Below are 134,576 nucleotides of genomic sequence, written 5' to 3' on the forward strand. Positions count from 1 at the left end.
GTCCAGACTCCCTCTGACGAACCCCCCGGACCCCAAATCTAGACTCACATCCATACCCCCCACAACAGGACTCATCCAGACCCCTCCCAAGAATCGCACAACCCCCCGCAAAAAGACTCCAAACCTGCAACCCCTCCGGATCCCCCATTCTCCCCCTAAAAAGCCCCAATATCCACATAACCTGCTGAAAGACCCCACATCCACGCCCTACCTTCCCTCTCGGGGAATCCCCCCTATTCCCCCCCCATACTGAGCTCCCTCCTCCCGCACCAATGTCACCCCAAACAACCCTTCCAGGCTCCAACCCCTCCCTAAGCAAAACACCCGGGAGAGGTCGGGGCGGGACAAAATCACTCTCCTGCTTCCCCCAAGGGCACCTTGAAGCCCCCCAGTGTCAGCAGCATAATGCGGGGGTGGATTTTGGTGCGGGGGACACACAAAAGGCTATCCTCAAGGCCACCAGCAGCCCCAGGGCCTGGGGACAGCGGGGTGTTCCCCCTCAGCAGAGGGGTGGGTGGGCGCGGGTGGGCGGCGGGCGGCTGGCGCTGCTGTTGCCATGGGGACCGTGGGCGGCCGGGGGGCCGGGGGGGGCCACGGGCCCGGTGTGCGCATCAGCACGGGGAGATGTCGGCACTAGTGGATGAGGAGAAGGGGAGAGCGGTGGGAGACACGGCGGGGGTGGTATCCCCAAAGCAGCCACCATATGAAACCTAGCCAGCTTTGGGGATCCCACATCCGCTCTCTGCTCCGAGGACCCCAAAATCCAACCCCCTCGGAATTCCACATTCCAATATCCCCATGCCCAAGTAACCCATAAATCCAGCCCTCCTCAGGGTATCCTATATATCCTATAGCCCCTCCCAGGGATATCAAAATTCATGCCCTCCACCCCCAGGAATCCTATATCCACACCCTGAAGGACCCCCAAATTCCACTCCCCCCCAGGAATCCCATATCCACCCCAAGATCCACCCATGCCAGCAGACAGACACCCAGGCATCCCACTTGAGTGTCCCTGTCCTTGTCCCACAAGCAAGGTGATGGTGGTGAATTGGGCACACTCATCTCCCCAGGGGTGGCACCGAAATCACTCACAGGCCCCACGGTGAGACGTGTTTATTGCAAACTGGGAGTGGGGGGCAGGGAACCGGACAAAGCGATGGCTGGGGACCCCTAGCCCACACACCCCAAGCAAGCTGTGAGAGCCAGGCTGGGCCTAGGTGGGGCCCCCACTCCCAGACCCCCAAGTACCATGCCAGGGAAACCCGTATGCTTCTGAGGCTCCTGCTCAGCCGCCGGCTATGAGGGGTGGGGCTGTAGTCCCCCCATAAATGCCAGTGCTGTGGGGAGCACCCCTGCTGCTCCCTAAGAGGGAGCAAACCCTAGGGGATGGCTGTGATCTCTGCCCACTCCTGGGTGTTCTGACAACCCTCCAGTGAGGAGGTGAAGCAGGAGGAAGGCAGGAGGAAGCCTCCCCCAGAGCTGGGTAGAGGGCAGGGCAGCACAGCCCCCTTGGGATACCCTGGAGTGGGGTTGGCGTGAGGATTTGGGGGTGCCAGGCGGGCAGGGTGCTGGCAGAGGCAGGCAGGGGTAGGCTTCCCCATCCCCACTGCCCATACCCAGCACCCATCTCCACCTGTGAGGGACAAAGCAGCCCAGTGCCAGGGCAGGGAGGGCTCTGCATCCCCAGAAACCCCAAAAGCAGTATCCTCATCCACCAAAAAAACAATTCTGTCACCCAACACGTCCCAATGTGCTCCCTCTATTCCAGAAAAACATGGAGCATCGGCAGCTCGAGGTGAGGGGAGGGCAGGGGAGGGAAGGGGAGGAGAGGGGTCCTGGTGCCCAGGTTGCCATGGTGACAGGATGTAGATCTGCCCGCTTCCTCAGGCTTCCCCACACAGCATGGATGGGCGCCGGCAGCGTGGATCAGCGAGTCTCGGGCACTGGCGCTGGGAGCGAGGGTCCTCGTGGGCATCCAGGGGCAGGGAGGTTTCCTCTCCCTGCTTTATTTTTCAGTTGTTTTTGCCACTGTCAAAACTGGACGGCGCCGGGGGAGATGTTGAACATGGAGGGGTCGAATTTCTGGCCACGGAATGGCGAGCCCTCGGTGTCCCAGCCCTTCTTTAACATCTCATGCACCTTCTGCAAAGAGGCCGCAGGCTTTCATCAGCCCAAGGTGATGCCACGCTGTTCCCCACACCCCCTGCTCGCTGGGGCTGCGTGGCCACCTGACCCATTGGGGCAGCAGTTGCTCTCCTCCCTGGCTGGCAGTAGTCATTGCCAAGGGCACACAGCACTTCTGTGCTCTGCCTCACTGCCTGGGAAAGGGCAGACAGCACCCAGGGCAGCACCAGGCAGCTCCTGGGTCAGCCTGAGCCATACCCATGTGGGTCCAGCCCTGAGCGGGGCCAGCTTGGGAAAGAGGCACAGCGATGTGGGGCCCATCCCTAGAACAGGGGGTCTGGACTTACAGGCACTTGCCAAGGTGCCAGGAAGGGAACACAGGAGTGCATGGCAAAAAAATCAATCAGCAGAACTTCACACCCTGCCAATGTTAATGTGAGGGGACATTGTGAAGAGGAGCTCTGAGATGGAGCAGAGCCATGGGTCCCCTTTTCCTAGGGAAAAGGTCCTTGAAGGGCAGGTGGGAGGGTCAGGCTGGGCCGGCAGCACAGGGTAGCCAGCACCTACCAGCTCATGGCTCTGGGGCTTGCCCTGCAGCTTCTGGTGGTAGTCAAAGGTGAGGCGGTCAAGCACAGCATGCTCTTCCTCATCCACTGTGGCCATGGAGCGCTCCTTGTTGATCTTGTCAATGTCGATCTGCTCCTCGCCCTCTAGGATGGCGTTCCACCAGTACTCGTCCCCCTTGTTCAGGTTGATCTAGGGACAAGGTATGGGTCAGCAAATGGGGACAGGAGCCCCTGTCCACCCAGAGTGTGGTACCCCTGCTCACCTCACAGCTCCATGGCAGTGATGCAGAGCTTGGCTGACAGCAGCATGGGGCTTGCCCATGAGTGGAAGTCAAGCTCATACTGATGCAGCCTCACAGCTGGCAGAGGGGGAGGATGCTTGTGCTTTCCTCCCTCAGCAGCCAAAGACTTAGCACAGCCCTGCTGTGGGCCCCCACAGCCCCAGCTCAGGTCCCGTGGATGAAATCTCAGCTCACGCTATGGCTCAAGGCAGGACCAGTGTCCCAAGCAGTGCCTGCCTAGGGGTGACACTGGCTCGGGGCCACATGGCTGACACAGCAGCAGGCTGACAAGGCCCAGGACTGTCGAATGAGGAGGTTGTGTCTGGTGGGGTGTGGGGCCAGGGCTCCTGGTGTGGCAGTGCAGCCATCTTGCCCTTCCCTAACCCAGAGGGAACCTTGGCCTCAGCTCCCCTGGCACTGGCTCGGTGAGCAGCAGCATGGGTAGCGAAAGAAGCAAGGATATCACCTGCTGCTCTGTGCCACCCCTGCTGACTGCTAGCACCTGCTTTGCAGGGCACCACAGCTCATCAGCAGCCCTGGAGGGATGGACAGGAGATGGGATATCTCCTTGCTCCAGCCAACATCCATGGGAAAAGCCACCAGCTGTAGTCACAGGCATCCCTGATGGCACTGCCTTGAACAGAGCCGGCTGACCAGCGGGGCTGTGCTGGGGCCAGCATGGGGATCCTGCAACGGGAACTCCAATTTGCTTTTCTTTTTTTTTCTAGGAAGAGTGGGCTGCTTCCTCCCATGTTATTTTAGCACTAATCCCAGCAGCAGGGCAGATTTATGGCATTCGTCGGCCTCTGCAAAATCATCAATAAAGGCAGACAATACAATTTGCTCAAACCTCCCTGGAAGCTCAATAGTTCCAGAGGGGAGAACATGGACAGCCATTCCTGCTACAGAGCCAAGCTTCTCTGTGGTGTGAAGAAAAGGAACCAATTAATACAGGAGAGGGTGGCTGGGGTTTAATCCTTCTGGGACAGCGGAGCCGGTAAAATATTCCAGCTTGGGGAAGGCGTTAGTTTTTCCAGCTAGACAGGCATGCTTGTTTTCTTTTTAATTGCACTTTGCACGGGAGGGAGAGCCACTAAGGGTTTGCTCCTGGGCTTCCCATCTCTGGGTGGGCAGATGGGACAGTGGAGCAGCCCCCAGAATGTCACCCTGAGACAGAAAGCAAAATGGAGGGGCAGCAGCCCCGGCTGTCCCATACTTGGAGCAGGATGGTCTTCAGGTTCCTCAGGTTTGGAACATGAGGGATGTCCCTGTGGTGCTGCTGGCAAGGTGTGAGCTTCCCTAGAGAGGGCTCCAGCACAAGCCATGCTCCCATGGCGTTGGTGTGGAGCATGCATGGCTTGGTATATCCCTACCAGAGCCAGCCTGCTGGCAGAAGGACGGACAAGTATTGGAGGAGTTCAGGCATCACCCCAACTCCATCCCAGACCACTGGGGGATGGAAAACCCATCCTGGAGAATCTGGGATGGAAAACCATCCCCCCTCCCTTCTTTACCAAACCCCTTTCCTTTGCTGGCACCCTGCCACCATCTGCACACCTCTGCAGCCTGCCTGGGGTGATCTGTTCATCCCTTTTTATTCCAAGGGGAAAGCCGCCAAAGTGAGACGCTCCCAGTGAGCCCCAGTTTCTAAACTGAAATGCCCGTGGGTCGGGGCAAAGGTCACTCTATTCACGTGAATTTGTGGTTTTGTGGTTCAAGGCAGTGCTGGAGGACTCACTGCAGACAGGTGCCACCTCCAAGATGCGGGATGCAGACACAGGCCATTTTGCTGGACAGTTTCTGCCAGTGTCCTCTGTGGATCCAACCTCTGCTTGGCTGAGCGTGTGGGTTACGAGAGCCAGTGGTGACGGAGATGCAGCTGGTTCCCTTCACAAACACTTTGGGTGCCCAAAGGTGGAGATAAGGGAGAGCTGAGAGGCCATGGTCTCTGGGTGATTCCCCACACACACCAGTCCTCCCCCACCCACCTGCCCATGGAAGAGGCTCTGGCACATAGCTGACAGGCCCCCACGAGGCTGTGAGCACTGCTGGGGAGAGCTCCAGAAACTGGGGGGGCTCCAGGAGGGAGCCTGACTTCTTCCACAAGGACAAACCCTGACCTGATTACATTTCTCACTTTGAGACAAGGCAAAGCTTTGCCTGCACTTGATACTGCTGCTCAGTTTTCCAGCTAACAGCTCTGGCTGGCCCCTCAGGGCCCCAGATATGCTGAGAGCCACTGAGGAAGGATGAGGTCCCTGCGGTGTGCCCACGCCCTCAGCCAGATTTCAGCTCTGCCTGGTGTGTCCCAATGGTGTAAAAGCTCAGCTGAGTTTTTGGGGCGCACAGGGAGGCAGAAACAGCCTCTACAACAGTGGCCTGAGGAGAGGGAGGCTTGCAGGAGGCATACCCCAGTGCTGTATGTGAATCTGGCAGTGTCCTCATGCCAAAGTGCTCACTTCCCACAGCTGGTGTCCAAGATATGAGCTCTCAGCCATGCCAGAATGGGCTATTCCCTGGAAAAGCACCAGGATAACGATGTATTGCAAGGAGGATTGCTGCAGGAACAATGGGACACTCAGCAGGAGAGACCCTCCAGCAGGTGACAGGCATCACTGGCATGAACACAGCATCATGTCCCATCTCCATACCCTACTTGGAAGGTCACAACCCCTCATTGTCGGTGCTGGGCTTCACAGTAGCACAAGGTTTCCTCTCTGATGCCAAATACCTTGTCAAACCTGGAGAGATGCTGCCAAGAGGTGTAAGTTGGTCTTGGGAAGACAACGACCGCCTGCCTGCTTTCCTGTTGGAACCACAGCATCCAAAGTCACCTCAAAAGTCATGGGGAGGTGTTTATGGGGACAGAAGAGGCAGCAGTGCCATTCTCATCAGTACAGGGAAGGCAGGGCTGAGCACCAATGAATTGTATCCCCTCAGCCTCATGGCTCACAGGATGACAAGCCAAGACTGTGATAAACATTCAAGGCAGACCTTGCGGACAAAGACCCAAGTGTGGAAAACAAAGGCTGAGAGGAAAAGAGAAGGAATGGGAGAAAAATCCTCCACAATGAAAATAATACCAAAAGGAGTTGTGCACAACACCCAGTGGGGATTGCTAAAAACAGCGAGGTTATTTTAATCTCACTTTCAACAAGCGAGCGGGTGTGATGGAGAAGGGAGAGCACAGGGATGACACCCAGGACCAGGGTACCGTGTGGCATGCCACAGGCAGGGGCATGATCCTAGGACAAAATCCTGAGCAGGAGCTCTGGACAGGCCCCCACCCCACACCAGCAGAGCACTCTCCACTGCAAATAATGCCAGCTGGATTCAGCTGCCATGCACACGTGTGCCAAAGGAAGATATGAGAAACATGTTGGTGTCAGGTTGGGCTCCAGCTGTGACAGTTCCATGGAGCAGGAGGCAGGAGGCAGAAGGCAGAGTGGTCTCTGAATGGTAGTGAGGGGAGTTCTGGGGCTGCTGGAGTGTGAGTGACATAATGAAGAGGATACATGAATAAGAACACCAGGCAGGATGGGGGAAGCAGAACTAGGATGGGTTGTAAGGCAAAATAATCCTCCCAGGATAAGAGCTGGAGGAAAAGGGAGTCTGCTCATGGCACGCCTGTGAATGGCATCCCAGAAGGGAACTGGGAGGAGGCTAGGGAGGCTGAGGACAGTGTAAAAGCTGTTACAGCAGCCTCCTGAAAAATCTAGGTGTCTTGATGATCCCTGACACATCCTGCAAGGGGACACAGGACTCAACAGCCTCTCTGCACACAACTGAGACCTTTTCAGACTGACAGGACCAAGTAAGAGACATTTCACCTCCTTGGTGCCAAGACAGAGTTCTGCTCCAGAGATCAACTCAATTAACAGACCATGAACATGCAGCATGGACAGGGCCATCAAGGTGCCTCAAGCAGACCCCAAGGCAGGCAGGATCTCCTTGGACAACCCCAGCACTGGCACTGGGTGAGTTCAGCTTTGGCTACATCCACACCCTGCCAGGGAACATCATCCCTGGGTCCCACAGGGAAGCCAGGAGACACCTTGCAGCACCTTGAGGGAGGGAGACAGCCCAACTGCTGCATTTGGAGCTCACACAAACTGAGCCACAAAAAGGACCCATATGCCCCATAAGCTCCAAATAAACCCCAATGGTCCCATCCAGGCATTGAATGAAAACCAGCATTCCCACAAGGGTGGGTGTCCCCTAATGAATGAATTGGGAGGAGGCGCAAACCACTCCTGGCTACTCAGCGCATGGAAAAAGGAGATGCTCTTGGGCGAGAATTACTCACTCTGCTCCAGTTACCTTACAATTCTGCAAGCGAGAGCTCATCCCACCATCAATATGTTGGCAGCCAGCTGGAGATCCTCACAAGCCTGGGCTCATGCTATTCAAGGCAAGACCCAGCTCTGGGGTTGGGGGTGACAGGCCCACTCAGCTCCCCACGGTGCCCGCAGCCACTCCAGGAGGCACCAAGTCTTGTTCCACCTGCACCACTCCCAGCTTCTGATGGGTATTGAAGAGACACTGCCTCCCTGGCTGATGCTGGGAACACCCACAGGGGACTTCCAGACTTCCATCCACACTGTGAAGCAGCCACCCATTTGGCCACCTTCTCTTCAATGCGTTTATGCCTTTCCAGGATTGTTTCTTTGTACCAGATAAGCTAATATGCAGTATGTTTATGAATATTTACAAAATGCAGGTTAAGGATGCCACTACCACATCCCTTCAGTGGCCTAGCAGCATCAGAGAAGCTCCTCTCCCTTGCAGGGGCCTCACTCACCTTTTTGGCATCAGCCTGTCACTTGAGGTACATCCCTGCAGATCAGCAATAGTCGAGTGGCACTGTGCAGCCTCCCCACACACCATCCACAGCATTTCTGACTCTGGCAGCACATTCCCACTCCATTTTCCACTGTGAGAGCCTGGGTTTGGGTGTTCACCTGCTGCCACCCTCATGCCACAGGGAGAAAAGCTTGGAGCCAGCTCCCTCCCTCCCAGGGACAGCATGTGTTCCCTCCTGGGTCTCACAACAGCCTTGGGACTCCTGAAACTCTCCTGGAAAAGCCTCTGGGTGGGAAAGGATAGGGCAAAGATGGTCACAGGTAGCAAAATCCTGCTCCTAGCACAATCCTGGCCCCCAAACTGGCATATAAACTTTAGAAACTGTCCGACACTCAAGATCCCAGAGTGATGGGCAGAACTCCTGGCAAACTCCAGCTGTGAACACCCTCAGCCTGAACATGTGGAGCACATCAGAAATGAGGCTTGGGGCTGGGAACTCAACAGTAATACACAGCTGGGCACTAGCAGCCCTGAGATCACCTTGACAGGGATGATTTGAGACAACAGGCACACAGCAAACCACAGGCCTGCTGGAGGCAGAGGGGCCACGGTGTCGACATCAAACACGCAGGAATTCCATGACAGGACAGAAAGGAATGATGTGGAACAGGCACAAGCCAAGATGCTGAGGTCAGAGTGGGGCCAGGAGCATTGGAAGGCAGAGTGAGCAAGGCCAGGTGTGCTGGACCAGCACTGCAGTGCAGGGCACCATGTTGGAATTGAGGACAGTGACCACCCCCAAGTAATGACTGTCCTGTTGTCCCTCAGCTGGAGCTGAGGACCCCTTTGCCCAGCCTAACAGTCGTGCTGCCTAGCTGGCACCCTGACAGGCAACTCAGGAGTAGGAGGCAAGGCACAGCACACAGGCAAGGGCAGCACGAGCCAGATGTTGGACAGGCAAAGCCAGACACATCCAGAGCTGGCTCAAACTTCCAGCTGCTCCAGTTTCCTAGGTCAAGCATGGCAGAGCTGCAAGCCAAGGAGACAGAGCTGGCATAGACCACCCTTACCAAAACACACTTCCCAGGCTCCAGGCTCCAGAGGGAACTCTCTGTGTTGATCTTGTGGGTGAGTTTCCCTTCCATGAGGATGTGTTGGCTGCTTCCCTCCAGCACCGCTACACGAATTGCACCACTGCTGATATCCACAGATACCTGGAAACAAAGAGAGAGACAATAATCTGGAAGGCTCATCTTGCCATCTCACCGTGCAAGCTGGAGTTTGGGATCAAGCGCACTTGCAGGGGATGAGAGAGAGAAGAGCTTCCAGCCCTGCCTGTAGCAGCAGGATGGGAATCCCGCTGTTCTCTCACAGCAAACAGTGACAGTATGGAGGAGAGAGGGAACCTCTTCAGGGAAGGTAAAGCAGTACAGCCCAGCAACTGGGGAGACCCTTGAGGGACTCAAAGCAGCTGGTTCTACCCTGTGCCCCAGTTTCCTCTCAAAGATGACCAGTAAGGCAACAGGCCTCCAAACAGCATTCAGAGGTTGGGCACCTACTTGCTGTGAGAGAGTTCTTTAGCAGTGTGCTTGTCTGGCACTGTGACAAGCTGGGCATGAGTGTGTGTCATCCTGATAGCTGAGCAGGGGCAATTTGGGGGTTCCTACACTAGGGCTGCAGCAGGTCATCCCCTTTGCTGCACCATGCTGAAAGCACGCTCCTTGGCTCTGCTTCAGCTGCTGGAGCCAGCACTGGGCTCAGCCCATGCCTCCCATCCGGTGTGTGAGGAGGGGCCGTGTGCAGGAGGAATGCTGCAGCATGCTCTCCTGGCTCCCGCTACATGGGCAGCTCCATCCCCAGGAACGGGGCCAGTTCCCGCCCACAGCAGCCATATGGGGAACCCTGCTCTGACCTGCCATGCAGGTGACATGGCTGTCCCCTGGGGAGACAGAGGCAGGCTGTGAGAGGCACGCAGTACTCTTGGTCTCCGTAGAGACCATATGTTCTCTCCTGTCCCCTCTAGCCCTGAGGTGCCGCCAGCAGAGCCCACGCCAAGGCAGGGGATGCAGGGAGGACCTGACTGGGAAAGGGGCAGGATTGTGGCCCCCAGTGCTGGCCCAAGAGGAGGAGACTGCAGTGAGATTTGCCTGCATTCTCTCCCAGAGTTCCCCCAGATCTTCCTTCTGCTCTGCAGATCTCATTTGAAATGTTATTACATTATCCATTACCTAGGAGACTTACAGCAGCTCACTAGCTCCACACAGGCAGAAGACAGGCAGAGCTGCTCCAGCCAGGGAGGGCACCGCGGCTGTGTCTGACTGATGTCACCAGGGTACAGCCCCCGAACCTGCCGTGTGCTCTGGCAGGAGCAGAGGAGGCCCAGCACACACAGGACAGGGTGATGTGGGACCGTGCTCCAGTGCAATGGCTGGGAGCAGGACCATGCTTGTAGGGGATCCAAAATAATCCCCTATGAGGGGGATTAATTAAATGAGGATGGGAGTGGATAACAGGCTGTCACCTGGCATGTGGCTGTGGACAGCCTCTACCAGAGCAGCTGCCCTAGGATGCAAACACCTCCAGAGCAGGTGCTCCCTCCATGGAGCAGCACCCTCCAGCCCAGTGGTGATGCCTCACAGAGACAAGGCATGGGGATGAGGCTCTGCTTTGCACAACCACCATCCACTCAGGTCCCCGGTGCAGGGACAGAGCTACTGATCCTGGGCTCTCAGCACAGTACAGGGCCTGCACAGAAAGGACCAAGGGGAAAAAAGCAAGGTGACTACCAGTAACCTTGTGAGGAGAAATTCTTTGGGGTGTGCAGGGCCAGGAATGCAGGAGACATGGAAGACACAGGCACAGCATTGTGTCTGTAGGATCTGTGTGGACAAGAACAACCAAAGGCGAGAGGGGTTTTCTTCACAGATGGCTGCACAAGATATCTGGTGGGGCTGAGGGACACCTCTGGGACCAGCCATGCATTGGGAAAGAAAGAGAAACCCAAACAGAAGAAGAGATACAAACTGGGAAGACTTCACCTGGACATTTCGCTATGCAAGCAGCCAACATAAGAAGCAACTGCAACACCTGCTTCTACCTGCACCCAGCACATCAGCCCCGCAGGAGTAGGGACAGGGGCAGCACATGCCTTACTGGAGAGTCCTGCCCCTCCTTGCATGGAGGGACATGTCTGAGAGGACTTGTGTGTGCACAAAGTTGTACCTGTGGACAGCCCACACCTGGGGAAAGGCCAAGAGCAACCCACAGTACTCTGGCAGCTGTGAAGCTGCTTGTCCTTAAGCTGCTTGTCCTTCCCCATGTGTTCCCTGCGAGCACCTCTGCTCCCCAAAACACTTGGCTGCTCCCACGGAAAGCCAGCTCTCATCTGTGTGCTGTGGCCTTTTCACCACAATGATTTCTGTGCACACTGAACACCCACGCCCGCCCACGCAGCTCAAACAAGCAAATACAAACTGAGAGGAATTGAGCTTGCCTCCTCTTGAGTCCAGCAAAACGGGAGGCCTGGAGTCATTATCTCTATTTAAACACTCAGATCCATGGGTCCCTGTTGCACCCAAAAGTAGATCAGAGAGGTGGGGACCATGGAGGAAGATGCTCACACCCACCCAATCACCCATTCCTGCTCCAAGGACACCTGAGCTCCATACAAGGAAACCTTAAGCTCACCAGAGCAAAATGTGCCATAGCAACAGCCTGAATCCCAAAAAGTGTCATAAGGGAGACATTATGAGCAGCATTAGAGTTGGGTGCACTCTGAGGCCAGGGACCAAATGGGGAAATTTTTAATCTCACCTTGGCAGGCAGAAGACAAAAACCCGGTAGTTTTTTTTAAATATGAAGTTGTCTGAATGTAGGAGAATGTTGCTCTTCTGTGGGAACCTATGAACAGCATTGAATGGAGCATTTAAATTGCTCTGAGTCCTCCTGCTCTGGCCCAAGACCCAGGCTGTCTGTTCTCATTCCCCCAAGCCTGGGAATTCATAGAATCATTTGGAAATGGAAACTCAGCTGCCAAGAGGAGCCCCAAGAAGAATGGATAAACAAAACACCAGGAAGAAGAGTGCAAGGAGAAGCGAAGTCCAGCATCCAAACAACCAATTGCTTCAGGAGGGCAGTGTGGGCAGATACTGAGGCAAGGGTAGGCAGAGCCATACCACAGGCACTGGCATGTGAAGGGGGTGTCTTGAAAACCCCTTTGCCTGCTCTGAGGTGCAAGGACTCTTCCACACTGACGGCACAATCTTGAACCAACAAAAGGTCAGGAAACCATATTCTGTCTCCACTCCTGTGAGCTCCTGCAGGCTCCTGAACCTCTCCATGGCCAAGGATGGAGCAGAGCCTTATATGGGGTTTTTGGCAAGGACACAACTTTGCTGGCATGGAGGAAACTTCCCCAGTCTGGGAGAGGAATCGTGATCGAAGTATGATGCAGAGGGATGGAATATCCATCTGGACATCCTAGAATCCTTTCAGTAGACAGCCTGGGTTTGTTTCAGAGACCTGCTGGGAGAGATGCATCTTCCCGGTGCCCTGCTGTGCCTGTGGCAGCCCTGTGCCCCCTCAACCCTCCAGCCTGGGCTGCTGCTGCTGCCAGTGACATTCCTTGGCATGTTGTGTAGGCTGAAGCCAGTGAGAAACTCCAGCGTGCTCCTTTCAGCCACCCTGGAAGCAGAGGAGAGCAGGAGATGGGGGAGCACAGGCTTTTCAAATGGAAAAATACAGAGGAAAGGGCAACACTTGGGAAAGAGTTCAAACTTCTGGGTCCAACTAAGGCCAGCCACGGGCACACTACTTACGGATCCCTGACCAGAAGGGAGCAGAAGTGGTGCAGGAAAAACAACGTGACCACAAGCAGAACGGGGAAGCTCCCGCCTGAGCCAAAGAGAGGTGAGACCTCTCCGTGCACGAAGCCAGCCAGGGGGAGGGGCTGATCCTCAGCCTCCACCCCAGGCCGGCTCCCTTCCATCTAGAGCAGGTCAAGCCACACAGGGGCTGTGCCTGATCCAGCTCCCTAGTGCCAGAGGAGCCGTTCCAGCAGCTCCTGCTTCCAAACAGAAGGCAGAAGACACTCAGAGCCAGAGGAACAACTGAGGAAAGGCATCCATCCCCAGCCAGGCTCCGAAATACACGTGTGGGTATGCAGGTACTGGAAACAGAAAGAAGATGCACAGAAAGGGCGAGTCAGTGCCAGGGAACCTAGCTGAGATGGAGCAGAGGACGCTGCAGCACAACAGGAACATGGACAGGCTGTGATCTCAGTCCCCTCCACACTCACACTGGAGAATAAGGCACAACCACATTCTGGTCCATCAGTACAAAGGAAAAGGAGCCTTTCCACTCCAAACACAGTTTCCCAGGGAAGCTGTGCACCCCAATGGAAAGGGAAATGCTAAAGAGACGCCACTAACACCACTTTACCTGTTTGCCTTTGACAATGTGCTTGGGTACAGGCACTTTGATTTCCAGGTCACTGTAGTCTTGGGACCAGGTGTAATTCTCTCGCACAGCTCCATTGTAGCTGTCGGGGTTTGTCTGGAACTGCTCCTGTCTCCTGGTGGGGGGAGAAAGGGGTGACATGTTACATGTCAGAGAGATCAGAGCCTGGAGAGAGCAGGAAGCCTGAGAGCAGGATGCAAGAAACCAAAACGGAGGGCATAGCCTCTGCTCTGCCCTCCTACAGCATCTCCAAGGCTCCTGTCCAGTCTCTCCCGCACTGCTGGCTCTACGGAAGGGAGCAGGTCCAAGTAAGCAGCCACAGGACAGAGGGACCACAGCCACCCTGCCCACTGTGGGTGACCCCTTTCCCCAGTCTCCTGCAGCAGCAGTCAGGCTGCTGAAAGGACAACTGGTGAGATACACAACAGTTTGGCTGCCTAAAAGGTGCAGAGTTGGCCCCCAGTGGGCCCAGGGCACCTTCCTGGCTACCCCTGCTCCAGCACAGAGTTCATTGTTCCCTCCACTTTCCATCACAGCTGGAGCAGAGACACTGGCACATGCTGGGTGTAAGCTGTCCCCCAAGCCACTGTCATGGCTGAAGAGGTGGTGCCTATGGTTGTGACGTGAGTTCACCATGAAAACACAGCACTGGTTCTCCTCACTCTGATTTTAACACTTGGGAAAACTACCAGCTGTTATGACCAGGGCCATTGTTTACATGGAGGTGATGGAGCTGGGGACCAGGATCCCTCAAGAGCCATCCTAGGCACTTGTGAATTCTGTCCCTTCCAGCTGTGGAAACGTCAGAAAAGCTGAGGAGATGGCTGCAGGGGTAAGATGAGGTTTATCAGATCAATAAGCAATAATCAATACAGTGTTTTCAGCCAAGAAAGGAGATCACCACAGCTATATCCCTTTAAACTAATGGGCTGGGGATCTATTCCACTGAATCCTCACAGAGAGGGCTTTCAAATAAAATCAAATCTCTTCTAAAGATAGCTGTGGTACTAACAAAAGGCAGAGTTATTTTAAAATGTTTTGATACCCACCTAGGCTTCAGTGTAGAGCTGGATAAACATGGGGTTCAGGGACTTATGTAAAGGGGGGCTGGTGAAGCCCAGCCCCAGGGCACAGACAGCCCTGGGGAGCCTATCTTCCTGTGCCCCACTGCCTTCCTGACACCCCCCCTCTGGTGGGCCCTCACTAGTATTCAGTGGGGTTGGCTCCAGCAGTATGGTGCCCTGAGGGTTATGTAAGAGCCATCTATTTAAATTAAATTAGGCTATAAGACAGTCAGAGTGGGCAGTCAATGTGGCTGTGCACACCTCCCCAGCTTTTTATTTTCTCTATGGTTTCACCAGGTGCACCAAGGGCTTCACCAGAGGACTGGGGTGTTTCTGATCCACTGAAGGCACTACTGGCACTGGCAGTGTTCACAGGCTCCCAGCCCCAGCTGGCCATTTCAGGGGGCATCGCATCATTTTTCAGGCATCTTGGCCTTGCCTGGCAGTCGCCCATTGGGTGCCCATTGCCATGGAAACAGGGTTGGCATGGCAGCACGCACTGGGCTGGTGCGTTGGCTCCAGCTGTCGCTTCCCAACCGCCCCCAGATTGTAGGAGTCAAACAGGCTGCAGGGTGAGAAGCCGAACAGCGCAGGCAACCAGGGGCTGTGGTGACAGGGCCCTCGGGGCGCCTCGCTCACCCCTGTGGGAAGCAAACGTGCTGAAAAGTGGTGGCATGTCGCCAGGCATAGGTCCCCACCTAGGAACAGCCCAGTGGTGGCACCCAGCTTGACTTTCAAGGCACAACTGTCTCAGAGACCACTCTGCATCAGCCCCTGGTAGGCAGGAGGATCTGTGTGTAGCCTGGGGTAGCTTGGCTGGTTAAGTGCCCTCACAGGACATTTTCTCATGCTGTGGGGGCTGCCCAGGCATAGCACAGCTTCATGGGACTCCTGCCCTCCATCCCAGGTGGGCCACGAGGCCACACAGAGAACCAGAGGACAAATCTGACCCGATTTTAAACCCAGCTGGGTTTTTTATCTCCTAAGAGAGTGCTTCCTTCTAAGCAGTATGGGCCACTTTCTGTTCTTCTGCAACCTTCCAGAGCAGCGGTATGGAGGGGGTTTCGACACCCCACAGTCCTACCTGCACCACCCTTCAGTTCTCTGCAGCCTCCCTCCATGAGAAGCCCAGTTTTCTGGCTCAGTGGCCATGCTGGCCAAGGTAGAGCCCAACCTGGCTCCTCCCAAACCTGCCAGCAAGACACCTGGGGGAAGCTGGGAGTTGCCATTCTAAGTGTCTCTGGCTCCCTGCAATCACAAAAGAACCAGACAAAGGACCATCAAAAGGCTGTTTCCCCTGGCCTGTTCCCCTCTGGACCTCCTGGGAAAAACTCAAAAGGGAGCAGGAGGAGGTAGCCTCCTGCCCCTATGCCCAGCTAAGACTCCTGATACCAGATGCAGATCATCAAAGATGGGAGAAATCCACCAATACAAAGGCACACATGGTGAGACGCCTGCTGCAAATACCACACAGCCTCAGCATGGATAAATACAGCAATCAGTTGCTGTCACAAAGCTATCAGGTGTGTCCTGGAAGTGCTTTCTCTTCCTCAGAAGAGCACCAGAGCAGAGTAGATCCCAGCCAGGCAGTTTTGGATATGGTAGCCCCACTCAGAGCTTACCAAATGCAATCTCTCTGCTTATGAGGACATGAGTGGACTCATCAGCCCCACAGCCAGTGTTAACCGTGCAACAGGGAAACTGAGGCAGGACTTGCTCTGCAGGGGCCTTGTCCAATGTCTGTCTGCACAATACAGGGACTGTGCAGGTGACAGCAGCCTTACTCCCAGCCTGACTGTCCCTGTGGGACAGCTCTGTCATTCTCCAGAACTCTTACTGTGCTGTAACTGGAGCACGGTTGGGTGGACAGAAGATGTGTCACCGCCACCTCTGCCGTCACATGCAGCTCACTGGACAAGCTCAGCTCCACTGCCTCAGCCTTGCAGCCCCTCATCCAGCTTCAGGGGGAGAAGTTACCTCCCGTGCCTAAACCTCTCTCCAGCCACGGCTGCTCATCCTGGGGGTGTGAGTTCCAGGGGTATCACTCCCATTCCTCTCCTCCCCAACATCCAGTCCAAATCCCTCCAGCTGTTTTCCCAAGACACCATCAATCTCTGCTTCAGCTCTGTTTCCAATCTTAAAAATCCATGCAATGGGCTTTGTATTCCTGAACCGTATCACTGGGGGACTCACAAAGCCTGGATAATTTCACTGCCAGTGTAACTGCCAGCTCTGGAGCCATGGAGGATGCAGGAGGGTGGTGAAGGCAGGCCGCAGCCTTGTTAGGCACTGCTGACAAACGGCTGACAGCTCCACCACCTCCTGAAGCAACTCTTCCTTTCCTGGAGGTTTTCCAACCAGATCTCTGCCTGGTCCAACTCTGCTTAGCACACACCAGTGGCACTCCAGAATTGGACCCTGCTCCTTGGCTGGGAGGCAGCTTCCCTCACTGTTCACAGGGGACAGCTCTGGCTCACAGCATGCTGGGCCAAGCCATGCTGGAGGTGGCTCTCCTGGCCAAAGGCATCCATCATGTTGTCTCAAGAGCACCACTGTGCAGCGGGCAAGAGAACCTCCTGCACCAACACCACAGTTCCTACTCCCAGACCCACCAAGTGAAGAGGGAGGAGAGATCCAGCACACAGTGTGGGTTGGGTGGCGATTATCCCAGCAGTACGGCTGCTCCTGGTTTGACGGTCACTCACCAGACTGCCTGAATGCCTGCTGGGCTGGGGCAGGTGGTGGCAGGACCGAGGGGAGAGAGGGTGACAAAGCACCAGCTTTTAAACCCAAGGGTTTGGCACTGCCTGCACTTGGCTGCCGGGTGGTGGGGATGGTGGGGGTGGGTCTATGTGTTCTGTCTTGTTCTATTTTTGCTCGCAATGTGTCATTTTGGGGGAGGTGAAACCTTTAACAATGCACCGTGGAGAAGCAGCCGATCTGTTTCCCACTCCTCAGAGCCACATGGTGCAGCATGGCTGTGCTGTCCCTGGGACTGGAGCCACTCCCTACACATGGGGTGAGACCCTCAGCAGCAGCACAAGAGGACCAAGACCCCCTGAGAGGTGGCAGTGTTGTCGCTGGTGGGCATGCTGGATGTCTGAGGATTGAGCCCCATACACAGATTTCTGGGCATTTCTTACTCTGGGATTCCCAGCTCCGTGGGTTGGTGATGCACGATAAGCTGAGCAATGTGGAAACGGTAACAGCAATCCTCACTCTGTGGACAGTGAGCTGAACATGTTTCTGTCCTTGGAGCTCAACTGCTGCAGCACCAACTCTATGAACACAGTGCTGGACATAAACCAAGAGCAGGAATCAAACACACCAAAGGATCTGGTTGTTTGAGCTGAGAAGAAGCAGGGCAGCTCACCGAGTTCCTCTTCATTGAGGAGTTTTGATGCAAGCATTCAAAAGTTGAGGAAAAGACACAGCAGCATGAGGAGCAGAAGTGGGAAAGTGTCATGGGAGGGAACTGATATGACATAATCCCAGTGGACCTCTTTTTGTTCCCCATAAGAAGAAGGGAAAAATTACAAGGATTTTGAGAACAACTCAATGAAAGTGATCCTCTAAGCCTGGAGCAGTTCAGTTTTCCAAGGCAGGATCCCTGCCCTCTCAGGAAGGGAAGTCCAGGATACCTGGATCTAGCAGTCAAGGATGCCACAGCTCAGTGGCCAGTACAGCAGACATCCTCCCATTACTGGCATTCCCAGAAAGCTTCATCCAGAGCTGGTATTGCTGTTTGCTATTAGTCAAGGTGAATGATTTAGGCAGCTTTAAGGAAAACATGTCAGGCCAGATGTGGAGATATGGAGGAAGAATGAGAGGAACAGCCCACAGCCTGTCCCCCTGAAACTGCTGCTGCAGGTAGCACAGGCCTGCTGGGAACCAGCACCATGTCAGCAGGCACCACCCTCCTGCCATGGCAACACTTGGGTAACCCACCTAGGGTAGTCTGTCAGACCCCTAGCAGCCTCCAGGCCTTCACACTATCACAAATCCCTCCTCCCTTCTGGGGAAGCATCTTGCACCACACCTGCATCCTGCCCTCCCAGAACTAAAGGGGCTGCATGAAGCCCAGCAGGGCAGAAACCACAGAGCAGTGCCAGCTAGGGAGGCAGGCAGCTCGCAGGGGGATGGCAAAGCCCATTCTACATCACTGCAGAAAGGCCACGCTTACCCAAAGACACCAGCACATGCAACAGAATACAGATTTACTGGAATACAGATTTACTGGAATACAGATTTCCAGATACTGGATTTCCAGAACTTCTGCTTATGAGCCCTCCGGATGAGAACCTACAGTGCCTCAAGCCACAGGAAGATCTGTGCACCCCAAAAAGCTGCTACTGAGCTGGACAACAGTCAAAACTAAAAAAAAAACCTTCTAAAGTGATTTTGAAGAGGGCAAAGGGTGCCCTCCACTCATTGGAGTTCCAGTGTGGGTGCTGTAGCAACAGGTAGGGAAGCCAGAGGTTTAACCTCATCAGAAAGCTGCAGGGATTGTGTGCATGGAAAATTCCAGCTTTGTGCTTCTTCTGCAAGCAAGCTGCAAAGGAGCCTCCCCCCCACCTCCAGATTTAACATCTTTTGGCATCAAAACATCCGGACAGTTGCACTTTCTGTCTCTGGGTTCTGCCTGGGAAGTGCCGTGGTAGGAAAACACAGTCTGCAGCTCCCAGACCTTTGCTGGGGTCCAGGAGGCACCCAGGGCTCCACAATGGCTTCTTTGTACCAGCACTTCAACTAATGAGGGCTCTGGCACAGCACTAAGCAAGTTGAATGCCAAATCCCTTCCCTTACAGTTCAAGTCACACTGCAGTCAATAAGCCTCAGGAACCACTCTGATCCATCCCAATCCTCTCCAACACTCCTTGGCTGGCAGCAAGCTCCAGCCCTGAGCACAGCAGTGGTCCAGTGCCCTCCCAATCCTCAGGATTTCTTTCAGCCCAGGTGTGTTTAGTTTGCTGGAGAACAACCCAAATCCAGTTTTGGAAAGTCTTCTTCACCCCCAAAAACGGGCAGAAGTCTGTCAACAGCTCCCCATAGCCCATTATCCCTGGGGTCCTGAGCACACACCTCCAGGACTGCACTGTGCAGCTTGGTGGTCGTGCTCTCAAAAACAAAAAGTGAAAAATTCGAGCCAATGCCTTCCTCCTCAATCTGAAACCTGAGGCACAGCTCAGCCAGGAAATGCAGCTCAGGCCCAAGCCTGCAGTGCTGACCATCAGCCTTACAAGGAATCACAGAATTATTTTGGATGGAAAAACCCTCTGAGACCATCAAGTCCAATGGTGCCCCCAAGCACTGTCAAGGCCACCACTAACTCATGTACTCAAGTGCCAAATCTGCACATTTGTTAAATCCCCACAGGGACGGGGACTCCATCATTGCCCTAGGCAGCCTGTGCCAGGGTTGGGCAGCCCTTTCCATGAAGGAATCTTCCTAATATTCAACCTAAAGTTCCCTGGCACAACTTGAGACTGTTTACTTTTGTCCTGTCCCTTGCTCTCTAGGAGCAGGGCCAGATCCCCACCTGGGTCCACTCTCCTTTCAGAAAGTTGTCAAGAGTGAGAAGGTCCCCGTGAGCCTCCTTTTCTCCAGGCTAAGCCCCTGCAGCTCCCTCAGCTGTTCCTCTTGAGACTTGTACTTCAAAGGTCACCTCACCTTCAGGAAGCCTCAGAGCTTCAACTTACCATCAGGATGGGACCAACAACCAAAAATCAAGCCCATCAAGCCACATTCCTCTAGATCCCATCGTGTCACTGAGCCCAGGTGATGAAGTGGGAAGGGGTCAAGGCTCCTGAGTACCAGATGCCCAAGGCACCACCCACATGATGCCTTTGCTGTTCTACTCAGCAGCCAACCAACAAATCCAACCACCTCCTCTGCATCTGGAGCCCTTGCCAGCCCCACCACGATGCTCTGCCCCTCTCCCTGCTGGGGGAGAGTCTTGCTCTTTGCCAAGCTCACTCACTTCAGGAGAGCTTTTAGCCTTCCCTTTTGCGTCCTGAGTTATTTACAGAGCTGTTCAACAGCACCAACTTACTGATATTAGGCAAATTGAAATGCCACTACCAGCTCACAGAAGAGTGTTGGAGTGCCGGCACCAGGGAGCTAAATTTCACTACTGCTGGGATATTTAGGTCAAGGACAGTAGGACATGCTACTGTCTGGAAAAGACCCCTGGGATCTTTATTGTTTGCAAAGAGCTTATACCTTGGGCTTCAGAGATCTCCTAAGAGACCTACACTCCCCTGGGAAAAAGGGACAAGGCCAAAGGAAGCCAATGGGATTGAGCTGTGGGAACAGAGGACAAGGTGGCCTCTCAGACCCCTGCACCACCAACAAAACCTGACCCAATTCAGGTAGTTTTCCACGTTAGGCCTCTTTTGGTGAAGACTCCAATATTAAACCAAGCAAACAGTGATTGCTTTTTTACCTAAGAATTGGGCACATGCTGTCCCTTGGTTTCCAGCTCCGTGATCTTCTGCTTGTTGAGAGAAAAATTTATAGGTTTTAATTTAGTTATTTTTGGTCCCAGGACCTAATTTTGGAGCTCTGTACCTTGGTAGGGCAACCAAAAGCCTTAGCAGTTCAGTGCAGCACAGGGAAACTGGCACTCTACTGCTGATCTCAGCTACCCAACCAGAGGGGCCTGGTTCTCCATGAGAACACTGGAAAATTGGACCCTGACTGTTCCTCATCATCTGCAAAAGGCTTGAGTGACAAGGGCTGCACCAGAAAGGGCTAAGGGATTTCACCCTCAGCTCAAGTGTTTCATCCTTTTGAAAGGATGCTTCCTGAGCAGTTAAGTTCCCACCACAATGGGAGAAGGCATATGGATTAAAATCATTCTCCCAGCAGGAATGGCTTCTCTCCATTGCAAGAAAGACTCCACTTAATAAAGATTACTTAAGTTACATTTCCCTGCTTTCCTCAGTATTACCTGGACACATTCCTCCCAGAAACCAAATACAACAGCACTGTGAGTGCAGTGCTGCAGACCCTGAGGGCCAAAAGCCTTGGTGCCACATAAGGAGCCAAGGAGTGGGGCATGTCAGCAGGAAAAGGTCTCACCAACACAGAATTTCCATGAAGCTCTTGCTCCCACCTCAAAAAGCTGTCAGCACTGGGGAGAGCTGGGAAGGGAGGAAAAGAGGTTGGAGTGATGTCACTTTACTGTGAGAAGTACCATGTGGCTGGAAGAGGATTTCCTGGCCTCATTGCAAAAGCAGGACAGCCAAGGAGAAAAGAAAGAGGGTAGGAGGCAGAGAACACCAATGGGTCCACAAACAAGCATGGGTATGGCCCTCAGAGCACTGGAGAATCATGTAGGACCAGGAGCACAAGGATGCTCAAGGGAGAAAGAAGCATGCAAATGATGACTCTTCAGCCTAAAAACAGGCTGAAAGGGGAAAACGGACATGACAGAAGAACCCCACAGAAGAACCCCACAGAAGGCAGAGAAGGGGACTGGGAACCCACTCAATGCCTCTTTACCTGCACAGAGAAAACAGCCATGCATGGCAGTGCTGCACCACAAGGACCTGCTGCAGGATGCTGTTGCAGAGCCCCCAGGCATGGGAGGGCTGAAATTCAGAAAGGAAAGGGAAAATAATCCCTCCAAAGGGCTGACGGACCAAGTGCTTAGAAAGCTGCTGAGCCACTATGTATCAGGGCAGGGTGAAAACAGAGAAAGTATCACTGCACCACTCATTCTGTTCTTTTCCTCTTCCCCTAGCATCTGCTGCTGATGGAGACAGGATATGGGGCCAGATGGAGCTCAGCTATATCAGGTCAGGCCGTTCTCTGAGCTCTGTCTGACTCCTGCTCATGACAGGCCTTGGCCGTGCCAGAGGAACTCCCTGTGCACAGCCCCACGTGCATAAGAGGAATCGGAACCAGGACAGATTCTCCTTAAATATGGATCAAGATCAGCTCCTTTCTAGGTCAGGCCGGAAGAACACAGACTCTGAGGTGAGCTCATCAGCAAAGTCCATAGGGGCAGTAGTGGAGAAGGAAACCAGTTTAACTGGCTTCTGGTCTGGACAATCCCAGACAAAACTGGGATGAACCTAAGGGCTCCCTCCCTTCTGATGGAAAAGGCTTGAGAGGAGGAAGCTTGGGATAACACAGTCTCTGAGTCAAACAAAACCAGCCTCAAAGTTAGCAGCATACAGCAACAGCTCCTCTTCACAGCACTGCTCCCCTACATAGGGTGACCAGCAGTGAAATTCCTGTCCCCTAGCACCCCAAGGAGGATGAAGCCATGCCAGGAAGCCCATCCTGCAGGCACCTCACAACAAAATGCATCTGGGCTTCCAGCAAAGCCAAGCTGTTGCTAAGTCGAGTTAGATTCACACAGGCGCCTCATGGAAATTTCCCAGAGCACTGCTGTGTCATCCCAGGGATGCTCCCAGTGAGTCTCACAAAGGGTTAACTCCAGGTCACCAGGGGCTCTGGGAATGGGAGTGATGGGTCTCAAGAGAGAGCTGGAATGTTAGGTGTCAGCTCACCAGACTAATGTATTTCAGTTCAATCCTGCTCTCACCAGCCAGCAAGCCAGGAGTACACCAGATCACAGGTGTAGATTTTATAGGTCACTGCTGAGCTCCAACACCCACTCCCAGGGACAGCAAAGCAATGTCAGGGAGGTGGCAGGGCTCACCTGGACCAGGTGACTGGGGCAGTCAGGCTGGCCAGGGCTCAGGGCTCAGCCTGTTTGCCCCCTTCCTTGGCACAATGGCACTGTGTACATAGGGTGAGTGGAGTCCCTTCCCCAGTCACAGACTTCAGAACACCTGAAGGGTCTCCTTTAAGGTCCCACAAAGTGGGGAGCCAGTGAAGAGCCCCCTCCTCACCTCAGCCCACTCCTCTAGCGGCCACTTCCCTCTCCACACTGCAGAAGGCAATTGGCTGAGGCCACAGAGAGCCCAGGGTTTCATTCTGCTCTGCCTGTTACTGTGCCAGATCGCCCAGCAGCAGCCAAAGGCCTCCTAGGAATGAGACACTTGCATATCCTGCTGGGCCTACTTGGCATGGTGTTCTGTGTCCCAGTGGCCCTGCTTCCAGCCCTGGCTGTGCTGTCCACACTGACAGATCCTCCTCTCAGAGATCTCACCTGCCCAGATGATCTCTAAGGTACAGACCAGAGCTACCCCATCCTGAGCACATCTGGTTGGACCACCTGGGAGAGACACAAAAGCTAGATGGAGATACACATGAAGGTGAGACATTCACCATCATGCACAGCCTTACAGGACTGCCCTTCCCAGCCTCCTGCCCATACATGGAGTAAGGGAAGGGACTCACAGGACAGGGGGATGAGAGCTTCCCCCCAGTTCATACTGGGAGAAAGCAAGGAGCAGAGGGAAGCCAGGAACCAAAGTCATAAAGCACAAGCACAGGCCAGGCTGCGCAGTGCCACACGTGGGCTGCCAGGCTCTATTTTAAATGCTGTGTGGCAAATATATGCAGGATGGAATCCAAGCTGGGGGAAGGGGAGGGTGCTGGGCAGCTGAGGTGTTCAAAATTAGGAGCTGAGCTCAGGCAAGGATGGCTTCTGGGAGCAGATGGGGGAAGAGCCAGAGCTGGGACTGTACAGCTGCAATGCCAGAAAGAACAGCCTCATGGTGAGGTGTGAGGAGGGCTGTGCCCTGCTACCCTCCTAGCAAGGTAGGGACAGCAAGAGAGCTGCAACAGCTGGGGAAGGATGGCTGGAACACTCAGAGCAAGAGGATCCTGGCTTCTTCTGTGGCAGAGACCTTTGTCCCCCTCAGCACAGCTCCTGGCACCAGTGTCACCCCAAAAACACCTCAAGACTCAGTGCATTTACAGGGCAGCAAAGAGAATGGATTCACTTCCCTTTCACAAGTGGGGAAGGTGAGGGACTTGGAGAGACCCAGCTGAGCCCCAGACTGAACCCTAAAAATCTCCACACCTGCAAAACTGGCTTGATTCATCTTGATTGATGCTGAAAAAGCTGCTGCCATCTCACTGTGCTTTGTAAGATGTTCCCAACCAGCACCCCAGCATCCTGGCACAGCGTGAGGCTCTGATGGGAGTTGGCAGATCTGGGATGGTATCTGCCCTACATTTCCAGAGCCATCAGGCTGACAGAATGAGCAAGTTTTTATATAGATTTCAGTGGCAGCGGTTTTCTTCACCGGCGGCTGGAGGGGCAGAGGGAAGGAAAGAGATGGAAAATGTTTTTGTTTAAGCTCTGTTCTTCATTCCTGCTGCCAGAGTTGTGCATTACTCATGAGCCCCTCATACCCAGTAGCCCCTCATACTGGCAGCTCTGGGTTTTGCTCAGAAGGAAGGGGCTGTGGAGAATTAAGTAGTTTGTTAAATTATTAATAGTCTGTGTGGGGTGCCCGCCTGGCCCCCACTGCCTTTCAGGGGGCTCCAGTGCCCCCCAGAGGCATCGAAACCAACTACAGCCCCATGACAAACCCGTGGGTTCCTCTGCCCTACTTCAAGCCTGCAGACACCCCACTCTCCCGGCCTGGAAACCACTAGACTTCTGGGACTGGGAGGGGACCTCCTGCACCCGGTCTCACCCACCATGTGTTGAAACTGGGCAGGTGCCAAGGGGGCTGCAGGTGTTCTACCCCACCAGCGAGTTTGGGATGGTGGGAGCAGTAAGAGAAGAGGCAGGGAAGAAGTCACAGTGGTAGCTATATTGAGCAGAAGGCACCTTCTTTTCATGGCAACACCAGGGGAGAGCCGTCACACAGGGTTTGGTGTTCAAAGCCACAGCTGCAGGCTGCAAAACAGCGCCTGAGTGTCTGAGGTGTGACAGGGGCTACTCTCCAGCGGTGCCAGGACACACTCAGAGGGTGGCATATGTGAGGGTTTTAACCAGGCTCTCACCACACACAGCGGAAACCATCCCTCTTGGCTCCATCACACTTGCTGTCACACCCATCCTGCTCCCACATGAGCTCTCATCTTCCTTCCTGATCCCTTCAGTTTCCTTCCTAGCCCTGACATTTGTTTTCAGGCAGTTGAACTCTCCTCACACCAGCTGCTGCCCCACAACCAAAGTCCTGAGGTGAAATGTCACAGGGCAAACCACAGAAACGTGGCCTGCACAGGGACACGTGTAACTGGCACTCAGCCCAGGCCAACTCTCTGCTCACAGCTTCAGTGGACCTCCAAGCTCTCCCTCTCTTCTCCACTGAGAGAAAGCTGAGCTGGACACACTCAGGCCTGTGCTGTGCACTCTGGCAGGGCTTTTTCTGACTTGCTAACTTTGCCCAGGGATTGGTGTCAGACTGGTAGCTCCATGGACAATCCTCCTATACTAGGACAGCTCCAGCACAGGCGTTGCAAGTGACTTCATTTTTGGCATCTGGTTTATCTTTAACCTGTGGGATGCACATCAGTTACACATAAGCCCTTTCTCCTCCTCCCATTGGACCATTTGACTCACCAGGCAGCTTGCTGGTCCCCTTTCCCCCTCCCCCAATGGTGGCCACTCTAAGGCTCTTCCCCAACACAGACTGCAGCCAACGCTACAGAACCTGACTCCACCATTGTCCTAGAATAATGGATTCATGGAATAATATCCTGAGCTGGAAGGCACCCACAGGGATCACTGAGTCCACCTCCTGGCCCTGCACAAGACAACCTCAACAATCTCACCATTTGCCCAAGAGCACTGTCCTAGAGCTCCTTGAGCTCTGGCAGCCTTGAAGTCATGACCATGTTTGAGTGCCCAAACACCCGTGGGGGAAGAACCAAACCTCTCCACTCCTGCCACTTATTCCACTGTTCCCAAGATTTTGGTTCTCAGACTGTCCCTTCCAAGGGTCAACAGCCCAAAGTCTGAGCTCTGAATTCTCTCTGCCCCTAGACAGCATCAGTCATACCAGTCCTTAGGGTTCTTCCAGTGGTCCACTTCTTTCTGGCAGCTCTTCCCAATGACATGCCCAAAACTGGCTGGGAGGACAGGGATCACCAGCCCAAGCTTCCCTCCCACCAAGCACCAGTGGGACAGCAGGGACAAGCCACAGCAAAGCCCCACATATGGCCAGGACCATTGTGGTGATTGGAGAAGGTCGGCACAGCCATCAGATGGGATCTGACCATAGAACACACCACGGAGGGGAGGAGGAGATGGAGTCTGCACAGCCAACTCACAGCATCACTCCCTTGACTTGGTCAGCAAAGAAACACAGGAGTTTGAACCTCATGAGGCCCTGAGTAAGGGTTAGTTCAGGGTCAAGGTGATGCCAGGGAAGGATGAGTGAACCTTGTGCAGGACCTGCACACAGGTACACGGTTCAGAGAGGCCATGCTGGCTCATGTCTTGCTGCCCAGCAGAGTCAGAGACTGGAAGTATCCCAGAAGCTGTGGAAGGACTTTGACACAAGGACATTTCTGCACAAATGGAGGCTGCTTGGCACTGGTGGAACGCCACCAGGCCTGGCTAAAGAGAAAACTCTGCAGCATTTGATTGATCTTCAAAGCTGGCCCTTCTCTCAACCAAGGGCTCAGCCAGAGACCTCTAGAGGGCTCCAAACCCATTTGCTGCTGCAAATGTCACATGGTCAGGCCTGCCAGTACTAACTTGGAGGTATTGTAGGTATCCATGCACACTTCCAGACGGCTTCTGGGATGTCTCCCAGCACGCCAGGGAGTCCAGCACTAACAAAATGGTTGCAGGCTGGTCCCACGAGTTCCACGTGAGCCTTACCAAGTGCCAGAAAGGGAACAGTGCACACCACAACCCATCTGTGGAGCAGCCACATGGCCTAGCCCAGCTTTGTGGGGCCACATACACAATATGTCACTTCCCCTGCTGAGAGCAGAGTGGAAAACCCGGAACCCCCCACAGGACAACAACAGCTGCCCTCCCATGGGGAGTTACACAATGCCTTTGGCCTTGGAAGCCTGCAAGGGAAATCCTCACAGCCTCCCGAAGGGCTGAGTGACAGGAAGGTCAAAATCTGAAAAGGGCTGTGCAGGGAACAGTGGACACCCTGTCCACAGTTTTGCCTCCCCTCCTACCAGGAGCATGAAGAAAGTAAGAGACCCTTACGTGGGCAGCTCTGCTGGGGCAGCAGCCCCCGGAGGCTCCACCATCCCTGGGCTGGGGTCTGCGGCACCCTGGGCTGTAGCAGATTCTTGAGTGCCTGCAGCTTCCCCAGTATGTGGTGCTGGGATGTGTTCTGTTGTCTCCACCTCAATCTCCTGAGCCGCAGGGCACAGCTTCACCCTCTCAGCGGCTGCAGCTGCCTCCTCCTCCTCCTCCTTTTTCCTCAGCTTCACCTCCAGCTCCCGGCGCCTCTTCTCATCGTCCTGCCTGGCCATCCGTTCAAACACTCGGAATGCCTGGGAGAGAACGAACAAACCAAGTAAGCAGCACGGCCAGCTCTGCCTGGGATGCTAAGAGAAGGAAAGGAGCAGCATCACACACGTGGGGCACCTACTCCTTCCCGCCTTTCCTCTCTCGCACCACATACCTATCCCCAGCTGCTTCAGCCACCAACAAAAACAGCTGGTGACTCTTTGAAAAGTCCCATGGCCATGTCAAGCAGACCTCAGAAACTCCTGGGAGCATTTTGGAATTGTTCCTAGGATTGTATTCTCACAGCCAACTCACCCCAGCCTGGGAAGAGGGCTGGTTACTCCAGGGAAAAGCAGAGTGGTGAGATTCAGCTCTTGGCTGGGAGGGAGCTCCAAGAGAGCCTCCCTTTATCCCATATTCCAGGGCTCACCTGGGGACCATTTGCAAGCCTGGATGGCAAACAGGATGAGCTGCCCAGGAAAGTTGCAGGACAGCTGATCTAGTACTGGTTGTGCCCGAACAGACAGGTGCAGAAGAAGACGTGATCCCAGGAGATGCAATCCTACCCCTCATCTGGCTTCTGGCCGTGCCTGTCCAGTGCAGGCTGAAGGTCAGAAGTGAAGCCCACAACTGCATCTGCAGCGAGGAGTGATGGCCACTCAGACCCTGCACCTGCTTCTTGAAAAGGCAGCAAGTTCTCCCACCCAAGTGCCAGGGCTTTGGCACTGTAAACACGTTCTAAACGTGTGCAAGCATCAAACACAGCCCTCCTTCGCTTCCCAGGAATATTTTGGAGGCAGATTTAATGCTTCCAGCAGTGGACTGGCACACCTGCTCGATTCAAGTCTTCCTCTGGGTCCAGGAGGTGCAGGACAAAGGACATGGCCCAGGGAGGGCTCATGCCAGCACAATCACAACAGGACAGAAGCTTGTGCCACTCACCCCAGCTTTTCTCCCCAGGCAGTGAGCAGAGGGGAGGATATGGGAGAGGTGAGCACCAGCCCTGCAAGGATCATGCAAAGCAACATCTCAGAACTGTGTCCCCTGGACTACAGTCGAGCAAGGATGAGAAATGAGCCACTTCCACACTGTCCCCACACTCTGGGTGCCTCTGGCTGCAGCCATGAGGCTGACCTGACTAACACCTGCCCATGGCAGGAATGCTGCACCTCCACCCTTGTGCCCAGCCCCAGAAAGTCCCAGGGGGACACCAGACACAGCACTGCCTTCTGCCCAATAGTTTGAGCTCCATGCTGTCCCTCTGCAGCCTGAGCCCCCTCTGCAGTCTGCCTAATCCGGAGGGACCAGCAGGGGCTTGTCCTGGCAGTAATGAGGACCCCCCAAGTGCCACAGAGCACCACAGGGAGAAGCAGTACCCCTGTCACCCCGCCTGCGGCACACCAGGCCTGATGCGCCTGGGAAGGAAAATTCACTAGTCCAAGAAGACAAATACCTTTAACCAGCCTCACTCTTAAGTTTTACGAGCTCATTTCCTCCTTGCCAGTGAAGATTAACAACAGGCCGGAGGAACCCAAGTCAAAGCTGCTCCAACACCGAACCTGGCAGGTCAGGAGCAGGACCAGTGCAATGCCGGCCACAAGCTCTCGCTGAGCCGAGCCCAGACCTGCTTCCCTCAACGACTCCCGGGTCCTCATCTGCCTCCTGCCTCTCTCTGGGCTCCCACGGCTCCTGGTGGCAGCTCCCTGAGACCCTCCTGCCCCGATGCTCCCGGGGCCAAGCTCCGAGCTGTTGTCGCAACCGGGCTCTTCCTACAGGGGTTTCTCAGTCCTCACCTGCCTCCGGGGCTCCTCATCTTCTTACGAGGGTGACGCTTCCCCCCAGTTGAAAGGACCTCTCTCTGCGCTCCTCCAGGCAGCGCCGGTGTCCTGAGGGCTGCTGTGCCGCCCGACTCCCGCCCCGCATTCCCCGCTCTGCCCGGACCTAACCCCGCCGCTGGCCCGATACGAACACTGCCCAGCCGGGAAGACACGACCCGTTCGACTCGGCCCCGCGGCAGGGACAGCGCCGGGTGCGAGCAAGGCCAGGCCGCGCCATCCCCCCGGGCCTCGCCGGTACCTGCAGGGCCATGGCCTGCGCCGCGCCGGGCGGGAAGCCCAGGCGGTCCCCGGGCCGCAGGAGGAGCCGATAGAAGTCGGTCTTGCGGTAGAGGAAGCCGAAGAGGATGCGTAGGAATTCCTCCACGTTGCCGACATGCTGCAGGATGCCCAGAAGTGCCTGGTCGTACATGTCAGTGAGCGAGGCCTCCATGGCGGCCCAGGGCCCGCTGTCACGGCAACGGGTTCAGCCGCGCTTCCGGTCCGCCCGGAACCCGCCCCGCGCATATGGATTCCGGCCCTCTGGGAGGCCCCTCCCGCCTCGCTGCGGGCATTCCCGGCCCCCACTGGCGCCGCTGGGACCTCCTGTCGCCTCACAGCACCCGGAGACGCCCAGACCCCGCGTTCCCATAACCATCTGTGTCTCCTATGTCCCCGGCCTCCACTCCCCTCGCCATTCCCGACTCTGCCCCCACGGGGGACGCGAGGGGTGGGGGGGTGTGCAGAACCCGCTCCGCGCCTCCAGGGGGCGCCCAGGCCCCGCCACGGCCGCCCGGGGGCGGGGCCAGGACCGAGCGCGGCAGCGGGAGCGGCGCGGGCCCGGCCGTGAGGGGCGGGCGGCGAGTGGCCCGCGGCCTCCCATCCCTGCTCCCGAGGGAGCTCCCCGAACCGTCCCCTCGCTCCTGCCTTGCCCTGGTGTTAGCCCGGCCGCCGTGACCCCTTGGCCCGCTCCTCATCTGTCGCAGCACGCGTTTATCCAGCCGCGTGCCGGGAAGTTTGGTCCAGAAAGGTCCTGAGAAAGACCGTGTCAAAACCACCAAAATCAAATTATTCCATCAGCTGCTTCCCTTGATCGACTTGATCAAGACTGCAACCATCCAATCAACTCACCCACCAGACACCCCCTGCAAATGCCCCTCTCCAGGGAAGAGAAGGGTGTTGGGGGTGCCACGCCAACAGCCCAGAGATGTGCCATCCACAGTCTGCCCTTTGTCCCCGGGTGGAGTTGCCCCACCGCAGAAGGTTGGTCAGGCAGGCCTTGCCCTTGGGGAAGCTGTGCTGGCTGTCCTGAATCACCTCATGCCCTCCTGCAGACCTCCTGGGGGATCTGTTCCATCATCTTCCCAGGCCCAGCTGAGGCTGAGGAGTCGGTACACATGGCAAGCTGGGGTGATGGTGAGACATGCCGTGTACTCCAGCACAGCTTCCAGGGCTCCATCCTGCCAGTGGTGAGTTGCTCCAGACTCAAGACAGTTGCTGCTCTTGGAGATGCTGCTGTGGGGCTGAACAACTCCACTGGCAGTGAGAGCAAGCCAGTGTCTCCGTGGAGGATGGCTCCAAGGTTCCAAGCCATGGGGATGCTGCTCAGATCGTCCTGTCTGACCAGGGAGTACTCCCAAAGGATCTCCTTGGCCAGTGCCTTGAGGAGGATGTGGCTGTCCTGGGACATGTGGCTGCCAGGGGATGCCCTCACGGTGGTGGCTATGATGGATATCAGCAGACCCTGTGTGTTGGTGCCAGCAGGGTCCCCAGGTATGTAGGCCACTCCTCTACGCTCCTTTGGTAGGTGGCGAGGTGTTGTGATGGGCCCCACTTGTCTGGGCAGCTCCTGGGCTGCCCCAGAGCAGTGGCACTGTGGCCCAGAATGGAGGTGGCCAGCAAAGGTGGGTTGGTGCTGGTCCACTGGAGACAGAAGCTCTGGGGGATGAAAAAACAGCTGCATGATGCCCCCCAGACCAGGGTGAGTGGGAACCATGCTGGGCCAGGGGGAGCCTCAGGGGCACCCGCTGAGCTGGCCTCCACTGCAGACATCCCCCAGCTCTGTGCCAGGTACGTGGGGTGCTGGTGACCAGGGCAGGCCTGCAGTGGGTGCTGCTGGGCCAGTGGGATGGGCAGCAAATCAGCTATGAGACAGGAGAGGTAGCCCCAAGGAGCTGCTTGCCCTGAGCCAAGGACTTTTCTGTGTCCCATGCTCTGCCAGGGAGCAAGTGCACTAAAGTCTGGGAGGGAAAATGGGTGGGACAGCTGTGCTGAACAGGCTAAGGGGATGCTCTGTGCCATAGAGCATCATGCCCAGTATAGGGGAGTTACCCAGAACAAAGGGCTTCAAGGGGTTTAGGGGCTGGTTTGGCATTGGTTGGCAGGTGGTGAGCAGTTGTAATGTGCATCACTTGTTTCCTTGTGTGTTCTCTTCCTCTCATCACCTCTTTTTCCTTTTAAAATTATTATTATTACTATTTTACTGCATTTCAATTATTAAACTGTTTTAATCTCAGCCCACAAGTCCTATTTTCTTTGCTTTCCTGAGTATGCTCCTTACTCCATGAGGGGCAAAGTAAGCGAACAGCTTCATGCTGCTTAATTGCCAGCTGACAGTCCTTTTTGATGACTGATGTGGGGCATGAAGAGTTTGAAATAATTCCCAGGTGCCAGCTTCTGACTCCTCCAAGGGAACTCCAGGAAGTGTTTGGTCCATGTTCAGGGCAGGTCAACACCAGCAGCTGCCTGACACCCTCAGGCACTTCCAGGAGCACTGGGATTTCCTCTGGAGACAGGTGAAATTCCAGGTAGTTTCTGCAGAGTTTTTTAGAGCAGCTCTCCAGAGAACCCTATGTATGCTGGGGAAGGGCTGAATCTGGTGGCTTCTCTTGACCTGTCACCAGCAACTGGGGAATATTTGGGCGCCTCATGGAGATGGCAGAATGTTGCTGGTAGAAGCCCCCATGAGGTCACAAAGTGCCCTGCAGAGCCACAAAGCCAGGCCCTGGTGTGCAGTGTGCATTGTGTGTCACAGGCTTCAGCAGCAGTGGCTGGAGCAGCAGCAGCAGCTGCATCATGGTACAGGCACGGTGTGCCCTGACTCTCATCCTCCTCCTGGTGGCCCTGCCAGCCCAGGATATTGAGGCTGCTCCGTGGCAAGCACAGGCAGTGGGTAGGTGGGCAGGCCAGGGCCAGCACCCAGGTCTGCCAGATCCCAATGAGCAGCAGTGACTCAGAACTCAACTAACACACTTTCTCTCTAAAGCGCTGGAGCATGAGGCTATGCAGGAGGAAGTGCCTCAGGAAGGCCAGCAGGCAGTGCCGGTCCCTGGGGAAAACACCAGGGCCTTTTACACAACAGGAGGGGCAGGTAATCGCTGTTCTTTGGCCATTCAGCAGCATCTGCCGATATCCTCATGTGTCTGCAGGCTCTGTGCGGTGCCAAACTGTCAGTGCAGAGCCAGTGCTCTGCCAGCAGCCAGGAGCAGCTCTGGGCCATCACCTTGGGAGTGCAGGTTGTTGCTGTTGCTGTCCCAGGGACACACCTGGACGTTCTGTGGGTGCAGCAAGATGCTCAGCAGCTCTCACACTCCATCCTCAGGGATTTCAGAACTTTGTTCTTTTGGAAGTGAGGCCACCTGCACACCCCTCAGCAAACGATGGGAAATGTGACTTTGGATCTAATGCCCCTCCCCCAGCATCTGCATCCCAGACCTTGCTCTGAGATCCTGGAGGTCCTGACACAACAGAGGGGGATCCTTGCTTGCAACTGGGCTCTGAAGGGGTGCATCTCAGATTGGCATGGCTGAGGAGGACCCTACATTATCCTCCTGCAAACTCTGTGCCTGAGCCATGCTGAGGCTTTACTTTTCCCCGATCCTTGACAGTGCTGGCCAACCCTGGGGAAGGTCCCCATGCCAGGATAGAGGAATGCTTTCAAAATTATCCAGGCACTGGGCAGTCCTGCCACAGGTTGTAAGTGAGAGACAAGTCCTGAAAACTGGGGGCAGGCAAATGCTGCCCATACTGCAGAAAAAGCAATAAGGAAGAGGGAAATTCAGGTATCTCCCTAGAGGGCCTGACTGAATCCCCTTGGGGTGTGGGTGCTGGGATGGGGAGGGGGAGCTGGGGGATGGGTTTTGTCCATCTCACTCCAAGGAGCAAATGGAAGCTGTGTTCCCCCCATATCCTCTGTCCAGCCCCCTGAGTCCTGTCCATGGAGATAGCTGTACCCTTCAGCATTAGAGTGTCTCCATCCAGGGCAGCACCTGCCAAGCCTCGAAAGGGAAGATGGGCAAGGGCAAAAAAAATAGTGGGCAAATGTGAAGGATCCCCAGGAACAGGGAGCAAAGCCTGGGTGTGCTGTGTTCTTCCATGATCCTCTTCCCTGTTCTGTTGTTCCATCAGGACAGATGGTGCTCCAGGGTATAAGGGGAGCTCTTTGGGGGGAAGTCTGTTTGCAGCTGTGGGCACAGGCAGGGCTTTCCCAGCTTCTCAGCTGGACTCTGCACTTGAACTCCCCTGGCACTGCAGGAATCACTGGTCAATCCTTACCAACTGCACAGCCTGAGTGCTGCTTCCAGGGTTTGCTGGGGGAGAAATGCAACTTTATTCTTTCCATTAAGGTCCAGAGTATCAAGACGGAAGGGGACAATCTTCCATGGAGACATCCAAAGTGCTACATGAAATTCTGAGGGAGCTGAGGATGATACTAGGAGGTGGGTACAGGTCACTCCTAACAAGCACAATTGGGCAGCAGAGGCTTCAGGTGCATGTAGGGGCACATAGTAGTCCCCCTCCACCCACACCTCAGATTCTCACTACAGGATCCCCCATGTGATGCCCTGTGGTACTGGTGAGCTACAAGGGTGCTCCAGAATCTGCACTGCCAGTTTTGTCTCTGGCTGAGACCCAGGGACTGTTTGCCCCAGTCAGATCACCCCTGGCCAGAGCACAAGAGAAATTGTGGGCACATGTGAAGAATCCCCAGGAACAGGGAGCAAAGGCAGACACTGGAAGAATTGGATTGTGGCCACACCAAAATGTAAGCAAAGCTGAGAGGAGAGAGAGGGTCCAGAGAGCAGGGACTTGCAAGGCCTTTGGGAGTTCCCTTGGCTTCTACTGAAGCCATGGAAACGTTGCCACCACAGGATATTCCCTTGTTCAGAGATCCTAGTGAAGTAAGAAAGAACATTTGTTGGCATTGTCAGCGGTGAGATTAGCACACTAACGTGCACACTTGGTCCTCCAGGTGTGAAGAGCCTGAGCCTCAACAGCGCTGTCAGCAGGAGATCCACCAACACTGGGGACAGCGGGGCAGACCCAAATGCTGTGGATAACAGGGCAAACCCAGACGCTGTGGTGGGCAAGGCAGACACAGGCGCTGTGGATGCTAATTCTTTCCAGAAGTACTGCATTGAAGGAATTGTGGCGGTCCTTGGCTCGATGCTGCTGGGAATGGTGCTGTGTTGTGTGCTCCATGTGTGGAGGAAAAGGAGAAAGTAAGTTAGTGGGGCGTAGGGGAGCTGCCAAACCAATAAGGGGTGGCATGAGGTATTTCGAGTTCTGGTGCTCTGGGTGCCCAGTGAGTTGCTGTGGATATTGGTGCTGTGAGCTCCATGATCTGCCCAGAGTTCTCTGTGCCCGCTGCTCTGCACCCTCACACCCACCCTGGGCCTCAGCAGCTTCCTCTCTCCACAGGAAAACATAGGATCAGGAAGCACCTCACAGCTTCCTGAGCCAGTTTGGAGCGCCTGGACAGCCAGACAGAAGAGTATTTGGAGGAGTATAAATAAAGAGCAGCAGCACAATCAATTTTGTTGTACTGGCTGCAAACTTCCATGGGTGCCACTGTAGGGCCTGGGAGTCCCCTGGGTGCTGGGTGGGGGGATGCAGGGAGCCCCATGATACCACTGAATTTAGCTTGCCACTGATTCTAATTGATTCTTATTTGATTTTCACTATATGTATTATCCATGCTGTAAGCAATAGAGTGGCTCAGGACACAACCCTTTGTTGTGTTTTTGCAAATTCCTATTAATTCTACCTGAACATGAGGAAGAACTTTTCCATTCAGGTGACCATGCACTGGAACAGATTGCCTAGATTTTGGAGTCTCACTCACTTGTGATATTCCAGGACTGTCTGGACACAATTCTGTGCAATGTGCTCTGGATTATCCTGCTTGAAGAGGGAGGTGGGACCAGATAACCCCACTGTTGTCTCTTTCAACCTTATCCACAATGTGATTGAAGTTTGTTTTCACTAATACCTTTGCCAGTGATTCACCAGCATGCAGTGAGTGGAAGTGGTCTCCCATGCAGGAGAGGCACCCAGTAAGATTTCTTCATATGCTTGGGCACCATCTCCTGGAGAAACACATGGCAAAGAAAGGAGCTGGATGAATGAGCTGGGGCAGACCTTGACAATTAACAACAGAGTAGGACAACATGAAATAAGAGGATCAGTCAGGAATGGAGTGTAGGTAGGCAGGAGCACAAACTGCTGTGGTGCTGGGGGCTTCCAGAGACTGCTGGTGACACTTAAGAGGTCCATAGTGTGCAAACAAGTATTGGGATGCTCAATGATGCTACTGAACACCAGGACACGCGCAGGATCCTGCAGGTCAAAGCCAGCACCAGGACTGGGAGTGCTGATGCCAAGCAGGTGGATTTAGGGGCAGGCTCAGCATGCATCCATCCAATGCAGGAGTTACAGACTTACTGGTGCTACTGGGGTGGGAAGTGGTGGGGAGGGGGGATGTATCCCCTGGGTCTGTATGTGAGATTGCCACAGACTGGAGTGTTTCCCAGGGCATTTCCCAGCAGCTCCCAGTGTACTGCCTCACTGCTTTAAGTGCCTCCAGTGTCACTGCTCAGGAGTGGGGCTCACTGTAGGATTGAAGCTGACAAAGGTCTAAGGATCCCCTCCCAGTGTTGGGAACCTGCAGTGTCCAGAATTTTCCTGGGGGTATCTTGAAGGGGCCACCCATCCTGCTCCTTCCCAGCACATCCTCGACCCTGCACTCCATCTATTCACTTCTGCACCCATGTGATCAATGTTGCTCCCCATGTGCAAGGCTCTGTACTCCCTTTTGCTCAGTGCTACACCCTCCCACACTTGGCCACACACCTGCACACTTTGTGCTGTGCCCCATATTTGGTGCTGCATCCCAAATACTCAGTGCTGCACCCTGTATGCCAGTACTGCTCCTCAGACCTGCCTCTACCACTGCAGGTATGTAGACACACCTGGATCCCTTCTCAGCTTTGGGGGTACAGGGTTATAGGACCTGGGGGCCCAGAACATGGATCTTCCCAGCTTCATCCAGGGACTCTTGCCGCAGTTTCCTCCCCAGTTCTCGAACCTAGGGAAATGGGGACACCCAGTGGTGACAGGAATGTGGAGTGGGGACAGCCTAAAGGTGTGGGGTCAGCCCTTCCTACTCCTTTGGCAAGCTGAGAGTGGCAAGGGGTCCCCAGGCCCCAGGTACACATTCTTCCTTACCCCCTAAGCCCAGCCTGTGCTGTGGTTCTGCACACACAGTGCTGCACGTGGCCCGGGACACAGGGCCCATGGGGACACAGGACGGACTCTGGCCGGGTGACGCAGGGGCAGTGATGCAGCAGGGCTGGGGCACCCTGGCCATTTCCTCCCCACACCAGGTGGCATTTGCAGCCCCTTGTCACTAGTGTCCCATGACGCGATGGCATGCAATGGCCCAGCTGTGGCCGGCCCCCAGCCGCTGACCTGTGCAATGGCACAACCCCTGGCCAGACAGCCCAGCTTCCCGTGACGGCTGATCCGCTGCCCTGGGGCTGCCTGTGGCCTCTGACCACTGAGCCGTGGTTCCTGCTAGGCAATGATCACCCCAAGATGGGAATGGGCACTGGAGCTCACCCTGCTCAGGGCACGTGGGCATGTGCACATGGGGCTGTTTGTGCACACATGCTCACAGAGGGCTGTGCACTAGCCATGGGCAGGGGCTCACCCCCGCCTGTGTCACCCAGGCTGGAGGTGCTGGGGGAAACCCAGCAGGACCTCCTGGGAATCTCCTGGGGCCTTGCAGGATCCCCTGAGCTGCCACTCAGCTCTGGATGCTGCTGCCATGGCTGATGCTGATTTCAAGTCCCCAAGCGTGGCCCTTACTGAGGCCAGTCAGCACCCCTGGGTTGGTGCTGTTGCTGGGTGCTGGTCTCAACCAGTGCGGGCACAAGGCCCATGCATGATGTCAGTTCAGAGCTGAAATGCCAGCACAGTGGTCAGCAGCTCAGCGCCTGCCCAGGTTGGTGCAGCACTGTTGCTGTGCCTGGCACAGGCTGGTCATGCTGGAGCTGAGCAGAGCCGTTCCACAAGTGGGCCAGACCCACACCCATACCAAGTGTGTTGGGCTGTGCTAAAGCCCAGCCTGGGCTCTCACACGTGCTGGCCTGCGCCCGGGACACACAGGAGCAGAGCCCACATCGATACCAAGCCGTGCCAAATGTGCGTGAAGCTCGTCAAGGCCACACCCGTGCAGGGCTGAGCCAGACAACGCCAGAGTACACACCTGGGTTAGGATATGCCACACCAGTGCTGGGCCGTGCCAGAGTCGAGTCAGCCCACTGTCGGGCCGGGCCGGGCCGGGCTATATCACTGCCGTGCCGCCACCCCGCGGGACGCCGAGCGCGCACGTGGTTCTCAGGCGCGGTGCCCGCGCGGCGCGGCGGGGCGGGGCCGGCCCCGGGCGCGTGCTCGGCGCTGCCCAATCACGGCGGGGCCGCTCGGCGAACGGGCCAATGGGCAGCGGGGGCGGAGCCGGGCCCCGGCGGCGGGGCGGGGTTTGGGTCACGGGGGGCGGAGGGCGGTGTTAAAGCGCGCCCGGCGCTGTGGCCGCGTCAGTCTGGGCGGCGGGGGCGGGCGTGACGGGCTGCTGCGTGCTGTGAGTGCAGCGGGGCGCGGGGCCGAAGCGGCAGCGAGGCGGGACCGCACTTGGGGATTCCTGGTTAGCGCGGCGCGGCCCAGCCGGTGAGCGGAGGTGACGGGCGGGGGCGGACACACACGCATGCACATGGCGGCGGGAGGGGGCGGTGGCGCGCGCGGGAGCGGCCGTTACCGGCGGCGGGAAGGGCCGGTGTTCGGGGCTCATCCTGCTGAGCTCTGTCCTTCCCGCAGGATGAAGAGAGGCGCGGACCATGCCGCGGCACCCAGCCCCCAGCCCCTGCGACCGACGGGCCCGTAGGACGTCGCAGCCCACCCGAGCCCTATAGCGATCCCTCTATTTAATTTTATACCTAATTTATTAACCCATCGCCCCGCTCCCGCCATGGAACCGACCTCCGTGGTGCCCACCGCCCCCATGGCTGACTTCCTCTGGATGTTGGTACTGGGCTTCATCATTGCCTTCGTCCTGGCCTTCTCTGTTGGTGCAAACGATGTGGCTAACTCCTTCGGCACGGCTGTGGGCTCGGGGGTGGTGACCCTGCGGCAGGCCTGCATCCTGGCCAGCATCTTTGAGACGGTGGGCTCTGTCCTCCTGGGAGCCAAGGTCAGTGAGACCATCCGGAAGGGTCTGATTGATGTAGACATGTACAACGGCACACAGCAGCTGCTGATGGCAGGTTCAATCAGCGCCATGTCCGGTAAGGAGCAGGGAGATCACAGTGTGGGGGCAGGATGTCCCAGGGTGCCCTGGTGATGGCTTTCTTAGTAGGCTGCTTCTTCTCCAGGATCTGCTGTATGGCAGCTGATGGCTTCATTCTTGAAGCTTCCCATTTCTGGTACCCACTGCATTGTTGGAGCGACCATTGGATTCTCACTGGTGGCCCAAGGTCAAGACGGTGTCAAGTGGTCTGAATTGCTGAAGATTGGTAAGTCCAGCTGGCCAGACCACCCCAGCAGTGGACCTGTGTCCCTGGGATTCCTTTTCCAGCAGCAGGATGCTGATTGTGCCTCCCACTTTCTAGTGTTATCCTGGTTCATCTCACCCCTTCTTTCGGGCATCATGTCTGCTATCCTGTTCTTCTTCGTCCAGAGGCTCATCCTCTGTAAGGTAAGGGCTATGTGCCCTGTTTTCTGACACTTTGGGGCTCTTGGCTGCACTCAGTGGACTTGTGGGTTGGCTTATGGTCACCAGGGCTTCTCCTGGCACTTTCTGGACTGTGTGCTGACACCAGGGGAGCCCTTTGGGAGTTGAAGAGGTCAGAAAATGGGGCCTGTGGCCACTCCGGAGTGGTTTTGGGGCATCACATCCCCTCTGAAACATGGGAGTTGTCCTGCCTGGCTTCAGCAGGATGAGCCCTGTTTTCCAGTAGTGAAGTAACCCAGAACTGATAAGACCTGAGCTGTCAGTTGGGCTTTTCCAAAATCCTGGTGTAAGGATTTTTTTCCTTGGGGTAGGCTGCTGGCAAAGGTGGTGATCCACCATGGAAAGCCATAGCTGTCCTCAATGGGGAGGGACAGAATTCTTCCTGTGGCTGGGGAAACCACATTGCTTCCACCTGGGACCCCAGAAATGCAGAGAAACTCCAGCATTTTATTCTGTGTATCAGAGGTTAAATTCCTTTAAGTTTTATGATTCAGGAGTTGTTAAAATCTTATTGCTGGCAGCCCTTTAAAACAGCTCAGCGTCACCACTGTCACTTGTGTAACCAGCCTCCCAAAATGGGGCTGGCCCTGTCACGCTTCGTTCTGGTGCTGAACAGTCCAGTTGCTCTGTGCTGCTTGGCATTCAGGAAAGCTTGTCCTGCCAAATCCCAATTGCTGGGCAAGCAGTGGGGATTAAACACTCCTGCTGCTGAGGTGAGGGCCTTGCTGCCAGGTATGTGGTCAAATAAGCTCCTTTGTGAGTAATGGACTTTTTATTTTGTTCAAGTCAGCTGGAAAGGGTAAAAGCTTTGAAAGTTTTTGGGGAATTGAAAGAAAAATGTGAGTGGAGGTGGCAGTTTGGGGAGCTGGAGAATGGGTTCAGAAGCCAAGTAGAGATGAATTCTTCCAGGCTTGAGAGTGCTAGAACCCTTGGCTGGGCCTGCCCTAGCTCTCTGGGGAGCCTTGTGGGACCCAGGTATTGTGTCCCTCCTGCCCTCCCAGCTGGGGGCATGTGGCTGTGAGCTGTTCCCGCAGTAAATAAATGGAGCTGTCATCTGTAGGTGACTGAGGGCATGAACCCCTTCTGGAAAGAATCTGTTGCTAAGCTGCTCATTGGCTGCTACACAGCCCCCCTGTCTACCTCTCTACAGCACTGATCTGTGTTTTCCAGGCAGATCCTGTTCCCAATGGCCTGCGAGCTTTGCCCGTCTTCTATGCTTGCACGGTGGGAATCAACCTCTTCTCCATCATGTACACTGGGGCACCCTGTAAGTGCACAGCAGAATGCTTGAACCTGAATTTTGAAATTCTTTCTAAAGCTTCCATTAAATGCACGATTTACCCCTTTTTTGCTTTACAGGGCTGAGATCTCCTAGAAGGCGGCTGGCCTGTGCCCGTTACGGAAAGCGGCAGGCTAGCCTGCACTGTCTGGGCTAGGTAGTTGCCCAACCAAAGAGACCTGCTCAAACTAAACTCCTCCAGACCTTTCTCCTTAGACTTCCCAGGACTGGCCAATAACATGACTTCCCCTTCCCTTCTCTTACCTGTGCTAAAACTCAGGTATCTGCTGACTGCTGAAGAGACTCCTCAGGCTGCTGGTGGTGGGGCCAGGAGCAGGGAATGGGGCTGAGCCTCCTAATTCATCCTGTCCCTAAAACCAAGCCAGTTACTCATGTCCAGAAGAGCTGGCCCGTGTGCTGCAGAGTCTGAGCTGAGTTGGAAAAGCCAAACTAAGATACTGGGTTGCAGGGGACAGGTCGCAAGCAGGACTGAGAGGGCTCAGCAGGGACAGTTGGATTTGCCCATGGAGCCAGAGGCTCTGTCACCTCCATTGTTTGCTGGGATGACTTGGCCTGAGCTGTTTTTTGGTGTGTGTGTGGATTGCCTGTTGTGGAGGAGCCTCTGGAGGTGGGATGCAGGCAGGCAGTGCTTGCTCTGGCAGAGTTTACTCTGTAAACAGCGGCTGGAAAATTCTTTGGAGGGATGTCAGCTTTCCCTTCCCTGGGCTCTCCAGCGTGGGAGAGAGGAGGACAGGCCTGCAGTGGTGCTGCTGGGGGCACTGGGGCTGCTCCAAAATCACTTGATCATTTGGCATATCCAAATCTGTTTATCCTGAGTTCTGAACTGCTGAGTGACCTCTAGGTTGCTCGAGCACAGGGTTTGCAGGCAGACCTATGTCTGGGCTACTTCAGGAGCAGTAAGTCACTGCCTGCAGCAACAAATGCAGGGTTTGAATTATCACAAGCACCTGATGCCCTACATGGGGTTGCATGATGCCAGACCTCTGCTGAAAGTCAGGCTACCTGTGAGAATGCTTCTAAGTGGGTCATATATCACCTCAGATGCCATGAAGCCTAAATTTCCATTGACTCCTGGAGCAGAAGAGCTGCCCTCCCCAGCAGCTGGTGAGCTGGAGGGGCTGGTGAGCTCTGGGGGGAGCAGCCCAGTCTTCCTTATCCTGTCCAGAGCAGCACTGGCTGCAGCAGCTGTGCTGGGAAGTGTTTTTTCCTTTGACATTGCAGCAAATGAGGACACAAGAGTTGTGTGGAGCCTGTACAGGGTTTGGCTGGGGGAAGGGGTTGTGAATGGTCAGCTGCTAATGGGAATATGACCTGTGAGGCTCAGAGAGTATACCTGGGGTTTCAGCCTTCCCAGCAGTGTTTTTCCCTGGCAGGTGGATTAGCTCAGGGCTATTGCAGGTGATGGAGTCCCTGTGCCTGAGAAAACCAAAGTCGTATATTGAGGAGGGTTTTTGCCCAGAAGTTTTCAAAGATCCGTTGTTTTATTTCCTAGTGCTGGGCTTTGACAAACTTCCTCTGTGGGGTATCCTCCTAATTTCGGCGGGGAGTGCTGTTGTCTGTGCTCTCATCGTCTGGTTCTTTGTATGTCCGAGAATGAAGAAGAAAATCGACCGTAAGTACCGCGTTCCTCTGCAATCCTCGGGGAAGGGCATGCTCTGCCCAGCTGACTTCTCTTCCCAGCAGGAGATCACATTAGCTGTGGGGCTGTTATTAACAGAATTCTCAGGGTTTAACCTGCTTTGAATCACTGGGGCACTCGCCACACTGGGCTCTGTCTGCTCCCAGCCCAGGCACCCAAAGCCACCCCAGGAGCAGCTGTTGTGCTGCTGAGCAGTGTCTGGGGCTGACTCATCTGTGGGGTGATGTCTCCTGGAGCTTTGGGCAGTATCAGACAGCTTGTCCCACTCTATTAATAGAGGAGAGATAAGGCAAAAGACAATGTGCCTGTTGTAACTTTTAGTCTTCTCATACCTGCTGAGCAATCCTTGGCCTGGTTGATGCAGATCACAAGTTTAAAGCTGATGAAATTGTTTCCCTGTAGAAGAAAAAAAAAAACCAACCAAAAACCCAAAACACTCTATTGAAAGGCATCCAAAGGATCAGTCCTGAGCTCTGCCTCCAGAGCAGTGCTTGGAACTGCATGTGGTCCTGAATATCAATGATGTGTGCAAGCTGGGGCCTTGGGAGTTGGTGATGAGGGGCTGTCCTTGTTGTGCTGGTGTAATTGGGCTGTGACTAACAGCTTTATGGCTGTTCTTGACAATCTTCCAGCTGTTTAATTTAATTCCCACCCGTGAGGTGGGCTCTTCAGCCTGGCAGACATGCTCCCTGCCAATGCACAGCATCCCTGGGAGGAGGTGGGCATGCAGGGGGAGACATTTCTGCTGGGACTGGGTGCCAGGATGAAGGGTTGATGCCACAGCCCTAGAGGCAAACAAAGTGACAGAGAAATGGTCATGTTTATGACAAGAAGGTGGTTTTGGTTGTTGTCTGAAGGAGCTGACCTCATGTTTTCACCTGGAGAAAACATACTTTTCCCGTTAGAGGTGGAGGAACAGCCTCAGGCTTCAAGGCTGGGTGCTGCTGGTTTGGCTCCCCAGGATGGACAGGAAACCAGGCTGCCTTTGGGAGGTGGAGACGAGCTCCTGTTTGGGTTTGTCATCCACCAGTGGAAGCTGGAGAGGAGCCCAGTCTGGAGCTGCTGGGCTGGGAGATGAGCTGGGCTCTTCTGGGCGCTGTTTTGTCAGCTTTCAGGGGTCATAGCCTGTCCAGAAGTGGGTCCAGAGCATCCCACTGCCCACAGAGATGGGACAAACATGGCCCAAAGAGGAACCTCTGCACTAGACATTACTGACATAAAAGCCTCATAATGATTTTCACCACACCCAGTGTGGGTGGGAGTGCCTAAAAATAGGAGATGAGCTGGCTTAGATGGTTTGGCTGTTGTGCCTGGGACAAGGTCTGACTGTTCAGCAGTTTTCAAAGTTCAGGATGGGGAGGAGCTGTAGATTTTATTTGGCTACCATAAATCTGAGTGGCAAGGGGTGTGGGCTTTGTGCTGGCGTTGGGTGCAATGGTTGGAAAGGGGTTTGATGGTGGCTGCCCCTCTTCACAGGAGAGATAAAATCAAGTCCTTCTGAAAGCCCCTTGATGGAGAAGAATGTTTGCCCAAAGGAGGAGCAAGAGGAGGCCAAGATGCCCCTGAGTGATGCCAAGGGTCCTGCTGCCGACGCAGGGTCGGCCATCCCCCTCCAGGCAGTGGTGGAGGAGAGGATGGTCTCCTTCAACCTGGGGGATTTGGAGGAGGCCCCGGAGCAGGAGAGGCTTCCCAGCCTCGACCTGAAGGAAAGCATTGACAGTGGTGAGTAGCAGAGGGTGATCCAGGTGGTAAGACTTCCCCAACCCCAGGCAACCCTTGGTGCTAACCCCTCCACCTGCTGTCCCTACTGCCAGGAGCTGTACGGCTGCCCAATGGCAACCTGGTCCACCTGAGCCAGGCAGTGGGCCACCAGCTGGGTTCAGGTGGGCAGTACCAGTACCACACTGTGCACAAGGACTCCGGCCTCTACAAGGAGCTGCTGCACAAGCTGCATCTAGCCAAGATGGGGGACTGCATGGGGGACTCAGGGGACAAGCCCCTGCGGCGCAATAACAGCTATACCTCCTACACCATGGCCATCTGTGGCATGCCCCTGGACTCTCTGCGTGCCAAGGAGAGCGAGGATGGGGAGAAGCTGAGCTGGTCTGTGGCGGACACCAAGAAGAGGGTCCGCATGGACAGCTACACGAGCTACTGCAATGCAGTGGCGGATGCACACCCAGCTACAGACGTGGACCTGAACACAGCCCAGGCAGAGCTGGGTGCCAGTGACCGCAAGGGCAGCACTAGGTCCCTGGAAGAGTGGCATGAGCAGGATAAGCCTGAGGTGTCCCTACTCTTCCAGTTCCTGCAGATCCTCACGGCCTGCTTTGGCTCCTTCGCTCACGGTGGCAATGATGTCAGGTCAGTGGAGTTAATGGGAGCCAGGGAGGCTGCTAGCTGGAGCTAGTGCTCACAGAATCATGGAATCACAAAATAGCTTGGGGTGGAAAGGACCTTAAATGTCATCTTGTTCCAACCCCCTGCCATGGACATGTTCCTCTTGACCAGGTTGCTCCATGTGCCATCCAACTTGGCCTTGAACACTTCAATTCTATCACTCTTCAGATCATATTCTATCTTGCCAAGAGCCTCTGGCCCTCTAGACGAGATCCCCTTTCTCTTCCAGCAATGCCATTGGGCCCCTGGTTGCACTCTTCCTGGTCTATCAAACGGGCAATGTGGCTACCAAAGCGGCAACTCCCATCTGGCTGCTTCTCTATGGGGGTGCAGGGATTTGCATTGGCTTGTGGGTCTGGGGAAGGAGAGTCATCCAGACAATGGGAAAGGACCTGACTCCCATCACACCATCCAGGTAAGGGCTACCATGGAGCAGATGGGAGGTTCCAGGCAGCCTGAGAGCTGCATTCTGCTCCAGGAGCCGCTCCCTTCTCTCTTGGGGGTTTCAGTGGTAGAACTGGGGTGTGTGTGGCTCCAACACCTTGCTGCATCCTGGGGGGTTCATCCAGGGGTCTGAAGAACCAAGCTGTCTTGAGCCCATTTTGGGGTTTTCTTGGGGTATCTAGTGCCTCAATTCTGATCTGCTTTCTGTCTCTGCAGTGGCTTCAGCATTGAGCTGGCATCAGCACTGACAGTGGTCATTGCCTCCAATGTTGGCCTCCCAATCAGCACAACTCACTGCAAGGTAGGAGGGGTCGTGGGGGGATGGCTTTGGCACAGTGTGAGCTCAGTGTTTCCAAATCTTGGCGCTCACAGGGTGGAGCTGTGTGGGAAGCCCCATTCTGGGCCGCTGGCCACTGTCAGCTCCCAGCTCTGCCGCTTGCATCTCAATGTGAAGTGGCAGCGGCTGCCTGGCCATGAGGTGGATCCCTGGGACACTTAGGAGATGATGGGAGAACAAAACCCCTTTCATGGCCCCCTAGGCTCTGCCAAGAAACCATGGGAACCCAAGTGCTGCCACCCCTCTGGGGTGGCAACTCCTTGTCCTGCACTCCCTGCCTGTGCTCTGTGAGATCCCCACAGGCTGGAACAGGACCCAGGGCTCTGGCCTGGGGGGTGAAGGAGTGCATCTTTGGGGGGTGCAGATGCCTGCTCTGGTGCTGAGCTGTGCCCTTACTCGTTGGGCAGGTGGGGTCAGTGGTCTCAGTGGGCTGGCTGCGCTCCAGGAAGGCCGTGGACTGGCGCCTCTTCCGAAACATCTTCATGGCGTGGTTCGTCACTGTTCCCATCTCTGGCCTCATTAGTGCTGCCATCATGGCTGTCTTCAAGCTCGCTGTCCTAAAGTTGTGAGGCCGCCAGTGCTCCCACTGCTCCTGCTTCCCACTGCTGTCCTCCCTCGAGAAGCCACTGGGGCTGCCTGCTGTGAGGCGGCGGCTGCGCCCATCTGCGCATAGTGCTGTCTCTAAAGTTTCTTTTTTTTTTTTAATATAACTGTCTTGGCACTAATATGGGGGGGGTGGGGTGCTGCCAGGGTGCTGCCCCCCCCTCCCCCCCCCCCCCCCCCCCCCGATCTGCTGTAGCTGTAGATAAGCAGTTACTGGGGGCCACTTTCTCACTTCTGCTGATCCCCTGGTAGTGATTTCTTGGGGGAAGAACAGGTTCGTCCTTGCCTGCCCTGGAGGAAAGGGCTGGGGAGTCGTGGAGTACCCCTCTTGCAGGCTGTGCAGTCTTCAGCTTTGCCTCCATTGCTGTAGTGCTGTGGACACCATCCTGCTCGGGGGCCCTGGGGGCTGCCCTCCGGCCCCTGTCACTGCTGCTACCTCGGACTTAATAAAGATTTCCTTCATAGGCCAGTGCTGCCTGTGGTTCTGGGGATTTGGGATACGCTGCGGGCCAGGTGCTGCCCCATTACCCTCCCTACCTTGGCCCTGTGCCCTAGGAGGGAGCTGGGGACAAAGATAAGAGCCCCACGTGTCCCCTGTATCAGGGGAGGGGATGTAAACAGCCCTCCACAGGGGTTATCGGGGCCCTGCACCTGGGGACGGCTCCTGCCCCCTGCCTCCCCCGTGTGGGGGGTGTGTGTGTCTGGCCGTGTGGCCATCCCTCCGCTGCCCTGGGACAACAGCTTCTGCACTGCCCCTCCATGGGCCCTGGGATGCTCCCTCCTGGCTCGGTCAAGGCCGGTCCTACATCTCCACGTCAGCGGCCCCGGGGTGTTGCAAGAACCTCGGTTGGGGCAGCCGGGAGTGCTGGGGCGGAGGCGGGGGGGAGGTGTTCGGACAGATGCAGATTTCCAGAGGTGCTTTATGTGCTGCGTGGGGCCGCTAACGCAGCCCCGTGGGGCGGGGGTCGCTGCGTTCCACGGGCCGTGGGCGCTCCATCCTGTCTCCATCTCCCCAGGCTGTGAGGCCGGCGCGGATGCGCTCCCATCGGGGCGGCTTTGGGGCGGCGGCGAGGTCAGTCCCTGACCCCGGTTAATGATTTGCCGTCGGGCGCTTTCCGCTGCCACCGGCGCCGCTACGCAAACAGCAGCCCAGGGCTCCGGGCCCGGGGAAGGGGGCGACGACGGGGGCAGCGGGGTGGCACGGCCGAGGAGCACCGTTCAGGGAGGGCGTGGGGAGCACTCCCCGTGTGAGGAGGTGTCCGTACCGCATGGGGGGGATGACTGCCCCATCTGGGGGTCACCGGGGTGCCCCGGTCCGTCCCCCTGTGCTGCCCGAGGCGGGGCCAAGGCCCGGCCGGTGGCCGGGGAGGGGCGGGTCCGCAGGGCCCCGTTAAAGCGGCGGCCGGAGGCGGTGGCTGGAGGCGGTGGCGATGGGCAGCGAGGGACTGCGGGGCCCGGCGGCGGCCCGGGGCCCGGGGCAGGGCGACCCGCGGGCCCTGCGGAGGGACTGCCAGCACCGGTGGGCTGAGGACTGCGGAGGGACTGGCGGGCAACGGGGGCAGCAGGACTTGGGGATGCGGGGCGAGGGCTTGGGGAAGGACAGCTGGGGAGAGCACATGGGGAGGGGAGCAGGACCTGAAGAAAGGGCCCCGGGGTTCAAGTACGGGAGAGATACTTGTATCGAGAAGGGGGAGACGCCCTGGGTGTCATGTAGACATGCCTGGGTGGGGGCAGGTCCAAACAGGGGCTTACTATCCCCCTTACCTGCGCTGCACATCCTCCACCTCCCCTCCCTCCTCCGGCTCCATTTCCAGCTCCCCAGCCCATTTTTCAGCTCCAGTAACTTGCTGTGGGGCCCTGGGCTAGGATGTGCACACAACCCTCCCAGAGCACTGACCAGCGACTGGGATAGGGAAACACGACCCCATCTCTTCTTCTGTGCCACCCCCAGCCCTAAACCTCTCCTCACCCCGTAACTTCCTCCGTGGTCACCCTCAGGATCTTCGTCAACCGGAGCCTGGCGCTGGAGAAGATCAAGTGTTTTGGCTTTGACATGGACTACACCTTGGCCAGTGCGTTTTGGGGGGGCCCTAAGGCAGGGTGGGGTAGTGGTGGGATCCCCCCCAGCCCCTGCCCATATCCCCCTTTCCCCCTGCAGTGTATAAGTCCCCTGACTACGAGGAGCTGGCCTTCACTCTGTTGCTGGAGCACCTTGTCGCCATTGGGTACCCTCCTGAGATCCTTGCCTACAAATATGACCCCACCTTCCCCACCCGGTCAGTTTGTGGAGGGGGTCCCAGAGATGGGAGGGGAAATGAGCCCCGCATCCACTGACAGCTGTGTGGTGCAGGGGACTGGTGTTTGATGCCCTGTACGGGAACCTGCTGAAGGTGGATTCCCATGGGAACCTGCTGGTCTGTGCCCACGGCTTCCGCTTCCTCAAGGGGTGAGTCTGTGAATTCCCCACTGCTGGGGCAGGGGGAAGTTGGGGGTCCCTCAGGGTGGAGTGCAGCTCCATGCTCCCTCCTCAGAGCCGAAATCCTCCACTATTACCCCAACAAGTTCATCCAGAGGGATGACATGAAGCGCTTCCACATCCTCAACACCCTCTTCAACCTCACAGGTGAGTGGGAACTCCTATTGCCCTAGCCCTCCCACCATCCTGGGTTGCTCTCCTGCCCTGTATCCCATCTCACAGCCCCCTCCCCCACAGAGGCCCATCTCTATGCCTGTCTCGTGGACTTTTTCACCAACTGCTCCAGATATGTCAAGTAAGAGGAAGGTGGTGGGTGGGGGCTTGGTATTGGATTGGACAGGGGTTAAATCCTGGGGGGAGCTTCCCTTAGCAGGGCAGCCCCTTCACCGCCTCCCTTCCTGACTGTTGCAGCTGTGACACCGGCTACAAGCATGGGAACCTCTTCATGTCCTTCCGCAGCATGTTTCAGGATGTGCGCGAGGCCATGGACCATGTCCACCTCTCTGTGGGTGCAATGGGCAGGGGGCTGCTCGTGATGGGTGCTGAGAGTGCTGGGGTTTTCCCACACGCACACCCTGGGAGATTTTGGCCAGCTGCACCCATCCCTTCTGCAGGGCTGCCTCAAGGAGAAGACGCTAGAGAACCTGGAAAAATATGTGGTGAAGGATGTGAGTCGTACAGACCCCTGTGGACCCCTCCCTACTCTGGTCCTCGCAGTCAATTCCTTGTGCTCCCCCCACCCATGCTCCCCTCCACTGACTTGCCCCTCACTAGCCCCGTGTGCCACTGCTGCTGAGCCGCATGAAGGAGGTGGGGAAGATCTTCCTGGCCACCAACAGTGACTACACCTACACTGATGTGAGTAGGGGATGTCCGTATCCCCCACCACCAGGCCCAGCCTACCCTGGATGGGGGAGGCAGAGGGGATGTGTTGAACCACAGGTGCCCTGGGGGCAGCAGTGATGATGCCAGATGTCCTTGCAGGCCATCATGTCCTACCTGTTTGACTTCAGCAATGAGGACAAGGTGAATCTGTCCCCATGGGGGGTGCAGGGTGCCCATCAGCACCCTCTTGTTGACCCCCCGCCCCCCGGCATCCACAGGCTGACGTCCCACAGCGCCCCTGGAGGTCCTATTTCGACCTGATTGTGGTGGACACCCGCAAGCCCCTCTTCTTTGCTGAGGGCACTGTCCTGCGCCAAGTCGACACGGTGGGTACCTCTCCCCTGCTGCAAGCCTAGTTGGGGTGGTGGGCATTATTTAGGCACTAAGGTAGATACACAGCTGGTTGGACACCAAGCAGGCACAGATAACAGTGTCCCCATCCTGGGGTCCTCTTGTCCTGCAGGACACGGGGAAGCTGCGCATTGGGACGTACACTGGCCCCCTCCAGCACTGCGCTGTCTACTCCGGTGGTAAGCGCCCAGCTGGGCTCTGTTCTGGGCCCTGTGGGCAGCATAGCGGGGCATGCCCACCCCTCCACCTTGACCCCTGGCTGTCACAGGCTCCTCAGATGTGGTGTGTGACCTCCTGGGTGTGAAGGGCAAAGAGATCCTCTACATGGGGGACCACATCTTTGGGGACATCCTCAAATCCAAGAAGAGGCAGGGCTGGCGCACCTTTCTGGTGGTGCCTGAGCTGGCCCGTGAGCTGCAGGTCTGGACAGAGAAGAGTGGTGAGCAGTGCTGGGTTGGGGACACAGACTTTGCCGTGCAAGGGGAGGTGGCCTGGAACCTCCTACACCCCTCAATGGCAAAACTGCCTCAGTGGGCCATGCCCTGACCCTCTTTGTTGGTCATGGTGGGCAGTGGGTGATGCTCTTGTACTGAGCTGGATGTTGCCCTTGCAGAGCTGTTTGAGGAGCTGCGGAGCCTGGATCTCTTCCTGGCTGAGCTGTACCAGTGAGTCAGTTAGGGTGGGAGACAGGCAGGGGTGGGAGCACCTGTGGGGAACCCTCCACGTGAGCCCTTCACCTGCTCTGTTCCGTTACAGGCACTTAGACAGTGGCAGTAGTGAGCGCCCAGACATCAGCTCCATCAAGCGTCGGATCCAGGTGACACCCAGGGCTGTCATGCACCTCAGCTCACCCCCCTGCCACAACTTCCTCCGTGGGGGCCCCCTAGGGGCCGTTGGGTGCCCTGACTGTCCTGCTTCATCTACAGAAAGTCACACATGAGATGGACATGTGCTATGGGAAGATGGGCAGCCTCTTCCGCTGTGGCTCACGTCAGACACTATTTGCCAACCAGCTGATGCGCTACGCAGACCTCTACGCTGCCTCCTTCATCAACTTCCTCTATTATCCCTTCAGTTACCTCTTCCGGGCACCCCCTGTCCTGGTATGCAGCCCCCAGCCCCTGCTGGTTACCCACTGTGCCTCAGTTTCCCTCCCTGCCTGAGGGGGCCATGAGGCTGATAGAGGTGTTGGGTGGGCACCCAACCCCTCGGCTGGCTGGTGCCAGCCTCTCTCTGCGAGCCTTGTCCACCTCACCCCTGCAGATGGCCCATGAGTCAACAGTGGAGCACTCTCGCCCGGACTCGGGGGACACAGTCACTGCCCTTCCTCCCTGGCTGGCCCAGCATGGTGACCCTGGCCAGCAGGTGGGTGGCAAGGAACAGACGGGCAGAAGGACACAGGCGTCCTGCCACCCCTGATGCCCTAGGAGTCCTATGCCCACTGGGCCCCTTCTGCACTGTCTCAGGTCCCCCAGGACTCGAGTGGGGAGGAGGAAGATGATGGAGAAGCCTGAGCACACCCCCAACTGCTGCCATGCCCGGTGCCAGACCCACAGGAGGGCATTCAGTGGCCCTGGACCACTTGCACTGCCAGATTGAAACCACTCATGGCCAGCTACCATCTCTGGTGGCTACAGAATGGCTGGTAGCCCTGACTCATGGCCCCTGTCACACCTGTCCCTGGGCAGTTGGAACCTTCTCCTGACTGTGCCCAGAGCCAGGAGAGCTCCCCACTGCCAAGCCTGCTAGCTCCTGCCCCTTTAATTCATATTTGCCTGGTGCCCCTTTAACTCATACCTCTCCCAGCAGCTCAATGCCCGCCTGGGGCCATCCAACACCAGGTGAACAGGCAGTGCCACTGCTGCAGTATTACTGGAAGCCCCACTGCAGCAGTTGGGGTCCCAGCAGCTCCTGCCCCTTTAGCCTCTGGGCCTGGCCCTGAGCACTGCAATGCTGGGTTGGAGGGGGTGGGGCTGTGGAGGTGACAGCTGTTCCAGTGGAACCACCCTCACCTGCTGTTCCCCACTTCTTTTACCTACCCTTTTCTATTTATAAAAGCTACTCAAAACTCCTGACACTGGCACTGCAGACATATAAAATTAGCTGTTTTAAAGGAAAACTGCTTTGTCCCTGCGCCTGAGAGGTGGGGGCAAAGGGTAGTCACCAAATCCTTGTCCAGCAGCTGGGACAAGCACAAGCCCCTGGGTAGAAGGTGGTGGCCCTGAGCTATCCCCACCTCTGCAGAAGAGGGGGCCAAGGCCAGCAGTGCTCCACAGAGTGGATCCAGCCCCATGCCAGACCTCTGGCTCACTGCTCCGAAACTTCTGCCAGCATCCATGACTCAGTGGAGATGCTGAACCAAGGCTGGGGCTGGGAGAGAGGAGGTAAAAGAGGGTGATGGGGCCAGGACCACTGCTTGCTGGGGCTGGGTGGATGACAGTAGGGCTCTGTGTGGTCACTGTTCACAGCAGAGAGCACCTGCCAATCCCCTCACCAGCCTCTTGCCTGATGCCTCGTGCTGCTGCCTGCTCCAAGTGCAGGGACAGGAGTAGATGGGGCCTGAGTGCACTTACAGGGCTCATCTGTCCCCAGACCCCAACCATGTCCATCCAGGAGTTGGGGGCCTGGTCTGCTGCACCCCAAGGTCCTCTGCAACCCTTGGTGCTGCTGTCAGTCTCGGGGTCTGCACAGAAGCTGCTGGGGTACTGCAGGTCCCTCAGCCCCTCAGGCAGAGCCATTGCTACCACCTGTGGCTCCAGACACAGGTCTGCATATATGCCTCACAGTAGGGGACATAGAGATGCTGTCCAGGTAGGGCACAAGACAGTTCCAGAGCAAATAGCTCAGGACATTGTTTCCAAACACTGGGAGGTGCCTCGAACATTGCAGTCCAACTGACACCATTCTACAGCAGGAAAACCAGAGTATCATGGCAGAGGAGCTGAGCGCAGTCCTGGGGGACACAGTTCCAGGAGACATAGCTGGTGTCTCCACACCACTCACTAGCCCACACACATCTCACTGCAAATTTTAATATATTTTAAACAGAATTTAGATACTAGAATTTAGATATAAAACAGTTTTTAGATATTTAAAACAGAATTTAAAACAGAATTTAAAACAGAATTTAAAACAGAATTTAAAACAGGCTTGCTCCTCTCTACATCTGAGGCAAGAGCAGTCAGGGGAGTGTGGACCAGGCAGCATGGTGGGCAGGCAGCCTCTCCCTGCTGGGAACCCCTCAGGAGCTCTCAAGGGGATATGAACTCAAACCCTCCAGCTCTGTCACTTCTGGCAAAGCCAGAAGGTTTTTCCGGAAGATGAAGCAAGTCTCCTCCTCAGCATCCAGGATTTCACTGAGGGATGATACCACAGGATCATGGTCCTTCAACATCTCTGGGTAGTGATTCCCAGCCCTCTCAATCCGTAGGGAGCGCCGCACAGGTGTCAGAAATTTCCATTCTGGGCCTTCCAGGAATTCCCTTCCTCTATGGAAAGGACAAGAGCCTTGAGTAAGCCCTGCAGAAGACCACTGGTATGGAGGGTGTGTGCTACCAAGAACAGGAGGTTCAGCCTTACCTGGATACAGGTGTAACCTGTAACTTGACTGAGAGGGGAAGGGAGGTCACAGGCCTCCCCACCAGGCCTGGAGTCGATGCTATGGGCTGCCTCTCACCTGGACAACACCTCCTAGGCTCCCAATGAATGGGTTCCTCCACCTTTTCTCCTGGCAGGAGAGGAAAAGAGCAAACCAGTTGCAGAGAGCAGCTACTGGGGAGGGATTACACCTTGGCACTCTGTACCAGGGCAGGGTGCCTGCCTGCAGAGGCTTGCTGGCCCAGGATCCTCCCTAGCCCAGGCAGAGTAACAGTGTCTCATTTTTCAGATCAGGATTCCAGACTTTGACAGCACTCCTCAGGATGTGAGGTGCTGGGACACACAGTAAAGCACCTTGCTTCCTGGCTGGCAACACCAGGGAGCCCCCACATGCCCATGCTCCAGTCAACCCCTTAACACTCAGGTTACCTTCCAATTTTTGGTCTGCATCCTTCAAAATATTGAGAACAGTTTCCCTGAGCTCCTCGATTGGCTGCAGGAAAAGCAGAACATTGATCAAGGCAGGTCTGGCATGGGAAAGGAGACCAGAGCTCCAGTTGAATAGGAGAAAAGGCTTTTGCTGCACCACAACACCCTATGCTGAGGACAGTAGGAAGAGGCTGCAGGATTCCCCTTTGCCTAGTGGGATCCATCAGCACCCAGCACAGCTGGCCAGGTGCCCACCTTGCATGGGCACATTCTTCAGCATGGAATAGGACTGGCAGCTCTAAAGGACTTTTTCACCAGTGAATAAAGCTGCTTTTGTAATTCTAAAACCTGGCCCCTGGAACTCTAGGAAGCCCTCCAGAGCAGAGGCAGGGACACATGGAGCTGGCATGCCCCACTCACCTCAGCCCCAGCAACGACTGCTTCTCTGTACAGCTGCAACACGTCAAAGGGGCCACTCTGGGCCAGCATCTTTGCTTGGCAGATCCAGAATTTGGCAAATTTCTCTGCCTGGGGCACAAGGGACAGCACCGCTGAGATCTCCTCTGCATGGACACCCTGCAAGGACAAGGGTAAGGGCCTGAAGAAAGATGTCCATGGCATAGACAAGTGTGTGCACTAGGAAGCAGTCTGTGCCTGACCATGGCTCCCAGCACTCTCCAGGAGGAATGCCTCGAAAGTCTGGGTTTGCAAGTCTCCTACATAACCACGGCAGATAAAAGCTGTCCTCTCTCTATCTTCCCCTTGGATAATTGAGTCAAGTATTCCAGAGGGGTGTCAAAGGATAAACTCCAGTGCTGGCATTACTTGGGGCCAGTAAACCCTGGAGCTAGTGGTCAGTGCTCCCAGCAACTGTTGCCCACCAGGGCCATACCTCAGCCTGTGACACCCACCAGGGATCTACCTCGAGCTGGCTTAATCAGCCTGGGCTGCTGCTGCAGACTGCACTGCCCAGTTCCAGGACACTGTCACAAGGGCCATGCTGGCTTTGGCTGGGGTAAAATTAATTTCCTTCTCAATGGTTGGTATGGGGCTGTACTTGGGATTTGAGATAAACACAGCTATGGTAAGATGTAGGAGAATGGATTGCAAGCAACCCTGCCCCTGATGAATTACAGCAGTGCTAATTATCAAAAAAAACCAGCCAAAGAGAATGGGTGTTATAAAAGAGTGGGTTAGCTGGTTGAGGGGAGTCTGCTGGCCATGCTGTGCAAGGGACAGACAGGGTTAGATGGCTGTGGCTGTATAAGGGACAGGATGGAGTTAGCTGGCAAGGTAGAAGAAGACAGAAGGAAGAGGGCAGGAGAGAAGCAACCAATGCTGTGTGGAGCCGCCTGTGGGAAAGGGGAGCTTTTAAGATAATAAAGGACTGATGCTGGTATCATTATTGTCACTGACAACAGCAGAGACACAACTAAGGGTTATTTTCATTATTACTGAGCAGGATTTACACAGGGCCACGGCCTCTTTTACTTTTTGTGCTGCCATACTGGCAAGGAGGCCGGGGAGGTGTGGGAAGCTGAGAAGAGACACAGCCAGGAGAGGTGACTCCAGACAAAGAGATATTCCAGACCCTATACTCAGTATATAAAGTGGGGGGAGCATTTGGAGTGATGGTATTCATCTTCCCAAGTCAATACTGTATGTGATGGGGGCCTGCTCTCCTGGAGGTGGTAGAACACCTGTCTTGTTGTGGGAAGCAGAGAGCTGATGTTCTGCTTCGTTTGTGTGTGCAGCTTTTGGTTTCTCAATGAAACTGTCTTTAGCTCAACCCACTAATTCTTTGTCTTTTACCCTTATGATTCTCTCCTCAGTCCTGCTGGTAGAGTGTAGGTGTGGAAGAAGGGATTACAGGCAACTTTGCCCCCGGTAAGTCACGGTTGTACTAATTGCCAAAGAAGAGGAACAGCCTTGCTCTTAATGGGTCACAGCTGTGACTAATAAAGATAAGTGTGATAAAAGGAGTGGGTTGGCTGGTCAAGGAGGACCCGGTGAAAGACAGCCTTGAGGGAGAAGGAGTGATCCAGAGACACAAAGAACAAAACAAGGAAGAGAGTTACTACTAGCAAAAGATTTTCTGTGAGGGTCTGATGGGCTTGGAGCCTGCAGTCATAATCGAGCTAGGTGAAAGTCTGTGTTGGGAGTCTCCAAGCCATTACTTGCAGTCACAGTACAGCAGGAAATAACCAGCAACCAGTCTACATTTGGACTGTACAGTAGGAGCTTGCTGTAATCAGTCTGGATAGCTAAGCTATAAAGAAGAATAAACTGGGACCCTTTTCAAGTTAAGTGTGTGTCTTGGCTCATTTCTACCCCTAATGAGAGGTCTACTGCAACAGTGGAGGACTGCGTGAGCAGCATGGCTTGGCTGCTGGCTGGGGTTAAACCACAACAGTCTCTTTTGATAGGGTACCTCTCCAATCTCCCAGTTGGCACAGCTCACTGCATGCCTTTGGCCTACTTGTAACTTTATGAGGACTTTTATTTTCCTGTGTTTCACCTCTGGCAACTGAACACTTGTTCCCAACCCCTCTAGCTACTGGGACACAGCCCTCATCCCCTGGTGTGCTCCAGGAGAGGAGAAGCTCATTCAAGCAGCTCCTTTCCCATTCCCACCTCCTCAATGAGCTTCAGGCACTCAGTTAATATGCCATCGATCATCACTTGGCAGTGCTGCTCTGGATTCTCTTGATTCTCTTTTGCTTTGACCTTCCTACAGGATGGTTTCACTGCCTGCTTCTGAAGCTGCGCCATCGGTGGTCGCTTGTATTTCTTGCCTTTGGATGCCAACCACTCCTCCAGCTGTTTCCTGTCCAAAGACCAAAAGATCATAGTTACCACACCCCACCAGACAGTAGCTTGGCAAGAGCTGGCTGGTTTTCCTTAGAATTTCCCTTTAGCAAACTTCAGCTGCTTAAAAAGAATCAGTATATCTGTCTCAGAAGCACACCTGAGTTCTGGACTGGGCAAGGAAAACGCTCTCAAGAGTAAGCCTTGAGAGTGGCCACACACTCTCCTTCCACTTACTGAATCAGTGGGAGAGGAACTCAAGGTGCTATCCAACATCACCCCCAACCCCTTATTTTTCAGGGCATCAACCTCCCAACAAGCTTTCACCAATAAAAGACTTTGGACTCTGTTTTCAGCAGGATGGTGCTGGCTCAAACCCAGCCAAACCCTTTAAACTCTGCTGTTTCCTGGAGACAAGACCCAGGTGGCCCAAGCTGCCACTTACTTACGGTCTGCAGCTGATGGGATCCTTGGAATCCGCCTAGCTTGCATGCCACTTGCCTTCGGCAGTTCTGGCTTAAGCTGCTCTCCCCTCAAACCATCCTCAAGTATGTGAGTTTTGGAGCTGTGCAACCAGCTGCAGGACTGGTTTGGGTGACCTGTCCCTTGGCATGCTGCTGTGTGTCCAGGAAGTACCAGCCTCATGTCCTTCCTGTCCATGTCCTCTTTAACCATGGGCCTTGGCCATGGCAAAGTGACACCTGGGTTCAGGCTGGTTTCCAGGTTTGTGGTACCCTGGGGCTTGCCCAAAGTGGGAGGCTTGGTGGGAGATCTTCTAGCTGGGGGAGGTTGGCCATGGTGCTTAAGACTTCCCCCTGGAGTGCTGCCAGGTTGCCTCAACACAGAAGTTTTTCCCTGGTTTGTCCCAGAGTTCTTAAGTAGCAAATCAGCAGAAGCAGGAAGGAATCCAGAGGGCTGCAATGGCTGAGTTCTGATACTTGTATTTTGAGATATGTTCTTTGATTCTGACAGGCTTTTCCTGAATTTGTCCACAACTGGCTCTTCCTTAGGCTGCTGGTTACTAATTCTGCCTTTTGGACCCAGAACAGGCCTTGATGTTACAGCTGAACTTTGCCTGTGGGCCAAGACTCCTGTCTTCCTGAGACTGTTTGCATCAGATTGGAAAGTTCTGCTTGGCTCCAGGGATGTGGAGGCTCGTGGGTCGAAGTTTTCCTTGTGGCAGACCAGCCTGCCCTGCAGCCCCTTATTCAGAGAGTGAGGTGCTCCAGGAGGAGGGTGGTCACTTCCCACCTGAGCTGCTGCAGCACTGACAGTCTCCTGTGCAGGCTTCTGGTTCCTTTCTGGGTTTAGGTGAGCAGAGCCTGAAGGTGGGAGCCTGCCACTAGCCTGTGTAGAAGCAGGAAGCATCATGATGTTCCCTGGCTGTACCCTTCCTGCTCCCTGGGATGTATTTGAAGGCTTCTTCTGAACAGTATGGCCAGTGTGCTGCACAGATTTGGCTCCAAGCCTGCCATCCTCTTGAGCACCCGCCATCACATTCCCAAAAACACCCTTCTTGCTCCTGTCAACCTGGAAAGACAAAGCAGCCCTCATCTCCAAGGAGAGCACAGCTTGGTTAGACCCTTACAGCTTGCCCAGGGGACAGTCATGTGACAAACCAGCTGTCAACAGAACAACAACACAACACCCACCAGGACATGGGCAAAGGATCAGTCTCCCAAACTGAAGCTCCTAACTAAGCCAAACTCCCTCAAAAAATAGATAGTTGACTCATTGCCAGCAATTCAGCAATCTATGGTATGTCCTCCATTTGGAGTCAGGAACTCACGACCATGACTTGGGGTTTTCAAAGCAAGTTACAGATCTGAATTGCAGCCAGGATGAAAAATTATTATTACTGAAGTACATTCTCCTGTGACCCTATAAGCAGAATCCCGAGTGAGACCCTTTGAGCTCTCTTGGACTGCTGTGGACTGTGACCAGCATTTCTCTCCCAGTGGGGCTTTTCAGAGCCAGCAAACTCTCACGTTTGCTGCCCTTGGAGGAACAACAAAGGATGTCAACAGAGCCTGAGCTGACACCTCCTTTCCCCAAGGCTCAACTCCTTGCCTGTTTAGAAGATACAAAGGCACCAACATGAGTCCTTCACTGAATTTGAGGGGAATTTTTTTACAGATATATACCTTATACAAATGCTTTAGGTCTGTATGTGTGTAAGTATGCTAGAGCAAATGTTACATGAATGTGGCTTTCCTTGGTTCTTAAGAGCTCTAGATTTCAAAGTCAGGCCTGTAAGCAAGTTATTATTGTGCTACAGTAAATTCTATATGAATCCTTCGTTAAATTTTTTAACTTAACAGTACTTAACTTATTCATTAAGTGCTGTTAAAACCTTCAGCCCTAAACTGTTGGTCCAGCCCAGCGCCCAGATTAGCAAGGCAGTCTGCTCTGAATCTTGTGACTCAATGGACCTTCCTTATTCCTTTTTGTTCTTACCCTTCCCTTCCCCTGCCTTCACACAGATAATTTTTGGTTTTGGTTTTAGATTGCTTGATTTGAGACTTTAGCTTGCTTCTTCTCTGTGCACTTTAACCATCCAGTAAGTAGTAGTAGAGCGAAGTTTGACAATGAACTTTGTTGGGCTTTCACTTTTATACTAAACCTGCTTTTACTGATACTTTTGCCAGTGATTCTTTAAGTAACTGTAAAACACTCACTTGTGACAGGGGACCTGTTCTCCTCAGACTCACTTAAAGCATGAAGGACTCAAGAGCTTCCTACTTACATGCTTGAGTTTAGAAACTGGTTCTAAGGGTGCATTCAGGTGATTAGTCCAGTTCCTTAAGCAGGGTCTGTAAAAGTCCAACAGGTTATCAGAAAAGCAGAAAGAGTTAAATACTTAAACCACTGCTGGTTGCCTCAGACACAGGATCTTAGGAATAGCTTTCAGAAATCAAAAACCTGTCAAGAAATACTACCACATTTTTCTTCTTCTTTTATGTGGCAACAGAAAAGCAACACATGCCATTAACATCCAAGATTGTCACAAAACTTCCACGGACAACACAACAAAATGATTCCTGCAGGCAGTGGTCTGGCAGGTAGTGGGTTTGGAGGCTCCCAAACTGCCCTGAGGCCATGCTGCAGATCACAGTGGTGCCTGGAGAATCCTGACCAGAGTTCACTGCAGTGTGGCTGATCCACAAGCCCTGCAGCTGTCCAGGCACCGGCAGCTAAGCAGGAAGGTGGGACACCAGGCCACTGTCAGCTCCCACAGTTCTGTCCTCCCCTCCTCCTCCACACAGAACTGGAACCCTCTGACAGCAGCCAGCTGTGGAGTTTTCCCATCCCTCTGCTCCAGGGTAGCAACTCAGCCCTCTGAGAAGATTGATGCCTGCATAAGTTTTTTTTTCTGTAAGAGAGAGCCTAGAGAGTGAGGGGACCATCCTCTGTTCTGCACAAGTGCTGCTCTATGCCAAAAAGAAAGGTCATGAATCTTCTCTCATTTCTATTATATTAGTGGTGTTTCCCAGAGCCTGGCAACAGGGACTGATGTGGTTTTTGTGCTCTTTGATCCTGCTTCTTTCCACCTTTTCCTGCCAGATGCACAGAAAATGCCCCTTTGTGACATTAACATATTCCAAAAGCAGGTGGAAGCTGCCATTAAAAAACAGTGGTGAGATACCCATCGCCCTTTCCTCGAGATCTGGTTCCAGATCTGAAGTTTTAGCAGCAAGGCTTGTTATGCCAGAGCCAGGAGCTGAGATGAGAAAGTTTTCAGAGAGTCTCACAAACCATGCAGAGGAGACACCATCAGCCATTGGGAAACACCAGCACTCAAGCCATTCCTTTGTGGTGGCTAACAGCAGGCTTGTACAGGCTTCGCAGACTGAATTCTGACTTAACCTGACATAAGCTGTGAGAATGCTACCAACTTTGTGAGAAATGAGACCTGGATTGGCAAGAAACAACGTGTTTCCCTGCAAAAGAATTCTACAGATTAGGACCGTTTCTTGCACCTGTTTCAATAATTGCCAACTGTCTCAGTAGAACGAAAACGATACTTCACAAAAAACTTCCCTGCACATAGACACCTTCCCTGAACTGACCAATTATTATGGAGTAATAGTTTGTCACCGACCAATAGGGGGATAGATCGTAAAACTCTATACAAAGAGATGTACAAAATAAACCTTAGCTTTTTCCGCTTCTTAAAAGCATGCGTCTGACACACGACCCACCAACATAACACTCCCAAATCCTCCCACACTACCTTCTCCCAAACCGCGTCCCTGGGCCCGTTTTGTGGGCACCTCCCGCTGGTTTACACACCTTCACCACACCCAGTCTCCCTCCCAAGGCCTCAGCAGCACCCCAGGCCACCCCTTGCGCCCTCTCCACAGGTCCATCTCTGCCCGCCCCCCGTCCAGCACTCCCACAGAATCGCGGCCTCCCCACAAGGTACCCGCCCCAGCGGGTCCGCAGGTCGCAGCACCTCTGCATCGCAGCGCCTCACAGCCCCGTTCTCTTCCGCCCTCACAGGCCCCCAGGGGGCCCGCACCCCTCAGCACCGCGGAGCCCTCAGCACCGGGGAGCCCTCAGACACAGCCCCGACGCCACCAGCCGCTCCAGCACAGCAACTGACACTCCCAACAACCTCCGCGCCACCTTTATTGGCCACCGCCTTCTTCAAATCGACCAATGGGAAGAGCCAAACGCCGGCTTTTGGCTCCGTGATTGGCTGACGGGGCAGGGGGCGGGGACAATGCGCCGGGGCGGGTGCCTGCAGTGACGGGCGGTGCCGTGTCGTGACAAGCCGTGTCGTGCAACACTGAGCCAGGCCACAGCGTGCTACGGCGCGGTGTGCGATGCCGTGCCGCGTCTGGCCACGCGATGTCCTGCCATGCCACGCAATGTCACGGCACACCATGCTATGCTGCACCATGCTGTGCCACATGATAAGGCACGGTGTGGTGTGAAATTGTACGATATGGTACACCACATCATACTGTGTGACATCATGCCACATCCAGTAATGCCACGCCGCGCTCCTCATTGTCCTGCGGCGCTGTGGCCCACCATGCCACGTCCTGGCCGCAGCTGGGACAGAGGAGACAGCTCCAGGCAACTGCCGGGGCTGCCAGGGATCCACCATGGTACACCCACCCCAGTCACCCCCCAGCTCTGATGTGGGCAGTGGAGACAGAGCAGTGGCGGGTCCTGCACGGGTCAGGGTGATCCCTGGGCTATGGGGTGGCGCCCGAATACCTGCGTTTTCACCCAAAAAGCATCCAAAATAGAAGGATTTTCCCATCCATAATCTCATCCCCCCCATGAGCAATGAGCTGAGCAATGCTGTCCTAGGAAACTTTTTATTTCCACCTCCATACACATACAAGTTAAAAGCAAAAATAAATAAGAGGGCAGCATAATAAATAAGTACCAAAGCAATGGGCAGACACAGTAAATAAATAAATAAGATTGGGATGGCTCGAGCCCATGGGGCCCAGAGCTGCTATTTCACGTGAAATAGATGGGCGGGGGGGTTGTGTCCCAGAGGGTTGTACTTAGTACATACAGCCTGAAAACCGGTGACTGCCGGTTGGGTTGATGCAGCGTCCTCAGCGCCCACTCAGCTCATAGGTAGCAATGTTCACCTGGTCTGGGGTGTTGGTGATGCTGACAGGCTGGCGGGGCTGCAGGGACGTGCAAATGAACCAGCCAGGGAAGGCGGCCGACTCGAAGCGAGTGGTCCGCTGAGCTGGGCTGTCCAGGCGGTAGAAGATGAAGCGGGTCAGCTCCACATTCTCGATATCCCTCCTGATGTCAGCTTCCTATAAATGGGGGGGGAAATGTGGGTCAAGGTGGAGAGGAGCCCCCAGCCCCACAGAGGACAAACTGGTGGGACCCCCTGCTCACCTCCAGCTGCAGCACGGGCTTAGTGTCACTCATCACACACGACATGTAGAGCTGGTAGCCCTTGATACCCAACGCCACCGGCACCCTTCCAGACCCTGGACCGCCCTGCGATGACCGGGGACGGTACAGAGCAATGTCGAGCTTCACTGAAGAGAGAAGGGACAGGTAAATGGGTGGTCATGGGGTGCGGGGGGCCTCCTGGGTTTGGGGACAGGGACATTGGGACGGGAGCAGATGCTCTCACCTTTCCGTCCAGCAGAGGGCCCCTGCAGGTGCAGGGCCACCAGCTGGGTGGGTGACTCCAGTACGAAGCACTTGTGATCAATGTCCAGGATGTCGAAGGACTGGGAGCGAGTGTAGCGGAAAACAGGTGCCCTGGTATAACTGCCCTTGATGCACTGGAAGGAGATGGGCTCTGTGGGGAATGAGACAGTCAGGAGGATGCTGCTCCCAGGTCCAAGAGTATCCTCTGGCTGGGGTGACACCCCTGACATCAACCTCATACCAAAAATATCATTGAAGAAGCTGCCAAGGTCACTATCAACAAACTCGTGTGATGGCTGCTTCAGGAGCTTGGTCACAGCAGCCACCAGGATGGCAGCCTGGCGAAAGGTCCTGGAAACGTGTCCTTTTGTCACTTTCACCTGGATGCCCACCCCCGGTGATGTCACCTCCAGGTCCAGTCGGGGCTTCTGGGGAAAAAAGGGGATGCAGGGTGAGAGCCTGGCTTCCATACAACATGGACTCCACCACTCCCATTGCCCCAGGGTTACCTTCTGTGGGCAGAGACAATTTGGGCCATACAACGTCTCCTCGTTCAGGCTGAAAGGCAAAGGGAAATGGTGAAGTTAGGGTCAGGAATGCAGCAACACATCCCCAGAGTCCTCCCCAGCATGACTGTTCTTACCTGCTGCTCTCCAGCGTGTCCAAATCAGGGACGAATGCCATTGCCGCCACTGACTGCAGAGTCCTGGGCAGAGACTTCACAGCACCTGCAAACTTCTGAGGCACTTGACTGCCTGCTCCTGCCTGTCCTGCCTGCAGTGCTGCTTGGCTGCTCTCTGAGCCCAGCGTCAGCGCAGATGGTTTTCAAGAGCCTCTAGGAGGAAGTGGCATCAGAGTGGGATTTCCAGGTTTTGCAACACCCTGTTTTGCCCAATTATTCTGTTGAGACTGGAGGGCTGGAGGAGCTGGTTGCCCCCAAGCAGTGTAGTGGGGAGGCAGAGCATGGACCAGAGCAGGGGCTGCTCCGGGACCAGAGTATGGGGCAGAGCAGAAGGATGCTCAGGGTTGGGCAGAAAGCAAAGGGGATGTTTGGGGTTGATGTGTGGGGCTTGTGACCGTGTGCCAGCCTCCCATTTGGTTTACCCAGCAGAGATCTGGACTCACTGGACTCACTCAGCGCCAGCTCTGACCCCTAATCCCAGTCTCGGCCCAGCTGTGATGACACCCACTCTTGTCAGGGCCAGGCACTGTGGGTGTCCCGGATGTGGCCGGTGGTGCAAGTGCTGCCACTCCACCATTTCCCCATGGCTTCCTCCTCCACCGCCCAGACCCCTGGTGCCACAGCCGGCTATGTCTCCTCTGTCACCCCTCTTTTCCTCATTGTCCCAACACCAATGGATGCAGAACCCTGCTCTCTACTCAGTTTCTTGTGCCCACTTATGTCTGCTGAGGACATGGCCTTCAGAGACATAGCCTTTAGGGACACTCCTCATTCTCATGTCCATCTGGTGTGCCGGAGATTGCACCATGCTGGGAGGGCCAGGGACGTGCGTGGCCAGGCTTGCGTGGACTTGGGCTGTTGGGGTGTTTTCCTGGCATCCGTTTCACTTCCTGAAAGTGCCTTCCAGCCCTGCACAACTGCTGTGGCCAAGACTGGCACCACCATGACTCACTGCCAGGAAATTGCCAGAAATGCAGAGTTCCCAGAGCACCTCCTGTGCTGGGCGTCTGATGGCTGTCACATGTGGTGGGATATCCCCAAAAGCCTGAGGTACCTCAGGGCAAGGGGTCCTCCACAACACAGTGGAGGTCCCTAGGCCATGGCAGAGGCCTCCAGGCCGTGGTTGGGGTCCTGAAGCCATGATGAGTCACCAAGTCATGATGAGGGTTGTGAGACATTAATCAGTGGGTGGCCACAGGCTATAACACAGGCTGTGAGAGTTCTGTGGCCATGGCGGGAATCCCGGGCCATACCAAGGGCCTGCAGGCCATGGTGAGAGTTCTGTGGCCATGGCAGCAATCCCGGGCCATACCAAGGGCCTGCAGGCCATGGTGAGAGTTCTGTGGCCATGGCAGGAATTCCTGGCCATATCAAGGGCCTGCAGGCCATGGTGAGAGTTCTGTGGCCATGGCGGCAATCCCGGGCCATACCAATGGTCTCCAGGCCATGGTGAGAGTTCTGTGGCCATGGCGGCAATCCCGGGCCATACCAAGGGCCTGCAGGCCATGGTGAGAGTTCTGTGGCCATGGTGAGGGTCCCTAGCCCGTACAGCAGACCCCAACCGACGCCCGCGGCCTGCACTGTCCAGCCCCCCACCCTTCGTCGCCGGACGGCGCAGCCGCACTGGGCCGGGATCGAAGGGCGTGGCCAAAGGGGTGTGGTGACGCGACGTGGTGACGCAAGGGAGGGGCGGGTCCGAGCGGGACCGGTGATCGGGGCCGCTGTCAGAGCCGGGGCCACGAGCGGGGCATACGGACAGCCCGGTGGGTTCCGCGGCGGAGCCGGACGGTAGGGCCGGACCCAGCCGTGCGAGAGGGTCGGGGGCGGGGGCCGGCGCCGGAGCGGTGCAGGGGTCGCACCGGGGGCCGCGCTGGGCTGGGGGCCCGCGGTCGCGCCCCGGTGTCCTTGGCGCCGCCCGGGCGCCTGGGAGGAGGGGAGCGAGGGGGGCGGGACTGCGGCGAGATGGGCAGCCCTGCGGCCAATCGGAAGGCTCGGCTGCTCGCTGCTGTCCTATAGGCAGCGAGGGGCGCCGAGCCCGGGCGGTGGCGGCAGGCGGTGATTGGGGGGCGAGCGGCCCCGAGCCCCCCCGAGGGGCCGCTCCGTTCCGCCTCTCGGTCGCGGAATGCCGCCCGAGCCCGCGGCGCCTCGCGGAGATGTCTGCTGGGCTCTGCTGGGCCGGCGGTGTAGTGGCCACAGAGGCCCCCGCCTGCCCTGAGGCCTTCCCCTGCCGCGGGCCCAGGATGCCCAGTGCTGGATCAGCTGTGACTCTGGCCCCGCCGCTCTCTGGAGGGTGGAATTTGTGCTGTTTTTAACCTAGAAAGTATTCCTAAGTCCCAAGTCGTTACCGTCTAGGCTGACGTCCCCTTCCCGTCTGCGGGTGGGTCACATTTAGCACTTTAATCTGCTTATTGGCACGCTCTGGGCCGTCATCTGTTGTGGGCATTCCTGAGGTTTGACCTTTTGGTGAGGTTTGGGCTGTGACTGGCTGCCCCTCTGTACTTTCCTCAGCCGTCACTTCCAGTGTGACCTTTGCATTCCTGTGTGACCCTGATATCCCTTATCTCAGACTTGGTTTCCTACGTCCTTGCTTCTGGTTCTCTATTTTGATCGAACTTGCAGTCATCCCAGCTCCAAGCTTGCCTTGTTTCTGTCCAGGCTTCTAGCTAACCCTTCCTGTAAGAGATCCTCAAAGCTCAAAGAGCAGCTAGTTCTGCTCATGTTGGGTCAAACTGTGGCATTAACCTCGCTGTTTTCCAGAGAGGTCACTGGATGCTGCTGAGTGACAGCACCGAAACTGGACATGAAACTGGAGATGCTGCTGCTGCTTCTGTCCAAAAGCTTTTTCCCCTGCCATATGCATGTCTGTGCTCTGGCACCAGACTCAGTTGGCTCTCTGAAATATCATGGACTCATGGAATGCTTTGAGTGGGAAGATCATCCATTTCCACCTCCCTACCATGGTCAGGGACACCTTACACTAGCCCAGGTTGCTCCAAACCCCATCCACCCTGGCCTTGGACACTTCCAGGGATCCAGGGGCATCCGCAGCTTCTCTGGGCATCCTCACTGGGTGCCAGGGGCCTCACCACTCTCACAGGGAAGAATTTCCTCCCAATATCCCATCTAACCCTACCCGGTGGCAGTGGGAAGCCAATCCCCCATGTCCTGTCATTCCAGGCCCTTGTGTAAAGTCCCTTCTCAGCTCTCTTGGAGCCCCTTTAGGGACTGTGAGGGTCTCAAAGGTGTCCCTGGAGCCTTCTTTTCTCTAGGCTGAACATCCCTGACTTTCTCAGCCTTTCAGAAAAATAACGGTGCGTGATTTGCTGTGTAGATGTGATGAGGGTGAACCAGGAGATCCCCCAGTGCTGTAGCACTTGTGGTGCTGCACCTGCTGGCCTTTCTTGCCAGGTGTGATTGTGGGCAGGGTGGAAACAACAAGTGGTTCTTTTTTCCCTATGAGTAAATCTGAACCAAATCTGAACCAAAGCCTTATGGTTTACAATCGGAAATGTAGCCCCTGTCATGCCAGGCAGCCAAAACTACAGAATCACAGAATATGCTCAGTTGGAAGGGACCCACAAGGATCATCAAGTCCAATTCCTGGCCCTGCACATGACCATCTCCAAGAGTCACACCTTGTGCCTTAGAGCTAAACACTCCTTGAACTCTCAGGCTTTGTGCTTTGACCGCTTCCCTTGGGAGTCTGCTGCAGTGCCCAAACACCCTCTGGGTAAAGACCCTTTTTCTAATATCTAACCTAAGCCTCCCTGATGCAACTCTTGGGTCCTGTTACTGGTCACTACAGGGAAGAGATCAGTGTTTGAACTAGATTCAGGAAGACAGACCAGGAAGGCTAGCTAGGAAAATGCTGGCCATGAAGGTGTGTTGTTTTTTCTAGTCCCTTGTGAAATTTCATTTTAATCTGGTGAACATATGATAACTGCTTTGACATTGGGTTGCTGCTTGTTAAACTGGTCTGGGATATGGAAACCAGCCAGCTGGGTCACCTCTAGCCTTAGGTCCTGCGTGTTCTGGAAGGAGCTAGGTGGAAAGGGCAGTTCCAAGAAGAGTTGCTCCGAGTGCCTGCACTGCCCTCAGGATAATTTCCAGTGCTTTCCTTGGGCTGTGGTGCTTGGTTGAATGTGTGTAAAACCCCGTGGCTGACCCTATGGCAAACCACCATGCTAACCCCAGGCCTTCCAGTACATGCCCTACTGAAAGCTGCAAGGTGGCTCCTCTTAAAAGTCCCACACCAGCTCTGGGTTACTTTTCTGGGTTCTCTGAGCAGGGGAGAGCCCCTTTCTTGGGTCTGGACTTTTGAGGAGAAGCAGTCTTTCCTGGAACCCACTTCTCAAGTGTGATGCCATGCTGCCAGGGATGGGAGAGGCAGACTGGCCATGCCAAGTGTACTAAGTGAAAACTGCATTTCCAAGCCATCAAAGACCTCACTGTGGGACAGGGTGGATGGATTAATCCAAATTAAAAACTGATCCTAAGATGGATTCTCTGTGCTCAGGGGAGGAGGAGGGGGTGCTCTCTGTTCAGTGCTCTCCTGCAGTAATTTGTAACCCACTTTTCCGTTCTCCCTCAACAGGAATTGGTGTGAGGCAACAGGACAAAAATGCTTAATTTAAGGACTTGTGCAGCAAAACTGAGGCCACTGACGGCCTCACAGACTGTAAAGACAATTTTCCAACACAGACCGGCAGCACCAAGGACGTTCCAACAGTTCAGGTGCTACAGTGCACCAGTGGCTGCCGAACCATTTCTGAGTGGGACTAGTTCAAACTATGTGGAAGAAATGTATTATGCTTGGCTGGAAAATCCCAAAAGTGTACATAAGGTAAGGATCAACCTTGCCAGGACGTCACCTTCACTTCTCTATGTGTCTGAACAGTGGGTGCAGGTAAGTGCCACCTCTTGAGGAGCAGTGAATTCATCTGGATGTTTGTGGATGGTCCTTCTGCCTCACTTTGTCTAAAAGAAACAGCAGCGATTCCCTGAGCAAGAGCCAAAAGGAGCTTTTTCTGTTCAAGCGGGACCGCCACAGGCTTGGGACACGGGCAGCATCCTGGATCACAAGCGGATACAAGGAATGGCTCCTGAGAATTCACCTAGAGCAAGCTCCCAATGCTGGTTTTTTTTCCATCTCTGGTGGTTCATCAAGAGGGTTGATGGGAAAAAGGAGGCAAGGAGGGTATTCTCCACTTCGTGACTGCTTTTCTTCTTGTCTCAGGCATGGGTGGTGTTCTGTATTGGGGCAGATGTAGCTAAGCTTGTCTTTGAGCTTGTGTGTGTAAAGCCAGACTGCTGATCTACAGATGGGATGGGGAACAGCGTCTGGTGGCCAGAGGAATTCCCACCAGCTGCTTCTGAACTTAAAACTGGGAAAACAATTCAGCTGTTGGCAATATGTGCAGAGGTCTGTCCTGATCTGGATCCCTGAAGCTCTTCCAGCAAGGCTGAGCCCAGCAGGTGAGGGCTCAACTGGGAGGAGGCGTTCTGAAACCTCACAACATTTTTCCCCATCCCAAACATTTCACAAGGAAAATGTTCCTCCAGTGACTAAGTCTCAGCATTACCCAGGGGATTTTTAGGACAGTTTTGAACATGTCCTGATATGGAGCAGGGATTTTCTTTATTTATGAGCCATGTGCAGACCAGGATAGAATGAGTGAATGAGCAATTAGGGGTATAAGGAATCCTGTGCCTCAGCACTCATGACAGTTTGATGTGTTTTCAATGACACTGATCCCACCCATCCAAAATGAAGGTGCTAAAAAGTTCTTAACGTAGGATTTTCATAAAAATGTTGACTTCATGCTTGGATAATAATAACAGTAGAATAATCAAAATTAGAGCAGAGTGGGAGAAAGAGGAGGTGAGGGTATGGGGGATAGGTGCCAGTGGGCTGCCACAGTGTTGCTTGCTCCTGTGACTGCATCCCTTGGAAGTGGGGGCACCATCCTCCTGCCCTCCATTTGACCAGCTTGGGTGCTTGGCACAGCCCACACTGTCTCCCCATACCCTAAGCAACATCATAGGTGCTTCAGGGAAGGTGGCCAAACACCTGTGGCTGCAGGTGGGTGGTACTTGCATACATCTGGGGTAGGTTCAGGCTCCCTAAGCAGCAGCCCTGGAGTTTGGGTTGAGCTGGGGGACAGGACAGGGACACAGCTCTCCCCATGGATCTGTACATGAAACAGCCTTTAAAACAGACTCCTTAACTTGCCAGTGTTTGGGATTTTAAATTGAAAGGGGTTTGATGACACCGTCACACCTGAGAAAGCTGAAGGTCCTTGTCTAGGTTGATAAAGGACACAGCAACGTGCCTGGTGTGAACCCATTGGTTGTTGCTTGACTGTGTGCTCTCAGCAAAGATTACCTGCCTTAAATTTGGTTCAGGCTACTCCTCCTCCTGCAGCCACAAGTTCTGATGATCATCGTCTTCTCCCTGCTGGAGCAGGAGGTGTCGGCAGATCTGCAGACCGTGCCAAGCAGGGTTGATGCTTTTGGAGCCCGTGGCAGGGGAAGGAACAGGAAGCAGCCTGAGCTGGAGGTGGAAGCTGTGTGTCCCTTATGCATGTCATAGCCTGAAGCACCCTCGGTGTGGCAGTGGATGGGAAATGTCACCCCTCTTCCCTTGCTGTGCGTGCCTGACCTCCAAGCTGGGAAACTTGGACAGGACAGTATGAGCCCACACCCTTCTTCAGAAGCTGAATCTGGTAGAAGGTGCTGGTTTGGTTTGGTGAGCTGGTTTGGGGCTGTTCCCAGTAGAGGAGTCTGCCCTGAGCTCCACTCACAGAATTGAGCTCAGGATCCCTCTAAAATCCTGAACTATCCTGGCGTGTGGCAGGCAGAGCTGGTTCATCAGTCTCACTTTGCCAGTGTGTGGAAAGCCAGTCCAGGCTAATGCTTTGTGTTGCAGCTGTGGGACTGTCTGAAAATGCCCTGAATCTGAGTTCTCTCAAAATGTATATCTGTGTATCTTCTATCCTGTATGTGTCTATGCAGGGTATAAAAGCAAGCAGAGTGCTCACAGAACTGCCATGGTCACAGAGAAGTCAGAGGGGAATAATCCCATGAGTTTATTACTGGTATTACCTTTGGCAAGTGCTGGATTAAGACAAAGTTCTTTTTCCTGTGATAAAGCAGGATAACTCTGATGGGACTATTCAGCCTCTCCCATGGGAGATATGAGCTCCAGAGGCACCTCTGTGCTTCCCAGAAACCCATGGGATAACCCTTGGATTCTCCTGAATTCAAAACAACATCAGCAGGTTGAAAGTTGATGTTTTTATAGCACTTATCAGGGCTCTAGCCTGCCCTGTGCCACCTGGGCATCATTCTGTGGAGCAATAAAGCACTCAGTGAATGTATTCAAGCTGATCCAGCTGGTGCCACACCTTGTTTGCAGAGTTTAAAGTGAACTTTCTCTTCCAAAACAGAAGCTAGTTGCAACTCCAAGAGGTGTGAATGGCAGAAGGGAGGAGTTATAAAGGCAGCACTCCTGGCTCTGTCCCTGTCCCCACCCCCCTCACAGGTGGACAGATGCTCCTTTTCTCTTGCCTGTCTTTATTTGCCAGTATGTGAAACAACCTTAAACCATGGAGCAAAATAGCCAACAGGTTCCTCTCCATGCCAAGGGCACAGAGCTCATCCCTGGGTGCTTGTCCCTCCATTTGCAGGAGCTGATAGCTTTGGGGGCAACCAGGAGCTCTATGAGCCTGTGGAAGGGAAGAGCAGGGATGGAGCAAAAAGCAACTCTCCCTCTTTTCCCACTGGAATTTCCTTTAGCCAGTCAGAACAGGGTTGGGTGTTTTCTGTCTTCCCTTTCTTTTCCCCTGGGGGGAGTGATTGTTTATCAGTTAGTGTAAAAAATGTTCCAGATCTTATTTATGTTCCTTTAGTGTGACCCATTTCTAAATTTATTCACCTTGTGCAGTGATGTGATGGGACAATGGGATGTTTGAGTAAATTGGGACTGGAAATACATTCCTGGGGCATGTGATGGGTGCTGCAACTGGAGGAGCTCCAAGGGGAGCAGCTGAGCTGGGGCAACTCCAAGTAAAGGGCAGATTTTCAGTCCTCTCCACCCTGTTTCCAGGGGACAAAAACTGTTTTCTGCCCCAAACAACCCCTGCTTTGAGGGCACTTTTCTACTTGATTTAAACACTCTGGGGATGGCTGGGATTCACCCATCTCCAATCACCAAGGCTGTATTTGGTGCTCTCCAAGGTGCAGGATGCAAGCTCCCAGTTGGTGGAGAGACCCTTGGGCTGAAGCCAGTGTGCAAATCCCATGGGATTTACTTGCTGTAGCTAGATCCCTGAGTCTGTGCTGGCACACAGCTGCTGTCCTGCTGTGCCCTCCTCCTTTGCCATCATTTGGTGGCACATGAGATGAGGCCCAAGTGTGATGGGAGGATGTGCATTGGACTTTGGCCAGGCTGTCTCCTTCACCAGATCTGTTGGTGCTTCTTCTGGTTAACTTGGGTTTGGCCTGGGACACTTCCAGGCTTTTCAGACAGTGCTGGAAAAGTATGACAGTACACCAAGTCTGTCCAGGGCTTTTTTCCAGTATTTTGATTTGTTTTCTTAACACCTACAAATCTGCAGAGGGAACAGGAGCAGAGGTGGCAGCTGCCTTGTTCTGAGCATGGGAGAGCTGGTATGGGAGTACCTCCCTAGTGCTGTCATTGGTGTCACCAAAAGGTTGGGGGAAAATTGAAGAAGAGATTGAAAATGAAAACTATTGCTGGTTGAGGGCTGAACAACACAGCTTATGCTGGGATTTAAGTCTCTGGCCTTTCAGACCATGGAAAGAGAAAGAGGTGTATTTTCTTACAGGGCAGACATATTTTTCAGAAAATATTGGGGTATTTAGAGAGCAGTGGCCTCCCCTGGGGAGAAGGAAATAAGCTGGAAGTCCAGGCTGGGGCTAATTGCTCAGGGCAGCAGTTCCAAGAGCAGAGCCGAGGGATGGGGGGTATCACTGTGTCCTGTCCTGGTGCCCCTGCTAAGGGAGGGCTGGCTCTGGCATTGGCCTCCTGCCAAAAGAAACAATCCAGATGGATGGGAGGTGGGATAGTGATGTAGTTGGAATAGTGGGAGAGCTTTAGTTCTCTTTTGTTCAAGGCAGGTGGGTGCCTTCAGCAGTGGCTGCATGGAGCAGAGGTACGGGGAAGGAGGCACCTCTGTCCCTTGCTTTGGCAGTAGAGACCTGTGGATGATACAATTCCTCCAAAGCCATCTTCCCCTTTTGTAACCTTGACTGAGGAGATGTTGGACTGCAAGTGAAGACCCTGGTGATGTCTCTTCTTTCCTTTTTCCTAGTCATGGGACATCTTTTTTCGCAACGCCAATGCTGGAGCTGCTCCAGGCACTGCTTACCAAAGCCCCCCTCCACTGACTACCAGCCTCTCCACCCTGTCCCAAGCCCAGTCCCTGGTTCAGGCACAACCTAATGTGGATAAACTGGTGGAGGACCATCTTGCAGTGCAATCTCTCATCAGGGCATATCAGGTAAGGGGACTTTGTGCTGAGGAGGGTCATGTCCTTTGCTGAGGGGCTTGCAGCAGCTGAGGTGGGCTGGCGTTAGTGCAAATGATGCACGTGTTTGCATGAAGAGCATGCAGGATAGGAGCTGGGCTGCCTGTTAGGAATAGGAGCAGCTGATCTGTTGGGGCAGAAGCTTAGCTGATGCTTTGCTGGACAATAGGAAGATTAAAGCTGTTGTCATCCAAACAGGGTGGCAGGGAGTGGGAGGTCTTCTGCACACTGGGTAGTTTGCTGCTGTCTGGAATGCTGCTCCTGTGCCGTGGGCTCCTGCCACGCTTAGCAGTGGCAGGGAGCACCCATCCAGCTTCCCCCTGATGCTGACAGAGCTTCCAAGGTCCTAAAATAAAAGGTCAGGAAACATTTCCATGTGATTTGCAACCTGGAAGTGGCCCGTGGAACTCATGGGCTGCAGATCAGACCAGTGCTGCCAAGTCAGCCTTCTGGGAGAAACTAGTCTGGAGCAGGAAAGAAACATCCTCTGGCTGAGGGAAGGCTAGCAAGTATTTTAACTCTGAAGAACATTTAAATGTGTTTCTACATCTGTGTTATCCTTTTATTTTTTGTTATGCTCTGATTTATTTATGGGGGCTGTAATTATGGCGGTGGTGAGAAGTTAATGAACCCACATGCTGTGCAGTTGTGACCATGAGCTTCTCACCTGTACCTGTGATGAAGCACTTATTGTGTGTGCAGTTGTGTTCCTGCTGAAGTACAGGAAAAATCCAATGTAAAAGGCTATGGGTTACAGCAGAAACTGTAGCACTGGGCAAGTCCAAAGGTCTGCCCAGCTCTCTGGTTCCAAGTGTCCCTGCTGTGCCTGCCACTGCAATTGCAGTAATGTCAGCATCGAGACCTGTTTGTGAGGACCTGCATGGCTGATTCCATGAGAGATGACCACCCTGCCAGCTCTCAGGCAGTCCCTGCCAGTGGAACAGGTGGGCAGATGCTGAGTTTGGACATGGAGTGACTGATGGAGTTGGAAGCAGAAGCTTGAAGTCAGAGATTTGAAAACAAAATCCGTAACCTCTTCAGTGTGACCATGTCTCCTTCAGGCTCTGAATGGCAGCACAGGAGGATGATGGCTCTTTGATGTATTTTTCTAAACTGTCCATAGTGAGAAATCTACCTCCCTCCCTGCCCTGGTGCCACAGTAGGGCTCTAGCTGCAGCCAGGTGTCCAGGTGGGGAGGTTCAGGACAGTATATGGAGGTATGAAAGAGTAGGAAGGTGAAGGAGGGCCCTGCATGTGATTGGTAACCTACTTAAAACACCAGACATCAGAACAGTCTGGATTGGAAGAGTCCTTAAAGCCTGTCTTGTTCTACCCTGCTGCCCCCCTGCCACAGGCAAGGACATCGACTACAACCTTCCAAGTTGCTCCACAAGCCCCATCCAACCTGGCCTTGAACACTGCCAGGGATGGGGCAACCTCAGCTTCTCTGGGCAGATTGCCTCTTTGTGTGCCTGTGATTCTTAGGAGGAGATCATCAGTGGGAAGTTACTGCATCTGTAGAAAGGAGCTGCTCAAGTTGGACATGATGCTGATGCTGGGAAAGCATCAGGAGACCCTTACACTCTGTCTCTGCTGTGAAGGAGTTTGCCATCCCCCTGTACACCTGCCAAACCTGGTGTCAGGTAGAACAGAGCAGTCCTGGTAGCTGCTGGCACTCTCCTATGTGCTGTAGGTGACAATAAACCCAATCTCTCCAGGCTTCAGCTGCAGCTAGAATTGGAGTAGTTCTGCAGAAAATGTAAAGAGGGAAACTGAATGAAATTTTCTAACTTGTTGGGGTTTTTTTGGGGTTTTTAAAGGAATGTCTCCTCAATTAACTTGTTTTAATCTGTTATTGCTTCCAGGTCAGGGGTCACCACATTGCAAAGCTTGATCCTCTCGGCATTAGTTGTGTAAATTTTGATGATGCGCCAGTAACTGTTTCTCCAAACGTCGGTGAGAATTACTCTGCAAATTAATTCTAATGTAATTTAACTTTTTACCCCTCCCCTCTTTTGTTTTTCTCTCCCTTTTGGTTCCTGTTCTCCTTTCCATTCCTGGTGCATTTCATAGATTCGAGGGCATCATGTAGCACAACTCGATCCACTGGGCATCTTGGATGCAGATCTGGACTCCTCCCTTCCAGCCGATATTATCACATCCACAGACAAACTGGGTGAGGGCTTTGAGAGCAGTTGGTGCTGCATTGCTTGAGCTCCCCTCTCTTTCACAGCTTCATAGGTAGATTGCTTCACAGTCTGGGGGTCTGAAGTTTCCTTAGTAATGATCACTCTAAAATTGTAGCTGCTGGCAGCAGCAGCAGTGCAGTCCTGCCACCCTCTGGCTGTCACTCCAGTACTCAGCTCATGTTTCTTCAACCATTGCTAATCAGTATTATCACTGATCTTGCTCACCCAGAAGCAAAAACCCAGAGGGCTGGAAGCAATTGTATCTTCTGGAAATGCAAAGCAGAGGGGTTTTGTGTTGGTGAGAGCTGGAGGTCTGTTCTCTCAGCTCCTCTTGCTGCCCTTGGGGACCCTCAGAGCTGGGGGTGAATGTACTGGGTTCATCTTTGCAGGGCTGAGGCTGCCCTCCTGAACTTCCAGCTTGCCTCAGCATCTGTAAATCCTTTAATTGCCCTTTTTCCAAGACTGAGCTATGAGTCCCTACTGGTGATCATAACAAGGAAGCTTTGGGATGCATTCTGTCCAAGTAGAGAGGTGGAAATCCCAATGCATTTGCGTGAGAGCTGCATGAGTGTTGTACAGAAGAGTGTGTGGTACCCAGGACTTGAAATCCTGATCTGAAAGTGCTTCAATCTCCATGTGCTTTAGAGCTGATTTCTGTACCTTGCTACCATTCTCCTAGCCAGGATGAGATTGCTGAACTCTGTCACCTCACTGGTGCTTCCTAGGGTGGTTCCCTGGCACTCCGAGTGCTCCAGAGGCATGCTCATGCTCCTAACGTAGAGTAGAGCAGCAGTGATGATTACTAACCTTGCCAATCAAAACAGCTGATCAGAATGCACGGTGCATGTAAACCACCTTGTTTCCTTATTCGTCTGCCAGCACAGGGACACCAGTCCTGGACCTGCTGGACCTTCGGATAGGATTACATGTACCAGGAGCAGTAGGGAAGGGAGTAGGTTTTGGTTGGACCAGTCGCTGGATGATGAGGAAGCTGCTTCATCCCACAGTCTGGACTCTGAAATGCTTCTCTGGAGGACCAACCCTTGGCTGAACCTCAGGAGCCATCCAGCTCCAGCTTGAGTGTGTTCTGTGTCTGAGATATTTTGATGGCAAGGGGCAGAGAGATGATGGCTGTGAACCCATCTCTGAGGAGACACACACGCTCATAGTCAGTGCTGTGAGGAGAGTAGGAAGGCTTTTTTAGGTGAACTTAAAGCCACTCACCATGGCTTGGTAGTGGAGAGGATGAGGAAAGGCTTTTCCAACTCAAGGTATTTGGCCTCTGCTGTGGGCACTACAGTTCTGAAGCAGAGCAGGAGAGGAGAGCCTTGAAGCCTTATGCCTGGTGGATGTGTATCCCTTTTGAGAGTAGAGCAGAGTCTGGATGAAACCTAGAGCAAGTCAGCTGTGAGTGGTGGCAGTGACAGCTGTTCCTCAGCAGGAAAGGGAGCTGGGTGTGGGGAGCAGAGTTACTGTGCTGCTCAGGAAGTCACAGACTCACAGAGTGGTCTGGGTTGGAAGGGAGCTTAAGAAGTCAGCTAGTCTAAACCCGCTGCCACAGGCAGGGCACCTTCCACTAGACCAGGTTGCTCCAAGCCCTGTCCAACCCATCCTTGAACATTTCCAGGGATGGGGCACACACAGCTGCCCTGGGCAGCCTGTGCTAGGGCCTCACCACCCTCACAGGGAAGAATTTCTTCCTTATGTCCAATCACTGACATGCCTTTTGTCAGTGTGCAACCCTTGTCCCTGGTCCTGGCTCTGCAGACCCTGGGAAAAAGTCTTTTGCTCCTTTCTCATAAGTTCCTTTATAGACTGAAAGATCTCAACAGGATCTCCTGGAACTTCCTCTCCTCCAGGCTTGACACCCCCAGCTTTCCCAGCCTATCTCCATAGCAGAAGGGCTTCAGACCTTCAGGAACCCCTTGGCTTCCTCTGGGCTTGCTCCAGCAGGTCCACATCAGTTTTGACCTGGGGACCCCAGTGCTGGAGGCAGTACTGGTGGGGTCTCAGCTGATTGAAGCAGAGGGATAGAATGCCCCCCTCAGCCTGCTGGTCACACTTCTGATGCAGCCCAGGACATGTATGGATTTCTGAGTTGTCAGTGCATTTGGCTGGCTCATGTCCAGCTTTTTATCGACCAGGACCTCAAAGTTTTTCTCTACAGAGCTGCTTTCCATCCATCCATGCACTGGGGATTGCCCCAACCCTTGCATTTGGCGTTTTTGAACTTTATGAAGTTCACATAGTCCCTCTCTTCCAGCCTGTTCAAGTCCCTCTGGATGGCATCCTGTCACTCCAACATGTCACTGCAACACTGGCTGAGGATGCCCATCATTCCACTGGCTGAGGATGCCCATATCATTGATGGAGGAATTAAACTCTACTGATCCCAGCAGAGACCCTGGAGAGACATTGCTCTTTACTACTCTCCACTTGTGCATTAAATCACAGGGAAATAATGGGAACAAGATATAATGGTGGCAGCTGCCAGCTCATGCTGGGGTTGTGTCTCATGGTAGAACCCCAGTCTCAGGTGGCTAGATCTTAGCAAAAGACTTTTTAAAAATCTTCCAAGAGTAGATTTTCCCCTGGTATTCTTATCTTGAAAAACCTCATCTAGTCAATGCTAACTGTAAGTGGGTGAACTTAGTTTGCAAACAGTGTTCAGGAAGCGAGGAAGGAGCTGCGGTGGTGCAGAACACAGAACTCTGTCTGGGCCTAAGCTTGGGTGTTGCCTGCTTGTGGCAGAAAAAGCCAATTTCTAAGCAGATCCTACTCGGTTTTTTTTTTTTTTTTTTTACTTTGAAAGAATATGTAACTTGACAGGGCGGTTAGTAACAGGAGCGGGTTTGAAACTTGGAAACAATGTTGTTTCCTCTTTCTGAACAATGAGGTCCTTTAAAGGTCAGCTTTTGTGGTGGGATCACAGTTGCCAGCAGTTTAAGTGGCAGTGCTGTGATTCAAAGGAGTTGGATGGTTAATCTCGGAAATTGATCCTTGTTCTCAATTGCCTTTTGTTTAGCAACTGGTTTGGTTCTGGTTTGGAAGCTCTCTTTGGCAATCTTTTGGGGAAATGTCAGAGGGATAAAACCTGCCTAGGGCTACTCAGTTTGAAGAGTGGTGAGGCTGGAGCCACCCAATTCCCCTTTCTCTTGTCTCTTCCATTTAAAAAAAACCCAAAGTAACCTCATTTTGGTCTTCCACTGCACCTGGTCTGGCATGGTAAGTGTATAAAACAAGGGTAGGATGACTACAAGAACTCAGTATGACCCTGAAAATAGAAAGAAAGAAATAGTACTTTAGCACCCTGAAATCTCTGCAGTGTGTGGAAGGCTGTGTGTGTCTAAGTGTCTGTCTGTCTGTCTTTCTCTCCGTGGAAGGCAGCTGCCTCTGCCTCATGCCAAGGGGAATTGATGGAAATCCTCCTCCAGCTCAGGAAAAGCCAGGCGAGCCCTGCAGGGAGCTGGGCTTGAAGTGCTCCCACCTTCCTTTTCCCCACTTTGGGGATGTGTCTGATTATCCCTGCTGACCCAAAGAACAAGTGTTTTCAAGGCCTTTTTTGTAACCCAGGTGAGATTGAGGCACTTGGATCACCTAACCTAGGCAGGCAGGCAGCTCTGGTGCTGTGTGTTGCCCACTGCTCCAGTGTGCTGGCACTCTGCCTGCACCCGGTGTGCTCCAGAAGAGAGCACTTCTCTGTCTTCCTCATGAACTGCCTGCTTGTTAACACCATAGTCCTCCCCCTCTGTGCAAAGGCAGCATCCTTACCTCTGTGGGCTGACCTTGAAATCCTCCCAGCAGCACAAACCCTCTGAAGCAGGTGTTGGTGGGAGGCAGCTCCCAGCTCTGCAGAGGGTCCCAGTCTCTGTGATGCAGCTTGACAGGATGCATTCAGTTGTGGCAAATGAAGATGCCAGGCCACCCTCTCTCCCATCAAGGTTCGAGAAGAGATCTCAAACCGTGCAGCTCAACTGCTCCCCAGTGTCTGATGCCCCCCTTCCCCTCCTGCTCCTCCCTCCTCTCATCAGACTTCCCACTAAGATTTCTCTTCTGCCTAGTGTGTAGTCATCCTCCATCCCTGCCCTTTTGCCTCTGATGGATTTTGACTATTTAAAATACTGTAATTTTTTTACTTGTGCTTTCCATGACTAGTTTTCACAGTTCCAGGTTTTTTTTACTAACTTTGACTGCATCTCTCTATCTTCTCCCTTTCTGCACCCCCTTCCTGCCCCCACCCCCAGACCTCGCAGTGTTCAAGGAGCGGCTGAGAGTGTTAACAGTAGGAGGTATGCAATTAATGAGCCCTTAACCCTCTCCAGTGCAGGACTCTCTTTGAATAGGTTATTCTGGGCATGAACTGAACTGGTAAAGTGGGTCCCTCCCATTTCCCACCACTCCTGAGTTTTGCAACATGTTTTATTTTTAATTTATACTCAAAGTCTTGATGTAGGTGTGTGATTAGTGACATTTTGCCTTGTATAAATCCTCAGTTTGAGCCTTGCTGGCCTTTTCTATACTGTGTTTGCATGCCTGGCTTGCTAGACTACATGTTTTGTTGTGAATATTAATTCTACAAGGCCTCAATCTCCCTCACTGGTTCAAGGCTCCTAAAAATCCAAGCTGTTGTCTCCTGGTTTTGTCGCAGGGAAAATTTGGCAGCTTGCCCCTTGTCTTCCTCCATCTGATGGTGTTGCTGCCTATAAATACCAAGTGTTGTCATGGTTGGCAGGCTGCAGCAAAGAAGAAGCAAAGATTATTACATGTCCTAAAGTTCCTTGTAAAATCTGATATTCCCCAAAGTGGGCCACAGTGTCTCCAAAGCATCACAGCAGAACAAGTCAAAACCCTATGCTGCAGGTCTGCAAGCTTCAGCAAGTTACTGAGGATTCCCTGAAACCCTTCAACAGGCAGTTTGTCTGGGATGGTCCCTGCTGCCTCTCTCTGGGATTTCTGTTTGAATGGGAAACAAAGAGAAGCCCCAGAGACATGGGGCCAAACTCTCAACTCCTGTCTGGTTCAGTGTTCCTAGGCATAGCTCCAGAGCAGAGCTGCTGGGGCCTGGCTTCATTCCCTCTCCTGGGGGAATGTGGTGTGAGCAGCAGAGGGGATGAACAGCAGTAGCAGCCAGGAATGTGTCCACTACAGACTGACTGGAGTGTTGCCAGTTTCTGGACTCACCCCTCAAGGCTGCACAGGGGTGAGCCATGACCAACCCTGTCATAATGGAATCACAGACTGGCTTAGGCTGGAAGGGGTCTTTCATACTGCCCAGTCCACTAGACTAGATTGCTCCAAGCCTGGCGTTGAACATTTCCAGGGATCAGGCTGTCTACAGCTCACTGTCCATTCCTGACCAGATAGCAAGGCATAGACTTCTAAGATGAAATTCAAGAAAGGGGCCAGCTCAGGAGGGGTCAGTTTTCCCCTCCCATTCCCCTGGGGAAGGTGGGTTACACCGCTCTGCTGTGTTTAGATGGTATTCCCAATCCCCTCTCTAAAAGAACCCCCAGCTAGGGTCATGGGCTGGTTTGAAGGAACCTGGGAGGAGCTTCTTTATGTCTGTTCTGCAGCTCCTGCCCTGGGGTTAGGAAACACCTTGGGACCAGGGCTTGTTGGGAGTATGGGAGGGATAAACAGGAGCCTGAAAGAGGTGCCAAGGCTATAGACTCCTTCATCCAAGCTCCTGCTTCAGAAGGGTCATGGGACTCTCCAATTCCTGGATCTGCTTCTGCCTTTCTGCATCGGTTTAGCAAAGTCAGCACTGTCCCTCCTCCTCTGTGCCTCAGTTTTCCCAAAGACAACCATGAGCTTCAATGGGTAGTGAGGCACCTCTGATGGCTTTGGGGTACAGTGGGACTTGCCTGCAGCCCCAAATCCCGGCCTCCAGCTCTTGAGGCCTGCTTGACCCCTCTCCAGGCCCAGCTCAACTCCCCACAGCCCCCACACCATGAGTAGGAGCTGTCTCCAAATCATCAGCTACCAGCGCCAAAGGGAGGAGGTTTTCTGAGCAGAGCTAGGCAAAAGCTGTAATTAAAAAGTTGCTGATTGGGGTGAAAGGGTACCTGGGCAGCCAAACCCCTGAGTGGCTGCTGGCTGCCCTGCTCCCGGGCTGAGCTATTCAGGAGAGTCCGTCAGAGCCCTGCTGCCTTTTCTCTTTCTTGCTTCTCTGTCTCTCCCTCCCTGGGGTTTTGTCTGCTTGGTTGTGTCTGTTTTAACTGTTTCCTTCTCTGCATTGACTGTCCATTTTTAATTCCCACCATGTGCCTACACCTCTGACGTGCTTGGTGACTCCTCAATTCCTGTGTCTTTTCTCTCCCCTCTGTTATCATTTGTTGTGTATTTTTCGTGTACTTGGGGCTCCAAACTCCCTGACTCACCCTGGATTTTAATTGCCCGTTTCCATGCATATACATTGCTTTGTGGTTCATTTCCTGCGGTGCTTTCCATAATAACTCATTGTTCTGTGCTTAATGTCTTTTTGTTTAATTATGGCTTGATTTTTATCCACATAAACCTCCTTCATGCTTTTTTTTTTTTTAATGCTGCTTTTTTTGTCCCTTCCCCACCTCTCCCAAATGTACCTGGTCCCCATGTGATGGTATCCCCGTCCCTCTTCCTTCCTTCTTTCTCTTGCTTGTCCCACCCATGACAAATCCTGCAGGCTTTTATGGTCTGGATGAATCTGACCTCGACAAAGTTTTCCACTTGCCCACAACCACATTCATCGGTGGAAATGAATCGGCTCTTCCACTCCGGGAAATCATCCGTCGGCTGGAGGTGAGGAGGGCAGGGCTCTGTACCAGACCTGTGTACAACCAGGGGCAGGGAGAGAAAACTTGTCTTTGAAAGTCCTGGATCAGCTTGCACGTTATAAGATTTTTGGTTTGGGAACTGCTTCTCAGCACTCTCCCCACTCACAAGAGCCACCTCGAGTAACCTGCTCAGCTCTGATTGCTTCCATCTTTCTGCTGCATTGCAGCAATTCACTTGGTTTGCCCAAGGTGGAGCAAACCCCAGCCAGCTAGATACTGCATTTTTTGAAACCTCTCCAGCTATGCTTTCCAATTTGAAGCAGCAGCTGGTGCTGGCAGAGCACAGGAGTGGGGTGGAGGCCAGTGATCCCTTCTCCAAGCACTGCAGCAGTGTTGATGTCCTGCATGAGCATCCTTCAGAGGGTCTTGCTGCAGGCTTGAGACCCCTGGGGCTGGAGGCAGCTCATGCAGGCAGTTTCCCTTTTCTGCCAAATTTCATCCCCTTCTGTGCTTGGACTGATCTCAAGCAGCTCTCAGGCATGCTGCAGGCTGCTCAGATGGTCTCTGCTGAGACTTGTTGACCTTGGAAGAAGCAAAATTGTGACAACATTTTACTTCAGCTGCAGAATGGGCTCTTCATTGTGGGAGGAGCTTCTTCAGATTCTCCCCTGCTCTGTGATGTGAGATTTTGGACTGCTCACAGGTGATGCCACCAAGAGGGAGTATCTCCTCTGAGGTGGATGTAAAGGACTTGAGGGGCTGATTGTGGGCCCGTCAGGGAAGGGGAATTAAACAGCTTGATGCTGGGTCATGTGCACAGTCCGAGCTGCCCTGCAGCATCCTGGAACATGCCCTGCCACATCCATTTTCCTGGGAATACAACTCAGACAAGGATCCTGAAGCAGGGCTGTTGCAGGGCTGGCACCCGTGTTCCCCCCAGGATCTCCCTCCAGCTGCCAGGCATGAAGGTTGATGTCTCTGCTGGCATAGAAGGGCTCTTTGGCTGAAAGGGTAAAGGGGGAAATTAAGAGCCCCTGGCCCTGTAATCCAGTGGGGTGCTGCAAGTGCCAGTCCTTTGGGAGTTTGAGGTGCTGAAGCCGTGGCTGTTGTCTAATGGCCCCTCATTTCCCGTTGGAGCAGATGGCATACTGCCAGCACATTGGCGTGGAGTTCATGTTCATCAATGACCTGGAGCAGTGCCAGTGGATCCGGCAGAAGTTTGAGACCCCAGGCATCATGCAGTTCACCAATGAAGAGAAGCGCACGCTGCTGGCCAGGCTGGTCCGCTCTACCAGGTACCCTGGGGGGGCTTCACCTTCTCCATATCTTCCCCCTGGAGGTTTTCTCCTGGCCAGAGTGATACAGTCACCAGCTGAGTCACATCTTGACATCATCTGTCACCATCAGCTTAATGAGCAGGTTGACACCAGTGAACTGCCAGTCTGGCAGGCTCAGGTGCTGGCAAAAATCTGAAAATGTGCATAATGCTGAAAGAAAAGATCTAAAAATAAGGATTAAGTGCAGTATGGTGTTGGAGTGGGGGAAAATAGCCAGCTGAGCTCTGTGGGAAGACACTGAAGTGACTGTTGTGTGCTGTATGGTACCAGCTTGAGCATCAGTGAGTGCTGTGGTTCCCTTGATGCGGTCCCTGTCCCTTCTCTGGTTTCTGCCCTCAGCTACAGCTCTGGTATTGATCCCTCCCCCACTTTGCCTTCTAGGTTTGAAGAGTTCCTCCATCGGAAATGGTCTTCAGAGAAGCGTTTTGGTCTGGAGGGATGTGAAGTGCTGATCCCAGCCTTAAAGACCATTATTGATAAGTCAAGTGAGAAGGGAGTGGATTATGTGATCATGGGGATGCCCCACAGGTAATCTTGCCTCAAGCCATGGTGCTGCTTGGTGCGGGTAGAAGGCGGGAGGATGCTACTGGGGTTTGGTGCTGGAGGGCCACTACCAAACTGATTTCTGCCATCACTTAATTGATCTTGGTTGGTGATGAACCTCAGCTGGAGAGCTCAGGCCTTGAAGACCCTCTGCTCATCAGGGTCTTTCCAGCTTCTTTGTAAATTCATCAGGAGAGGGGTGGTGGCTTGAGGTCAGAGATGGAGTCATACTGGAATCCCAGCACCTGCCCACTCTGGGGCATCTCAGCAAGTATGTAGGATGTGGTGTTGGCCCAACCATCCCTGTGCTGAGGGATCTTCAAACTCCTCATGGGGAGTCCCCATCTCTGGGTGACCCCACAGCCCTCGCAGAAGGTGTAGGCTGTGCCAGTGGGGGTTGTAGGTCACCATCAGCACTCAATTGGTGTCAACAGTGGCCTTGCTTTTGCAGGGGACGTCTAAATGTTCTCGCCAACGTGATCAGGAAAGAGCTGGAGCAGATCTTCTGCCAGTTCGACTCCAAGCTGGAGGCTGCTGATGAGGTGAGCTTCTTCCCTGCCTGCAGCAGACTGCTGCTGCCTGTCCCTGAGCAGTTGCCCCAAGGGCTGTGGCTGGATTGGGCCACTGCTTCTGGTGTCACTCAGTGGCACTGGTGTTGCAAGAATTTCCACTTTGCAAGCACACCTGGGTGATGGGAGCCTTTGTAGAGGTCAGTGCTGGTCTGTCTTTGCCTGTCATGGGGTGACATGTGCTGGTGTCTCCAGCACAAGTTTGGCTGTTGGCAGCTCTCCAGGGCATGAAGGAGGCTTGGAGTGGATGCTGAGAGGAGGGGAAGGTGGACAGGAGCAGAAGTTAATTTGTGCCCCTGATCCCCATCTGGCATTCTAAAGCAACTCTAAAAGCAGCTCTGTCACTGCAATAAATTCATGCTCCAAAGCTTCAGCCTCATAAGCTGGGATGATTTGGCTTTGGGGAAGCTGGGCTGGGCTCACTTGATCCTGCCATGAGCTTCAGTGGGATTTCAAGGTGAGAAAGCAGCAGCCTGGGGCTTCGAAGTGCCCTGACAGGGTACCTGGCCCCATATTGGGAATGGTGCCATGGATGGCCATGCTACTGCAGTGTGTGCAGACCTCAGGCAAGTGTTACCTGTTATTCAGGGTCTTTGCCCAGCCCACCACACTTGCTTCATCCCCCACTCCTTCAGCTGTATTTAGATGGGCTGGGTGGATGTCTGAAGTTGGTGATGGTTTGTCACCTGGAACTGGCTTTCCTGGGTGCCAGTTCAGCTCCTGCAGTGAGTGCCTGCTGTGTTGTAGCAGTACCTCCAATAAATGCCCCCCTCTTCCAGCCTTGGGGTCAGTGTTCCTCTGTCTCCTTCCATGCCCCAGAAGTCACTCATGCTTCTGGGGATGACTCTCTTCTCCTCTCCACCAGGGCTCTGGTGACGTGAAGTACCACTTGGGAATGTACCACCGGCGGATTAACCGCGTCACTGACAGGAACATCACCCTTTCCTTGGTGGCAAATCCTTCTCATTTGGAAGCAGCTGATCCTGTTGTTCAAGGCAAGACTAAGGCAGAGCAGTTTTACTGTGGGGACACAGAGGGGAAGAAGGTGAGTGCTGCTCGTATGTGTGTAGTGAAGTGGCCTAGGCTGAATGGATTTTGGTGGAGACAGGCTGCTGGGAAAGTGAAGTAACTTGTCTGCTTTCTGCTTGATGTGCACCTTCCCCTGCTGTCACCCTGACTTTGCTCCCCCATCCTTTCCTTCTGTTTTTGGAGATAACTTTGGGAGGAGCTTGCCCACCCCAGGCTCCCATTGCTGCTTTCTTCATCTCTAAACTGACTAAGCTGGACTGTGGGCACAGCAAATGAACAACCCCTGACTAGAAGACAGGGACATGAGGGGAACCCCAAGGCAATCCAAGTGCCACACCTTGAGGGGCTTGGCAGCAGGATCTCAGTGTGGCTAGAGATAACCATTCCTGGGACTGGGAAAGCTGGAGCTGGCAACAGGAGGCAGTTCTCTGCACCCCAGTGGGAAGGGGCTGTGGGGAGCTGTTTGCTGTGTGATTCTCTGCAGACCTCTCTCCAACCCCAAGAAGTGGAAGAGTGAGATCCAAAGTACTCCCCTCCCTTCTACACCCCAAGGGCTGGATATAAATAGACAGATCCCTGTCCTCACCTGGCAGGAGGTGTCCTCAACCAGCCCCTGGGATGGTGACAAAATAATGTCAGTGGCTCTGAAGCTCCTGGGCCCACTCCTGCCCATGGGGCTTCTGGGCTGAAAGTGTGAGGGAACAGGGCTTTCTTCTCTTCTTGCCCCAGTGAGAAAAAGGCTTTGCTTTAGGATGTATGTATTTGGGAATGGAACTTGCTGCCCAGCTGGGGCATACTGGCTGTTGTTTTGCTCTCTGCTCAGGGTGCCCCAAGTGTGCTGCCCTTGCTATGGGGTGGGGCTGGTGGCCACAGTCTCTAGTAGGTCAACCATGGCTGACTCCACTCCCATCCCCTGGGAAAGCATTGGATGTGTTCATGAGCTGCTCCATGCCCTTTCTGGGATGCTGAAAGCTCATGGGGAGGAGAGCTGGGCCCTTTCCTGGTGGTGCCCTGCTCACTGTTGCTGATGACCATCATGGCTTCCTTCCCCTCTCCCAGGTGATGTCCATCCTCCTGCATGGAGATGCTGCATTTGCAGGGCAGGGCATTGTGTACGAGACATTTCACCTGAGTGACCTTCCCTCCTACACCACCCATGGCACTGTCCATGTTGTGGTCAACAACCAGGTGAGGAGCAAATACCCTGTGCCTGTGGGTCCTTGGCAGAGCTGTCTCTGCAGGCTCTGGGGAATGGAGTAGCTGGAATCAGCAGCAGCTGTTTCCCTGCCAGTGTTCCTGGCAGGAGCCATAACCTGGGGTCAGCAGGGAGTACTTCTCACCCAGCTGCTCAACAGCAGCAGCTTTTGAGCCCAGTCTGGTGTAGAGGTGATACAACCTCCTGCTTAGTGTGTGAGGTCTGACAGGGCTGATCCCGTCTGCTGCCACAGAAACCAGAGGTGTTTTACTGGGAGCAGCCTGTCCCCACAGCTGCAGCAGGTACCAGGGTGTGCCACTGTGTCCAGACACAGGAGACAGGCAGGTTGTGCATGCACAGCCCAGCTGCAGCAGCTGAGGTGCCCTTGGAGCTGCGTGGAAAGTTTCTTGGGACAGCCAAGTGCAGCTGCCTCACGGCAAGCCAGCTGTAACATCAGTGTCCAAAGAAAGAGCTGCATAGCAAAGCTGTGTCCCAAATCCAATTGGTAACACTGTGCACATCCTGTTTCCCCTCACTTGCTACAGATTGGCTTCACAACAGACCCCCGGATGGCCCGCTCCTCCCCGTACCCGACCGACGTAGCACGTGTGGTCAACGCGCCCATCTTCCACGTCAATGCGGATGACCCTGAGGCTGTTGTGTATGTGTGCAATGTGGCAGCAGAATGGCGAAGCACCTTCCACAAGGACGTGGTGGTGGATTTGGTAAGGAATGTGGCAGAAGTCTCTGAAGCTGAGATTCTGCCAATGATGTGCTTGGGTCCCTCCTGGGCTGTTTGGGACCCTTGCTCACATGACCCAGGTAGCTCCCAAGTGCTTTTGGAGTGATGGGTCACAGGCAGCTGCATTCAAAGGCTCTTTCCTTTCCTGGCAGGTTTGTTACAGGCGCAATGGGCACAATGAGATGGATGAACCTATGTTCACGCAACCCTTGATGTACAAACAGATCCGGAAACAGAAGCCAGTGTTGCAGAAATACGCAGAGCTGCTGATTTCCCAGGGGGTGGTAAATCAGCCAGAGTATGAGGTACCATCTGTGGGGCCTGAAAGGAAAAATGCTGGTGGCATCTCCAGGGAAAACTACTTATGTGTTAGACCTGGATGTGAACCGTATGAAGGGCCCACATGGGCCTACAGGAATCATGTGCTTGTGTTTGTAACCTAAAGGTGGCAGACCTGTGCTGGGGTTGGGCACACACTGCAGACCTGGCAGCAGTGGAGTTCAGAGCCAAGGCTCATCCTTGAACTGTGCCTGCTCTGAAAAGTGCAGGAACATCTAGTTCAAGGATCACCCTGTGATCCATGGAACAGGCCATGCAGTTCTGGGCCACTGTAGCACAGGCAGCTCCCAGTGCTCAGGATTGCTGTGGCCACGGGTGTCTGGGGCAGGTCCTGTCCTGGTTCTGCTGCTTGGGCAGCTTGCAACACAGAGGCTTCGCCAGCCCTGCTTGCCCTGGCACCACTTTTCAGCATCAGTAGGGTTGAACACAAGATGTCAGCTCTGAGCGTAGCAGAGCTTGGGGGTACAGAGGTCCCAGCTGTGGCTGTGCTCTCTTGAGGCTGAACTGCATAGCTTTGGGACTTCCCTGCTATGGGGGCCATCTTTGCCCTCCAGCACCCTTGCAAACACTGAGGTCTTCAGGCTCAACACCCTTGTTTGGAGATCCCTGTTAATGTTGTTGTGCCTTTCAGGAGGAAATAGCCAAATACGATAAGATTTGTGAGGAGGCCCATGCCAGATCCAAGGATGAGAAGATCTTGCACATCAAGCACTGGCTGGACTCACCTTGGCCAGGTAAGGCACTAGCAATGATCTGGAGTCTGTAGCAAAGCCCCCGGCCTCTCTAGAGCCATGGCAGGGATTTTCTAGTAGACCATCCCATAGAGGAGGTTAGTGGTGTTCTTCCTCTTCCCGGTGTCCCCAGCTTTGCTTGAGAGTGTCTGTGACCTGAGGTCTTCCCACAGGTCTGGCACATCTCCTGCAGCAGGGGGTTTCTCCTTCTCCGACAGGTTTCTTCACTTTGGATGGGCAGCCCCGGAGCATGACCTGCCCTTCCACTGGCCTCAATGAAGAGGACCTGACACACATTGGTCAAGTGGCCAGCTCAGTGCCAGTGGAAGATTTCACTATCCATGGAGGTAGGAGCTTGTGAAAGTCGTGCCAGGCTGGAGGTTTGTTCTGGAGACATGTGAGATAGGGCTGGGATGTGGCCTGGAAGGAAGGGATGTATTTGACTGCTTCATTATGTATGGGCAGCAGGTTAAGGGTGGGGATCCTCCCCCTCTGTGCTGCATTCTTGAGACCATGCCTGGAACCCACGTCCAGCTCTAGGGGCTCCAGAGCAAGCAAAACCAGGACCTGTTAGAGCAGGTCCAGAAGAGGCCTTGAAAATGATACCAGTGCTGCAGCCCCTGTGCAGGAACTCTGAGAGAGCTGAGTCTCTCTAGCCTGGAGGAAAGAACGCTCCAGGGAGACCTTAGAGACCTTTCCGTGCCTAAAGGAGCTTCCAGAGATATTGAGAGGCACTTTGCACCAGGGCATGGAGTGACAAGACAAGAGAGAATGGTTTCCCACTGCCAGAGGGCAGTATTAGATGGAATATTGGGAAGAAATTCTTCCCTGTGAGGGTGGTGAGGCCCTGGCACGGGTTTCCCAGAGAAGTTGTGCTTGCCCTGGAAGTGTTCAAGGCCAGGTTGGACAGGGCTTGGAGCAACTTAGCCTACTGGAAGGTGTCCCTTCTGGTGCAAGAAACCCCTATAGGGGGTTTGGGCTGGATGACCTTTAAGGTTCCTTCTCAACTACGCTCTATGAGAACTTGTTCACAAGTGAGCTGTGGGTAAGGGAAGTGGACCAAGGAATAGCTCTTCTTTGGAGCTGATCCTTCCCTGCAGTCCTGATTCCTCATCCATGGTTCTTCCCTCCAGAAGAGGTGAATCCATTCCTCTGCCCATGGCACTTGCAGTCTGTCAGTCCATGGGCTGGTTGTGGAACAAACCTAGTACCACTGGAGCTCTGTCCCATGCTGGCTGTGAACCGACTCCTGTCCTGGCAGGTCTGAGCCGTATTCTGAAAACCCGTGGGGAGATGGTGAAGAACCGGACAGTCGACTGGGCCCTGGCAGAGTACATGGCATTTGGCTCCCTGCTCAAAGAGGGCATCCACATCCGCCTGAGTGGCCAGGACGTTGAGAGGGGGACATTTAGGTAAAGCCCTGGTTTTGGAGGCTTTAAAGGCAATTCCGGCCCTTCTGGAAGGGATCCAAAGGCTGACGATGAAGTTACTCTTCTCCCTTTTCCAGCCATCGCCACCATGTCCTGCATGATCAGAATGTAGACAAGAGGACCTGTATCCCCATGAACCACCTCTGGCCCAACCAGGCTCCATACACTGTCTGCAACAGCTCCCTGTCAGAGTATGGTGTCTTGGGTAAGCGAGTTAGGTCTGTGCTCACTGCCTGGGGTGAGGCCACTCTGGAAGGGTAACCCAACCCTCTCACTGCTGTTCCATTCCTCAGGATTTGAACTGGGCTTTGCCATGGCCAGTCCCAATGCCCTGGTGCTTTGGGAAGCTCAGTTTGGGGATTTCCACAACACTGCTCAATGCATCATCGACCAGTTCATCTGTCCTGGGCAGGCCAAGTGGGTCAGGCAGAATGGCATTGTCCTGCTGCTTCCCCACGGCATGGAGGGCATGGTAAGGACTCCCCTGGCTCATCCTGGAGGCAGAACCCAGACGGACCCATAACGTGGCAGTGCCTGACGTTGGGCTCTCATGCTTGCCTCAGCCTGCAATGACTATCCCCCTTCTTGGTCCCCGTAGGGTCCTGAGCACTCCTCTGCCCGCCCAGAGCGATTCCTGCAGATGTGCAACGATGATCCTGATGTCTTCCCCGTGAGTGGTGGCCCGTGTGGTGTGGTGCTCAGTCTGGCTCTCCTGTGCCCTGGATTGGGCGGGGTGGAGTGCAGCAACAGCTGTGTGGGCTTAGCACAGTGGGAGCTGATGGCAGGGGGCATTGGATGCGTGGGTGTCACGCTGCCCAGAGGGTTTGGGGAAAGCTGGTGCCCAGGCTACACCTCCATGCAACCTGGGGCTGCGGCATAGTCCGAGGCAGAGGTGGCCCTGAATGTGGCATGAGAGGGGGTTGCGGGCCTCCCCCATGACTAGACCAAGATGGAAGACATGGAGCCTCTCCCAGGTCTCTGTGGGTCTCTGGAGAGTGAGGGAAAGGAAGGAAGAGGGAAGGAAGGAAGGGGAGGGAGGGAAGGGAGGGCTGGGTACCACTCCTCTCCCTGCTGCTGGAACTGTGAGGCCAAGAGGTACCTTGTGTTTCCTGAAATCCCCTCACCCATGCTGGCCGAGGCAGAAACTGGATGACTTTGACGTGCGTCAGCTCTATGAGTGCAACTGGATTGTCGTGAACTGCTCCACTCCAGCCAACTTCTTCCATGTCCTCCGGCGCCAGATCCTCCTGCCCTTCCGCAAACCGGTCAGTGCCAGCAGCTCCGTGCCCAGCTTGGTGCCCAGGCAGGGCACTGTATCCCTGCTGGACTGGGATAGGGCTGGGGACAGCTTCTTCCTGCACCTCAGACATGGGTAGTTGGCCTCTGCCTGACAAAGGGCCTCATGGTGCTTAGGACTGGCTTGGCACTTGATGTGCAGCTGCTGGCTTGTGTGGGCTGCAGGGGCTTGTGACCTCTTCCCAAACTCCATGGGGAGGTCAGGGCTGTTGGAGCCAGCAGACACTGCTAATTCAGTGCAGTGTCTGCATAATACATAACCTAATTCAGCCACTTCTGGTCAGCTCCAGCCATAGGACAGGCACATCCCTGATAGCCCCCTCTGCCTCTTCCCCAGGGGACATCCCGACTGGGATAGTTGGTGCTGTTGGGAATGGGTGCCCAATCTGGCAGAGCACTGCAGCTGAATGAGAAGCATATCTCTGGCAGCTGCTCCCTTGCTCAGGCAGGATGGACAGGGGAGGGTAGGCACTGGGTGGCACTCCAGCACTGGCTTGTGGCAGGGATGTTCCTGGCAGGGCTGACCACCTTGCTCTGCCTCTTATCCCCCATTCCAGCTGATAATCTTCACTCCAAAGTCGCTGCTGCGCCACCCCGAAGCCCGCTCCAGCTTCGATGACATGCTGCCAGGTACAAATAGCACAGAGCTGCCTGTGTTCCCGCCTTCGCCGCTCCACAGGGTGAAGGGGAGGAGCCTGTGGCCTTGGGTAAAGTCTGCCTGGCAGCAGCCTTCCCATGCTGGAGAGTGGCCGAGTGAGGTCAGGGCCTTCTCCTTGGCACACAGGAGTCCCCCTTCATTAGGGCTGAGCCTGGCACCCTCAGGAGACTTGGCTCAGTGGGGCTTCCTCCATCAGCAGCCACTTGCCACTGGGATTTGGCAGCCCCTAAGTGGCATGTGATGGTTTGTAGTGGAAGTTGTGCCTGTACCTGGGTCAGCTGACTCTGCCTCTCAGGGTCCCGGAAGGGGCTGGCATGGGATGGGGGTGCAGTGGCTGCTGGCACAGTGCTGTGAACTGCTGGGGCTCAGGGTGCCATTCTCTTCCTTGGCAGGCACCCACTTCCTCCGTGTCATCCCTGACAGTGGCCCTGCCGCCCACAACCCTGAGCAGGTGAAGCGGGTGCTGTTCTGCACCGGCAAGGTGTACTATGACCTGACCCGCGAGCGCAAGGCCCGGCAGATGGAGGCCGATGTGGCCATCACCAGGGTGGAGCAGGTGAGCAGGGTCCTGCCACTCCCATGCCTTCGGGCTGAGAGTTCCCTGAGATGCTGCCCCATGTCTCCTGTGACACCACTCTGTGTTCCTCGCAGCTCTCCCCGTTCCCCTTTGACCTCCTCCTGCGGGAAGCAGAGAAATACCCAGCTGCCGAGCTGGTGTGGTGCCAGGAGGAGCACAAGAACCAGGGCTACTATGACTATGTCAAACCCCGGCTTCGCACCACCATCAACCGTGCCAAGCCTGTCTGGTAAGGATGCAGGGGATGGCTGTGAGGCTGGGAGGACGTTTGTCAGTACAGACCCTTCTGACGGCCCACCTTCTCCCTGGCAGGTATGCAGGGCGGGAGCCAGCAGCTGCCCCTGCCACCGGCAATAAGAAAACCCACCTGACAGAGCTGCAGCGGCTCCTCGACACGGCCTTCAACCTCGATGCCTTCAAGGACCTGGCCTAAGCACCGGCGCAGCACAGCATGCTCCTCTGTCTGTCTGTCCATCTCTCTGTCCTTCATTTGCCTCCCCCTGTCAACTACAGATCTTGTGAACCCCACATTGGTGCCTGGAGTCCTTGTCTGCCTCATGCCAGGGTGGATGAGGGAGCATGAGGGTCTGGGGGCTGCCTTGCTGCCATGGTGGGTAAGACCCATGGCCCTCCAGACCCCTGGAACAACTGGTGCTTGGGGCTCTTCTCGGGGGGGTGTCCCATACCCCCCGAAGAGGGGCTGGTCCCCAGAGCTTTTCTGTGGAGGTGTCCAGTGCAGTAAGTCAGATTCATTGCAGTTCCTCAGTCTTGGACTGTGCAGCCACTGCCACTTGGAGGAGGGAGACAGGGCATCTGCAGGTCCTGAGGGCCCAGGCAGGTGTGAGAGTGCTGTGCCCCATCTCAGTTTTGCCTGTCCTTGGGAAGCCCGTTTTTCCCCTCTGTATCTGCACATTCTCCTAGCTCTGAGCCCCCATGGGGACAGGGCTGGTGCTAGGTGGTGTTTCCTCTCATTGGAGATCCTGAATGGGGGTCGAGGGAGGTGATCCCCGAATAGGGTTCGTTGTTGGCATCTCCAGAGCCCACCGCGTCCTCCCATGGGAGGTCCTTGGGGGGTGGGGGCGACGGGGGCAACCTCAGCTGGGACTCGCTCTCGGTGCCCCCAGAACTCACCGCGGCTTTTCGGTGCGACACTGGTCTTTCAGCTGCAGGAGGGAGGTCGGGGGGGGGAGAAGTGGGGGGTGGTACGCGTGCCACACCCCCGCGCGTACCCGTGGCTGTGCTGTCACCCACCGGGTCGCACGTGGTGTCCCCGCACGCTGTCCCTGCGGCGCGGGCGGATCCGCGTCCCTGCGCGCAACCCGTCCACACGCGCGCGCACATGCAAGGTGCCGCGTGCACGCGCATCTCGCGGTCCCGCCGCTGCGGTCGCAGCGCCCGTCGTGCTACCGCACGCGCGCTGCCCCTGGCGGGGGCACGGGGCACGCGCAGACGCGCGCCCCTCTGCTCCCCAGAGCCCCGGCGCTTCGGCGCTCGGCTATTCGCGCCTGGCGGGGCGGGGCCCGTGTACTGATGAGTGCGCGGCCCCATTGTGCGCGGCCCTGGCCCGGCCCCGCCCCCGGCCCCGCCTCCCGCGGAGCTGCGGCCGCGCGCGGCTGAAGATCCCGCGCAGCCTCCGCGCAGCCGCGCGCGCCCCGCGCCGCCAGGGCCATCTTGGGCCGCCGCCGCGGTGAGAGCGGGAGCGCCGGGCGGGGGCACGGGGGGGGGGAAGACGGGCGGGGCTGGCGGTGCCGTCGCGGGCCCCCCCCGCCGCGGTGGGGGCGGTGGGGGCGGTTGCCATGGCAATGGGAGAGCCCGGTCCCGGGGCCTGTCCCTGCGGTGCCGCCGGGGAAGGAGTGGAGGGGGCTGTCACCGCCGGCGAGGCGTGCCGGGTGCCGGTGGCTTCGTGGTGGCGGCTCCCGGGAGCCGGGGTAGGCCTACCGCGGGTGATCCCCTCTCCGTGTCTTTCCTCGCGGCGACCCCGTCTCCGCCGCCCTCCCGCGGCGCCGGGAGGAACAGAAAGCGCCGGTGACCCCGCGGGCCCCCGGTGCCGGCCCCGGCTGGAAATACCCCGGGCAGCGGGGTGCAATGCCGAGCGGGGTGCCGCGTCCCTTCCCCGGGAAGTCCCCGTGGTTCCCCCCGCCCACAGGCGCGGGGGAAGCCCCCAGCGCCCGCCGCCCCAGGGAGGTCTGACGCCGCGTTGGCCGGCGCGGGGGGGCGGCCCGAGCGGGGGTGCGCGTGCCGGCCGGCGCCCCGTGCCAGCCGCGGGCCGGACGCCAAGTCCCGGCCGCGGAGGGTTGGGGGGTCGCGAAGCCTATGGGCTGTCCCCCGCCCTGGCCTCTCCGGGGGCGGCTGCCCCTCACCCACCGCTCCACTGCTTCCCGCAGCCCCAGTGACAGACGGTGCCGCCGTCCCGCAGTGCCCGCCGCGGCCTCGGAAGACCCAGCCCACACCTGCTGATGAGCTCCATGAACCCCATGAAACCCTCGCTGCCGCCTGCGCCCCACGGGTGGGCGCCGGGGCAGCGTCCCTCCATCCACTCATGCATCCGTCACCCCCATCCATCCCTCCATCCTTTCATCCGTGCATCCATCCCCCTGTCTGTCCCTCCATCCCTTCTATTCTTCATCTCTCCATTTCCTCAATCCCTCCATCCCCCAGTCCCCTCTGTCCCTCCATCCCTCTGTCCTTCATCTTCATTAATTTGTTTTTCTTTCTAGTGATGGTTCATTTGCATACGAGGCTGTTCCTTGGCAACCAAGCACCAATCAGCCACCGGGATCCCTCTCCGTGGTAACCACTGTCTGGGGTGTCAGCAACCCCTCCCAGAGCCAGGTACCGGCAGCACCCCTGCCCCAGGAACCCCCTGGACCTGGATGCCATTGCCCCTGCCTGACCCACTGTCTCCCACTGCGCATTCCAGGTTTTTGGCAGCCCCATGGGCCCTGGGGGGACCAGCTCCAGCACCCCACTGATGCCTGGCATGGCAGGCACCAGCTCAGGCATGAGTTCACCGCCATTCCTGCCACAGCAGCCCTTTGCTGAGGGGGCACCAGGGAAGGGATATGTGCAGCCAAGCATCTATGGCCGCAACTCCTACCCCAGTGGGCCAGGCTTCACTGCCAGGTAAGACCAGCCCTGTGCTTTGTGGCCTGGCATGTGCTGTGCTGCAGGGCCACTGCATGTGCCTTTCTGCTTCTCTATTCTCCAGCTACAATGGTGGCCCGAGTGGCCCTGGAGGGATGGGGCTCCCCTCACATGCCAGCCGGGCCACTGCTGATTTCACCCAGGCAGCAGCTGCTGCTGCTGTGGCTGCAGCTGCTGCCACAGCCACAGCCACAGCCACAGCAACGGTGGCAGCACTGCAGGAGAAACAGAGCCAGGAGCTGAGCCAGTATGGTGCGGTAAGAGCCTGGCTGTGGCAGAACCAGGGCACTGACAGCCCCTCCTGCCCTGCCATGACCCCTCTCTCTTCGTTGCTGCAGATGGGCACAGGGCAGTCTTTCAGCAGCCAGTTCCTGCCCCATGCCGGGCCCCGTGGCCCCACCAGCATGAGCCCGGCTGGCATGGCAGGTGTGGTGGCCCCCTCTGGTGTCTCCCCTGTGAACATGAGCCCAGTGCGGGTGCCCGGGACTGGTCCCCTCTATGGTGGGCAGCGAGTGCCTCAGCACACCTATCCTGGCCCTTCCCAGAGCCAGCAGCTGCCCCGCCAGGGCCTTAAGCGGGCATACTCCAATGAGGTGAGTGCTGCATTGGTGAAGGCTATGGCATGTGGTGACCCCCTTTCCCACTGGTGCTGACTCCCTGGCCCCACAGGGGTACCCAGCACAGCAGTACCTCCAGGGCGGGCAGTACACTGCAACTGGTGCCCAGTATGGCCCCAGCGCCCCCCAGTCCTCCGCTCCGTCCCCCTCATACCCTGGCCACAGGCTGCAGCAGAGCATGGGCCAGTACCTCTCCGCTTCAGGCAGTGCTGGACCCTATTACAAGGTACCACAGGGGGAATGGTGGGCAAGGGGTGGAGGTCCGGGTGTCTGCCATCCCCCGGTGCCAGCCCCTGGAGACCGTCCTCCTCCCATAGCCAGCTGACCAGTTCAATGGGCAGAGCACCAGCTTCAGCACCTACAGCCAAGCAGCCATCAATGGGGTGAGTCTGGCAGTGGGTGGGGTGGGGGCTGTGCTGGCCTGGCTGGACGCTGAGGGCGCATGCTGCCTCTACAGCCGGGCCGGTCGCTGCCGGGGTACCCCAGCTCGCCACTGGCTGGGAACCCTACGCCACCCATGATGCCAGGCAGTGGCATCCCCGCCTATGCGTCCCCCGGTCAGGATGTCAAGTCAACCTTCCTGGCAGACATGAAGCCCAGCGTTGCCCCCCTGCACCCGTCCCCTTCGGGTAGGTGTCCCTGATGCAGGTGAGAGGGGCGCTTCACAGAGATCTTGCCCGTGCCTCAAGTAGCATCGCTACTGGCAGCTCTGTGGCCTTTGCCCCTTTAAATGGAGGGTGGGAGGGGCTTCAGAGAAGAGGGCGTGCCCTGTGCCAGTGTTCGGGGGCTGATTGAGGCAGGGCTGGGCTGCCTGTGGGAGCAATGGGCGGGGCTTGATAAAGGGGTGTGGCCTCAGGGGGCGAGGCTTTCTCACGAGTAGTGGTTTGATGGGAGGCTTCTGCTTTTAGGGTGGGACCATCTGGATTGGGAGAGTTTGGATAGGGCGTGGTTTCCTGGAGCGGGCGGGAGGAATCTTCGGTGGGATGGGCTTCCTCCATAGTGGTCGGAGTGGGGTGGCCCCCAGAGATGGAGCCACTTTGAGTGGGAGGAGCTTCCTTCGTGGGACTGCGGTTTCCGGGTGGGGGGTGGCAGAGGTTGGGCTTCCTGCAAGGTGGATCCTTGTGCGGTGGGCGGGACGCGGCTGGGGCATGCCTGGGGTGTGGCTGGGGCCCGAGGGGGAAGGTGTTGGTTTTCCTGATGGCGGCGTCTCCCAGGGCCGGCCCCCGGCGAGGAGTTGCGACTGACCTTCCCGGTGCGGGACGGCGTGGTATTGGAGCCCTTCCGCCTGCAGCACAACCTGGCTGTCAGCAACCACGTCTTCCAGCTCCGTGACTCTGTCTACAAGACTCTCATGATGAGGTGGGGGCCCTGGAGCACCTTCTGTAGTGTCACACGATGCTGCTTGAGGGGTGCTGTGTGGCACCATGCGGTGTGAGGCTGTGCTTGGGAAGCACAGCTGGGCACTGCATGGTGTCGTGTGGCCTGGTGTGGCTTGGCACGGCGCTGTCCTGCATCACAGTGCGAAAAGTGGCTTGGCACAGCTGTACTTGCCACGGTTCAGCGTGGTGTCGTGGTATTCGGCATGTTGTGGTACAGCCTGGTGATTTGGGGCATGGCTCGGCCTGACACAGCATGGTGGGATGTGGTGTGGACTGGCACAGTGCTATGCTGTGGGGTTTGTCACAATGCCATGTGACACAGTGTAACGTGGAATGGCTTAGCACTGCATGGTTCTGCATGGCTTGGAGCAGCATGCTGTGGTGACACATGGTGCAGTGGCTCGCGTGCAGACACACCCCCTGCCCACACCCTGCCTGCCCCCAGGCCTGACCTGGAGCTGCAGTTCAAGTGCTACCACCATGAGGACCGGCAGATGAACACCAACTGGCCGGCCTCCGTGCAGGTGAGCGTCAACGCCACACCACTCACCATTGAGCGTGGTGACAACAAGACCTCCCACAAGCCACTCTACCTGAAGCACGTCTGCCAGCCTGGCAGAAACACTATCCAGATCACTGTCACCGCCTGCTGCTGTGTGAGTCACCAGGAGGGTACCAGGAGAGGGAGGGTGGTGGCTGGGGCCACAGCTTAGCCTCCCATCTTTCCACAGTCCCACCTGTTCGTCCTGCAGCTGGTGCATCGGCCCTCAGTGCGCTCAGTGCTGCAGGGGCTCATCAAGAAGCGTCTGCTCCCTGCTGAGCACTGCATCACCAAAAGTGAGCAGCTGGGTCCTGGGGGTCAGGAGGATACATTGTGGCAGGGAGGCCACAGCACAATGGGGGTGATGGTGCACTACTGCCCAGGTGCCACCACAGTGCCACCCCATCCCAGTGTCCTGGTTTTGATCCTTGGTGCCCCTCACCCCCACCTTCCCAGTCAAGCGCAACTTCAGCAGTGGGACCATCCCTGGGACACCAGGGCCCAATGGTGAGGATGGCGTGGAGCAGACGGCCATCAAGGTGTCCCTCAAGTGCCCTATCACCTTCCGGAGGATCCAGCTTCCAGCCAGGGGTCATGACTGCCGGCACATACAGGTAGGGGTGGTGATGACAGGGTGCTGGGGGTATCCCCCACCCAATATCCTACCCTCTCCATCTCAGTTGCTGCTCTCCCCCACAGTGCTTCGACCTGGAGTCATATCTGCAGCTCAACTGCGAGAGGGGGACATGGCGGTGTCCTGTCTGCAAGTGAGTGGGGAGCCACAGTGGGGCCATGCCCTGGTGTCCCTGCCTGTAGGGCATGGGTGTGTGTTTCACTACCTTTGGGGGATACATTTCCTTCCCTGGGGGAGGAGTCGTTCTTGCTGTAGGGGAGGCTCCTGTCTGGTGGGGGTTCCCTTATCTCACGCTGCCCTCACTCTGCCTGCAGTAAGACAGCCCTGCTGGAGGGGCTGGAGGTTGACCAGTACATGCTGGGCATTCTGATCTACATCCAGAAGTAAGTGCCTTCCCTTCAGCTGTCTGTCATCCGTGCCCAGTCCTGTGCCACCCCTGAGGGGCTGTGCAGCCAGTGGCCCCAGCCTCAACTCCCCTGCCCTCCTGCTGCCCACAGTTCAGAGCATGAGGAGATCACCATCGACCCGACCTGCAGCTGGAAACCTGTTCCTATCAAACCTGATGTCCACATCAAGGAGGAACCAGAGGGTCCAGCGCTGAAGCGGTGCCGGACACTCAGTCCTGCACACATGGTGCTGCCCAACATCATGGAGATGATCGCGGCCCTGGGGCCTGGTTCTGTGCCCTTCCCGGCGTTGTCACAACCTCCAGTGGGGGCTGCCACCGACTACAGCACCCCGGGTACGGGGGGATCCATGAGGGACAGGACTGAATCCCATCCCTGTGTGTGTGTCCCCCAATTGCCCCATTTCCTCTCCCAGGTTCCAGCTTTCTGGGTCCTGGGGGCTTCCCAGAGCCTTTCGCTGCCCCTGGCGTCCCTGGCACCTCAACGCTGAGTGACTTCACACCAGGCCCCCCTTCCATTTCCTACCAGCCCAACATCCCAGGTGGCCTTCTGGCCTCTGAGAAGCCTCCTGTGCCCCCTCTGCCTGCACAGGTCAGCTGGGCTATGGGTGGGGGGATTCCCTCCAAGCCCCCATGTCTCACTGTGGGAGGGCTGGGGGGTCCTAGGGAAGGGAAGGTATCATGGCTATGCTCTTTCCCCCCACTCTCCAGCTTCCCCCACCGGGACGAATGGAGCCGTCCCACCCCACGGTGCAGACGGGGCTGCACAACACTCCCTCGGGCAGCCAGCCGGCCTCCACTCTGCACTCCCGGAGCGCAGTGGCACGGCAACCCCTGGGACCCTCGGCCCATACTGCCGACCTCGTCTTCCCCCCTGTACCCAGCATGGCCGTGGCGGGTGATGGCTCGGAGACTACCCTCGACGTGAGTACTCATAGGGGTGGACAAGGGTCCTGCTGCTGGCTCGGGACACCAGCTGTTGCAGGGGGGTGGGCAGAAGCTGCAGGGAGCCGATCATCACACACTGCTGCCCCCAGCTCCTGCCCGAGCTGACGAATCCTGACGAGCTGCTCTCCTACTTGGGGCCCCCCGACCTCCCCAGCAGCAGCAACGATGACCTCCTCTCCCTCTTCGAGAATAACTGAGCCATCCTTGCCCCGCCCCCGGGGCTGGGGGGCAGCACTGTGTGCCCCTGCCCGCTGCAGAGCCGGGACCCCCCACGGCAGGGGCTTTCTCAAAGGGCTGCGATGGGACAGAGGGGCTGAGCCACCCCAGAAGCACAAGGCTGTACATAGTGTAGAAACACTACTGCTCACCTGAGACTCCCCATATTTAAAGGCAAGTGCGTCACTGCAGGGCTGCCTGTGCCCTCCTATCAATGTGCAAATGCTGCTGCCCCTTACGCTGCACGGGTCTGGTGTGGTGTGTGGAGCCCTGCTCCCACCTCCCCCGCGCCGAGTTGCCCTGTATGTCCCCGACGGCTATTAAAGGATCCTTCTGCAGGGTCACGTGTGTCCCCCCATCTTTTGTCATACCGCTGTGGAGCTGGTCCCGCAACCCCTCTCCGGGCAAGCAGGAGAGATTCTCGGTTGGCGGGAGGATCCAGCCCTCTCTCCGGGCAGAGAGGGGAGGGTATGTCCCGAGTAGCGAGGGAATTCTGCTCTATCCCCGAGCAGCGGCGGCCCGGCCGGGCAGTGAACCGGACCTGTGGTGTCAATTATTAACCGGGGCTGGCCGGGCGGTGCTGTAGTCCGACGGCGGAGCGGGAGGAAAGCGGATGTCCCCACATCGGGCGGTAGGCTGCCAGGGCTGGGCCGCAGCTCCGGCAGCTCCAAGCCCCGCACGCCCTGGTGCCGCCGCATCCCCGCCGCCCCACTGAACCGCCCCGCACGGCGGCCCGGCGCCGCACCCGCCTCCCCTCAGCCGCTCCCGCCCCATCTCGCCTCTCCTTGCTCTCCGCACGGCGCATGCGCGCCGCGCCCTGCCGAGCACCGAACCGCGGCCCCCGCCCCGCCCGCGCTTTTTTCCCTTCCCCCTCTTTCAAACGCGGCGCCGCCAATTGGTTGTGTGCCCTGCCACTCCGCCACTCCGCCAGCGGCCGTTGGCCAGCGCCGCGGGGGAGGCGGGCCCTCCTGGACGCTATAAAATGAGCGGCGGGGCGCGGGGCTCCTTCTGCTGCGCCGCGCCTGCTGCACGGAGGAGGGTCTGCTGCTCTGCTCGTGTCTCGCCATGGCCAACCCCGTCGTCTTCTTCGATATCGCCGCCGGTGGCGAGCCCCTGGGTCGCGTCACCTTCGAGGTGGGCGCGAGAGGCCGCTGGGGAAGGGTGGGGGCCACCGTTGCCATTTCCTTGCGGAGCGCGCGAGGCGAGTTGGGGGGGGCGGGAAATCAGCAGGCGCCGCGCGTGCGCGCCCGGGGGGAGCGGGGGGTGGGGGGGCGCGGTGGTGTGGCTGCGGGACTGCGGCGCCCCTGGCCCGGCGGGGCGAACAAAGGGCCTCGCAGTGCTGCGCTCGGCGAGCTCGAGAAGCGGCGGCACGATGCCAGCCCAGGGCGCGCCATCGCCCAGGGGAGTCTGTTCGCACCTGGTCTGGTACTGCTGGTTCCCCGTTACCGCTGGCCTCCTTACCACCGTGTTTCCCGCCGCGCCTCCGCTCTGCCCCGGGGCACGCGGCAATTCCCCCCCCCCCCCCCCCACTGCGGGTTGCGGCCGTTGCTGCTTCGCCGCCATTTTATCCCAGAGCATCGAGATGAGCCGTGTCGAACTGCCGGGCAATGCTGCCTGAGTCTGGGGATGCCGGCGGACAGTGCTGGCAAGCCAGTCCCCGCGGGATTGTCGCTGGAGGGCGAAGCATTTGTCACCCCGCCCGGGGCGCGGAGCATCCCTGGAACGGCTGGGCCTGCTCCGGGCGCCACGGCTGCTGCAGATTCGGGGCCGCGCTCCCGCATGGGTGGCGCATCCAGCCCAAAATCCTCCTGAAGCGATGGGAGGCGGCGCGCGCGCCCCACCCAGGAAGGCTTCGGGCGCATTAATGTTTAATTTAATCCAGGCCAGCGGAATGAATGCTTCTCTGCCCCGCTGGTGAGACGCGCGATGCCGCAGCTGTTGATTTTGAGCTTGCAGATAACGGAGTGAGGCGGGGAGGAATCTAGAGCTGCTGAGACGCCGCTGTACGGAGCGGGTCCCTGGGCTCCAAGCAGTGTTTAGGGGGATTCCCGCGGTCTGAAGGTGGCCTCGGGGAGTGGGGGGCAGTGGCCAGTCACCAGCTGAGATTTGACAAATGCTTTTCCTGTCTTTACAGCTGTTTGCAGACAAGGTCCCGAAGACAGCAGGTTAGTAAAGCAACTTTGGCTCCACTGCACCAAACCCTAGTAGTGTGCTGAACTCTTGATGAATAAAGCTGTTCATGGTGGGGTTTTATTTCCTTTGCAGAAAATTTCCGCGCTTTGAGCACTGGTGAGAAGGGATTTGGCTACAAGGGGTCCTGCTTCCACAGAATCATTCCTGGGTTCATGTGCCAGGTGCGTGGTGCTCTTGGTGCAGTGGATGGGTTGGTGGGTGGGTGAGGCGATTTGGCACTCAGGTGGATTTTGGGGTTGGATGCTTAGGTGGGAGATTGGTTCTGCCTCTTGCCTGTACCCAGTTCCAGAGAGTTCTTCTGCACCTGTGACCTGAAAATGCTGCCTTTTCACAGGGTGGTGACTTCACACGCCACAATGGCACTGGAGGAAAATCCATCTATGGAGAGAAATTCCCAGATGAGAACTTCATCCTGAAGCACACGGGCCCTGGCATCCTGTCGATGGCCAATGCCGGCCCCAACACGAATGGCTCCCAGTTCTTCATCTGCACTGCCAAGACTGAGTGGTGAGTTGTGGGCTATGGAAGGAGAAGCTTGGGGATCTGCATCTGGGAGAGGTCTTCTGTTGGGGGACATTGGGGACCAATTGTGACTGGTGCTTCTCCGGCAGGTTGGATGGCAAGCATGTTGTCTTTGGCCGTGTCAAGGAGGGGATGAACGTGGTGGAGGCCATGGAGCGCTGTGGCTCCAAAGACGGCAAAACAAGCAAGAAGATCACCATCACTGACTGCGGGCAGCTCTCATAAACCCTTCTCTCACCAACTAACCATTCCTTGGGCAGCCCAGGCACCACACCATGCTGCAGCTCACCCGTTCCCACTTCAGTCCTGATGTACTGCTGCGTTTCTACTGGGTCCCGGTCCCACTGGGCCGCAGTTCCCTTCGAGTCTAAATAAAACGAGTTAAACTACGTACACTGTAGCAGTCCCCTTCTATCCCCAGCTGGGGAGGGCAGAGTTTGGCACTGGTGGGGGAGGGAAAATAAGGTGTTAAGGGGCCAGGAGGACCCCTGCCAATGGGGGTGGTTACACCAGGCCCCTAGTAAAATCCAGAGTGAAGAGATTAAAGCTGGTCTGGGCACTGAACTGATCCATGGAGGTCCCCAGTGCTTCAGCTGGGGAAGGATTCTGTATGGGAGAGGCAATGACCCCTACTTTGGGGTGCTTTGTGGGTCTGTTTCAACAGGTGACAGTTGGCAGAGCTGTTGTAGGCTGTCCTGAGAAGATGAGGATCCCAGTTTTTCCAGTCTGCCATCTTCCTGTTAAGGCAATGTAGTTTGAAGGTGTTTCTCTGTCATGGGTATCCCAGTGGTCCCTGTTGGGGGGATACTGGTCCCAGCTTGGGGCTGCCCAGCTCTTAAAATTCTGAGTTTGCCACAGTTACAGCTCCAGGGTGATTCCAGTGCTTCCAGTTTAAAGGTGCCTGGATGGGAATAAACTAGGATCCTGTGGGTCCAGCAAGGCAAAGTCTGGCCTCTTCCCCCATCTTGCAGCACATCTGCAGTATCTGAAGGGTGCTGAACTCCCCCCCCCTCACACCCCATGTGAGGGCTCTGCCTTGGATGAACCCTGGTGTTGATGAGGTGACCCCACAGTGCTGGCGGTGCAGCCCACAGGTCTGAAGGGCAGATGAAGCCAGCAGCAGCTTCTGCCCCATCACTCCTGGACTGCAGAGTAGAGGAGGTGTGGGGGAGGGTTTTGGTGACACATAAGAGACAAGGCACCGAGGTGGTATGGGGGAAGCTTTTTCTGTGATACACCAGGCACACCCACCCTTTCCCCTGTGGGGTCTGGCGTGCCAACCCTCCACAGCCCCCGTGCCCAGTGCATCCCTCCAGCTCCTGCCTCAGCCCTGCAGTGCTCTGAGTCCTTGGTTTCCCTTGAGGCCCAGGCACCCCTTGAGAACTTTCCACCCAGGCTGGCCTGGAGCACAGGGAAGGCTCCCTACAACTCCTGGTCTTCACTGTCATCTTCCTCGTGCTGGCAGCCCACAGAGGGGAGGACAGCTACCTGTTGCCTCACAACACTTCACACCTGGGACAGGCCTCTGGCACAGCTATGCCATTGCTTCCTGGGAAAAAGGGCGTATGAACGTCACAGAGCTTTGCCTCCCCAGCAGCAAGACCAAGGGTCACCTCTGGCCCATAGCAGTGAGTTGTGGCCATTGGATCCACGTTCAGCCCCAGTTCTGCTCTTGCATTTTCTTCATGAGATGAGCAGTTCTTCTTTGGATGGAGACTATAGTTGCAGCTCTGAAGGGAAAGAATATCGAGCAGCAGCATTACATGCACAAAAACCTGAGACTGGGAGAAAGTGCTGCAAAATACACCCAGAAATTGCAGCTGTTTGGCCAAGGCCGTAGTATGGGCTTCAACTTAAGCAGAGGTGAACACAGAGCACTGCCTCCTCCTTAGCCTCCCTGGCCCCTAATCTCATTCTCATACCAGTGTGCCCAGGAACAGTATTTCATGCCCCACACACACTGCTACTGTCACTCCCAGTATCTGTATCCCCCACCTCCCACCAGAACTGGTGAGTTCCTGGGTTTGCTGCTGTTACAACCCAGACAACTGTGCTCCTGCTCTGTGTTTATCATTCTGCCTTTATTCTGAAACTGCTAATTGCCCCCTGAAGCTGTCTAAGAGTGGGCTGTGTTTCTGTGGGGGCTGAAGGGCTCTGGGCTGGTCCTGCCGTGCACATCTGGTTGAGTTGGGCAGCTGTGGGGATCAGGTGGAGGCAGATGTGTTAGGTGCCTACCTAGGCTGGGAGGAGCCAGTTCCCTGGTGCTCTGTGGGAGATGATTTTTCCAGGCACAGGTAATGACTGTTGGTTCGTGGCCCAGCTCTTAGAGGTGCTGGGGCAAGCAGCCCAGCTGTTCAGGCACAAGGTGATGGTTGCTGGTGTCAGAATGGTTTGCACCTTCTCCATCCTACCTTGAGGAAGAAAAGGACACGTCTGGGAGCTTTGTTTAGCCTGATGAGAATTTACAATGAGCATTGCACCCCTGATGGGTGGGTTATGACACCTGCCTTTCTTTCCCACTCCACCCAACCTGGGACCTGGCAATATCCCCCCAGGGACTCCCAAACTCCCCTGGGACTCCACAGATCTTCCAAGATGCAACCTCCCCAAATCCATTCTGGGAACCCTCCCAAACAGCCCCTGGGACCCTTCCAAATCCACTTCAGGACTCCCAGTGTTGCCCAGGATGCCCTTGAATCTCCCCAGCACCCCAGGGATGCCTTGGTACCCCACAACAGCCCCTCAGGAGTCCCTCAAATCCATCTTGGGACCCTCAACATCCAGCAGGACCCTCCTCCAACCCCTGTCACCCTCCCAGGTCCCCCAAATCTACCCAGAGTCACCCCAAATCAGCTCTGGAAGCTCCAAATCACCCTCACCCTCCAACAACCCCTGGGATACTGCACCCCGCTAGACCCCCCCAAATCCACTTGCAGTCCCCAAATCAACCCTTGGATCCTCACAAACAACCCCTGTGACACTCTAAATTCACTCAAGGACATCCTGTCCCCTCAAATTCACCACAGGATTCCAGCCCCCCAGACACCCTCTACTCCCTGGGACCTCTCTGGCAGCCCCTAGATGTAACCTGGAAACTTCTCCCTCCCAGGACTCCCCTAAACACCTACTGGGACTTCCAAACCCCTCCAGACTGCCCTCTCCCCAGTCCACCCTGGAACACCAAAACCCAATCTCAGAACCCCCACAGACATTCTCTGCAACCCTCCAACCCCCTTCAGACCCCCTAAATCAACCCTACTACACCCCAGAGTGACTGGGAATCCCACCCCCCCAAGGACCCTCCAACCCCCAAATCCACCCCAGGATCTCCCCAGACACCCTCCTGGGGTTCCTCACTACCCTCTGGATCCCCCCAAATCCATCCTGAGAAGCACAAACATCTGCTGGGAAGTCCCTGGGACCCCCTAAACACTCCCTGGAACCCTACTCAAAGGTCTCCCCCCTCCACACTGTTCTGGCCCCACCATGTCCTTGCCCTTCCCCCACCACATGGTGGCCTTGTCCTCCTGCAGTGTCCTTCTGTGCCTCCTGATGTCCTTGTGTCCACCCATCCCCCAGAGGCCTCCCAGACTGGATGTCCCCTGTGGCTCTTCCCCTGTGGTGGCACTGTCTCCCTGTCCCATTAGATTGTCCCTAAAGGGTTGTTTCCATGCCCCCAGGGTGTCATTGGGTCCCCTTTCTGGATGTCCCTAGGGGGGTGCCCAGCAAGTCTCCATGCCCAGGATGTCCCCAAGATGTCAGCCCCTTGTCCCTCTACCTGGGGTATCCCCAAGGTGTCCCAGTCCGGTGTGTGTCCCTGTCCCTGTCCCTGGGGTGTCCCCACAGTGTCCCCAGGCTGACAACCAGGGTGTTCCCATGTCCCAGCACATCCTCAAGGTCTCCCCAGGGTGATGGCCGCAGACCAGGATGTCCTCATGTCTTCCCATATTCTGGTGTCTCCCACAGCCCTCCTCCATGTCCCCTATGCCCCTCCACATCGTTCCCACTCCTGTGCCTTCCATGTCTCCATGGCCCCACATGTCCCACCACGTCACCCTGTGTCCCCAGCATTCCCCATGTCCCCCTGTTCCCCTACATCCCACTCTCCCATGCTCTGTCACACATGCAGGAACTCTGCTTACCCTGCACTCAGGGGGCCTCTTACCACAGGTGTGGCTCTGCTGGTGCTGCAGGAGGTGAGGGCTGGGGGCCAAGGGTGGTCCAAAGGGGATCTCCTATGGAAGCTGAAGGAGGGGGGCTGGGTGGGTTCTATGGGTAGTTGGAAGAGAGCTGTGGGTACTGGGTGGGGTGGGAGTGTCAGAGGGGCTGTGGCAGATCCTATGGGTTCTGGGGGTGTCTCTGGGCGATTAAGGAGGCCTAGGAGGATCTCTATGGGTGATAAAGGGATGTCATTGGGATTAAGGGAGGGGCTGAGAGGTTTGTAGAGGGGAGTTTAACGGGACCTGAGGGGGGCAGTCAATGGACTCTGTAGATGGGGGCTAGCAGAAGTACTATGGGGGGGGCCTTTCTCCAGGGGGAGGTCTGTCAGGGTATTGGGGGATGGTCACCGGACATTGGGGCCCACACCCCACTCTTAGGGGCACAGGGGGTTTGAGCTGCCTGTGGTTGGATTTAAAAGGATCCTGTGCCCTGAGAGTGTGTTTAGGGGGTTGCTGCTCCTGGGGAATGCTGTGAAGGGGTCAGGGGGTGCTGAGAGGCTTCAGAGTGCAGGTAACAGAGAACACATACCCGTGTTCACTGCCTGTTGTATCATCTTGTTTTCCCCAAGGACCTGCAGTTGGCCTGACACCTGCAGGGGCTCCAGAGAGGGAGCATCTGATGGAGGACACCCCCGGTATCCCCACACCATGACCCAACCCCTGGCACCCTCCTACAAAGACCATCACCCTGGGGCAAGCCCCCTCCTGACACCTTCACATCCCTAATCTTATTTGGGACCATGAGGGATCCCCATGTTGAGACATCCCCCACCTGGAACCCCCTTCTGCAATACCCCTCCCAAGGACCCCCACCATGGGACCCCCCAGAAACTGCCCAAGCAGTACATCCCAGGGTGGGGGTACCCTTCCTGACTTCAGCTCCCTCATTATCTTGGGTCCCCATCTATAATCGTCTCAGGAGCCACTCACTGGAGGGACATCACCACCCAAGGGGACATGTCTAGGACTTACACTCTATTGGGGACCTCCCTCACTGCTGCTGAACCCCAATAAATTTCTCTGATCCTCAAATGCTGCTGCTGAAATGAGGGAAATCAGGGGCAGGCACTGATGGAGGAAGCTCTGGGTGTGGGGACTTAAGGTGGGGGTGGGAGCACCCCCACGAGGGCTGTGGGGACTGGGATGGAGCACACCAGGGGAGGGGAGGATTTCAGGGGTGAGGCACTCCCAGGGTGGTTGCTTCTGGGGAAATTTCAGTCAGGGGCACCCGCAGAGGGCAAAGAGGGTCCCCAGCGGGGAGGAATGAGTGGGTACACCTGAGAAGATGATGGAGAGAGTCCGGGCTGAACCCCAAAATTGCAGGCCAGGCCTCGAGGGGGAGGAGCTTAACACGTCCCCTTTGTAAGGTGGTGTTTGAGGCAGGGCCTAAGGGGCCGCTTTTATAGTGCGGGGTCATTTTGGGGGGCTAGGGATTTCGGGTTTGCTTTATGGGAGGAATCAACGCATCGGCAGGCAGGGATTCTCGGGGCAGGGCCTCCGGGTCCGTTTTCTAGAGGACGAGGGGGTGCTTGCAGGGCCTGGGGGAAGAGTTCTCCTTTAAAAAGGAAAAGAGCCAGTGAGGGGCAAGGCTTAACGAGAGAAGGCTCTTGAAATCCCCCATATGAGGGCCGAACCTCAAGGGGCGGCGTTTTAGGGGCCCTCTTTATTGGGGCGGGGCTTAGGGTCCGATTTTATACTTGCGGGTGGTTGTCGTCGTGGTGAGGTGCGCACACGCTACCTGCGAGGGGCAGGACTTCAGGGGTGAGGCCCCATGGGGCGTGGTGTCGGGGTTCCCCAATATAGGGGTTCTCCGGACACGCTCTGCGGGCCATGGGGGCTGCGGTGTTGCTGCTGTGGTTGCTGCTGCTGTCGCTGCTGCCGCTGTGGGCGCTGCTGCGGCGGGGCCATGGGCGCGGCCCGCGCTGGGGGGCGCTGCACCTGCTGCACCCGCAGGGGGCGCTGCACCTGAGCCGCTTGGCGCGGCGGCACGGGCCCGTGCTGCGCCTGCGCCTGGGGGGCCGCGGTGAGTGAGGGGCGCCACGGGACGGATCTGCCCTGAACCTACCCTGGGACCCCAGATCCCCCCCAGACCTCCCTCTTCCCGCTCCTTAGGGACTCTCCGAAACCCCAGCTCTGCCCTTTTCCTCCTGCCGTGGGGACCTCCACAAACTTCAGACCCAGCAAACCTTTCCTGAGGCACTAATCCCCCGATGCTCCCCCCAGAATCCCACGCCAGGACTCCCCACTTGGTTTGGAACCCCCACCCCCCCCCCATCAATTTTGGGGTCTCCTCCAGCCCCTCCTCTTCCTTCCAGACGTGCTGGTGCCGAGCTCAGTGGGGACCATCCGTGAGGCGCTCGTCCGGCACTGGGGTGACTGGCTGGGGCGCCCCAGCAGTTATCTGGGTATGGGGACAGCGGAGGCCGGGTGGGCTATGGAGGTGGGGCAGAGGTTGGAAGGGTTCCTGTGAGGGTTGGGGAGTCGCTATGGAGTGTGTTTGGGGAAGCTATTTGGAGGATTTGAAGGGAGTCACTGTGGGGTTTGTGGAGTCCTCGGGGGGGCTACGGGATGGCGAGTTCCTCTAGGGTTTGAGGGGGTCCCTGTGAGATTGAAAGGATTGTTACGGGATTTGGAGGAGGTCCCTCTTGGGTTGGGGACGTGGGTACTGGGAGGGGGTGGGGGCAGTTCTGGAGAGGTGGGTTGCCTGTAGGGGCTAGGGCAATCTCTGCAGGTCTCTGCCCCACCAGACACACCTTTCAACCAGGGTTCCTAGTGGGATTAGAGGGGTTCTATGGAGGAGGTGGCTATGGGGTTGAAGGAGGTAGAGGAGCCTTGCAGAACACCCCTGGTGTGATGGAAGTGGGTCCCTGTAGAGGCTGGGGGGGGTCCCTGACTTCCTCTGCCCAATGCCAGGGTCACTGGTATCACAGGGGGGCCGGGACCTGGCACTGGGAGGCCCCTGCCCTGACTGGCACCGGCAGCGGGGAGCAGTGCGGGGGGCGCTGGCACGGGCTGGGGGGCGTCTCGGGCCCCTTCTTTGGCTGCAGGGCAAGGAGTTGTGTGAGGTGAGACCCTGAAACCGACTTCTACCCAAACTAATCCCCCTGCAACCCTGACACCCCCCAAACTGATCCTCCTTGCACTCCAAAACAGATCCCCATCCAATACTGACCAGTAAAACCCTGCCCCATGCACTCCAAAACTGATACCTTAAACCCCACTCTCTTCACCCAAACCGTGCTGCCTACACTCAACCCCCACTCTCTGCATCCCAAACCTGGTCCCCAAACCCTGCACTCACACCACACTCCCTGTCCCCTGAAACTGACCCACCTAAGCCTTACCCTCTGCACCTCAAAAGGGCATTGTTTCTGTGAGTCCACAAAACTCCCCTTGGAGCTCCCCACTTCTCTCCTAAACCACCCTTGGGCTCCCCCTTTATTTCCCCCAGGGCTCCCCCTAACCTCTTCTTTCCCCCAGGAGCTGCGTTCCCATGGGGAGGCCCCCCTGGACCCCTCTGAGATTTTCACCTTCCATACCTGCAGCACCATCGCACGCCTCCTCTTTGGGGACCTGGTAGGGATTTGGGGGGCCCCAGAATGGAGACAGGGGTTTGGGGGAGGACCCAGTTTTTATGTGGGCCCAGGGGTTTTAGAGGAGGACCCAGGAATTTGCGGAGGGGACATCCAGCTGTTTGGGGGGGGACTGAGCAATTTGCGGCTAGGTGGTGGGGATTTAGGAGCACACACGAGTTTGAGGGGACCCAAGTGTCTGAAATTGTGTTGGGGGTGTTTTGGGGGATCCAGAGAGAACTTGAGTACTGGACAGTACACAGGTGTGTCCTCTTCCAGGTGCCCCCTCCAGGGGAGCTCCGGGCCTTCTCCCGCTGCCTGGGGGAGCTGCTGCAGGTTTGGGGGCACAGCAGTGTACAGGTGCTTGACCTGCTGCCCCTGCTGCGGGTAAGTCTGGCAGGTCCTGTGGGTGGCCTGTCAGGCTGTTGCCTTTTTGCTGCATGAGGGACTATGAAGCCCAGGGCTATAGAGCCTATGGGGGCAATATTGGGGGCTACAGGGGGGCTATGGGCCCTTTGGCAGGGTATAGGGCCCTGGGAAGGGAGGTGAGTCTCAGGGCTTAGGTGGCTCGTGGGAGGGATATGGGACTTCTGGGGTTATATGGGGTTGGGAGAGGCCCAGCCTATGGGACTGGAGAAGGGTATGGGGGGCTGGCAGGGAGCCTATAGCGTCCACAGGGGGCTTGGGTGATCTCTATGGCACTGGGAAGAGACTGTATAACCTTAGGAGGGGAATTATGGGGTCTCTATGGGGCTGCACAGGGGTTACAGGGTCTATATGGTGTTTGGGAGCTCTGTGGAGGGGCAGTTGTGGAGGCTCTATAGGGCTAGGGTGGTCTTTATGGGGTAAGGTGTCTTTATGGAGCTGAGGGTGCCTGCAGGACATTGGAGGGGTCTATATGAGCCAGGGGAGCAGCCATAGGCTTTCTCTGGGGCTGAGGAGACTTTTCAGGAGAGATGCAGCATCTCTGGGGGAGGGGGTATCTCTCTGAGGTCAAGGGTTCCTTGGGGGTTGGGGGTCCCTATGGAGTCCCTATGCCCAGGTCTTGCCCAACCCGGGATTGCGGAAGCTGCTGCGGCTTGTCCAGCACCGTGACGCCTTTGTGGAGGCCCAGATCCGGCGGCACCAGGTGGGGAGGCACAGGGGGCAGCCAGGTGTCAGGAGCAGACTGGTGGGAACAGAGGGTCAGGGGAGACCCAGGGGTTTGGAAAATACCTGGGAGTCTGGAAGGACCCAGATTCTGGGTGGAAACCAGGATTTTGGGGGGCTGCCCAGGGGCTTGGGGGGACCCACATATCTTGGGGGAAACAGAGGTTTGGGGGGACCCAAGGGGATGGGAGGACCCAGGGGTCTGAGGAGGGATGTGGGGTTGGGCAGATGTGAGGGTTGGGGGAGGAACCAGGGGTTTGGGTGGACTTGGGGATTTGGAAGGGACGCTCATGTTTGGGGGCAGCTGGGGATCAGGAGAACCCCCCCAGCATGTGTAATCCCTTTGCCAGGCATGCCCCTCCCCTCCTGAGGACACAGTTTTGGGGATGCTGCTGGGATGTAATTCTGAGGCATGGGGGGGCCCCTTGAGCCCCCCCCGGCTGCACATGGCATTGGTCGACTTGTTCATTGGGGGCACTGAGACCACGGCGGCTGCTCTGGGCTGGGCTGTGGCCTTCTTGCTGCACCGCCCTGAGGTGAAATGCATGTCCCTCCATGTCTGCCATGCAGCACCAGAAGTTCCTGTGTGTTCCCAGAGGTCCCATGTCCCCACCCACATCCTGTATATATTCTATATCTCCCTCATGTTCCCTTTTCCATAAGCTTCCTGCTGCTATGCCCCCAGATGACGTGTGTCCCCTGTACAGTCCCAAGGTTCCATGTATGTCCCTAAGGGTCCCTTATCCCCACGTATGTCCTACATGTCCCCCATGTCCTCCTCCCCATGGCTGACACCATGCCCTTGCACCACCTTGAGGTGCCACATGCATGTCAGAGCTGTGTCCAAGTCCCATGCATGTTCCTGGAAGGGACTCACGTCCCCACATGTGTTCCCCAGGAGGGTCCCATGTCCTCCATCCATGTCCCATGCATACCCTGTGACTGCTATGTCCCCCCACCCTGTCCTGTGGTGCCACCTGGATGTCACAGACTTATCAGAGCTGTGTCTGTGTCCTCACATGGCTCCTTGGTTCGGGGTTTCCATGGAAAGGTCACTGCAGGTCTGGGGATAGAGGGTCCCAAGAGCCAGGTCTGGGGGCTTAGGGGTGTCCCCAAGGAGGAGGGAGGACCAGCTTTGGGCAGGTTTGGGGGTTTGGAGGGATCTGGGGGTTCAAGGGGGTCCTCTAGGGAGATGGCCTGGTTTGGGGGTAGTTTGGGGTCCTAGGGGCAGGTTTCTGAGTTTGGGAGGGTCTGGGGTTCTGGGGAGTTCCTCTGTCATCCCACTGCCACTGTGTGTCCCCTGGGATGCACCCCCTCCCTCAACACCCCATGACAGACATGGCACACCTGTGCTCCACCTGTGCAGCTGCAGGCGCGGCTGCGGGCGGAGCTGGAGGGGGCACAGGGACCCCCTGGGCCGGGGGACATGGGGCGCCTGCCCCTTCTTCAGGCCACTGTCAGCGAGACCCTGCGGCTGCGGCCCCCTGCACCCCTGGCGCTGCCCCACTGTGCCCTGCGCCATACCAGGTACCAGGACACACCAGTTCAGGCCAGTGTGGGGGAGGGATGCTGGGAGGAGCTGCTATGAACCAGTCTGGATCAGGGAGAACTGAGACGAACCACTACAGACCAGTAAGGGACCACTTGGTATCATCAGTAGGGTCCGGGAGAATCCAGCAAAGCCCATTAGACCCCAGTGAGTCCCACTAAGACCTGTCAGGTCCCAGTGTGGCCCCAGTAAGACCCCAATACACCAGTAGGTGTCAGTAAATCTCAGGAGGGCCCAGTAGAAGTAGGGCTGCAGTACATCCCAGTAGACCAGTACAGCCCAGTAAGTCCCTGTAGGACCCAGCCTCAACAGACCCCAGTAAATCCCAGTAAGACTCATTATGTCCCAGGTAAGGCCCCGGTGTAACCCCCATATGTCCCGCTAGGCCCCAACAGTTCCTGGAATTAACCCAGTAGACCCTAACAAACACCCACTAGATCCTAGGAGACCCTACAATAGCCCCAGTAGGTCCCAGCAGGAGTTCCCAGTATATCCCAGTAACTCCCAGTGTGGCCCCACTAAACCCCAATAGACATCCAGTAGCCCCCAGAAAAGCTCACTATGGCTCCAGCAGTTCCCAGTGAGCCCCAGTAGACCTCTGCATGCACCCAGTAGATACCAGAGTTCCAGTATGGCCCCAGCAAGTCTCCAGCAGATCCCAGTATGGCCCCAGTAGACACCAATCAACACCCAGTAGCTTACAGCAGATCCCAGTATGCTGCTAGCAGATCCCACCCAGTACGCCAGTAGACTCCCAATAAACTCTAGTAGGTCCCAGTATGGCTCCAGTAGGTTCCAGTACAGCATCAGTAAACTCCAAGAGGCACCCAATAGATCCCAGAGAGCCCCAGTATGGCCCCAGTAGACTCTAACAGACATCTAGTAAGTCCCAGTAGTACCTACAAGATCCCAGTATGGACCCATCACGCAAACAGTCATCCAGTAACGCCCAGAGAGCTCCTGTATGGCCTCAATAGGTCTCAGTAGTGACCCATGTAGTTTTCAGTAGTTGCCAGCAGACCTCAGTCCATCTCAGTTCCCCTTGTCCCCTTCCAGTCTTGGGGGGCTCCCTGTGGTGGCTGGCACTGTCCTGGTCCCCAACCTGCTGGCAGCTCAACAGGACCCTGACATCTGGCAGCACCCAGAGGTCTTCCTGCCTGGTATGTGGGTACTCCTGCACTCTGAGGGTTCCCTCCCGAACTTCTGGGGTCTCCTCAAACATCAAACGGTTCCCCCAACCACGGGCTTTCTCCTGACTCCTGGGTATCCTGGGAACACCTTGGTGTCATGAGTGTCACCCCCCACCAATGCCTGAGTCACCCCAAACCCACACCCCTTCCCCCAAACCTGTGGTTCTCCCCCCCATCCCCACTGTACCCCCCATATATCTGGGTATCCCCCAAAACCTGTGGATCCCTTTGTTCCTCCCATCTATTCCCCTCCCAAACCCCTGAGAGCCCCCTCAGGGTCCCTCCAAGCCCCCGGGTCAACCCAAGCCCCCATGTCTCCCTTCTTAACCCCGGGGTCCAACCTGAGGCGCCCCCAGGTTCCCTCCAAACTTGTCCCCACGTCGCCCTGGCTCCCCCCGAAAGCCTTTGGGTCCCCCCATCCCTGTGGGGTCCCCTCCAACCTGATCCGTCGCCCCCAGAGCGGTTCCTGGCCCCGGGCGCCCCCTCGCGGTCGCTGCTGCCGTTCGGCTGCGGGGCGCGATCCTGCCCGGGGGAGGGGCTGGCGCGGGCCGAGCTCTTCGTGTTCCTGGGGCTGATCCTGCGGGAATTTCGTCTGGAGCCGGGCCCGGGGGGGCTGCCAGGGCTCAGTGGGTCACCAGGCACGGTGCTGCGCTGTCCCCCCTTTCGCCTGCGCATGGTCCCCTGCCAGCCCCTGGGCTCACCCTGACCCTGGCCTGACTCCACCTTTATTACTTTTCATGAACACTCTGTGACTCACTTGACTTTTTCTGACCCTTCCTAAATACACCTGACTCCACCTGATTCTGTGTGACAGCGCCTGAACCTGGCTGACTTTGACCCTGTGACTGACCCCACCTGACCTAGGCCTCACCCCTGCCAGCCCTATGCCTCACCTTGACACTGGCTATGACCCCAGCTGTGACCCTACCAAACCCCATCTAACCCTAAGCAGGACATTCTTACTCCCATGTGGAATACTAATTAAATTGGACAATTAACTAATTAGACAACTAATTAGTTAATTTGATAATTAGCCAAATTTGCGCCGCACTTATCACTCATCCTAAGACCACTTATCACACAAACACCACGCTGGTGCCTCGCCTGGCATCTGCTGGCTTCTCCCCTCACACCACCACCTCTCCCACCCTCCTCATGTGTCCCCGCAACGTGCCACACCTGCTCCCGCCCCAGGTTGTGTCATTGCGTCGTTAAGGTGTCTCACGCTACACCCTGTCCCCAGTCCTGCCCTGGGTGCATCATCAGAATGATGTGCCAGATGGCGGAACAATGTGATGACCAGACGATGTAAATGAGACAGCCATTTTGTGTACTGGCAGAAGCCACTTACGAGAGAGTCACCATCTTTGGTAAAACACTCTGTGAAGACCCAGCACTTTACCAGTCTTTTCAGGTGCCTGAATGCAATTCCAACACCGATCCCATGTGTTCAGCCCAGTTTCCCACGGTGCCTCTTTGTGTGGGGGCACAGGTGCTGAGGTCAGTGGAACTGGGGGTACACGAGAGCCTTGCGGTTGGCACCGGGGAGCTAGCTCCATCCCAGAAGCCGCCATATTTGTCCCATAACACATGATTTTTGGGGAGCCACTGTCTTTGTCCCGTATCACATGACATTCTAGATGCCACCACAGTTTTAGGGATTTAGGGATTCTACATAGACTGTATAAGGCCCCTAATTAGTACTGCACAGCAAACTAATCAATAATTGACAGGGTTAGCATGGCTTTTTATTGGGACACTTGATCCCGTGACTTTTGCCATCCAGCTCCATCTATGGGTGCTCGAAGGGGGCCACTACCTTTCCAGCCACCATGTTGGTTGTAACCGTCTGTCTTGGCCCCTGGTGTCCATTTGCAGTTTGGCTCCCTCCCTGGGGTGATCATGGGTCTGGCTCTCACCCCAGGTCCGGATTCCGGTCCGGGTCAGCCCTGAGGTTTCAGGGCTCCAGAGGGGCTTGGGGCATCTTCTTGGGGCCACTCTGGGGGCTCCAGGGTCTGGCTTCAAGTGCCATTTTGCTTCTATGGCTGCTCAGAGGGGGTCACATCCTATCCAGCCACCATCTTGGTTGTTGTCTTCTGTCTCACCCGCAAATGCCTGTTCCTGGTTCGGCTCCCTCCCCAGGGTGGTCCTGTCCCTAGCTGCCCTGGGTCCTGGTCAGTCCGGGTCAGCCCTGGGGTTTCAGGGCTTGGGAGAGGCTTGGGGCATCTTCTTGGGGCCACTCTGGGGACTCTGAGGTCTGGCTCCAGGCATCATCTTGACTCTATGGGTGCCCAGAGGGGGCTCACTTCCTTTCCAGCTACTATCTTGGTTGTAGTTCTTTCAGCCCAAGTGGGCTTCCTTGCAGTCTTAGGACCTAACCAGCAACAGTTCCTGGTGGAGCAGTGGGTTACATCTCAGACTTATAACCCAAAAGTTTGCAGGTTTGAATCCCATTGTGACAGCTTGAGCTGAGGTAAGGCAAAGGTAAATTGGTGGTTGCTGGGGGTGGGGGGCGGAGCTAGTGGAAGTTGCTGGGGGCAGGGCTTTGGGGCCATTGGGAGGAACTGGAGGTGAGGCAACAGGATGGGGCCAGGGGTTATAGTGATGCCCCCAAGGGTTTTGGTTAAGGTTAGGCCCCCCATTAGGGTTGGGATATGGGTTAGGGTTAGTGAACGTGGCTGCCCAAACCTGTTCTGAGGACAGCAGTGGGTGGGGAGTTTGACAGGTGGTACACCTGTCAAAGTGAAACACAGTCCTAAGGCAAGCTCAGGGAGGATGGAAAGCTCCTGAGGAACAGAAGGGCAAAAGCTCGCTTGATCTTGATTTTTCAGTACAAATACAGACTGTGAAAGTGGGGCCTCACATTCCGCCTGGCTTTTTGGGCTTTAAGCAGGAGGTGTCAGGAAAGTTACCACAGGGATAATAGGCTTGTGGTGTCCAAGCGTTCATAGTGATGTCACTTTTTGATCCTTCTATGTTGGCTCTTCCTATCATTGTGAAGCAGAATTCACCAAGTATTGGATTTTTCACCCACTAATAGGGAACGTGAGCTGGGTTTAGACTGTGATGAGACAGGTTAGTTTCACCCTACAGATAATGTGTTGTTGCAGTGGTAATCCTGCTGAGTCCCAGCAGTGCTACTTCCTGGTGAACACAATTGGTACTGCACCCCCAATGGGGAATTGCTGCTTCTTGGTGGACAGAACCGGGTGCTGTGCCTTCTTCTTCATTCCTGGACAGTGCTGTCCTCTGGTGGACACTACCAGTACTGAGTCTCCACGATCAGTGCTGCACCCTGGTGGACACAACCGGTACTGCAAACCTTAACTTTCAGACAGTGCTGCTGGCTTGTGCATACAACCCGCTGTTACAGCCACCCATCCCCCAGCAGTGCTGCCCCCTGGTGGACATAACCCGGTACTGTCACCCCCCCCTCATTCATGGGCAGTTCTGCCCCCTGATAGACACAACGACACTGCAGCTTTTCACCTGGTGAGCAGTGCTGCCCCCTGGTTGACAGAACTTGATATGGCAACCCCCCTCGTCCCAAGTGGTTCTGCCCCCTGATGGACACAACCGGTACTGAAACCCCCATGGGCAGTTCTGCCCCCTGCTGGACAGAACCTAGTAGTACAACCTTCTATCCCCTGCAGTGCTGCCCCCTGGTTGGCACAACTGATAGTGAGTTGATGCCTTAAGTTCTGAGTTTTCTGTTCTGCTTGGGTAAACTTTTCCGTTGTGCTTAGGGTGACAAAGACAAAATAGTTCGATTTCAGCTGTGGACTCAAGGACAATTTCTTCAAACCTCAGGCCCTAAGCATAAACAGTGTGCAAAGAGGAGGGCAGGCCAACCAGCAAACAAGGAGGATGAAACCGCTGTTTGAGACTATTAATTGCACAGTTGACTCTTGTATGCAAATGGACTAAAATCTATAAAGGTGTGAGATCATGTGACCAAGCCCTCTTTTGCTTCCATTTTGAAGTCATCCAGGAAGAGGCCACTACTGTGGCACTGATTGCATCAGGGTGTGGCCTTGAAGGTCTTTCAATAAATATCCATTTTATTTCCCTTAACTCTCTGTAGCTTCTGTTCCAGCTCCTCCAGGCATCAGTGTCCCCATGGGCAGTGCTGTGCTATGGTGGACAGAACCTGGTACTGCAGTCCCCCATCCTCCTGGCAGTGCTGCACCCAGGTGGACACAACCAGTACTGCAGCCTCCCATTCCCTGGGTGGTTCTGTCCCCAGTGGTTACAACCAGTACTGCACCCCCATGGGCAGTGCTACCCCTTGGTGGAAACCACCCAGTACTGCACTCCCCCCACTCCCCGGGCAGTGCAGCCCCCTGTTGTACAAAATGTGGTATTACAGCCCCCATGCCCTGGCAGTGCTGCCACGTGGTGGATACAACCAATACTGCACACCCACAGGCAGTGCTACCCCATTGTGGATCCAACCCAGTACTGCTCTCATCCCAGTCACAGGCAGTGCTGCCCCCTGTTGGACGCAACAGGTACTGCAGTCATTCACCAGCTGGGCAGTGCTGCCCCCTGGCGGACAGAACCTGGTACTGCAGTCCCCCCATTCTCTTGGAGGTTCTGCCCCCTGGTGCACACAACTGGTACTGCACCCACATGGGCAGTGTTGCCCCCTGCATACCCCAGACTACTGGGAAGTGCTGCCCCCTAGTGGACACAACTGCGTATTGTGCCATTCCCACTCCCTGGCACTGCTGCCCCCTGGTGGACGCAACAGGTACTGCACCACCCCAATGGGCAGTGCTGCCCCCTGGTGGACACAACAGGTCCTGCACGCCAATGGGCAGTGCTGTCCCCTGGTGGACACAACCAGGTGCTGCATCCCCCCATCTCCTGGCAGTGCTGCTCCCTGATGGACACAAAAAATGCTGCACACCTCCCCCCCCCCCCCCCATGGCTAGTGCTGCCCCCTGTCATACACAACCAGGTACTGCACTGCCCCCACTGCTGGGAAGTGCTGCCCCGTGGTAGATACAACCCGATATTGCAGTTTACCATTTTCAACAGCACAGCTCCCTTGTGGACACAACCAGTACTGCGCCCCCATGGACAGTGCTGCCTCCTAGTGGATGCGACCTGTACTGCAGCCCTTCATCCGCCAGGCAGTGCTGACCCTTGGTGGACACAACCCATACTGCACGTCTATTGGCATTGCTACCACTACAGGAGACAAATATATACTGCCCCCCCTCATTCCCAGGCATTTCTGGTCCCAGTGGACTTACCGGATACTGCACACCCTTTGGCAGTGCTGCCCCCTGGTAGACACAAGCTGGTACTGCAGCCCCTCAACTTTTGACAGTGCTGCCCTTTGGAAGACTCAACCTGGTACTGCACCATCCCCACGCACAGGATGTGCTGCATCCTGGTGGAAAAAACTCAGTACTACAACCCCCCATCCCACAGCCGTGCTGTGTCCTGGTGGACACACTGGTACTACACAACCCATGGGCAGTGCTGCCCCCTGGTGGACACAACTGGTACTGCAGGCCCCATCTCTTCTAGCAGTGCTGCCCCTTGGTGGACACTACCGGTACTGCGCTCCCTTTGGCAGTGTTGTTTCCTGGTTGAAACCACCAGGTACTGCAGCCCCCCCATCACTTGGCAGTGTTGCTCCCTGATGACACAATCCGGTACTGCAGCCCAACATCCCACAGCTGTGCTGCCCAGTGGTGGACAAAATTTGATCCTGTGCCTTCCTCATTCCTAGACAGTGCTATGACCTGGTGGACACAACCCTAGATTGCTCCCCATTATCAGGCACTGCTGGCCCTGTATGGTCATGCTTTGCCCTGGCAGATACAACCAGTACTGCAACCCTTCACTTTCTAGGCAGTGCTACCCTCTGGTGAACACAACCCAATACTGCAGTCCCACCACTCCCAGGGCGGTTCTGCTCCCTTGTACAATACCACCAGTACTGTGACAGCCTGGGCAGTGCTGCCCCCTTGTGGACACAACCCAGTATTGCTGTTCCCCATCCCCTGGTAGACACAACCAACACTGCAGCCCTTCACCAGCTGGGCATTGTTGCCGCCTGGTGGACAAAACCTGGTACTGTGCCCCCACTCATTCCCTGGCAGTGCTGACTCCAGGTGGACACAACCAAGTAATGAGCCCCTCACCCAGGGCAGTGCTGCCCCTGGTTGTCACAACCCAGAACTTCACCCAAATACTCTAGGAAATGCTGCATCCTGGGGGACAAAAAACAGTACTGCAACGCACCCACCCCCCTTGGTAGTGCTACTGCCTGATGGAAAAAACAAGGTATTGTGCCTGCATCACCATCACCATGCAAGTAGTTATACCCCCTGGTGGTCATAACCGTCAGGGCAGTGCTGCAATTGGTAGGCACAACACGGTACCGCGCCCCCACATTCACTGGGGAGTGCGGCCCCCTGGTGGACATCAACTGGTACTGTGCCCCATTCCTCCTAGGGTAGTGTTGCCCCCGGGCAGTGCTATGGCCTGGTGGACACAACCAAGGACTGCACCCACTACTCACAGGGCAGTGCTGCGCTTGGTGGACATAACCTGGAACTGGATGCCTGTGCCTTGGGCTGTGCTGCCCTTTGCTGTACACAACTTGTTACTGAGCCCCTCCGCCCACTGTAGGCTGTGCTTCCCCCTAGTGGACATCAGGAAGTAGTGTGCACCTTCTATTCTTCAGGGTAGTGCTGTCTCCTGCTGGATACAACCCATCACTGCAGCTGCCTTCCCCCAGGGCACTGCTGCACCCTGGTGGTCTCAAACCCATACTGTGCCTTCACCCCCAGTGCAGTGCTGTCTTCTGGTACCCATACAGTAGAACCTCCAAGTATTACTCCATCCTAGTGGAAAGGACTGGTTACTGCAGCCCTTCCCCAGTAGTTCAGAGCTGTTGAGGACACAACCTGGTCCTGCATTTGCCTGCCTATGCCCGTGCGTACCCCAGTTTTATTTTGTGTTCTTATGTATGGCCAAGTGTGCCTTGGTGCAGACGAGTGTGCCAGATTGTGACTGAGTGTGCCGAGTGTGCACGATTGGACCTGTGTGTGCCAGATTATGTGCAAATGTGGCCACAGGTGGCCACATGTCCCCGAGTGTTCATGAATGTGTGTGAGTGTTTTTGAGTGTGCCCGCATGTGCCCACATGTCCGTGAGTGTTGTCGAGTGTGCCCCAGTGTATTTTAGAGTTCCCGAGTGTATGCAAGTTTGCCAGAGATTGCCTGAGCTTGGTCGAGTGTGCCCCAGTATGTCTCTATTTTCCGGTGTGTGTCTGTGTTTTCCTGAGAGTGCCCGAATACTCCTGCTTGAATGTCTCTGTCTGTGCCCAGCAAATTCTTGAATGGCCTTAAAGTTCTTCAATATCCACTTGAATTACAATACAGCAAAGAGTGACACCACAGAGAAGTGGGTCTGGGCGTGAAACTGTCCTGACTCTATGTGTAAGATGTTACTGAGATTTCAGTTTCTATTCAGTAGACCAGAGAAGAAGAACCCAGGGCTATGTAGCTCTTTGAGCAAATATGCGTCACGTGGAGGGGTTTGGGCAGAAGCAAAACTTTGGAGTGTTTCACAGCCACCAGAGTCTTTGCTGTACAAAAAGCAGAAGACCATTTGCCTCTTGGGAGAATGAAAACCCACTGGGATATCATGTCCGAAGAATGAAGCAGCAGAGCACCAGGCTGGTGTGTGCAGCGTATTGGCTGTATATAACAAATGGTAGAGGCTAGTTCCTCGCGAGTTAGCTTTGCTGCTTTCTATTCCTCTTCCAGCCTTCTGTGGGAAACTGTGCCTGCAGTTAGATGCTGAGATGCTGAGAACACATTCATCGGTGCCCTGGAGAAAGAGAAGACACAGTGACTTGGAGTGGTTGATCCGCAGGCAAAGCAAAAAGTGCCGCCTGGTCATGACATTCAGCTTCGTCGTGTCTCAGCAAGACTACATGAGAAAAAGACTGTGTGCTGTGCAAGCTTTCTCCTCCCCTTTAGGTACACTTCTGGGTTTTTATCTTGAAAGTAGGCAACACTGCCAAAGGGGTGCTGTACCAAGCGTGTCCACCAGGGGGCAGCACTGCCTGGAGGGTAAAGGGTTGCATTACTGGTTGTGTGTACCAGGGGGCAGCATTGTAGGGGGATGGGGAGGGGCTGCAGTACTGGGTTGTGTCCACCAGGAGGCTGCAGTACCCGACAAGTGAAGGGCTGCGCTATGGGGTTGTGTCAAACAGGGAGTAGCACTCCTATGGGTGCAGTGCAGGTGGTGTCCACCAGGGGGTAGCACTGCTGAAAAGTGGAAAGGTGGACTCCAGTACAGGGTGTGTCCACTAGGGAGCATTGCCCAGGAATGAGGATGGCATAGGACCTGGTTGTGTCCACCTGGGAGCAGCACTACCCAGGCTGTTGCAGCACTGGTTGTGTCTATAAGGAAGCTACACCATCCGGGGGAGAGATGGACTGCAGGACTGGGTTGTTTCCACTAGGAGGCAGCTCTGCAAAGAGATCAGGGGCTGCAGTACTGGGTTGTGTCCACCAAGGGACAGCATAACCCAGGAACGAACGTAGGGGGCGCAGTACTGTATTAAGTCCACCACAGTGCAGCAATGCCCATAAGGGCACAGTACTGGTTGTGTGCACCAGAGGACAGCAGTGCCTCAGAACGAGGGGGGGTGCAGTACTGGTTGTGTCCACCAGGGAACAGCACTGCCTATGGATGGGAGGCTGCAGTTCTGGGTTGTGTCCCCAGTAGTGTGGGGCGGGGGGAAGGAGGGCACAGTCTTGGTTTGTGTCCAGCAGGGTTTAGTACTTACTGGGAATGAGGAAGGCGCAGGACTGAGTTGTGTCCACCAGGGAGCAGGACGGCCGTGGGATGAGTGGCTGCAGTACCTTGTTGTGTCCACCAGGGGGCAGCACCACCAAAGGGGACTCAGTACCAGCAGTGTCTACCGGGGCAGCACTGCCAAAGGTGTTTGTCTACAGTACCGGTGATGTCCACCACGGTGCAGTATGATGGGGGGATGGGGGCCTGCACTACCTTGGTGTGTCCACAAGGGGGTAGCAGTGCCTGGGAATGAGGAAGGCCCAGGACCGAGTTGTTTCAACCAGGGGGCAGCACAGCCATGAGATGTTGGGCTGCATGCAGTACCGGCTTGTGTCCACCAAAGGCAGAACTGCTGGGGGCGTGAGTGTCTGCAGTACCTGGTTGTGTCCACCAGGAAGCAGCACTGCAGAGGTAGATGGGAGGTTGTGACAATACCAGTTGTGTCCACAGGGGTGCTACACTGCCCATGGGAGCACAGTGCAGGTTCTGTCCACCAGGGAGCAGCATGGTCGTTGGATGTTGGGCTGCAGTACTGGGATTTGACCACCAGGGGGCAGCACAGGACGGTGCAGTACCTTGTTGAGTCTACCAAAGTGCAACACTACCAAAGTTTGGGGGGGCTGTAGTAGCGGGTTGTGTCCACCAGGGGGCAGCACTGCCCATTGGGGGCGCAGTATCTGGTATGTCCACTGGGGCCAGAAATGCCCAGGAATTAGAGGGGCCAGGTACAAATTTTTCTCCAGTAGAGCTAGCAATGCCCATGGGTGCACAGTACGGGTTGTGACCACCAGGGAACAGCGATGCCAAGGGATGGGGGGCTGCAGTATTCACCAGGCAACAGCACTGGTCAGGGGGAGGGCGGCTGCAGTATTGGGTTATTTCCACAAGGAGGCAGCACTACTCTGGAGAGGAAGGGGGTGCGCTGTACTGGGAGATGTCCACTAGGGGGCAGCACAGCCCATAGTGGGTGGAGGGACTCAGTAATGAGTTGCGTACAGCAAAGGGCAGCACTGCCCTAGACGTGGGGGTCCAGTTCCGGGTTGTGTCCACCAGGGGGCAGCACTGCTCTGAGGGTGTAGGGCGTTTTGCAGAATTGTGTCCACAAGTGGGGTAGCAGTACGCTAGGAGGGTTGGGGCACAGTTCCTCATTATGTCTGCCAGGGGGCAGCATTGCCCGGGAATGAGTGGGGGTGCAGTACTGGATTGTGTCCACCAGGCGGCAGCACTGCCCAGAAGTTGGGGTGATGCAGTACCGGGTTTTGTCCAGCAGGAAGAAGGACTGCCCAGGCTGCCACAGTACCAGTTGTGTCCTCAAGGGGGCAGAACTGCCCGTGGAGTGCGGGGACTGCAGTACCGGGTTGTGTCCACGACGGGGCAGCAGTGCCCAGTTGGGAAGGGGGGTGGTGGGCACGCAGTCTAGTGTTGTGTCCACCAGAGGGTGGGTAGCACTGCTTGTGAATGAGCACACCTGGCAACACTCACACACATTTGGGAAAGTTGAGACCCCCTCATGCACATGTGAGAACATGTGGGCACACACAGTCACACTTGGCACACTCAGACACAGTCGGGTAAACTCGTCCGCACACAGGCACACTCGACCACATGCAGGCATATTCATACACACTCGGGCACACTCAGATACACTCGGGAACACTCTATCAAACTCAGGCCCTTCACTGGTCGTGAAGTGCAGCCTCCTGGTGGTCACAACCCGGTACCGCAGCCCCCCCATCCCACGGCAATGCTGCCCCCTGCTGCACACAATCGATACTGCTCCCCCATGGGCATTGCTGCGCTATGGTGGACTTATCCTGGTACTGCGCCCCCTGCATTCCTGGGCTGTGCTGCCTTCAGGTAGACACAATCTATACCTCGCCACCATGGGCAGATCTGGGCCCAGGTGAATACCATCAGTACTGTGCCACCCCACTCCCAGACAGTGCTGTCCTCTGGTGAACACAACACAGTACTGCAGCCCCTCATCCCTTGGATGTGCTGTCCCATGATGGACATAACCCAGTACTGCACCCCCCATCCCCTGGAAGTGATACCCCCTGGTGGACACAACCAGGTCCTACACCATCCTCATTCCTGGGCAGTGCTGCCCTTTAGTGGACAAAGCTTATACTAGAGCCCCCTCTTCCCCTTTTCAGCAGTGCTACTGCCTGGTGAACACAACTCCATATTGCATCCCTTCACTTGCCAGGAAGATCAGCCTCCTGGTGGACACAACCAGACACTGCAGCCTCTCCATTCCCTGACAATGGTATATCCCACCGTGGCAGTGTTACCCCATGGTGGGACACTACCCCGTACTGCACCACCCCACTCACAAGGCACTGCTACCCCTGGTTGACAGAACCCATAGTACACGACCCAACCCCCACCACCTGACAGCACTGCTCCCTCGTGGTCAAAACCTGGAACAGTGCCTCTCCATCACCTGGTAGTGCTGCCCCCTGCTTGACACAATCCGGTACTGCAGCCCCCCACAACCAGGGCAGTGCGTCCCCCTGGTGCAAACTACCTGGTACTGTCACCCCCAGGTATCGAGCAGTGCTGCACCTGGTAGACAAAACCCAGTACTGTACTCCCCCACCCCCTTTGCAGTGCTATTCCTTGGTGGACACAGCCCGGAACTGTGTGTTACTCGCGCCCATCCCTGGGCACTGCTGATTCCTGTTGGAGAAAATCCAGTACTGCCCTTTCCCAACTCCAGGTTCTGCTGCCCCCTGGTGGAGAAAACCCAGTACTGCTACTCCCTGGTGGATACAACCTGGTATTGCAGCCTCCCAGCCCTTGGGCAGTGCTGCCCCATGGTGAACACAACCCAGTACAGCACCACCCCCGTGCTCTGTGCAGTGCTGCCCCATTGTGGACAGAACTCGGTATTGCGCATACACACTTCTGGCAGTACCGCCCCCGGTGGACATAACCCAGTACTGCGCCCCCATCCCTAGGGCAGTGTTGCACTGTGGTGTACGCAATCCAGCACTTCAGCCTCCCAGCCCCCAGGGGGCTTTGCGCCCTGGTTGACACAACCCATTCAGCTCCCCCCATCCCTAGGGGAATGCTGCCTGCGATGGACACAACCCTATACTGTGCTCTCCACTTCCCGGGTTGTTTCCTCCTGGTGGACAAAACCCAGTAATACAGGGCCTCACCCCCTGAGCAGTGCTGCCCCCTTGTGGATACAACCCAGTTCTGTAGCCATCCCCTGTAGTTCTTCCCCCTTTGTGGACGCAGCATGGTACTGCAGCCACCCCTGCCCCGCTCAGTAGTCCTGCCCCTTTGTGGAAAAACCTGGCACTCTGCCCCCTCTCCCCTCCCCGAGCAGTTCTTCTCTTTTATAGGTACAACACAGTACTGCGACCCCCAACACCGCTACCCCTTGAGCAATGCAACCCTCATCTTGACACCACCCAGTAGTGCATCCTACCCCCACCCCGGGCTTTTCCTCCCCACCCCACTGGCTCCGCCGAGTGCTTCCCCAGCCCTAGACCCAGGCTACTCTGCTGCCACCCTGTCTGCACCCTGTTGCCTCAGCCCGCTCCGCTGACATCCTGCCTGCCCCCCGCTTCCCCTGCCGCTCCCTGAGAGGAGCCGGCAGTGTTCTTGTGCCCCCTCCCCCTGCCCAAAGGGACAGTAGCCCAGCTCCTGGATGCATTTTTGCATCGCCCACTCCCTCACCTGCCTGCCGTGCTGTCACCTGTGCCCCAAGCTTGACTGGGGCCGGGGATGAGCAGGAAGCAACACCACTAAACAAAAAGGCTCAGAGACAGCTGAACAGAAATCTTCTTTGAAAAGGAACAGACCGTGCCAATCCTCCCACCACCACTTGCAGCCCCCCGCTGGCATTGCTTCTGCACTGGGCTCTCAGCCTGCTTGCCTTGGCATCAGCCCCCTCTCTTCCCTGCCTCCGCTGCCACCACTGTGTGAACTGGCCATTGGGACCCTGGGCTGGGACGGGAAAACTCTGAAGATTGCGCCACGGCAGCCTGAGGGTGGGGGGCTGGTCGCCCCCAACCGTTAATGGGCGAGGGCAGGGCACCTCCAACCGTCAATGGGTGAGGGTGGAGCTCACCCAACCACCAATGGGCAAGGGCGGGGTGTGCCCAACCGTCAATGGGTGGGGGGTGGGGAAAGTCTGAAAGGGGTGCCAGGGAGGCTGATGGCTGGGGGTGGCATTGCCTCCAGCGTCAATGGGTAGCCGAGAAAGACACTGCGGGGTGAGGTCAGGGGTGGGGAGATGGCATGAGAGAGGGTGGGGGGGATGTCTCTGTGTGTGTATGTGTGTCTGTGTGTGTGTCCCTGTGTGTCTATGTGTGTGTGTGTCTGTGTGTGTCTGTGGAGTGGGTGCGTCCATCACTGTGCCTCTCTCTCTCTTTGACTGGCGGCTTTTTGCCAAGTTCCGCCACATGTATGTGCTTCCCCTCCCCGTTCTGTGGCCCATGAGGTTCTGTTTTGTAGGGGGCTGTGTAGCTAGGTTCTCTGGGGGACAAGGGATGGAGGGAGGGTGTGACATATGTTGTTATAATTAATGTTTCTATGATATAAGAAGGTTGTATACAATAAAGAAATAAAGTAAGAGAACCTTTCAGCCACTGCCACCAGCACATGGAGCCATAGACAAAGGCCTTAATTAGCATATCAACAAACCTAGCTCAACGATCCTGAAACCACTCGACAACCGGTCAGGAAAAGATCATCAATAAAGAACTTGTCAAGTACCACATATCAGACAGCCGGGAGGTTCCAGGGAGTTCCCCCCATACCAATGCCAGTTCCCGTAAATCCAATCACCTCCACTGGAAAAAGTTACATTCCAAAGCTCCAGTTCCCGTAAGCGAGAAACAGCACTCCCAAGGAAAATTACACATCAATACGGAGCAGACATAGCCCTCATCAATGCGCAGGAAGGACCTTTGTCCAGGATTTAATCTGAATATGAGAATCCGCAGCAGAAACAAAGGAAACTCTTGCCTCAGGCCAGAAAAACTGTATAAAAACTGGGATCCCCGGGATGGCAGTTGTGAACACAGGGGGATCTGATGCAATAGAGGTAAGATCAGTGTGTGTGCTCACTCAACACCGATTCCCGGGATCGGTGCTGTCCTGTTTAGTTTGTGGCTTCCCAAGACCGTATTTTTGGTCGCAAAAATAAAAATTGCTGTTTTACTATTTAATTTGGCTTAATTCGGTTATTATCTATAACAGGGGGGTTTTGGGGACACCGTTTGGGTGGGTAAGTGTGTCAGCAGGCTGAGTAGAGGGCACAGGCTGCCCGTCAGCTCGGCTGAGAGCTGCAAAAAAAAAAGTAAAGCAATAACATAACATAAAATAAAATAAAATGAAATAAAGTAAAATAAAATAAAATAAAATAAAATAAAATAAAATAAAATAAAATAAAATAAAATAAAATAAAATAAAATAAAATAAAATAAAATAAAATAAAATGTTGTGGAAAATATTTATTGGTGTTGGAATCAGATTTGCTGGGTGGGACAGGGCTGCTAGAGCTATCCGGCTTTGGGGCATTATGGGGTTGAGGGGTTCCCCCTGCTCCGGGATGGTATGAGGATACCTTGTCTAGCCAGCTCCAGGGTTGGCGGCGCCCGCCAGCCACTACCGGAGACGGTGCCGCAGTGGCGGGCGGCACTGGGGTGAACAGGTCTACCCCGCTCCAGTGGGACTTAGGCAAATTTCAGCAGAGACTGGGTAGACCTGTTCTCCTCACAGGGCCTGGAAGTTCACCAAGGGGTCGCTGTTTCTCGCTGCCTCCAGTTCTGTCATCGTAGGACGTGGTGTGTGCCGCTGAGCCCCCTCGGTCTCATTCACTTTCTTGTCTTGGGGCCGTCTGTGGCCTTGGTCTTATCTGTCCGTATTATGGGAGTGAGGTTACGGGCCGCATCCCAGCAGGCTTTTCCGGTTCCTGTGTCCGAGGCTGAGGTGAGCGGCTGCACATGCAGTCGCCAGGGCAAGAAACCTACCGCCTATGCTGGGACAAGTCGCGTGGCTTTGTCCGTGTTCCTGTGCTACCCAGTTTACTGGGACAGGTGAGGTGAGAGAGAAAACATGCAAGAGCAGCTCCCTGGCTGAGGTAAGGTGTGAGGCAGGGAGAGAGAGAGAGAGAAACTGTAAGCGTGTCCCGCTCTGGACCGGCTGCTGGTGGTTTCATGAAGGGGGGGTGGTGGGCGAGGCGGCAGCGCCTCGTCCCTTTTCTGCCTGACCCTAAGCCAGAGCCCACCTGCTCCAGCGGGTGAGGCATTTTCAGCTGTTGGCCTGGTGCGTGGTAGCCGGCAACTGGGGCTGGATGTCACTGGGGGATTTTTGAGCTTGCCACGGCTTTCACCCGGCCCCTTCCCTGAGAGCCCCTCAACACGGTTCGGCTGGCTGAGGTGGTTGCGCCTCGTTCCCCGCTCCCAACTTGTTTGCCCAGATTGTGCATATCGAAATGGTCGCAGGGACGTGCAGTGAGGCGTGTGGACTTGCCTCAGCTTCGCCCGCTTGCCTGAGGGGCTAGGTGATGGGAGTTGCCGGATGAAGTTTGTGGGCCGGGGTGGCAGCACCCCGTCCCTGCCGTGTCTTGTAGTCCCCCTTCCTCGACCCTAAGCCGGGGACCCGCGTAGCTGTCAAAATTTTTCAGGGGCGGCAGCCAACCATGGTGGTCATCTGTGCCCTAGCACGGACCGAAACCCGACAGAGAGGCCCTGGGCATGTCGTGGGCGAGCTGGCGGCGCCTTGCCCTTGCTCGGAACTGACCCGCGTGGTCGAGCCACCGTGCCCAGGTGGCCCATGGTGTCTGACCTGCCCTGGCTTGTGGTGGTTGCTGGCAGGCTGGGTTGTGAGTGGTTCCACTTTTTCAGATGTGCTGATGTGCGGAGTAGAGCATGGGGGTGCCTACCCGGCCTTCCGTTCTTTTTTTCTCGCAGTCTTAAGCTGCGGCACCGAGAAGCACGCTGATGAAGGGTCGTGGGCCACGAAAGCGAAAGTAAAGGGAGAAGCTGGCAAGCGAGATGTCCGAGGAGGAGGAGGGGGCTAGAGGGGAGTGGGAGGCGTGGGCATCACCCCCACCCCTGGTCTGTCATCCCTGTGACTAGCATGGGTCGTGCGATGCGTGGTGTGCTTTTTCTTTTCCGTTTTTTTCAGTCATTGTTTTCCGGAGGCAAGTCAATCGCTGGTGGGTCCATGGTGTGGCTGGTGGCAGCTGCTGCCCGTTTGCGTTGTCTCTTGGGCCCGTGGGTGGATGGCAGCACCCCCCGCGCTCGTCCTCTGCTGCATTTGTTTGCGTGACCAGTGCCGAAAGCCATGAGCGGCCCACCGGCGTTGGAGGTTTCGGGTGCATCGGGGACAGCCTCTTGGGCACGTGTTCCGCCTTGCTTGCATGCACACTGTGGCCATGGGGCCTTCATTGCCACTTCAGCGGCTGTTTTTCTTCTATCTCCTTCTCTGTCCCCGCTCAATGAGGCTTTTCAGGTCGCGTTGGAAAGGGCCCCCGACAGGTTGGCTCTTCCAAGCTCCCTCTGTCATGGGGGGAGGCCTTGGCAGTGTCCGGTACTCCAGCAGAGCGGTCTCCTTTCCAATTAGCTTCCCATTGTAGGCAAGGTGTCATTCCTGCCGCTGCTGGGCCGGAACACCTTTACCGACCCAGGCTGTGTGATGGCCGCGTGGCCCTGCGAGTCCTCAGGTATCCTCCAAAGCACGCGAGGTGCCGGTGCTGGCCTCGGTCTGAGTAGTGCCCATGGGTGCCGGCCGCGAGCAGTGCTGGGTGGCAGTGCGGCTCGAGCTTGAGCCGAGAACAGACCCGAGAGAGAAGAGGGATTGAGAACCGATGGCATGGACAGGGGAAAAGAGCCCATTCTGCGTGCACACCGCACAGTGCTCCTTTGTCGTGCTGCCGCCTGCTGCAAAGCGAGCCAACCTGGCCAAGGGGCACAGTGTCTGGGCCGTGCCCACCTTGTTGGGTCGCTGTCTCCTCTCCGGTGCTTTTGGGCCGGCCTTTGGGGTGGGTCAGCCCCAGCTGTGAGCTCCTACTCCTTGAACATGAGGCCGAGTCTCAAAGGACACGGGCCCCGAGAGAGAAAAATAACCAGAGAGAGAAGGGAAAAACACGAAGGGCGAGAAAAAGGCTCACGTCTGAAGCGGAAAGCTGTGCAGCAGTCCCAGCTCCTTGCCCACATCGTCGCAGAAAGGGTCGGCTGCTGGGGTTGGCTGTCGCTGAGGGCATCCCACCTCCCCGCTGCACGGCGGGTGGGGGTTAGCTCTGCGTGTGGCACTGTTCCCCGCCCCAGGCGCCGCTGGGCCGCGATGTCGGCGGCTGCTGCTGCTGGTGCCTGTTGCTGCCATGCCGCCACCATCGTGTCCGTGATGCCGCTCCCGCGGGTGAGAGCGGTGAAAGAGCCACAGCGGTCAGGGTTGGCAGGGCAGTCACCAGTGGGCCGGGTGTCCGTGGCTCGCGCCGCCGTGCTGCAGTGGGGGGCGGCTACTTGGTTGATCCTGGCAGTAGCATATGCTTGTCTCAAAGCTTAAGCCATGCATGTCTAAGTACACACGGGAGGTACAGTGGAACTGCAAATGGCTCATTAAATCCGTTATGGTTCCTTTGGTCGCTCCTCTCCCGCTCCTTGGATAACTGTGGTAATTCTAGAGCTAATACATGCCGACGAGCGCCGACCTCATCGACCTGCGGGGACGCGTGCATTTATCAGACCAAAACCAACCTGGGCCCACCTGGCAGCTTTGGTGACTCTAGATAACCTCGAGCCGATCGCACGCCCCCGTGGCAGCGACAACCCCTTCAAATGTCTGCCCTATCAACTTTCAACGGTACTGTCTGTGCCTACCATGGTGACCACGGGTGACGGGGAATCAGGGTTCGACTCCGGAGAGGGAGCCTGAGAACTGGTTACCACTTTCAAGGAAGGCAGTAGGCGCGCAAATTACCCACTCCCGACCTGGGGAGGTAGTGACGAAAAATAACAATACAGGACTCTTTCGAGGTCCTGTAATTGGAATGAGCGCACTTTAAATCCTTGAGCGAGGATCCATTGGAGGGAAAGTCTGGTGCCAGCAGCCGAGCAGTTTGCGCGGGGGAGGGTCCCCGGGCCGGCGCCCCGCCTCGGCTGGTGCCTAGCAGCCGGCTTAGAACTGGTGCGGACCAGGGGAATCCGACTGTTTAATTAAAACAAAGAATCGTGAAGGTCCGAGGCGGGTGTTGACGCGATGTGATTTCTGCCCAGTGCTCTGAATGTCAAAGTGAAGAAATTCAATGAAGTGCGGGTAAACGTCAGGAGTAACTATGACTCTCTTAAAAAAAGAGAACCAAAAATGCAAACAAAAAAAAAACTCTCGAAAAATAGGAAGAAATTGCTGAAAGATCAGGAAAAAGGTGGGAAAATTGGGAGAAAAGCTGGGAAAAAAGGAAAAAAAAATACACAAAATTTGGGGAAAGCCCCAGACTTATGCTGACCACTCCCTGTTTGCCCCCCCAGGGGACGTGGTGCACCTGCTGCCCCCCAACTGCTCAGGTGATCCCAAAAGAGAGGAAAAATCGGCAAAAATGGTGGAAAAAAGCAAAATTGAGAGTGGAGACCCCAAAAATTGGTGTGGTCCTCCAAAAGGAAAATAAACACCAAAATGCATTAAAAGTTATTTTAAAAGAGGGGAAAATGCTCAAAAATTGGGGAGGAAATGGTAAAAAACAGGGAAAAAAAAAGACTAAAAATATGGGAAAACATTTGGGAAAATCACAAAAATCAGGAAAAAAACGTAAATCAGTTGGAGGACCCTAAAAATGGGTGTGGCCACCCTAAAATAAGGAAACTTCCCTGACCAAAATAGAGGGGATGCCATTTTAAAATAAGGAAAAAATGCTAAAAATCAAGAATTTTTTTTTTTTTTGGTTGTGGGGGAGAAATGTTGAATCCTTAGATGAAGAGGAGACATAGCTCTTGCAGTTCAGTTTAAGAGCTTGACAGATGCACTGTGGGAACTGGGAAATCCCTGGGAATTCACCCCAAAATTCACCCAAACCCCCCAAAATTTACCCAAAATTCACCCCAAAACCACCTAAAATTCACCCAAAACTCACCCAAAGAAACCCCCAAAATTCACCCCAAAACCAACCAAAATAAACCCAAAATTTACCAAAATCACCCCAGAGATCCCAAATCCCCCAAAATTCACCCAAAATCCCCCCTGATAAACCCCAAATCCCCCAAAATAAACCCTAAATCCTCCCAGTCCCTTCCAGAGACCCCAAACCTTCCCTAAATGGCTGCCACCCAGTGGTGCAGTCATGGTGGCCTCTGAGTGTTTTTAAGGTGGCTTTTGGGTATTTTGGAGTATTTTGGGGGTGATTTTTGGGAGGTGGATTTAGGAATATTTTGGGTATTTTTAGGGTTGATTTTTGGGATATTTTGGCATGGTTTTGGGGTATTTTGGGGTGGTTTTTTGGGTATTTTTGGGGAAGTTTTTGGGGTTATTTTGGGTGGTTTTTCAGGGTGTTTTTTACTCTCACCCAGTGGTGCAGTCACGGTGGCCCTGGGGTTTTTTTAGGGGTAGTTTTTGGGTTATTTTGGGATGGTTATTTTGGGTGTTTTCTGTGTCTCACCCAGCGGTGCCATCATGGTGGCCCTGGAGTGTTTTTTAGGGTGGTTTTTGGGGCAGTTTTTGGGTTATTTTGGGATATTTTGACACTCACCCAGTGGTGCCTTGGGGGTTATTTGGGATGGTTTTTGGGTATTTTTTGGGTATTTTTGGGTGGTTTTTTGGGGTGATTTTAGGGTATTTTTTGTGTCTCACCCAGCGGCATAGTCACGGTGGCCGCAGGGTGTTTTTAAGGTGGTTTTTGGGTTATTTTGGGGTGATTTTGGGTTATTTTTGTGTCTCATCTAGTGGTGCAGTCATGGTGGTCCTGGGGTGTTTTTTAGGGTAGTTTTT

At 55.6% G+C, this 134,576-nt stretch overlaps 10 protein-coding genes and 1 long non-coding RNA gene across 21 annotated transcripts; 7 read left to right on the forward strand and 4 right to left on the reverse strand.

Annotated features, from left to right (window-relative positions):
• Positions 1–1,101: 1,101 nt before the first annotated feature.
• LOC117007879 (nudC domain-containing protein 3-like) lies at positions 1,102–30,048 on the reverse strand. The gene is made up of 6 exons (XM_033081319.2): positions 29,678–30,048; positions 27,353–27,645; positions 13,217–13,349; positions 8,848–8,991; positions 2,695–2,883; positions 1,102–2,145 (listed from the first exon to the last, which is right to left on the reverse strand). The coding sequence occupies exons 1-6, from the start codon at positions 29,867–29,869 to the stop codon at positions 2,035–2,037; spliced, it is 1,062 nt and encodes a 353-aa protein (XP_032937210.1). The 5' UTR covers positions 29,870–30,048; the 3' UTR covers positions 1,102–2,034.
• A 297-nt stretch (positions 30,049–30,345) lies between these two features.
• Positions 30,346–35,229, forward strand: LOC117007884. Of its 2 annotated transcripts, XM_033081326.1 has the most exons (4): positions 30,346–31,188; positions 34,041–34,133; positions 34,667–34,916; positions 35,116–35,229. In XM_033081326.1, the coding sequence occupies exons 1-4, from the start codon at positions 30,567–30,569 to the stop codon at positions 35,123–35,125; spliced, it is 975 nt and encodes a 324-aa protein (XP_032937217.1). In that variant the 5' UTR covers positions 30,346–30,566; the 3' UTR covers positions 35,126–35,229. The 2 variants fall into 2 exon arrangements, with proteins under 2 accessions (XP_032937217.1, XP_032937218.1); XM_033081327.1 differs by lacking the exon at positions 30,346–31,188 and having other exon boundaries at positions 34,037–34,133.
• A 3,058-nt stretch (positions 35,230–38,287) lies between these two features.
• On the forward strand, positions 38,288–46,673 carry LOC117007896 (sodium-dependent phosphate transporter 1-like). Its single transcript, XM_033081342.2, has 11 exons — positions 38,288–38,421; positions 38,569–39,035; positions 39,123–39,263; positions 39,360–39,445; positions 40,652–40,748; positions 42,274–42,393; positions 43,897–44,142; positions 44,235–44,784; positions 45,050–45,235; positions 45,481–45,565; positions 46,009–46,673. Exons 2-11 carry the CDS (start codon positions 38,720–38,722, stop codon positions 46,168–46,170), a joined length of 1,989 nt encoding a protein of 662 aa, XP_032937233.1. The 5' UTR covers positions 38,288–38,421; positions 38,569–38,719; the 3' UTR covers positions 46,171–46,673.
• A 961-nt stretch (positions 46,674–47,634) lies between these two features.
• LOC117007838 (cytosolic purine 5'-nucleotidase-like) lies at positions 47,635–52,035 on the forward strand. The gene is made up of 18 exons (XM_033081250.1): positions 47,635–47,723; positions 48,203–48,276; positions 48,363–48,480; positions 48,555–48,650; positions 48,736–48,827; positions 48,918–48,975; positions 49,092–49,185; positions 49,295–49,348; positions 49,455–49,538; positions 49,665–49,706; positions 49,784–49,891; positions 50,029–50,095; positions 50,185–50,355; positions 50,530–50,581; positions 50,673–50,733; positions 50,843–51,019; positions 51,180–51,281; positions 51,383–52,035. Exons 1-18 carry the CDS (start codon positions 47,635–47,637, stop codon positions 51,428–51,430), a joined length of 1,587 nt encoding a protein of 528 aa, XP_032937141.1. The 3' UTR covers positions 51,431–52,035.
• Positions 52,036–52,932: 897 nt separating this feature from the next.
• Positions 52,933–61,307, reverse strand: LOC117007837 (cytoskeleton-associated protein 2-like). Of its 2 annotated transcripts, none has more exons than XM_033081249.1 (8): positions 61,207–61,307; positions 59,497–59,563; positions 57,196–58,280; positions 56,577–56,769; positions 54,363–54,518; positions 53,943–54,006; positions 53,496–53,643; positions 52,933–53,404 (listed from the first exon to the last, which is right to left on the reverse strand). In XM_033081249.1, the coding sequence occupies exons 1-8, from the start codon at positions 61,212–61,214 to the stop codon at positions 53,158–53,160; spliced, it is 1,968 nt and encodes a 655-aa protein (XP_032937140.1). In that variant the 5' UTR covers positions 61,215–61,307; the 3' UTR covers positions 52,933–53,157. The 2 variants fall into 2 exon arrangements, with proteins under 2 accessions (XP_032937140.1, XP_032937139.1); XM_033081248.1 differs by having other exon boundaries at positions 57,196–58,304.
• Positions 61,308–62,332: 1,025 nt separating this feature from the next.
• On the reverse strand, positions 62,333–63,578 carry LOC117007783 (interleukin-1 receptor antagonist protein-like). Its single transcript, XM_033081134.1, has 6 exons — positions 63,538–63,578; positions 63,404–63,452; positions 63,136–63,322; positions 62,875–63,045; positions 62,631–62,776; positions 62,333–62,545 (listed from the first exon to the last, which is right to left on the reverse strand). The coding sequence occupies exons 1-6, from the start codon at positions 63,576–63,578 to the stop codon at positions 62,333–62,335; spliced, it is 807 nt and encodes a 268-aa protein (XP_032937025.1).
• Positions 63,579–65,246: 1,668 nt separating this feature from the next.
• Positions 65,247–93,045, forward strand: LOC117007782 (2-oxoglutarate dehydrogenase, mitochondrial-like). 5 transcript variants are annotated; one of them, XM_033081130.1, is made up of 24 exons: positions 65,247–65,339; positions 68,171–68,419; positions 72,912–73,100; positions 74,993–75,083; positions 79,561–79,605; positions 81,981–82,096; positions 83,212–83,366; positions 83,790–83,936; positions 84,403–84,493; positions 85,386–85,565; positions 86,609–86,737; positions 87,290–87,469; positions 87,639–87,791; positions 88,457–88,559; positions 88,775–88,903; positions 89,818–89,968; positions 90,064–90,191; positions 90,280–90,458; positions 90,585–90,656; positions 91,129–91,251; positions 91,840–91,912; positions 92,333–92,496; positions 92,592–92,746; positions 92,830–93,045. In XM_033081130.1, the coding sequence occupies exons 2-24, from the start codon at positions 68,198–68,200 to the stop codon at positions 92,948–92,950; spliced, it is 3,096 nt and encodes a 1,031-aa protein (XP_032937021.1). In that variant the 5' UTR covers positions 65,247–65,339; positions 68,171–68,197; the 3' UTR covers positions 92,951–93,045. The 5 variants fall into 5 exon arrangements, with proteins under 5 accessions (XP_032937021.1, XP_032937019.1, XP_032937023.1 ...); XM_033081128.1 differs by lacking the exon at positions 74,993–75,083 and adding an exon at positions 75,201–75,303; XM_033081129.1 differs by lacking the exon at positions 74,993–75,083 and adding an exon at positions 75,201–75,303 and having other exon boundaries at positions 65,260–65,364.
• A 1,120-nt stretch (positions 93,046–94,165) lies between these two features.
• On the forward strand, positions 94,166–100,743 carry LOC117007784 (zinc finger MIZ domain-containing protein 2-like). Of its 5 annotated transcripts, none has more exons than XM_033081136.1 (18): positions 94,166–94,204; positions 94,902–95,023; positions 95,235–95,349; positions 95,438–95,640; positions 95,726–96,254; positions 96,331–96,504; positions 96,596–96,661; positions 96,736–96,907; positions 97,493–97,637; positions 98,103–98,313; positions 98,389–98,494; positions 98,655–98,812; positions 98,898–98,965; positions 99,147–99,215; positions 99,330–99,574; positions 99,655–99,830; positions 99,950–100,162; positions 100,276–100,743. In XM_033081136.1, the coding sequence occupies exons 2-18, from the start codon at positions 94,974–94,976 to the stop codon at positions 100,381–100,383; spliced, it is 2,808 nt and encodes a 935-aa protein (XP_032937027.1). In that variant the 5' UTR covers positions 94,166–94,204; positions 94,902–94,973; the 3' UTR covers positions 100,384–100,743. The 5 variants fall into 5 exon arrangements, with proteins under 5 accessions (XP_032937027.1, XP_032937028.1, XP_032937026.1 ...); XM_033081138.1 differs by lacking the exon at positions 94,166–94,204 and having other exon boundaries at positions 94,776–95,023; positions 95,726–95,918; positions 96,000–96,254; XM_033081137.2 differs by lacking the exon at positions 94,166–94,204 and having other exon boundaries at positions 94,774–95,023; positions 99,688–99,830.
• A 646-nt stretch (positions 100,744–101,389) lies between these two features.
• LOC117007977 (peptidyl-prolyl cis-trans isomerase A) lies at positions 101,390–103,507 on the forward strand. The gene is made up of 5 exons (XM_033081460.2): positions 101,390–101,536; positions 102,537–102,567; positions 102,668–102,756; positions 102,930–103,102; positions 103,207–103,507. The coding sequence occupies exons 1-5, from the start codon at positions 101,468–101,470 to the stop codon at positions 103,340–103,342; spliced, it is 498 nt and encodes a 165-aa protein (XP_032937351.1). The 5' UTR covers positions 101,390–101,467; the 3' UTR covers positions 103,343–103,507.
• A 1,723-nt stretch (positions 103,508–105,230) lies between these two features.
• LOC117007848 lies at positions 105,231–109,163 on the reverse strand. The gene is made up of 3 exons (XR_004420219.1): positions 109,076–109,163; positions 107,260–107,361; positions 105,231–105,528 (listed from the first exon to the last, which is right to left on the reverse strand). It is a non-coding gene; the product is annotated as an uncharacterized LOC117007848 (long non-coding RNA).
• On the forward strand, positions 109,112–118,871 carry LOC117007847 (steroid 21-hydroxylase-like). Its single transcript, XM_033081267.2, has 10 exons — positions 109,112–109,360; positions 109,653–109,742; positions 110,251–110,402; positions 110,818–110,913; positions 111,189–111,296; positions 111,952–112,038; positions 112,409–112,594; positions 113,425–113,585; positions 114,664–114,767; positions 115,256–118,871. Exons 1-10 carry the CDS (start codon positions 109,168–109,170, stop codon positions 115,501–115,503), a joined length of 1,425 nt encoding a protein of 474 aa, XP_032937158.1. The 5' UTR covers positions 109,112–109,167; the 3' UTR covers positions 115,504–118,871.
• Positions 118,872–134,576: the final 15,705 nt, after the last annotated feature.

The sequence above is a fragment of the Catharus ustulatus genome, chromosome 27, assembly GCF_009819885.2.
Source record: "Catharus ustulatus isolate bCatUst1 chromosome 27, bCatUst1.pri.v2, whole genome shotgun sequence".
In the NCBI taxonomy this organism is placed as follows: domain Eukaryota; kingdom Metazoa; phylum Chordata; class Aves; order Passeriformes; family Turdidae; genus Catharus; species Catharus ustulatus.

Coding starts and splice junctions, on each gene's coding strand:
- LOC117007884 (XM_033081326.1), top strand. CDS start 30,567: ATGCCCCTCTCCAGGGAAGAGAAGGGTGTTGGGGGTGCCACGCCAACA. Junction 31,189..34,040: donor GGTGCCAGCAGGGTCCCCAG/GTATGTAGGCCA, acceptor CTTTCCATTAAG/GTCCAGAGTATCAAGACGGA. Junction 34,134..34,666: donor GCTGAGGATGATACTAGGAG/GTGGGTACAGGT, acceptor TTGGTCCTCCAG/GTGTGAAGAGCCTGAGCCTC.
- LOC117007783 (XM_033081134.1), bottom strand. CDS start 63,578: ATGGCATTCGTCCCTGATTTGGACACGCTGGAGAGCAGCAG. Junction 63,453..63,537: donor GACACGCTGGAGAGCAGCAG/GTAAGAACAGTC, acceptor TTTGCCTTTCAG/CCTGAACGAGGAGACGTTGT. Junction 62,777..62,874: donor GCCCTCTGCTGGACGGAAAG/GTGAGAGCATCT, acceptor TTCTCTCTTCAG/TGAAGCTCGACATTGCTCTG.
- LOC117007782 (XM_033081128.1), top strand. CDS start 68,198: ATGCTTAATTTAAGGACTTGTGCAGCAAAACTGAGGCCACTGACGGCC. Junction 79,606..81,980: donor GAGAGTGTTAACAGTAGGAG/GTATGCAATTAA, acceptor CAAATCCTGCAG/GCTTTTATGGTCTGGATGAA. Junction 84,494..85,385: donor AGCTGGAGGCTGCTGATGAG/GTGAGCTTCTTC, acceptor CCTCTCCACCAG/GGCTCTGGTGACGTGAAGTA.
- LOC117007847 (XM_033081267.2), top strand. CDS start 109,168: ATGGGGGCTGCGGTGTTGCTGCTGTGGTTGCTGCTGCTGTCGCTGCTG. Junction 109,361..109,652: donor CCTGCGCCTGGGGGGCCGCG/GTGAGTGAGGGG, acceptor TCTTCCTTCCAG/ACGTGCTGGTGCCGAGCTCA. Junction 113,586..114,663: donor TGTGCCCTGCGCCATACCAG/GTACCAGGACAC, acceptor GTCCCCTTCCAG/TCTTGGGGGGCTCCCTGTGG.
- LOC117007879 (XM_033081319.2), bottom strand. CDS start 29,869: ATGGAGGCCTCGCTCACTGACATGTACGACCAGGCACTTCTGGGCATC. Junction 13,350..27,352: donor GCCCCAGCAGAGCTGCCCAC/GTAAGGGTCTCT, acceptor TCCCCCCACCAG/GAGACAGGAGCAGTTCCAGA. Junction 2,884..8,847: donor AGCCTGGGAAGTGTGTTTTG/GTAAGGGTGGTC, acceptor CCTTGTCCCTAG/ATCAACCTGAACAAGGGGGA.
- LOC117007896 (XM_033081342.2), top strand. CDS start 38,720: ATGGAACCGACCTCCGTGGTGCCCACCGCCCCCATGGCTGACTTCCTC. Junction 39,446..40,651: donor AGAGGCTCATCCTCTGTAAG/GTAAGGGCTATG, acceptor TGTGTTTTCCAG/GCAGATCCTGTTCCCAATGG. Junction 40,749..42,273: donor CATGTACACTGGGGCACCCT/GTAAGTGCACAG, acceptor TTTATTTCCTAG/TGCTGGGCTTTGACAAACTT.
- LOC117007784 (XM_033081136.1), top strand. CDS start 94,974: ATGAGCTCCATGAACCCCATGAAACCCTCGCTGCCGCCTGCGCCCCAC. Junction 95,350..95,437: donor GCAACCCCTCCCAGAGCCAG/GTACCGGCAGCA, acceptor TGCGCATTCCAG/GTTTTTGGCAGCCCCATGGG. Junction 96,505..96,595: donor GTGCTGGACCCTATTACAAG/GTACCACAGGGG, acceptor CTCCTCCCATAG/CCAGCTGACCAGTTCAATGG.
- LOC117007838 (XM_033081250.1), top strand. CDS start 47,635: ATGGGCAGCGAGGGACTGCGGGGCCCGGCGGCGGCCCGGGGCCCGGGG. Junction 48,828..48,917: donor CACCCTCTTCAACCTCACAG/GTGAGTGGGAAC, acceptor CCTCCCCCACAG/AGGCCCATCTCTATGCCTGT. Junction 49,349..49,454: donor AAAAATATGTGGTGAAGGAT/GTGAGTCGTACA, acceptor GCCCCTCACTAG/CCCCGTGTGCCACTGCTGCT.
- LOC117007837 (XM_033081248.1), bottom strand. Junction 56,770..57,195: donor CCATCAGCTGCAGACCGTAA/GTAAGTGGCAGC, acceptor GTCTTTGGACAG/GAAACAGCTGGAGGAGTGGT. Junction 54,519..56,576: donor GCCTGAAGCTCATTGAGGAG/GTGGGAATGGGA, acceptor TTGTCCTTGCAG/GGTGTCCATGCAGAGGAGAT.
- LOC117007977 (XM_033081460.2), top strand. CDS start 101,468: ATGGCCAACCCCGTCGTCTTCTTCGATATCGCCGCCGGTGGCGAGCCC. Junction 101,537..102,536: donor TGGGTCGCGTCACCTTCGAG/GTGGGCGCGAGA, acceptor CTGTCTTTACAG/CTGTTTGCAGACAAGGTCCC. Junction 102,568..102,667: donor CAAGGTCCCGAAGACAGCAG/GTTAGTAAAGCA, acceptor TTTCCTTTGCAG/AAAATTTCCGCGCTTTGAGC.